The sequence below is a fragment of the Moschus berezovskii genome, chromosome 25 (genome assembly GCF_049115385.1).
Source record: "Moschus berezovskii isolate FMDL1 chromosome 25, NW_MosBer_1.0, whole genome shotgun sequence".
Taxonomy (NCBI): domain Eukaryota; kingdom Metazoa; phylum Chordata; class Mammalia; order Artiodactyla; family Moschidae; genus Moschus; species Moschus berezovskii.
In genome coordinates, this window is record NC_142484.1 from 10901379 (window position 1) to 11039032 (window position 137654).

Genomic DNA, 137654 nt, shown 5'->3' on the forward strand with positions numbered 1-137654 from the left:
TACTCTGAGTAAGAGCAGATAGTCTAGGATTCACCTAATAGCAGAGGGGCCATATGGCTCAAGGTTTCCTAAAGTATGGCTTTCTGGAGCTAAAAAAAATGGCCGCTATCATGTAAGATGAGAAATGGTTTTAAAGATGGTTACTTGGAGAAGAGAAGATACACTCATTTAGGACAACATTTCTCCAGCTTAAAAAATAAAAGTATATGTTCCTTTTATGTTCACTTGAAATTTTAAAACAAGTGACTAAAAAACATTGGTAAGTTTAGAATATGTTTCTTCCAATTAACCACACCTCATCCTGGAAAGATGACCATTATCTATAAGTATGAGAGACAAGATGCTGGCTATGCAAATACTGATACTGCGTCCTGCAGCTACTGAAACCTGTGTGTCTAGAGCCTGTGCTCCTCAACAAGAGAAGCCACTGCAGTGAGACACCCATGCAACACAATGAAGAGTAGCCCTCTCTCCTGAAGACCCAGCATGACCAAAAATAAATAAATTTTAAAAATATGCTGGCTTTGGGGCAGACGTGAAGAATGTAAGCGGTCAGGATGACAGGTCTGAAGAAGACACAGAAGCTGGCAGGAACTTTAAAAGGGATTAATTGAGACTAGAGCTGCAGGGGAAGAAATTCAGCAGGACACCTTCATTGCTGCCTCTATGTCCACACGGGGTCACAGCACAGCCAAGAGCAAATCTTGGGGATAGTCTCTACTTTCTCTTGAAGTGGATGAAATTCTAGGGACAGGTACCATAAAGAAAAGGCTACAAACCCCCACAATAGAAAATACATATTTATTATAAAATAATGTTTGTTTCATGATGAGAGTAGAAAAATAACACTATGAGCTACTTTAAAAGTTCTGGAGCTCAGTTTCTGAGAAGTGGGATAAGCAACTTTTGCATCACTCTGGAAGCACACCCTCCTGAGGCACCCTGTGCTCTTGCAGGACATGTAGGGCACAGCACACATGGGGGGCATGTGGCTCAGGTCCTTCTGGAAGCCCAGGGAGCCTGCAAGGTCCACAGAAGATGCTCTGGCCATGAAGATCAAAGAGGAAAACCTGAGGTTAGAAGGGAGCTGAGGTTCCGAGAAAGGCCAGGAAGGCACCAGCCTTTCCCCTCCCTATACTGGAGTGTAGAAGTCTCCCGGGCTGATGTTCCTGGTTGAGAAGATGGTGCCCAGTGGCCTTATGCTGGGTTTGTTCCCCAGGTGTCTGTGCCGAGGAAAAACTGTGACACTTCTCAGGACAACTTGGCCTGCCATTTCTCACTGGTGTGGCTGAAGTACCAGAGGTATGTATGGTCTCAGCCTGTGAAGGCTACTGGCTGAAGTTTTTGTACTTCACATCCTGTCCATACTGATGGCAGAAAGAAAGAAAATGTTAAAAAGCCAGTGAACAAGAGCAGCGGGCCTGAACTGTTCTATAATCCAAGCCTCTTGGCCCCAGAAAGCAAGAATATCTTCCCTCAGTGTGTAACTTCGGGAAAGACACCTTTCTCACCCTTAAACATCCTCTAGAGTCCAGACCCTTCAAGCTTTAGAAGAACAATGAATCCCTCCCTGGGATGGGAACCCAACCCTCAGGTGATGGGAAATGGCCCCTCAGCAGCAGTACCTGGAGAAAGCGGTCAGGGTGAGCACCTCAAGCAGGAGCTCGGAGCCACAGAAGAAGAGCAAGATGCTGTTCATGATGGCTTCCAGGCGGAGCACGTAGGTCTGCAGCAGCAGGTAATAGGAGGCCATCATGGTGGACGGGAAGGTCAAGGCCACACTAATACTGAGTGGCATCCTTCGCTGGCAAAGGTTTCCCTTTGTACCTGTCAGACACAGCCCATGGAGTCACCTCCAAGTGGCTTGCTTTCCTTGGCCTCAGAGAAAGAGGCAGGTGGGATGGGATGGACTGGCAAGCAGAGGCAAATGGTCCTGAATGGGGATGTGCAACTTTATTAACAGGTCCCACTGTGTTAAAAACAAGAGGCTTTGGAGCGGCTATGGGATCAGAGTCATTCGCAGAAAGGTCCTGCTCCCAGTGAAGAAATAATAGGATCTTTATTTGAGGAAAGATCTTTTTCATTATAAAATAATATATAATCATTGAACACTTATTAATTAATATAGAAAATATGGACTTTCCTGGCAGTCCAGTGGTTGACTCTGCTTCCACTGCAGGGAGCATGGGTCCAATCCCTGGCTGGGGAACTAAGGGCCCACGTGCCCCACGGAATGGCAAAAAAAAAAAAGAAAAAAATATAGACAATCATTTTAGAAAATATAGAATTAAAAGACCTCATGATCCACCCTCTAGAGAAAGCCATTATTACAGAATAAGGTATACTGTTTCAGACTTTTTTTATGTGTATAGTCACGTGTTATTATTTTCATTATTATAAAAGTAGAATCATACTCTGCATACTGTTTGGCAACTTATTTAACCATTTAACATAGATGTCTTTCCACATTAACTACCTTTTACTCTATCCTAACTCTTTCCACACATAACTACCTTTTTTAATGGCTATGAACAATTCATTGAACCAATATCATAATTTAACTAATCCTGTATTGATAGGTGTTTAGGTTGTTTCTAAGGTTTTGATGTCAAAAACTACGTGGCAATAACATCCTCATATAGATATATTTGTGTATCTGTAGAAGTGTGTTTTCAACCAGTTTTAGAAAGGAAATTGTTAACGTCTAAGAATATGAATTTTATCTGGTAAAACCATTAGCAAAAAATGTTATACTAATTTATACTCCTAGGGGTGTGGGAATATAAATACTCACATGACTGTGAGACCATACATACTGTTTCTTGCAGGTATTTGAATACTGGGCGTTTGGAAATCTTTTGAATCCGATGGGTGAAAATGTTACCTTGTTTTTCCAGTTTGTTCTTTGTGAGTTTGAGCATTTTATCATGGTTACTGGTCCTTTGTAATTATTCTTATGTGAACTGCCCATTAGGGTCCCTTGCTAATTTTTTTTTTTTTTGCTGTGCAGCATGCAGAATCTTAGTTCCCCAACCACGGATTGAACCCCTACCCCCTGAGTTGGAAGCTTGAAATCTTAACCACTGGAAAGCCAGGGAATTCCCTCCCTTGCTAATTTTTAAAACTAGCTTTTTTTCTTAGCATTTTATGTAAGCTTTCTTTATCCCTTGTGATATGTGCTGAAAGTATTTTTTTTTCTTCAGTGAGTTTAAAGAATATTTTCAGGGATGACATATTCTAACTAATAAGGGCTTGCTCTGTATTTCTGGGAATACAAAACTTGTCCTAGAGAAATTCTTGTTCAGAAAAATGAAGGGGATCTTAGTGCTGACCTGTGCAGGCATCTCCTGCCCCAGACATGGAGTTACAGCTGAATCTATTCTCCCAAGCAAACCAGTGAGAGGAACAAGGCACTCTTGTAACAGTTAGACAACTGGGGAGGAATTATCTAATATCATGTCACTGCCCACTTCTGGCCCTGCAGGGCAACAGACAGATACATCTTGACCCAAAATATGAAGCAGCTTGAAACTTCAGAGAGGGGGTAATGGGATATACCACCAGATTCAATCTCTGATTGGTGAGCCTAGGTTATGTACTTTTCCTTGTTGATCAGGTTACGGATACCAGCTCATCCCAGAAAGAATGGAAATATTCTTTGGACAAACACTCACCAAAAAATAGTCGAATTACTTCAATTCCGAGATACAGGAAGAGCATCACCACATCCAGGACTAGATTGGCTGTTGGGTATGGGAGCAGGAGACCTGCCAACACAAAAGTCAGAGTTTGCAAAAAACACAGAACAGTACGCAGGAGAACTCCCACAGGTGTGAGTCTTATCAGCTTTCCACGAACTACTTAGTGAGATTGTGGGCAGGATCTGTTAATCTAATGCAGGATGTGTTAACTCCTTGCTGTGGTTGCATTTCTGTTAAAGGCAGGCATGTTGTTATGGGGTTTTACTCCTAACTCGGAGAGTCTATGAGGACTCCACCCTCTATCATTATCAGCTGTACACGGGTACACAGACTGCTGAATAGCTTCCGGGGGTCATCAACGGGCTGAAAGGGGAGTTCAGCAAGAGGTGATGGGGGAGAGCTGGAATGGAAGAATCCCACATTTCCCAAACTCAAGAAATTCTTTCTCAGGAGCTTCCTACTAAATCATTCTCAAGAAGTCAGCTGATGAAAGAGACTTCTACCTTACAGTGAAGAGGATCCCTAGAGGGCAGAAAAGAATGAAAAATAGGAAGGTTTTTAGTGGGAGTTTGCTCTGCGCTGAAGTGGGAAAGGGATGTGGGCAAGGGTAGTCAAACCCCAGGCCTTACCTTTATACAGAAATATGAAGAGTTCCAGCAGGAAATAAGTAGCATAATACCACCCATTCAGAAAGAACAGAATTTCCAGCGGGGTGGAGGACAGCCGTTTACCTAAAAATGTGAACACAGAAAAAAGAGATGGGCTGGAGGGCAGCTCAACCTCAGTTATTTCAACGGTTTTGTGTCTAACTTGAAGGAAACACGAGGTCGCAGCTAATGGAAAGGGCCACTTGGGGCACTTCTGATTGCTGATGAGGAGTGAGACAGTGTGTGTGTGTGTGTAGGGTGTTCGTGTGTGTAGGATTTCTGTGTGTGTGTGTGTAGTGTCCGCTAAACTTGACTCTGGGCTTCGGCGCGAAAGTCAAAGCCCCTTTAAGATCTAACCTCGTCATTATTTGGGAAGGGAAAATGGGGTGCAGAGGCCAGCACTGGCTTGTTTGAAGTCACGCTGCAGATTTGTAACTGAGCTGGCCTCGAACAGGCCCGGCCAAGAATTTGGGGGAATCTGAGACCCGCACCTCGAGATCTTCAGGAACTCAGGGAGGGTGAGGCTGCTAGACCCTGCTTTGGACAAGTGAGGAGTGATGTCCATAACACCTGAGAATATAGGGTTTATAAAAGTCGAGCAATGGGAGAGAAAGAAGTGGAGTATAGAAGCGATCAGGACCAGCGACTCACACACCTCCGTAATCTCACCTCGCGGCGCCATCTCCAGTCCCCATGGAAACTGCATACGCGCCTACCTCTATCCTGGAGCAGCGAGGCGTTGCCGGAAGCGGGGGACGGAGCGGCCCGCGATTCTGGCCTCTCTGCCCGCCCATCACACTCTTTGGTTGCCTGGTGCTAAGGCCGTCTTGAGTCCGCGCGTGCGCGCAAATGGCCTTCGCTGGGGTTCTGACTGGCGACCTTCGACAGCACAGTGGCCACCCACCCAGCTGGAGTCCGCAGGCCGCCAGGACTGGGAGCAGCTGTTGGGCTTCCCCACCCAAAGTTTACAATGAATCGGCAGAAGTAGCCAATAGTGGTAATGTGACCACAGGGTTGGCAAATAGGCCCTAGCCCCACGATTCTCTTTACTAACGGTCTGAAAATGCACGAAAAAAGAAAAGTGAAAGTGTAGTCGTTCAGTCGTGTCCGACTCTTTGTGATCCTATCGACTGCATATAGCCACCAAGCTCCTCGGTCCATGGGATTTTCCAGGCAAGAATACTGGAGTGGGTTGCCATTTCCTTCTCCAGGGGATCTTCAGGACCCAGGGATCGAACTCAGGCCTCCGGCACTGAGCCACGAGGGAATCCCAAACAACGGTCTGACAATGCACAAAAGTGTTCTGCAAATGCGGGTTGGGGTTTGGGGTCTTTTGTCTAGCAAGCACTCTTTTGGGGGAGGGATGCTAAAGCTGAAACTCCAATACTTTGGCCACCTCATGCGACGAGTTGACTCACTGGAAAGGAGTCTGATGCTAGGAGGGATTAGGGGTGGGAGGAGACGGGGACGACAGAGAATGAGATAGCTGGATGGCATCACCGACTCGATGGACATGAGTTTGAGTGAACCAACCGGGAGTTGGTGATGGACAGGGAGGCCTGGCGTGCTGTGATTCATGGGGTCGCAAAGAGTCAGACACGACTGAGCGACTGAACTGAACTGAACTGAATAGGGGATTTAGTGCGTCCGATTTATCAAACAGGTACTTAGAAGACACCAGAATTAATCAGAGCTAGAGACAGAGGAGCCTGGTGGGCTGCCATCTATGGGGTTGCACAGAGTCGGACACGACTGAAGCGACTTAGCAGCAGCAGCAGCAGCAGAGGCTCCTTTGGCAACCCACTCCAGTATTCTTGCCTGGGAAATCTCATGGACAGAGGAGCCTGGCGGGCTAGACAACCCTGAGATCGTAAAGAGACTCCACTGAGCGACCGAGCAGGCAGGCAGAGGATCCTTTCAAGGAGCATAAATAAGACGGGGAAGATGAAACATGATCACCATGTGACCCCTGACTGCATGGGAGTTGGGAAGACGAAGGTGGGAACTGAGAGTTTTCAAGAGATGACTGGTGAACTGGGCTTTGAAACCTGATTATGGTTTGGAGCAGTTAGCATGTGTTACCGCCCACAGGGAAGCAGAAAGAAGAGTTTTGATTGGACTCAGGTTGACTTGATTGTCAGCCACTGTAAGGATAGGACAGAAAACATGGCACTCTCAAACCAGGTAATTTGAGTAGAGTGACTTTTTTTTTTCAAGTGTACAATTCAATGACATTAATTACATTCACAGTGTTGGGTAACCATCACCACCATTTTCAAAGCTTTTTTCATCATGGCAATGGGAAACTCTGTAACCATTAAACAGTAACTCCCCTTTCTACCTGTCCCCCTAGGCCCTGCTAACCTTTGATCTAATTTTTTTTATTTCTATAAATTTCCCTAGTCTTTATATTTTAAGTAAGTGGAATCATACATACTTGTCCTTTTGTGTTTGGCATAATTCCATTTAGCATGTTTTTAAGGTTCATTCATGTTATAGCATATCAGAACTGCTGCTGCTGCTGCTGCTAAGTCACTTCAGTCGTGTCCGACTCTGTGTGACCCCATAGACGGAAGCCCACCAGGCTCCCCCGTCCCTGGGATTCTCCAAGCTACATTCCCTTTTATGGCTGAATAATATTCTTGTGTGTGTGTGTGCCACATTTTGCTTATCCATCTGTTGACAGGTAGACATGAGTTTTCACCTTTGAGCTAGAAAAATGCTGCAGTGAACATTGGTATAGAAGTATCTGTGGAAATATCTGTTTTCAGTTCCTTTAAATATACATCTAGGAGGGAATTCGGAGAAGGCAATGGCACCCCACTCAGTACTCTTGCCTGGAAAATCCCATGGATGGAGGAGCCTGGTAGGCTGCAATCCATGGGGTCGTGCAGAGTCGGACATGACTGAAGCGACTTAGCAGCAGCAGCAGCAGCAGGAGGGAATTACTGAATTTTATGGTCATTCCATGTTTTACTTTAAAAAAAAAGTTTTAAAGATTTAATGTTCAGATTTTTTTTTAATGTGTTAAAAATTAATTGGGGCAAATTCTGTTACAGGTAGGGGTTAAGGAAATGTCAGTGTGGGGCACAAAATAAAGAGCAAGGCCTGGACAGTCACAGATAATCTGCTCTCTTATTAGTGGCATCTCATCTTGGGCAAATGACTCATGCTGTAGCAGCAGTAGCTGCTGACAAGATTCTTCCTTAGCACATCATAGAGAGAGGGCTTGGGTCTTTCAGAGAAAGTCCGATGGCCCTGGAGTGCTCCCGAAAGATTTCCACCACAGTACACCATACTTTTGCTCCTGCTGATCGTAACTCACCAGTGTATACTGGCCGAGATAATGCATGGCCTCTTTACCAGTGAACATTCACCTCGTGAACCTGCTGCTTACAAAGTCTTCACAAGTGGCGGTTTTGGTCATACCTGATTGGTTTGTTCTGGAGAGATCCTGCAAACACTTGTCAGATGTTGAACACTGGGCCGAGGTGGAAAATGGCGTCATTTTGGCCGTGAAGTGTCGTGAAGTCTGCTGGTAAGTCTTAACGGCCACTCCGGGAGCTGCTTTCTGCCGAGTCCGCGGGTGAGGGGGCGTCAGTCACTGGCCCTCTGGCCTTAGCAGCATTATGAAACAGTGTGTAGTCCCATATTTACCTTTTGAAGGAGCCATCAAGCTGTTTTCCACAGTGTCCGTAAGTATTTTACATTACACCAGCACTGTCCAAGGATCCCGATTTCTCTGCATCCTTACCAACACCTTTTATTTTCAGTTTTTAAAATTATTGTCATCACTATCCAAGTAGGTGGGAAGTAAAGTTTTGAGTGTGGTTTGGGCCTGGAACCTTTTGATGGAGTACTTGCACCTAGACGAACATCTCCTTGAGCAACAGAATACAAAGATTCTTTTGGATTTTAATGTATATAATATCATATCGTCAGAAAATAAAGATAATTCTACTTCTTACTTTTCAATCCCTGTGCTTTCAGTTCTTCAAGTACCTTATTGTACTGGCTAAGACCTCCAGTATAATGTTAAATAGAAGTGGTGATAATGGATATTCTTACCAAACATCAGGGGAAAGTATTATATTTCACAATTAATATGCTAATGGTAAACTTTTCTGTAGATTCTATCAGTTTAAGAAAGTTTCTTCTTTTTCTGATTTGCTGAAGTTTGTGATACATTTTACTGAATGTTGTCTCTGCATCTGTTGAGGCAATATGTTTTCCTCCCTTTATTCTGCTAATGTTATGAATTACATTGATTTTTAAAGGTATAACCAACCTTGCCTTTCTGGAAAGAAACCAGTTTGGTTGTGCAGAAAGGAGCTGACATAGCAGATCTGAGACTGCTATCCTTACGAAGTCCCACTTGCAAGGTTGGCCTTTGGCTGGTGTCTGTGAACTTGTATTTCAAAAAGGTTTCCATCAGTCCAGAATGTCTCACTGTGCCTCAATTGTTTGTGCAAACTATGTGGTTTATGCTGAACACCTGCTTCCTTCTGGAAGTCTGGAATTTTGGTACATAGCACGCCAGGCCTACCTGTCCATCACCAACTCAGACCTCCGTTGTGTTAACGGCAACATTGCGCTGGAACTTTTCCACTCGAACTCTACAATAATTTAAGAGTACATAAATCACTTAATGATTTGGAGACAGCATTGCTTTTCCATTTTTAAATTATTGGATTTTTGTTTAATTTCTTTTTAATTTAGTTTTTTTATCTATATTATTTGATTTAATCTGGTAGGACATTTGAAATTTATACAGCATCCAAATCAATTTATTTTGAAGGACTGACCACAGTTTGCAAAATATATAGCATTGCTGGCTCAGAAGGCAATGGCAACCCACTCTAGTACTCTTGCCTGGAAAATCCCATGCACGGAGGAGCCTGGTAGGCTGCAGTCCATGGGGTCGCTAAGAGTTGGACACGACTGAGCAACTTCACTTTCACTTTTCACTTTCATGCATTGGAGAAGGAAATGGCAACCCACTCCAGTGTTCTTGCCTGGAGAATCCCAGGGACGGGGGAGCCTGATGGGCTGCCGTCTATGGGATCGCACAGAGTCGGACACGACTGAAGCGACTTAGCAGCAGCAGCAGCAATTTTTAGGGCTTCCCTAGTGGCTTAGTGCTAAAGAATCCACCTGCCAGTGCAGGAGATGCAAGAGACTTGAGTTTGACCCCTGGGTCAGGAAGACCCCTGGAGCAGGAAATGACAACCCACTCCAGTATTCTTGCCTGGGAGATCTCATGGACAGAGGAGCCTGGTGTGACTCCATGGAGTCACAAAAGAGTCGGACATGGCTTAGCAACTAAACAACAATGAGCTTTTCTTAGATGCAGATTTTTTTTTTTTATCACGAATGAATGTTATGAATTTTGTCACAGATACAACTAATTAGTGATGAAATGCTTTTCCCTCTTTATTCTGCTGACTTGGTGAGTTTCACCCATTGAGTTTTAAATATCAAACCAACCTTACATTCCTGGGATAAGCTCCACAATCTACCTGAAGATTAATCAACTAACTTTTCAAAGAATTAACTTTTAGTTTCATATTTTTTTAATCTATTATTTACCCATGTTCTTTTTTTTTTCTGGTCTTATGTTTAATTTAGCCTTCTTTCTTCCTAATTTGGGCTTAATTTGCTCTTTTTCTGATTTAAGGTGAAAAATTAGGCGGTTTTAGATCTTTCCTGACAGAAGCTGCATCAGATGCATTCTTAAAAATTTTTATTTACTTGGCTATGTCAAGTCTGTTGTGGCACACGGGATCTCTGTGGCATCATGGGGAATCTTTCATTGTGGCACATGGACTCTCCAGTTGTGGCAGGCAGGCTTAGTTGTTCTGCGGCATGTAGGGTCTTAGCTCCCCAACCAGGGATCAAACCTGCATCCCCTGCATTGCAAGGTGGGTTTTTAACCACTGGACCACTAAGGAAGTCCCCATGATACGGATTTTAAATGTTGTATTTTCATTATGATGTAGTTTAAAGTACTCTCTAATTTCTGTTATGGTTTTTCTTTGTGCTGTGCTATATGTACTTAGTTGCTCAGTTGTGTCCAACTCTTTGCAACCCCATGGACTATAGCCCGCCAGGATCCTCTGTCCATGGGGATTTTCCAGGCCAGAATACTGGAGTGGGTTGCCATGACCTCCTCCAGGGGATCTTCCCAACCCAGGGATCATACCCAGCTCTTCCACATTGCAGGCAGATTCTCTACCATCTGAGCCACCAGGGAAGCCTGGTTTCTTCTATGATCCATGATGATTTACAAATATAATATTTAACTTGTAAATATTTAGTGGCTTCCCATTGTGGCAGTTATCAACATATTGGTCCTCAGTTTCAGACAACAGTTCAGTACCTGTTCTGCAGTCATGGACTAGACTGAAAGCATGTCTCCCTTTCAGTGAACACCATGTTAGGCTCCGTCAGTAGAAGGCACTGGATGGACACTGCAGGAAGAAAGGGGCTTTGCTTCCTTGTTCCAGCCTGCAGTGTTTTGGTTTTTCTTGCTCCTGCTGCCCAGTCAGAGGTGCATATGTGTGAGGACATCCAGCAGTGCTCTGCCCCAGCTGCATGCCGGCAGGGGATGGGGAGCTCACTGGTCTCTTAGTCCCAGCCCAGGCCTGGTGATCTTCACCTTGCCTCTAAGCCTCACACCTGCAGCATCCTGATCCCCTGTGTCCTCCTGCCCACCAGCCTTGACTTCCTGCACCCCAGAGGGTTATTTCCTAGGGCTCTTCCTGTGTGGACCCCATACCCTCCAGACTCTGCCCCTGCAGGAGTGCCTCAATTCTTCTGCACACCTGCTCACCAGCCTTGGCTTATTTCATAAAAGTGAAGTTTCCTTGGGTCCTCCCAACAGAGACACGATGTGCCCCTCATGGCATTCTACACAACATTTCATCTGATTGAGAAACTCATTTTGCAGCAAAGGAAGTGTGGCAATGGGCTTATGCCTCTGGAAATAACTGGTCTTAACTACACATACTTCACTGCCTGGAAGAAGGCGGTGTAATTGAAAAGTAGAATGATTCACAGTAAACTCAGTTATAGCATCAGTAGGGAGACAACATCCTGAAAGGATGGGGGTTCTAATTCACAGAATGAAGTATGTCTTTGAATCAGAGACCATTATACGGTACTGTTGTCCCCCCAGCCAGCACACATGGGTCCAGGATTCAACGGGTAGGAGTGGGAATGACTCCTCTCACTATCATACCTAATAAACCACCCCCAGAGTTTTTTGCCTTTTACACTGAAAAATTTGAGCCTGCTGATTTGGAGATCTTAGTTCTCAAGTGAGTCATGTTCCACAAGGAGACAGAACAATGTAGTATGGAACTGGAAAATGAGATTGCCACCTGGTCAATCTGGGCTCCTTATGCCACTAAATCAAAGAACACAAAGGAGGGGGGGCATCCAACCTACTGGCTAGAATGATTGATCCTGCGTCTCAAGGGAGAATTGTGTTGCAGCTACACAAGGGAAACAAGAAGACTATGTCTGGAAACCAGAGGGTGCTCTGGGGCACCTATTAGTACACCCACGGCCCCCCAAAAGTAGAACTCAGATCCTTTAGGAGTGAGGGTTTGGGTTATTCTAACAGTCGAGAGGGCTTCCCTGGTGGCACAGTGGTAAAGAATCCATCTGCAGTGCCAGAGACACGGGTTCAACCCCTGGTCCAGGAAGATCCCCTGGGAGATGGAGATGACAACCCACTCCAGTATTCTTGCCTGAGAAATCCCATGGACAGAGGAGCCTGGTGGGCTGTAATCCGTGGGTCACAAAAGAGTCGGCCACAACTTAGTGACTGAACAACAACAGGAAAAGAACCCAGAGCAGCAGCAGCAGCTCGAGCTGAGGGAAAGGGGATTATCAGTACAGGAATTGAAGAAGGAAGCCATGGTTATCAGCTGCAACTTTGTGACCAGTTACAAAAACAAGAGCTCTGGTAGTTTTTTGTGTTTCTTTGCTCCTTGCATGCATGTGTTTTTGGGGCTTCCCTGGTGGCTCAGTGGTAAAGAATCCGCCTGCATTGCAGGAGCTGCAGGAGATACAGGTTCAATCCCTGGGTTGGGAAGATTCCTGGAGGAGGGCATGGAAACCCACCCCAGTATTCTTGCCTGGCAAATCCCATAGACAGAGGAGCCTGGCGGGCTACAGTCCATAGGGTTGAAAAGAATCGCACATGACTGAAGCGACTTGACATGCATGTGTTTATTTGTGTATACCGACCATTTTCTCCTTTTTACCTTTCTATTGCCTATTTGTTGGAGGTCCACTTCATAATCTTTATATAATAGACTATTTAATGAGACCATGTCAAATTTGTGGAGTAATTAATATAGTCAGCTGTGGATACAGGGACTTTTGGGACTGTGTGTCTTCTCATTTTAGGGGAAGAGGGAGAAGGTCACTTAAAAAAATACATTTGTCTGTTTGACTGCATCGAGTTTTGGTTGAGACACACAGGTTAGATGAGGCTGCAAAATCTTACTTGTGGGGTAACCCTAATCCTAACCCTAGTTCCCTGACCAGGAATCGAACCCAGGCCTCCTGCATTGGGTCCAGTGCACCATGAGGGAAGTCCCAAGAATGTTGCTTTTAAGAATAGATATATGTTGTCAGTACATATATTCCCTGGTGGCTCAGAGGTTAAAGCGTCTGTCTCCAATGCGGGAGACCTGGGTTCGATCCCTGGGTCGGGAAGATCCCCTGGAGAAGGAAATGGTAACCCACTCCAGTATTCTTACCTGGAGAATCCCATGGACGGAGAAGCCTGGTAGGCTACAGTCCATGGGGTCGCAAAGAGTCGGACACGACTGAGCGACAGAACAGAACGGAACGGATATGTTGTCAGTAGGAATGCAACATGGAAGTTCACATAAGTGTAGAATGGTGCATGAAAGCTGAATAGCTGAAAAGACGGACATGAGCTCTGCATTCACCTTCAGAACCTGTCCTGTGATACCGGACTGGACTCGGCATTCCTCTTTCAGTGAGCACAACGGTAAGCCCTGTCTGTAGAGGGCGCTGGAGGGATACCGAAGGAAGAAAAGGGCTTGTCTTCCTAGCTCCCATAAGCTCTGATATGCTTTTCCTGCTCCTGCGCCGTGGTCTCAGTGGTGCAAGTGGATGTGTGTGAGGACAGCTAGGGTATCAGATGGTCCTCTCCAACCACATATCAAGAGCGGGCACTCCCTCGGCAACCTCACGAAGCTGATCCATGCCTGGTGACCACATTGCTGTGGCCCTCCTGTCGAGGATACCGCATGCTCCAGGCCTTGGCACACATGGCAGTTCCCAACTCTGTGCCCTTGCCCCCTCAGCCTTGTTTATCTCTGCCCTGGATCACTTTTCCCCCAGCCCTCAGGCATGGACAGTGTGTATCCATAGTGGGGCCCAACTCCACATGTCTGCTCACCAACCGTGGCTCTTCTCCCCAGAGGGTTGATTCCCATGGCCCTCCATGCCTGGCATGGACATCAGGCACTGCAGGCCTTGCGCACCTGTGGCATTCCAACTATTTGGGTGCACCTGCCCAACAGCCTTGGCTCATCTGTGCCCTAGAGGGTTGTTTCTTGCCTGGCAACTGTGAACCAGCTCTGCCTTGGGCAACCAGTGAACTACCACTCAGTGGGCTACCGTGAGGTCTAAACCCCAGATTTGGGGGTGGGGGACCCTACAAAATTTGTCCTCAGCCCTCAGGTACCCTTTTAGAATTCTCTTTACATTTTTATAGGGCTTTCCAGGTGGGTCAGTGGTAAAAAATCTCCTCGCTAGCGCAGGAGACACAGGAGATGCAGGTTCGATCCCTGGATCGGGAAGATCCCCTAGAGGAGGAAGTGGCAACCCACTTCAGTATTCTTGCCTGGGAAATCCCATGGCCAGAGGAGCCTGGAGGGCTACAGTCCATGGGGCAGTGGGGGCGGGCATCGCAGAGTCAGACACGACTGAGTGACTAAACAACATTACATTTTTATAGTTCCCCTCTTATAATTTAACGATTATATTAAACCTGCTATGTTTAAATTACTAGGTGGTTTCTGTCTTCTGATTGGACTTAGATTGGACCACCTCGTTATCTTATTGTTACTGATTTCTAACTCAATTCCATTATTGTCAAAAAACATGCTCTTTCTCCTTTTAAATGCACTGATTATTGTTTTATGGTTCAGCACGTGGCTTGCACTGGTCATTACTCTGTGTACATGGAAAACACTGCATTTTATATTCATATGTATTAAAATAATAAGAAAAACGTTTTAAAATAGTCTTTATATTTACTCAGATACTATTTCTAATGTACTTCATCCCTTTCAGAGGATCTGAGTTTCCATCTGTTATCATTCCCCTTCAAGCCAAATAACTCCTTTAGCATTTCTTTATAGAGCAGGATTGCTGGCAACAAATTCTCTCAGTTTAATCTTATATCTGAAGTATATTTTTTATAAACTTAGATTTCTGAGTTGACCTCTTTTTCTTGCAGCACTTTAGAGATGGTGTTACACTTTCTGCTGGCCTCTGATTTCTGGTGAGTAGGCAGTTGCTAATTGTTGTTCTTCTGTATGTAGTTTGTTTTTCTCTTGCTGCTTTCAAGATTTGCTCTTTATCTTTAGCTTTTGACTATGATGTTCCTAGATGTGGCCTTTCTGTGTTAATGAAGGTGGCCTTGTGGAGTATCTAAAATCTGTACATTAAAAAATAAAATAAAATAAAATCTGTACATTTCTTTTAATCAAATTTGGGAAAATTTTGGCTTTTTTTTTTGCTTTCTTCCTTCTCTTTGCCTTCGAGGCCTCTAATCATACATTTGTCAGACTGTTTGACATTACCTAACTGGCCTGGGAGACTTAAAAAAACCCTTTTTGTCTCTGTTCTGCAGTGTGGGGGAGTTTCTATCGGTCTACCTTCTAGTTCATTGACCAGTTCTGTAACCTCTTTTGCTGTTAAATCTATCCATTTGATTAAAAATGTTTCAGTTGGTGTAATTTTTATTTCCAGAGTTTCTATTTTTCAAAAGTCATGTTTGCTGAGGTTGCCTATCTTTTTATTCACTGAGAACATAATTTCACTGCTGCTTTATTATCCTTGTCTGTTAACTCCAGTATCTGGGTCACCTCAGTATTGGTGTCAGTTTTGAATGTTAAATTGTGGAGACTCTGGTTTGTATTATTTGTCTCCAAAGAGTGAAGGTTCTTTAATCAGGCAGTAAGCTTGGGTGGATTGTTGTTGTTGTTTAGTTCTTAAGTCCTGTCTGGCTCTTTTTTGACCCCATGGACTGTAGCCCTCCAGGCTCCTCTTTCTGTGGGATTTCCCAGGCAAGAATACTAGAGTGGGTTGCCATTTCCTTCTCCAGAGGATCTTCCTGACCCAGGGATTGAACCTCGGTCTCCTGCATTGGCAGGAATATTCTTTACCACTGAGTCACCTGGGAAACCCATTTTGGGTGGATACACAGTGCAAATCACACTTTTGGGGAAGCAGCTCCAATCTTGGTTTAGATTTTCTGTCTGTAGCTGAATTGCTTGAATCTGAACAACACATTTGTGGTCCAGAGCTTGGGCAGAGATGTAGGCAGACAGAACTTGGCGACTGCTGCCTCTTCCCTTCTGAGACTCCCATCTTTTCCTCCAGTGGCTTCAGCTGCCCTGGCTCAGTACTTGTACTGTGATTGTCCATCAGCATAATGTACCTACTGCTTTGTCAGCTGTCAAGTTATAAGCAGCAAAAATAGGAAACTTTCTCTGCACAATTTCCTCCGGAGTGTGAACTCCACATCAAACTTTCTGTCTCCCTTCATTCTCTAGTAGTCTTTAAGTAGCTGTTTTTCACATCACATTCAGGTTTTACAGTTATTTGCTGGAGGGGTCATTCTCAAGCATAGTACTCAGTCATTATTAGATATCCTTAGGTGTAGTCTAAATATTTAATCCATTTCTTCCATATTTTCCTCTATTTCTTGAACACATCAATCAATTTAAACTCCTTTTCAACCTTCTCAACAATATTTGGCTCACCTGTTTCTATTTTCTACTTTTGCTCTGGTTTTAAATAATATGGTCTTATCTCTTGACTTGCTAGTAATTCTTATTGGATTTAGAAATAGTGTATAAAAAAAATTATAGCACCTCTAGATGTTTTTTCTTCCAGTCTTTTCTCTATTATACCAAGACAATGGGGGCTGATCACCTTAACCACTCAGAGACCACATGGTTTGAGGTTGCACTGGGATTTTTGATAAGCCTCAGTCTGCCTGTTTCACCTTGTTCCAAGTAAGGAGCCCTTCTGAGTTTTGAGCTGAAAGACCTGTGTTCACCAGTCCCTGTCCTGGGTCCTGAATTCTAATCATCAGCACCATTAGCCTGCCAAAAATTTGATTCTGCTCTTCAGAAGTTTGAGGTTTAGTTTTTTATAGCTTCTGGCCTTATACAGCTTCAGAGTTTGGTAAATATCTTGAAGAAGAAATGTGTTACATTTTTAAGGCTCTTTCAGTCCCCAGTTTTGTTCTTCCAGCGTTATGAGAGCATTAAGCTCCGCTGGCTTCTCTGGTCTCCTCTGCCTGGGCAATGCTTGGATCCTCAGCCTCGTGGTCAAACCCAGAGTCAGCAAATGCTCCTGGGGGAAAGTAAGTCTGCTGCAAACTGTTAGCTCACATCTGATTCTACTTCAGAATTTTAGGCCCTTTCATCATCTTTCCTTCAGCAGTTCTCTAAGATCTTTCTAGACGACTTTCATATTTTGTCTGGTCTTTCTAGTTCTCTAATAGAGCATCGGTCAGCTAGAAGCAACTCCATGCTATTAAAAGTCAGCACTTTTAAAAGTGTTTATTTTCCCCCTTTGACCTTTGAAAACTAACTGCCCCAAGCAATCAATTTACATCACATCTTAAAAATATATTCCTACTGCTAAGTGAAAAAAGGAAAGCGAACTATGTTATGGCATATTTCCCATAATCACAACTGTATATAAAATATAAATACATGCCATCAAAGATATGATATTATTTATTTCTTTGGTAGAATATAGCCATTTTTCCTTCTGTAAAACTGTTTCTGAAATGTTGCACCGTCTGTAAGAAATTATGCAAGTGAATGGAGACTGCCAAGGAGGGGAGGGAGAAGGAACTCAGTGACTGAGATAGAGAAGTGGGAAGACTAATTGCGCAAATATAACTTCAATTTTGTATCACATGAATGCATTAACTATCAAGATAAAGAAAAAGGAAAAAAGAGGGAGGGAGGGGGGAGGTGGGAAGGAAGGGAGGAACACACACACACCCACCCCCCAGGAAACTCCTGGGACTACAAAGTGCCATTTATATTGGGAGTGAGGAAAACAAACATTTGATTGTACTCACTAGCTGCAAAAACTACAGAGAACAATCCAGCCCCGATTCATTTGGGGACACAAAAAATCTCCTATGTTTCAGGGATTGTGATGAGCAAAGGGGATTATAATATTCCTGTAAGAGCTTTTATGGAAAGATTAAAAATTGGGCTATTGTCATTTTTTGTACAGACGAAGGTATAGTACACATAGATGGTGGTTTTGTTAGGACATTTTAGATCACTTCTCCCAATTATAGTGGATGAGATCTTAGGTATTTTCTTAGAACTCTGTAACTTTCTTTTAAAATATCTGATAAATCTTGACAGCACAGCTGATTAACTACAGCCTCTATTTCCCTAGGACTTTACTGTAGGCTTCTAAACTAGGGGTCAGCATACCATGGCCTGAGGGCACGTCTAGCCCGTTTTGTATGGCCCTCAAGTTAAGATTAGACTTACATTTTTATGTGGTTGAAACAAATCAAAATATTTGTGACATGGGTCATTCATCTGAGTTTCATCTCTGGCTGCTTTCGTGCTTTGATGTCAAAGTTGAGTAACTGCAACAGAGGCCACATGGCCCTCAAGATCTAAAATATTTACTATCTGATCTTTAACAGGAAAAGTTTGCCAACTCCTGGGCCAAGTACTTCTGAATAATGAGTTTCATGGGGCAGCTTTCTGGTGGGGCAGACTGACCGCACCCTTGTCTTTTGCCAAGAGACCTCCTAGTGCTTTCCCACTCTGACACTGGGCTCAGTCACATGATTTGCTTTGACCAATGGGAGGTGAAGAGACACAGTAGAGGCTTGAACTGGGGTTGCTCCCTACAGCTTGATTTTCTGCTTCTCTGCCACTGTCTAGTCAACCAACCCAGGCAAGCCTGATGGACAATAAGTCATGTGAAGCAGAGTCATTCTAGCAGAGGTCAGCCTAGGTTAGCCAGAAGTCAATGATCTCAAGATCATGACAGCTGCCTGGCTGACCCACAGCTGACCACAGACACGTGTAAGCCCAGCAAAAACTACCCACACACAGTCAGATGAGCTGAGCTCCAACACTCAAGAGCCATGCCACCAAAGTGTGGTGGTGGGTCTGTTACACGCAACTATTCTGGCAATAGAAAACTGACACTATGGGCACACGAATGTTTAAAATTTCTTTTGCCAAAAGAGGCTAGGGAACATTTCACTCTCCTGAGGACAATTCTGGGCTCTGACAGTGGGAAAGACTGAATAAAACATGGAAGTCTGAAACTCCAGAGATGGGGGTGGGGCATTAGATTACATCTTGATTTTCTACAAAAATATCTTGTACTCACAAGGGATTCAAGGAATACCAGTGAGCTCTGTGGCTCAATTTGTCCAGTGGACCAAGTAGACGCTAAGGCTAGGCTAGGCTAGGACTTGGCATTCCTCTTAACCACAGAGGGACTAAGCAAGGCAGAGACTCCATCATTTATGGAAAAGAATTTATTTCCTATTTATACAATGCAAAAAAAGTACCTTGGGTATAAAATCTAAATGTCTGAGGTGTGCTCAGTCAGGAACCCAGAGAAGTCACTCTTTGCATCCTTCAATTATTAGTGTGCAGTGCAAACAGAGCGGGGCTGGGAGCTCCTCCTGTACTAGGGTCAGTGGAAAGTTCCCTTGGGAAAAAGCCACAGAGCCCTTGGTGAGGAAGAGGGGCAGAGAGCGGGAAGGAAAGGGGGCAGGACTGCGGCAGGAGGCTGGGAAGGGATGATTTTCAGGAGTCTGTATTGGGGACACTTTAATTTGCTAGAGGGAGGCTCCTGCTCTTCACCTGCTGCACAGACTGGCTAGGGCCTGTCCTTGGAATGTCAAGCTACTTCCTAGCACACAGGGCCGACCGCCCCCTCTGCAGAGCCCCCGGTGTGACTTCTGTCAGGAAGGAAAGGCTTTCATCGATGTGACAGAAAACGGTCACCTTCGAACTTGCATGAACTCCTTGCGCAGCCATAAAGAGTCCTGGTAGAAGCGAGGATCGCCCAGCCTCACAGCTGTCCGTTTGTAGAAGTAACAGTACAACACCGCCGCTGTGGAGAATAAACAGGAAAGAAGAGTCAGGGATGCACCTGAATATTTGTTTCAGAAGAACACGACCAGACGAGGCTGAGGGGCCCTGTCCCATGATTTCCCAGTGACTCCCAGAAACGGCAGAGGGCAGTGGTCTCTCCTGGTCTTTGCATGGCTGTTCCACTCATCTCATGCCGGTTGTGATGGGCTGGGAAACCAGGATCAAGGCCCTTGCTGCCAGAGCCACAGGTGGGACCAAAGTGAGGCCTGAGGTTGCTTTGGTTCTTACCTAGCCTCTGGAATACAAACAATGTTTGAAGTCCATCTGTCCAGACAAAGCGGTTGGAGTTTTTCCAGCGTAAGTTCTGAAGGAGACATGAATAGACAGAGAAAGGTGAATGGCCAGATGAGGCCCTGACATCTCCTGGTGAGCTGCAGAAATGCTGCTTGATTTAGTATCAGGCTAATCTCACCCGCTTCTTTCTTTCCATAAGCCAAAAGAGTGTTCTCAAACAAGCTTCAACAAGTCCCCTTGTATTTTGCTGCAGAGGAAGTAATTCTTTTAACCCTGAGGGAAAGTTTGAACTAAGCCATTTATTTCCTTTCATCCCATTGCCTTGGCCAATGAGAAATGATACACATTATCTCAGGAGTTCAGCATGGTCACTGTCTTGCCTTGGCAATCTGAGGCTTGGTTCCTGTCAGATAAAGGCTTGGCGCAATCAGGGTTTAATCAGATTAGCAGCTTCACAGTACAAAGCCAGGACTATTTTGGCTCTAGGAGCCTGAGCAGAGACAATCCTCTCTGGGAAGCACCTTGAGGCTTTGGCGCTGTGCTGCTTCTTCCCTGCGAGTTCTTGTTCTCTCTGTGGAATCATCGGGGCAACCTAATGGGAGGTTTAGTCTGAGAACGTGCCTTAGTAAAGAAATGACTAGAGAACCCTGAGGTTTTAATGTGTTCCATTAAATGAGTACAAAGAAACACATGAGATACCCACAGAGATAGAATAATTTGTGGAGCAGAAGAAATCTGAAGGAATCCCCTTGTGGCCCAGTGGTTAGGGCTCCGCACTTCCAATGCAGGGAGCATGGGTTTGATCCCTGGTTGGGGAACTACGAGCCCATAAGTCACTCGGTGCGGCAGAAAAAAAAACAAAAAACAAAAACATGAGAAACAAAAAAGAAATCTGAAACCATGAAAACTGGATCTGCTTCGAGGCCTATGTTAGAACCAGAGGGAGGCATCTCGGAGGCTCGTTCTCCTAATGTAAGTGATGGGGACACAGCAGAGGGCTCGTGGCACTCCTGCCTGGCTATTTCCCATGGGACACTGATGCCTAAGGATACCCTGTATCAACATGCACCTGCCCAAACAGCTAATGATGGAACAGATTCAATTTCCTGTTTTAACCTGCAGATCTTTGGGGGCAAAATGAATCAAACATTCCACAAGTGCCCCTGGACTCCTGGATAAGGCTGTTTTTCAAAACATAAGGTTGAGAAAAAGTGCCTTATGAAATTCTCATGTGTCGAGCTCCAGGCTGGACCACATTCATTTCACCTGTTTCTTATCAACGATTCTGTGAGATAAACATCCAGAGATGCTGGATTCCCACAGATAAGACATTCCAAGTCCTTTAAAGACTCAGAGACTCCCTCTTACCATGACCCAGACATGAAGAGAGATGCTCAGGGCGAAATACACAGCTGTCAGGATGATGGTCCCTTTGAACTTATGGAAGAGGAGGTTGACCAGGCCAGCCTGGAAGACGAAGGTGTTGAAGAACATGAGGAAAATGATGATGATGTTGAAGAGGATTGCGATATCCTGGATGCTGCAAACATGGAAAACAAAAGGACAGCCAACTGGAGGCCTGGGGAGCACCTCAGAGTCAGCCCTGAATCCTAAGGGACAGACCATGAGGTCTGTCCTTGCCTCTGAAACCCCCCCAGAGGTAGTGTGGGTTTTGGACCCCAAATGACATGAAATTAAAACTACCCACTACCCGTTGGTCCCATCAGTTGAGTTGCAGTCTATGGACAAAGCTTTCCTGCTGACACTCCCAACTCAACAAGCCTCCAAGGCACCTGTGAGAAGCAGCTAGTTTCCTCCTTGTATCCAGAAAATGCCAGCCCTGTCAAATAACCTGGTGCCTAGTGCCATTCAAGTGTCAGTCCAAACGTCCCCTCTTCAGAAACTTTTCTTTCACCCCACTACCTAAAGTAGCCTGCTTCTCCCCATTCCACATACTTTCTATCCACTGTATAAATTTATTACTATTTGAAGTTATTAAAATATTTGTTGTCTCTCTCCACTAGAATGGAAATCCCATCAAAGCAAGAACTTGTCAGGCCCACCACTGCAACTATAGCGCTATCTGGTAAGCTGATGAGCATTTGCTGAGTGAAGACAGGGTCTAAAATTGTGGTTTTCTATTTAGAACTTGCTTCATGGAGACTAAAAATCACTGTGGATGAAAAACGACAATAGCTTCCATCCTCTGGGATGCATATATATTAATATGGTTATTCTGGAAATTTCCTGGTGGTTCAGTGGTTATGAATCTGCCTTCCAATGCAGGGGATGTAGGTTTAATCCTGGTCAGGGAACTAAGATCCCACATGCCACAGGGCAACTAGAGAGCCCGTGCTGCAACGAAAACCCAGAACAACCAAAAAAAAAAAATTATTTTTACTCAGTGCCAGGGCAGGGAAAGCACCAAGTCCTAACCTCTGGACTGCCAGGAAGTCCCTGATAACCCCTTTACCTGACATTTTGCAACCCGGTTTTATGGCACTGTAAGACACTTTCTACTTACAGATGGAGATAATGACAGTGTCAACAACCTGACCCTCTTTTTCTACGTGCACTGCTTCCTGTGTCCCAAACCCTTGTTAGAAGTATATCAAAGCAGAAGTATCAAAACAGTGTATCCTGTGACATGTCTATGGACCATGGAGTACCCAAGACAAACTGCAATTTTATTCTCCCTGATATTTCTCTATTAATAATTTTAAAACGCTAAATCATGCTTTTCAGGGCTTTTGAAATGATTGGGTTGAGCTGCCCAGTCCCACTCACATGAAGAGCACCAGTTGTATGACTGGAGCCATTCGGAGTAGCTCAGAGAAGGAATTGACAAAGAGGTCATAGGATAGCAGCAGGAACTGCAGGGAGAGCACCAGGCTGTAGTTACTGGTCTGGAGCATCTTCCTTCTGCACTCTTAAGCCCCCAAGGGCACATTCCACAGTTCCTCAGAAAACAACTACTGGTCCTCTCCCAGGCACTGAGTTCTTCAGAATGGCAGCTACTTCCCTTGCTCTAAGACAAGGGTCTGTTAAAGTCAAAAAAAGAAAAGAGAGAAAGAGAGGTTAGAAATTCAACAGTACAATAAATATTTACTTAGGATCTACAATATGCCAGGCATCATTCTAGATGCTTGTGATACATCAATGCCAAAACCAACAACAAAAAATGCCAACTAGTCATTCCTTCCAGGGACCCTCACCTCAAACCTGTCTCTGTTCCTGGAACCCTCTAAATGTAGAACTCTAACCAGTTTTGAGTCCAAAGGAATCTAGCGAAAATACACAAAGTGACTGTCTGGTCATGGAGTGATACTAATTCTAATTGCAGAAACAAATCTTTGTATATCACTTATAATTCTAAGCAGTAACATTATTTAAATCTCTTCATTACCCTTGAGGTGGAAGACACACTGTTACTCTCTCCATTTTACAGAGGGGACAATTAAAGCCCAGGGAGGTAAAATAATTTGTCCAGCGTCACATCGCTAGTAACTGGCAGGGCTAGCATTCAGATCTAGGCAGTCTGGGTCTGGAGTCTGAGCGGTTAACTACTGCACAAAGCTGCCTCTTACAAAACTGACAGGTTTACATGCAACTAGTTAGGAAAGGGCTTCCCAGGTGGTTCAGTGGTAAAGAATCTACCTGCCAATGCAGGAGACGTGGGTTTGATCCCTGGGTTGGGAAGATCCCCTGGAGGAGGAACTGGCAACCCACTCCAGTATTCTTGCCTGGAAAATTCAATGGACAGAAAAGCCTCGTGGCTATAGTCATGGGGTCACAAAGAGTCAGACACAACTGAGCATGCACACAGGCAGGAAAAACATTGGCACAGAAGTGGTTAATGGTGTAGGCAGAAAAATGCTGCGAGGAAACAGTGCTCCTCTAACGTCAAAGATTATGGTAGCGACACAATGGCACTAGCTGGGCCTTTATTTTCATTTATTTCAAGACAAAAAAGCTGCTCTGGGGTTGTCCTATGACCCTCTCCAGCTGGATCAAATCCATAAGCAAATTTCAAAATGTTTTGAAGAGTTACAGAATGATTAAATCAACATCTGTAAAATGTTAGTTTACAAACCCTGCATCTTTACTTCCTTATTTAATCCTATATACATTTTAAGAACTAGCTGTTATTATGCTTATAACCCCACTTTACACAGAGGCTCTGAGAAGTTGCAGAACCTCGTCCACCTCACCTAATGAAGTCCCACTAAGGAAGTACAATGTGCTTTTTTCTGAGCCGAGTTTCCTTATTCATCAAATAACATTGATAGTATCACCTATGTACCCGCACCATGATAAACTTGTCAACCAAGATAAATTCCTTTAGTCCTCGAACTACTCCGCAAGGTGGGAAAGAATTATCCGCATTCTACAGGCAAGGATAGTGTCAGAATTCAAGCCGCTCCTCCAGGATTCACAACGAGGTGTGATACGAAAGCCCGTGCTCTTAACCGCTACTTCACAGGCCGCCACAGAAGGCTGCTGTGAGGCTCCGTCAAAAAGAACCGCTCACCGCCATCACCTAGGGTTAGCATCGCCTCGGGTTAGCGTTGCGGTGATATCGCGAGGTAATGAAGCAGCTCGGTCTCCTCACCGCTATCTGCCGCGTTCCCTCGGTAGAGCAGAGCCATTTTCCCCACCCGTCCCAACCCACTTTTAAATGGGGCTGCCTTAGCGAAAAACCAAAACCAAGGCAATGAATGACGAAATTCCGACTTCTGGCCTCTTCACACACTCCTCAACAAGGACGCTCACCTCAGAGGCCCCACGTCGGTTGTCATGGGGATACCACCCTGGCTTCCGGAAACCGGCTTTAAATTCCGGAAGTAGATGGCGGACGCGGGCTCAGCCCGCGCCGTGCCACACGCTCGTCCTCGGCTTTCTCGCCCCGCTCTATGGCCGACTCGGCCGCCATGTTTGGGCCCCCGCTTTCCTGGGCTCGCCTCTCTCCAGGCCTTCCCAGCGTCGCCGCGGCCTGTTCCAGGGCTCCTTGATCCGGCCAAGGCCTCCCGCTCACCCTGCGCGCCGCCTTGCGGAGGGCCAGCCCCTGGCCAGAGGCTTCGCCTCGGCCCGAACATTTCCGCCTCAGCGGAATCGTGGGGCTGAGAGTGAGGGACAGGGCCGACCCGTGACGGCGTTCCTGGTCCCCGGTACCTCGGGGTTGGGGAAGAAACGCCCGCGGAAGAACTGGAGTTGGGGGCCAGCGCCTTGGCGCCCGAGAGCTGGGGACCCCGAGATCCGGGACTTCATTTCCCAGGCAGCCACGCGCGCGCCCGGAAGTACGCGCGCCTATAAGAGGACAGTGCGCCGCCAGCTTTTCGGCTCTAGCGCCGCGGTGCCTGTTGGTCCAGGGTGTTGCTGAGAGTCTCTCGCTGCGTTTTTCCGGAGCCTCGGGAGCAGCGGCTCCGGCGCGGGTTGGCAAGAGACGGGTCTCGGAGACCCCGGTCCCCTTGCGTCCCACTGTGGTTCGGGGGTGAGAAACAGCCCGGGCTGGGAGTTCAGGGACCTGGGTTCAAGTGCTAGCTCTGCTACTACCTCTTTTCGTGCTGTCACGACCCCTCTTTCTAAGTTTTCTCTCCTAGGAAATGGACACCATTCTCCATGCCCTTCCTTCCACAGGTGGTGGTTGTAAAGCACGAAAGCTCTTCGGAAGTCCCGTCAGCAGGCGGAGCCCCTCGCCTAACTTTTCACCCAAGGTTCAGTTCAGTTCAGTCGCTCGGTCGTGTCCGACTCTTTGCGACCCCATGAAACGCAGCACGCCAGGCCTCTCTGTCCATTACCAACTCCCGGAGTTCACTCAAACTCCACTGAGTCGGTGATGCCAAGGTTAGCTGGGACCAAGGTGGTCCCCGCGGCGGGCGAGTCAAGGATCAGTCTCTGGGTTCCTAGAACCCTTCTCTGGACACTTGGGTCAGACCAGAGCACCATGCGAAGGGCGTTCCTGTAATCACTCTGGCGCTCAGGAGGACCTTGCTTATCTTATCTCCTGCCTGGTATTTAAGGCCTCTCACTCCTGAGTCCCTGACTTTAAGGAAGCTCCGTTTGGAAGTGAGGCGACCTTGGAGCCGAGGAGGAGTCAACCTGGAGTCTTTTACCGGCTCTGCCACTCACCTTGGCCCAGTCACTTTCATAGTTTGGGCCCCAGTATTTTTAATCTGTAACGTAAAAGTTTCGGATTTGAGCTCTAACTCTGGGTCTCAAGATTCCTAAAGCCCCCCACCATTCTTCTGAAAAGTGGGAGCAGCCAACAACCTTCCTATGCCTTGATCTATTTTCACTTATAAGTGCTTGTGAACAAGTTTGGAATCATGGGTTTTCCTAAGACTAGGGCTGAGTAGGATATACCCATTTTCTGTCCCAGAGCTTGATCTGTTTTAGTGCAGCCTGGGAGAATCTTTTTTGCTTAGGGATTGAGAGTGTATTATGTTGGAGAGTACAACTCCTTAGATCAGGGTCAACAAACATGACCCACAGGCCAAATCTGGCTGGCCTGAATGGGTTTTACATTTTTCGGTGATTGAAAATAAAAGGATATTTTGTGACATGGAAATGCTATAAAAACTGAAATTTCAGTGTCCATAGCTTTCTGAACACAGCCTGTACATTTGTGAAAGTATTGTTTATGACTACTCTTGCAGTATATCAAAAGTTGATAGCACAGTTGTGACAAACCATATGGCCTGCAAAGTCTAAGATATTTATTATTCTCATACTTTACAGGACTTTGCGGACTTTTGTCTTCGAATTTGGCTCTTCAAGTGCAGGCAGATTAGGAGCCTGCACACATCCTGAAATCTTAGCACATACTACTCTTTTGGAGTAAATGAGAGGATATTCTTAGCATTTGGATGGCAATTTTCACTGCGGTCTTTTTCTCTCCTTTTGCTATCCATTTCAAGCAGAGGGAGGGCTCATCTGTGTACTCTGAGCAGTAAAACATACCAGTCAGTCTGTCAGGAAAGTGTCCCCATTGTCTATTCCAAGTCTGTCCCAGAGCAGTAATCCAGGATCTCTTCTAGCGGGGTGGGAATGGTCCCTTTTGGATAGTTTCTTTTTTCCTCTTACAAAGGGAAACAAATTTAAAAGTAGATACTAGCCAATGGATGGAGCCTGCTGATCAGGAGCTCCTTTGCGCTGACACTTCCCTGGGAAGGGGGTGATTGAACATCTGGTGACCTGAAACTTCCACTGCTCTTATAGGAACTAAGGGAACACCTCTGAGGCTGGTGGCAAATCGCTGAGTTCAGCAGCTGAGTCCCAAAGCTTCCAGGAAGCACGTGGCATGATTTTCTCCCTCTAACTTCCTGGAAGCTTATATATTTTTTTCCCCCGGAACTCAAATCTTGCTTTCTCAGAGACTTCTGCCACCTTGGATCCCTTTGTTAGAGCTCCGCACCTGTTTCTGGTTAGGTGGATACCTGGCATTGAGAGAGCTGGCATGACATGGAATAGGGACCACTGAGAGGCTTGGGCAGCCATGGGGGCTGTGGGCTTCAGGGTTTCTTAGTAGTTAGGATGAAATGCTGTAATACTACTAAGAACATTTTAATAATATACAATGTCCTTACATCTGTCCTCTGGTAACCTGTGATCAAGTTAAAAACATGGAGTTTGAAATGGAAATAACCCCTTACAGGATTGTCATGAGGAGAACATGGGATCGATCATGTGTCTTAAGGTTCTGGTGTGATGTCTGTTCATAGCTGCCTTTCAGTAAGTTACATCCTGTTGCCGTGGTTTCCTTTCAGATGAGAAGACAGCCCTTCAGATGTTAAGTGATGTGCTCAAGGAGCCTCAGAGCCTAAGAATTGGAATCCAGGCCACTACTCTGTCAGCTTGTCACTGGGTATAAAGGTGAGGGTCAAATGTTTTATCTTGGGAGTTCTTGGCGATTTTAGGGGCCTCTTCTCGTGTTAGCTGGTTCCAGTTGAGGAACCTCAAGTTCCGGAAGCCATGTGTCACCTTCTTGACCTGACTCCTTGGGGAGTGTGCCTGCCTTGAGAGCTGTGTTCATGCTGAAAGCAGGGGCATCCTGTGGCTTTGCAGACTGCCTGCCAACCCTCATGCCCACTTGCCTGGCTTTTAAGAGCAGCTGCTTAGAGGGCTAGGCATTCACCATGCCTGAAACCAGAGTTGGTTTCTGAGTTAGCAGGTATACGTTACCTCAAAATAAACTCTTCGCTTTCTAGATCATGAGTTCTTGCTTCCTCTTTTCTCCTGTGGACTTTCCCTAGAGAAGAGAAAGCAGAAGTTTCAGGTCTGGGGACCAGCTGCAGGCTTTTCCCCAGTTCAAGATGTGGAGTATGGGGACTGGAGCGAAGACCCTATCTTACCTTCCCATGGGTAGAGGTCACTGTCTGGGGAAGAACTCTGCTGCAGAAGTGGGATCCTTTAACACTTTTCTCCCAGGTGGCCGGATAATAGTGTGGAGACTGAATTTTGCCTCCTTATGTTAGAACGGAAGGCTTGGGCATTTGTGTTATCTAGCCTGGATTTTGATTTCTGCCCTTTCTTTTTGTGAGGAGTGGGAGTATAATTCTTTACCTCTAGTCCTGTGAGGGGAGACCCATGCTAGGACTCTGGACTTAGCATCCGGCCACCGCAGAGGGGGCCTCTCTCCAGGGCCAGCCCCAGGGGCTGAGCTGGCTGCACTGTGCACCACCAGGTGCTGGGGGGCGCCTCACTCTCACCCATTGTTCATAACCAGAGATGGGGTCCAGCCTGCCGTCATGACCTCATGGGACAGTGCCCAGGCTGATGGCAGGGGAACCACCCTTCCGACCAAGAGCAAGGTCAATGTTACCTCCTCTAGCTGGGATGTGGGGCGCACCCGAGCCAGCAGGGATGTGTGATTTCCCCTTCCTCTAGGGCTGCCTGATCAGAATGGCTGTGGGATGGTTTTACCTGTCTGTCCTGGCACTGTGCTCCCTGGGCTCGATGTGCATCCTCTCCACCATCTACTGGATGCGGTACTGGCACGGTGGCTTCGCCTGGGATGGCAGTGTTCTCATGTTCAACTGGCACCCGGTGCTCATGGTTACAGGCATGGTGGTGCTGTACAGTGCTGGTGAGTGCGCGTCGGCAGCGGGCGTGTGGTGTGGCCCCGGGCCCATGCGGGGCAGCGCTTTCCCTGTCCATCCTGGCCTGTTACTGTCAGGTTCAGGGCTGGGAGGGAGGGATGGGATGCGCTGGGTTGTCTCTGGGCCCAGCTGACGTTTGGAGGAAGAAGTCTCGAGAACTGAGACATCTGAGAAGGGCAACTCCATGGATGTTCTTAGGCAGGGGTTTGCACACTTCCTGTTAAAGTCCAGATAGGAAATATTTTAGGTTTTTCAAGCCCTGTGATCTGCGTTGCAGCTACTCAGCTCTGCTGTTGTATTGTGAGTGACCAGAGACATCACAGAAACACGTGTGGCCATGTTCCAATAAAACTATTTATAGTGGTGGGAGAAGGAGAGAAATAGGTGAGGGAGAGCAAGAGGTACAGAGTAACAGTTGCAGAATACATGAGTCACAGGTACAGTGTGGAAATGAGAGTTAATGATTATATAATATCTTTGCCTGGTGACAGATCATAACTAGAACTGTCACAGTGATCATTTTGAAATGTACAGAAATATCAAATCACTGTGTTATGTAACAGGAAGTAATATGGTGCTGTAGGTCAATTATACTTCAAAAACAAACAAACTCATAGTAAGAGTAAAAGAGATCAGATTTGTGGTTACCAGAGGTGAGGGGTTGAGGGGAAGGGGGAATTGAACGAAGGTCGTCAAAAGGCACGGACTTCCGGTTTTAAGATATAATGTACAACATGATCAATATAGTTTTTAACACTGCTATGGGTTAAATATGAAAGTTGTTCAGGTAGTAAATACACAGAGTTGTCATCACAAAAAACTTTTTTCCATTTAATTCTGAATCTGTGTGAGAAGATGGAGGTTCACTAAACTTACTGTGGTCATCATTTCAGGATGTGTGTGAGGCAAACCATGATGCTCCACACCGTAGGCTTATGCAGCGCTATATTTCAGTTATATTTCAATAAAACTGGGAAAAATCAGTAAAATTTTTAAAATTAGTGTCAGTTAAAATATTATATGATTGGTAATAACCTCCATAAGCATTAATTACCTAGGATAAATTAACAAAAGCCACATAAGACTTTCTACAGAGAAAGCTATAAAACTGTACTGAGAGAAATTAAAGAAGCCTTAAATAAATGGAGGGATGTACTACTGTGTAAGTGGGCTGGAAGACTAAAGATTGTAAAGATGTAAGTTCCCCTGCAATTGTTTTGTAGGTTGATTTCAACCCCAAAGCCTCAGTGCTTATGTTTGTGAAAACTGACAATTATCTTGAAATGCAAAGGGCCGAGACTGATCAAGAAGGGTTTGAAGAAGAGCAGAGTTGGAAGGCTTACTCGCCCATCTAGTCAGGTTTATTATGAAGCTGCTGTGACCAAGACAGTGAGGGGCCCACTGTGTGACACAGGGCACTCCTCTCAGTATTTTCTGTGGCCTGTAGGGGAAAGGATCTGAAAAGGAGTGGATGTGTGTATAACTGATTGACCGTGCTGCACACCGGGAACTAACACACCATCGTAAATCAACTACACTCGAGTAATAACAACAGCAGCAGTGTGGTCATGATAAGTGAATAGACAGGTGAGGCATGGTGGCCCTGTAGAGCTGTGGGACAAGATGTTCTTTTCAATAAATGAGAAACCCTTTTATTCACAAAAGTAGGCAGCGGTCTGGATCCGGCCTGTGAGTGGTAGTCTGCCAGCCGTGCTCTAGGAAGCGGGAGGGTGAAGCCCCTCGTGGCACAGTCAGGTCCCGATGTGAGGGACCTGCTTACTCCTGCGGGACCAGCCTTGCTTGCTGCGTGTGTTCACAGCTTGGCTTGGGGCCCAGGTCAGGCTTACTCTCTCCACTTCTAAAATGGGAATGACAGTGACATTGATAAACGGCCGCTTACCCTGTGTACTTGATAGCATCCTGTTTTGTCCGTACAGACAGCTTGTGAGGTGGGCTCTGTTGTCGTCTCCATTTTACAGATGAGGAAACAGATTTAGAAAGAAGATGCCAGATGGCTGAGAGGTGGAGCTGGGATCTGGACCTCGATTATCTAACCTTAAAGCTTGTGTCCTTGACAGCTCACTGCAGTTGGGAGAGTTCTTCCAGTTAGATGAAATAACGAATATGACACTGCTTTTCAACCTATATATAAAAATGCATACATGTGGCATATATTTTTGTAATGAAAGAATGGCAAGTCCATGAAAGCTGTCCCTCCCTCCCCTCTTTTTAAAAAATTTTTAGGTTTTTTTGTTGTTGTTTTTGGCCGTGCTCTGTGGCACGTGGGATCTTAGTTCCCTGACTAGGGCTCAAACCCATCACCCCCTGCAGTGGAAGTGTGGAGTCCTAATCAGTTCCACCAATTCAGTTCAGTTGCTCAGTTGTGTCCAACTCTTTGTGACCCCATGGACTGCAGCATGCCAGGCTTCCCTGTCCAGACCACCAGGGAATTTCCTAAATTGAAGTATTGTTGTTTAGTCACTAACTTATGGACTGTAGCCTACCATTCTCTTCTGTCCATGAGATTTCCCAGGCAAGAATACTGGAGCGGGTTGCTATTTCCTTCTCCAGGGGATCATCTTGACCCAGGGATCAAACCCACGTCTCCTGCTTTGGTGGGAGGATTCTTTACCACTGAGCCACCTGGGAAGTCCAAAAAATTGAAGTATAGTTGATTTACAATGTTATGTTAGTTTCCAATATACACTGATTCAGTTTTATATATAGCATATATATATATATATATGTATACATACATATATTCTTTTCCATTATGGTTTATTACAAGAGCGTGAATATAGTTCCCTGTGTTACACAGTAGGATCTTACTGTTTATCTATTTTATATGCAGTAGTTTGTGTCTGCTAATCCCAAACTCCTAGTTTATCCCTCCTCCCACTCCTCCCCTTTATCATGGTCCCTTCTCCCCCTTCATGGCTGATGGCCGCACTAGAAGTGATGCCAGGATGGAAGATGCTAGAGAGCTGATACTGGTGTCCCAGCACTTCCTCCTCCCTGTTGGGAAGCTGTTTGGTGTCGTGGCAGGGTGATTCCCCTGATGCTTGGGTGAGCATGAGGCGAAGAGGCTGAGCCCTGGGACTACTCTCTCCAACAGCATCGCTGGTCTACCGCCTGCCCCAGTCATGGGTAGGGCCCAGGCTGCCCTGGAAATCCGGCCACGCAGCCATGCACCTGCTGGCCTTCCTCCTGACTGTGCTGGGGCTGCACGCGGTCTTTGAATTTCACAACCATGCAAAGATCCGCCATCTCTACTCCCTGCACAGCTGGCTGGGCATCACCACCGTCTTCCTGTTCGCCTGCCAGGTGGGTACTCTCTGTCCTCCTTGGGTTCCCATTGGCTGCCCACTCCGGCTGGGGCTTCCCTGGTATCAGGACCAAATCTTCCTTCTGCTCAGTGCCTGGAGACGGTGTGGCAGGGCACATGCAGTAGGATCGGCAGTTGGAGGGGCTCTGGGAGGCTGGTGGTTCTCCCACTCACCCTGTTCCACTCTCACCCCTCACACCACCCACTGTGGTGCTAGAGCGCTGTGAGCTAACTCGATCACAGTATGTACCAAGCTGACGCTAAATCACCTTTTCCACTCCCCTTCTCTGTGAACCAGAAGCAATTCTAGTAGTATCATCCACATCCTGATTTTAGCCCTGTATGAGCTGGGAGTTTTGTGAGCCAGGATAGGAAGGAAGCAGAGACAAACAAGGAGAGCTGGGTTTGCAGGAGGGTGGGGGTGTAGGCTTCTCATGTAGGTTACATTCCTGTTTGTGTCAGACCACAGGGAGGAGGCTGCAGTGTCTGGCAGGAGGGCTGAGCTGCGAGAGATGGGCCAGGGTTCATTGAGGAGTAGGGGGTGCTGATGGGTGGTATGACCTGGCGTGCCTTTGCTCACACAGTACAGTCAGGTATTTCCTGTGTCCACAGTGGTTCCTGGGCTTCTCGGTCTTCCTGCTGCCCTGGGCATCCATGTGGCTGCGCAGCCTCCTGAAACCCATCCACGTCTTCTTTGGCGCCTCCATTCTCTCTCTGGCCATTGCGTCCGTCGTTTCCGGCATTAACGAGAAGCTTTTCTTCAGTTTGTGAGTGTGGGGGGTGCGTGGGACCCCCAGCTGTAAGGTGGGGGGCAGGAACAGGGCCGTAGGACCCGTCAGAGGGAGGGAGGCCTTTGGGGTTGAGCTCGTTTCTGATGTGGAAGGTAAAGGACTCGTCTCTCTTTAGGCTGAGATTGGTAAACCGCTCACCAGCATCAGAGTGATTTAGAACCTACTGTGTGGCAGAAACTATTCTAAACGTCTCAGATTCAATCCTCCAAGTGCCCTGCAGCATTGGTAATGTTGTCACTGCTACGTGTAAATTAGGGAACAGAGGCACAGAGAGGTTTAGCAGTGCACCTGAGGGCACACAGCCAGTAAGTGGCAGAGCTTAGAGTTAGAGGACTACACCTAGCCACTACCGTTCTCCATTTGGGGAGGCAGTGGGGTGCAGTGAAGAGCAGACAAGATTTGAGGTCAGTATAGATCTTGGCTGGGCCATTTCCTAGTTGTGTAACTCAGGACAAGTTCATGTCATTTCTGGGACCTTCAGCTTCCTCAAGGGTAGACAGCATTCTGCAGACACTAGTCATGGCAGAGACTTAGAAAGTATGTTAATATTCCACGTTGCAATGGGCCCTGGGAAATCTTTCTCATCCTCTGTTAGTGGCATTGGGTCTTGCATTGGGCAAAAACCAGTAGAAAAGTTTCTCAAGGGCCTGTGTTGTTTTGTCATCCTCAGGAAAAATGGCACCAAGGCATACTCCAGCTTGCCCAGTGAAGCTGTCTTTGCCAACTGCGCTGGGATGCTGGTGGTGGTCTTCGGGCTGCTGGTGCTCTATATCCTGCTGGCTTCATCTTGGAAACGCCCAGAGCCAGGGATGCAGGCCGAGAGAGAGGTATGGGGTCTTGGTTTCCTGTTTCAGGTTGGGGTAGGGCCGGGTTTAGGGAGGGGTCACCCAGTAAAGGCTTGGGCTTTGCCAGGAAGACCAACCCAGTAACGTGGTTGGAAAACTAGCTTGAAGGTGGGGTTCGGCTGGCTGATGGGGAGCACCAGAGTGAACCCAGCGCTTCCTGTCGTGGCAAGTGCAGCTGCTCCTAGGGGCCTGTCTGCTGGGGGAGCAGGGGGTTCTGTGGTCTCACAGGGGGAAGTGTGGCCTTACCTTCCCCAAGGAAGGGCTTTAGCGAGAGGAGGAAGTATGCTGATTTCTGCTTCTCCGGCTTCAGAGCTCATCGAGTGGGATGGGAGCTTTCCTTGTGGGTGTGTGGTGACAGGTTGAGGGCTTGGGGCATGTTTTGCCTGTTCTCGGCCATGCAGGCACCTGAGGGATGGGGTGTGTCTGTTGAGGGACTCTGGGGCTTCTCTGAACGGTGTGGCAGGTGGACTTGGGAATCACCCTGCAGGTTGGGGTCTGTCTGAGCAGCTCAGGTCTGGTGCGGGTCAGGGGCCATTTTGACACCTGCCTGTCTTTCCAGGCCCTGTTGCGTGGCGGGGAGTGAAGCAGGAAGGGGCTCCCAGGAGCAGTCGGTGTGCAGTCTGGACTCCTACCCGAAGCTCTGCCCTCGCTGGCTGTGGGCCGCAGTCTCCCCTTGCCTCTGGGTGGGCCTGCTCTTCCGCAGTCTGCTGCCCACGTGCTTTCCTTGGTGGCTTTGACTTCTCTGCCCCTTCTTGCCATTGACTTCTCAGGTCATCCATTCACCCCCAGCCACCTTGCCCTGGCTGCTCATGCTGTTGCTGCACATATGAAGTCAAGTTCGCTTCCCCTCATACCCTAAGGATGTGGTAGGGAATCCTGAGGACTCAGATAAGCTGGGAATCGAGTGCCATCCACATTGTGAAGAGTTGGGGGAGCCAGGGCTTCCGTTGGCTTTCCCTGGAAGTTTAGGCTGCTGCCCCAGGCCAGGCTGCACCTGCTCTTGTAACCTCCCATCCAGCCCACCAGGACACGAAGCCGGGTGGGAATGCCAGAGGTGATGCTGGAAGGAGAGCGGGGACTGGCAGAGCCGCTTCTGCAGAAGAGAAGCTGAGGGCCAGCTGCTTGCTGCTCGTTTTCCGTCGCTGCCTTCTGTGTCTACATGTTCTGCGTGCCCTGCTAGCTGCTGCTACGACTGGGGCCTGGATCCTGGCTCTTCCCTGTGACTGACATGCCCGTCACTGCTGCACAGCCCTATGTAACCTGCTCTTCTGAGAAGAGCCTGTCCAGCTGTCCCTCGGAGGAGTAGCAGACCTCCTTCCCTTTCCCTTACTGGGTCCAAGCTCACCTGCCTGTCCCCAGGTGGGATCAGCCTTGTGGATCTCACCAGCGCCCTTGCCCAGCCATCTTCACTCTGCTGCTCACCATGAAACATCCAACGATGTGGTGCACTGTACCCAGCAGAGCCCTGGGAGGCATGGCCACCTCCGGGGCATCCCTTGCTGAGCATCCAAGTGCCTCACTTGCCCCTCCAACCCCACCATGGCTACCTGCCTAGCAGACAAGTCTCTGGTGTGAAGCAAGTGTGAGGTGTTGCTTTTCTCCCAGTGAGAGACTGGGGTGGCAGGGCTTGCCCCTAAGTGTTGGCACTGCCCTCTGCACATAGGCCCTGCCAGGTCCCAGGCTCCATGCTGCTGTGCTTAGGTGACAAGCAGCAGGACACCTGGCGTCCTGATTTCTGGCAGCTGGCAACAAGGCTGCCTGTCCACCCCACCCCACGTGGCCAGATGCTGGCAGGGCTGTGACTGAACCTCCCAAGCGGCTGAGACCCTCCAAAGGCACTGGGATGACCACCAGGCACTCTGGTCACAAGACCAGCTCCCCCTCTTTTCCATGTGGATAGGCATTTGACTTATAAGGCTTGATTTTCATTAAATGTGTTTTTAAGAATCAAAGCCTTCTGTGCTGAAATGACACTGTGAAGTGAGCTTGGGCCATCCTCAGAAGCCATGGGCTAGTTCTGACCCTCAGACCTGGGGAGGGACAAACCCAAAGGTCCACATGACTTTTTTCCTGGAATTGCATGTGACTCTTGGTTCCTGAACGTGTCCTTAAAAGTAAATGGCCTTTGAGGATTTGGTTATCTTACCAGGAAGGAGCTGTTTCCTCTTTCATTTTCTGGAACACAAGACTCAAAAAGGCTTAAATGATTTGCCTGAGGTCACCCAGCCAGGCAGTGGCAGAGTTGGGATCCACAGGCCAGGTGTCTGAGGCCAGAGTTTCCTTCCCAGCTGCTGGGTGTGTGTACCTGTGCCCACTGATTAACTGTGCCTATGATCAGCGACCCGTGGTGCGTCTGATGGGTGGGGGACCCTGGGCAGAGAAGCGGAAGCCAAGGTGTTGAGGAAGCCTGCAGTCAAGTTTGGGCAGAATAAGTGGTCCCAGTGTGATGAGCTGAGACCACCTAGTGGTGGAGCAGAGGACTTGGAAGGAGCTGGATTGCGGACATGTGATGCCAGTAACTCCCAGTGAGAGCATTTGGATGGTCTCCGGCCCTTTATCTTCACTGGTTCCTTTGAATCCTTTCTGTGTGCCTATGGGGCTTCCTGGTGGTTCAGCGGAAAGAATCCGCCTGCAGTGCAGGAGACGCAGGTTCGATCCCTGGGTTGGGGAGATACCCCTGGAGGAGAGCCTGGCAACCTACTCCAGTACTGTTGCCTGGAAAATCCCATGGACAGAGGAGCCTGGTGGGCTATAGTCCATGGGGTTGCAAGAGGTTGGACACGAAGTGACTGGACACATGTGCCTGTGAGGCGGGCACCGTTCTTGGTTTTAGATGCTAAGAGGCTAAATAGGCCTGAGTTTGTATGTAGCTAGTTTGAAACAGGACCAGGATTCAAGGTCATGTCAGTGTCTAAAGTGAGCCCTGCCAATGGCTTTAACTGCACCCGTGCCAAGCAGGGGCCAGGGGTGCGCTGTATGTCTCCACCAGACACCATGCTGACCCCACAGCCCCTCCTGCTGCCCCCCAGGGCTGTCAGTGATGGCTCTGGAGGCGTGGGGCCGGCCTGAGCATGGTTTCTATTCTACTGCTGATCCTTAAAAGTATGATTTGTTTTCCTTTTGGTGACCCACCTGCCCGTTTGATTCCTGAAGAATCAGTGAGTTCTAGTCTGGTGTGAGAAAAGCACGCCCGTCCAGGGTGGTGTGTGCACTGGGAGGGCAGACTGCGGGTCCCGGTGGAGCTGGCCCAGCTGCACGGAACCTGCCTTCGGGTCTCAGGTGGGAGGAGATGGGGGCTGAGCTCTGAGCCTCAGGGCATCAGTGGGCCCACTTGTTCACACGCTTGAATGAAGGTCCTTCAGAGGAAGCACAGCTCTTTTGCTTCAGTGTGGTTTATTGGCTGGTTTTTCCACACTGGCTCAGTTCATGTGCAGAAGGCCTTTCACGGGGAGTCTCAAAACCAAATTAGCATCACCAGTTAAGGCTGTGTTGCCACCCAGGGCAAAGCCTTATCACTAAAGCTCAGAACTGACTGGAGGCAGAGCCCGGTGACCCCAGGACTGCCCCCTCCCCGAAGAGGGAAATGCATTGACACCCTCTCTGGGCCTGCAGTTTCTACAGTGGAGGAGTTCCTGTAGGATGCAGAGGACAGGTCTCAGAGCGAGAGGCAGGGGAGGATGGCAGAAGGCAGAAGTAAGTGACAGTGACTGCTGGGGAGAGCAGTGAGAGAGGCCCTGAGGCCCAGGGAGGCCTTCACACACCCTGACTCTGCAAGACCTCCAGGATGGCACGCAGGATGGCCGCGGCTGCCACCGCCCCGGGGTCTGGCTGATTGAGGCGTGCAGAGCTGATGTAACTGGCTCTTCCAGCTCCAGCTTCCATGTTCTTGGTGGCCTCAGCTGCGGCTTCTGCACTCTGAGGGGTGGGGGTATGGGAGCAGGTTCAAGGAGGAGCCATCAGGCTTCCTTCCTGCCACTGACCCTGGGGTCCCGGCTTTGCCAGGATCCTCTGCACAGTCACCAGGGTGGAGAGGTCACCGCCCACCCGCCACTGGCAGGGACAAGGGGACACCATTTGCTGAGGGCCTGCTATGTCGCAGACCTAGTCCTGGGACCCTATGTATCACTCTAGTCCCGGGACCATATGTATCTCTCTAGTCCCCAGCAACCCTCTGAGATAGGTATGCTCCATTGTCAGAGGAGGAAAGTGAGGTACAGAAAGGATATGAGCTTGTTCAAGGTCGCACGGAGATGGGAGCCTGGTGGTTCTGAGTCTGTCTCCCTGGGTGGCTGGGCCCAGCCTCACTCACCTTGACAGCCTTGGTCAGAATCTGGAGCAGATTGGCCCCTGGGCTCTTCCAGGCTTGGAGCTCCTGTCCTGCTGCCCACAGAGAATCCAGCTGGACAGCGTGAGGGGGAAGAGGGGCTGAGGACAGGCCCTGCCATTGAGACTGGCCTTCAGGGCTTCTATGCTCAAAAGGGGGAAGGCCTGGGCCAGATACACACCATAGTCCTGTCCCCTGGGGCAGCCTTTCCGTACCTGGCAGGGGAGAGAACTAGTGAGGCTCACTGCAGGGAATCACCACTCTGGGGGTGGGTGATGACATCAACCACCACCCCCAGCCCATTCCCGGTCTGGGGCCCTGGGCCCTGGCTCACTTCTGCATGGCCTCCAGGCCGGCATCCATGGCAGCAGACCAGGCTGGGAGGTCAGTCTTGGCCTTGAGTGGCTGGGCCGCCGCAGTCAGGAACAGGCCGTAGAGCTGGGGAGGACCAGGCTGCTGAGCACACGGGGTTGGCCTGAGGCCTCGGCCAACCCAGGACCCCTCTGTCAGCCCTGCGCCCCCAGGGGGCTGCTGGCACTCACCGCCCCTGAGGAGCCTCCCATCTTCTCCAGTAGCAGGAAGGACAATTTGGAGAGTAGCTGGGCAGGGCTGGCTGGGGGTGGGCCCTCCTTTAGCCACCCCTGTATCGCTGCAGGCAGAGAGAGATGGCAAGGAATGCAGAGACCCCTCCTCCTGTCTGCCTGGACCCCAAACAAGTACCCACACCTCGCTGCCAGGTGGGAGGAATGGGCGCTGGGAGAGGCTGAGGGAACCAAGATGAAGAGACTCCCCGGCCCCCTCTCTGTCCTGCTGCATCTGGAGAGGGGCGGGGACAGGTCACCGATGGGGCCCTGGTGCTCACTGAGCAGGCGATGATGCTTCCTCGCTTCCCCCTTTTTTGTCTTTTACTGACTTACCTTGTTAATGGTCTGTCTCTCCTACCAGAACATAAACCATGAGGGCAGTGATTTGAATCTACTTTGCTAGCTATTGTATCCATAGAGTTGAGGGCAGCACCTGACCCGTGGTTAGCACTATTTTTCTTGACTGAACGAGATAATTGCTGGATAATTCAGAATTTTTGCCTAGTTTGGGTAAGCTGAGAAAGAGTAAGGATGTGAGTTTCCCTTTAGGATAATCTGAAGTTATTATTCGGGCTTCCCTTGTGGCTGGCTCATCTGGTAAAGAATCCACCTGCAATGTGGGAGACCTCGGTTCAATCCCTGGATCTGGAAGATCCCCTGGAAAAGGGAAAGGCTACCCACTGCAGTATTCTGGCCTGGAAAATTCCATGGACTATATAGTCCATGGGATAGCAAAGAGTCGGACATGACTAAGCGACTTTCACTTTCAAAGTTATTATTCACTTTTATTCTGTGATAACCCCCTTCCTACATATGTAATGCTAGAAATATCTCTATGAAAACAGGTGGATGCTAAGTTTGTGATGACCTCTTTTGGCAAAATAACAGTTGCCAGCCCCATGTGAGTACTTCAAATGCTTTTGAAATCATTCTGATTCATGAAATGCTGCCATCTCCATGTGAATGTGCTGTACCACCCTGTCTCCTGCCCCAGGTGGGTCCTGGCACCAACCTCTGGCTGCACGGCTGTGGGTGGTGCCACAGTCCCCATCACCGGCAGCACGGTCCAGGGCGTTCAGACGCTCCTCCAGGCCCAGGAGGGTGGTGCACACCCGCTCCAGCACGAGTACCATCTGCCTCGAGGCTGCACCTGCAAAGGGAGGACAGCAGGGGGCGGCCCGCCTGGCTCGCTCTCCTCACAACTGAACGTGACCAGAGTGCAGGTGTGGGTGCCAGAGCCCCTGCATGCCCCTCTGCACACACTGCAGCCTTCAGGCCTCAGGCCAAACGCTTGGGCTACCTTCCCCAAGAGCATGGCCCCTACCTGCTGCAGTAGTGGAGTCAGGGGCCACCAGGGGCTCCGTGGGGGCGGCCCGGCTCCGCTTCCGCCCAGTCACCCAGACCCTGGCCACGTTAGGCCAGGCCGAGGCAGTGGTTTCAGCATCTAGGGACAGCAGGATGACTCTTCTTAGAGACGGGTTGGCTGGCCAGGGATCAAATAGGGCCCTGGTTCCCTCCACCGCTTAAGTGGGTACTGAGTGCTGTGTGCGTGGGAAACGAGGGCCCCCGGGGAGAAGCCTAACTCCAACTCCTCCACAGTTAAGTGAGAGTTGGGGAAGGCTGGGTAAGCCAGAAGGGGCCTCCCCACAGGGTCCTAATTGTCATGGCCAGCCCTGATGAAGTTGGCTCCTTCCAGCTCCAAGGAGCCCTGGCTTGGCTGACCCAGCTTCCAGGTCTCACCTATCAGTTCCAGGAGGGGCTCATCCACCAGCAGGAGGGTGAGAGAAATGCCAGGCATCTCCAGGGCTGACATGAAGGTGCCCACCAGGGCACGGGCAATCTTCACCCCGCGGCCCTCTGCAGTAGCAGAGCATGAAAGAGTGTGAGGAAGAAGGGAAGTGCTTCTGGGCAGCTTCCCCAGAGCATCAGAGAAAGACAGTAAGAGAAAAACAAGGACTTTGGGAGCTGGGCCCTGAGGTCAGTAGGGGGCCGGTCAGATTTCCTCGGGGCGTCCTTTAAAAACACCTTGAATGACCACATTCCCTGGCGGCATCCCTTCCATGGGGGCAGATGAGTAAGGACAGGTCTCAGTTACTGGTTTCTTCTGACCAGGTCCCATGTCCTGTGCTAAGTGTGTTAAATCTCACATGGCTACCCACTCCAGTATTCTTGCCTGGGAAATCCCATGGACAGAGGCGGCCATGGGGCTGCAAAGACGTCGGACAAACTGAGCGACTCAACAACAATCCTCATGACAACCCTTTAAGGCAGCTACTATTACCACCCTCTTTTACAGACAAGGCAACAGGCTCAAGGCTCCTGGCAAGTAGGTGGCAGATGGCCATCTAAATCGGGCTTGACTGACTGCACAGCCCATGCTCCGGACCATCACTGCAAGGCTCTATCTCAGATGCTTTTCTTACATCCAGCTTCAAAGAGCGGGCAGGAGGAAACTCGGGGGTCAGGAGGTTTGATTCCAGCGTGGGGCTCACCCAGAGAGCGGACGGTGGCGTCGGCTATGATGCCCAGTTCCAGGAATGACAGGCCACCCAGGTTGTTGACCATCAGCACTACTGAGGAGCCTGTGGGCGGACACGATGCCCAGGTGACTCTCTGGGCCCCATTCCCAGAGAGGGAGGAGGGGCGGGGAGATGGTGTGACTGTCCCTCACCGGACTGCACAGGCACGTGGGACACGTTGGAGGAGCTCGTCATGTGGTCCAGCATGAGCGCCACAATCTCGTTGGCAGTCGCCATCTGTCACGGGGAGCCGGGAGTGAGCTGTGCTGGGGGCCCCCGTCTCGGGCCAGCCTGCGCCGGGGAGGCCACCTACCTTTATCCGGCGCACGCCAGCCTCCCCATGGATCCCTGTGGACAGACACAAGCACTGCTGACCTGCTCGGAGCCTGGGGATTCGCTCAGCATGTTCTGCTCAAGGATATTCTAAGTGGTCAGCACTAGGCTAGGCTCATGTATCTGGGGAGCGCAGGGTTGGGGGACACAGATGGAATAGTGAAACGTACACAGTCTCTGCTCACTGGGAGCTATGGCGTGGTGGTGGAGAGAGCCAGAGCTTTACTTAACTTCAACTAGTGAAGTAGCCTAACTAGAGGCAGTCACAGAGAGGCCACATGAGGCCTCTGCCCATCACTCTGGAAGCACAGGGGAGGAAGAGGGGAAGTTCTGTAGCTGGGGTGGCCCCAGAACTGCCCTTGAAAGAAGGGCTGCATCTTGGCAGGGTCATGGGTACCAGAGAATGGTGGGAGCACAGGCAAGGAGGTGCACGGGACATGGAGTCCTTGGTGCGGACAGTGCTGGTAGAAATCAGGCAGGTTGGGCCAGAACGGCCTCGTGGGCCCAATTAAAAAACCTCAGACCCCGTAGGCGACGGCTCCACGTGAGTAGAGAGGACCCAGTAGATGGCTCCCAGGGTAGAAAATGCTGGAAAAACCCAGGGAGCCCAAGGGGTCACAAGCTTACCCATGCCCAGCTCCACCTCATCAGCTGAGAGCTCAAAAGTAGGTTTGGAACCAGGGACGCTGCAGGAGGACAGGCTCACTCCCAGGGTTCCTATGAGAAATGAGGTAAGAAGGGGATGACTGCTCTGCTCTTGGCATCAGGCGTCAGCCGGGCAGCAGCAAGCTCGGAAGTCTCTTCACTGATACAGCTGCTAGGCTCTTCATCTCAGTGATGGAAGAGAACCCTTGCTCGGGCACCCAAAGCCACTGTTCCCGGGAAACCCTCCTGCAGCCCCTGGGAGGCCTCCTGGGCTGCTACGGGGAACTTGCTCCTGGTCCGAGGTGGGCCTTGACCTCCCCTGCCCTCCCCGAGCCCTGAGCCGGCACTCACCCATGGCCGTGGCGACCACGCTCACCCGATCGGTGATCTCCTCCAGTCCCACGCCTGCCTCGGCCAGAGCACCTGCCACCTGCGCCCACAGAGACAGGACCCCAACAGGGATGTGGTCACTGTACCACTTGTGGGCAGAAGACAGGCTGGGGCTGAGCTTCTAGCTTGGAACAGGGAATCTCTTCATCCTGCCGCATCAACCTGGCCCGCCGTATTTAGGGCAACTGCCAGGACTCTAAGAATCCCAGAGGAACTTTACAAATGGAGAAATGGACCCAGAGAGGGGAGGTGGCTTGTCCAATGTCACACAGCCAGTTGGTGGATGGTTTCCCAACTCTTGGCCTAGAGTTCTTCCTCCATGGCATGTGTATTGTGGCTCACTTTGGCCACCCACCCACTTCTTGCCAAGCATCTAGTATGTGCCGAAAAGGGGAAAAGGTGTCTAAATCATAGTCCCTACCTTGGAGGGACTCGGTCTGGGGAGGGGTTGGAGAAACAGACAGCACAGACTGAACGTTTCATGTGAGGTGACGAATCTGATGATGGAGTTCATGGTAGGTGTTATGGGAACGCTGAGGGCAGGGGGTTCTAGCCTGCTTGGCGTGGTGAGAGGGCAAGCCTCCAAGAAGGAGCGACAGCAGGTGCAGGCCTCCACAGAATAGCAGGAGTTAGCCAGGCTAAAGGGGGGTTGGACAGTGGAAGGATTTTCAAGGCCAAAGATCCAGAATCAACAAAGGCCCAAAGGTGAGCCACAGCCCAGTAGTACAGGGTACTGGTGTTAGCGGAGCATGAGGAGACCACAGGGACAATGGGAGAGGATCCTGAAAGCCAGGTAGGAGGGGCAAGAGCGTGGTGGGCACCTGACCGGGAAGCCTGCGCTGACCCTAGGAACCCTGGGGATACTTTCTGTATAGCTTAACAGCCTGGGCAGAGACACATTGTTAAAAGACATCTCTGGGGTGGTATGGGGAAGAGATTGGGGCAGGGGCGGGAAGGAAGCAGGCAGAGGAGCCAGGTGAGAAGGCAGCGGCAGCCACCTGGGTGCAAGCAGGCAAGACCAAAGCAAGGCTAAGACAGGAAGGGCGGGGCTTGGAGGAGGAGGTGTGTTTGGGGGCCCAGGGGAGTAGGGCCACAGGATGGGGTGATGGAAAGTTGGGTAGGGGGAGGGCAGGGAAGGGGCTGGGAGGATGAAAGCCTGTGCCTGGGCTGAGCTAGTTACGGGGATGGGCCCTCCTGGATCAGGGAGCGCTGGGGAAGCAGTGGCTTCCTGGGGGGTGGAACAGATGGCTGGAAAGGTCCGGCACCAGGTGCAGCCTGGAAAGCGAGGGCTGGGGTCCCAGGAAGGGACCCTCACCTTGTGTATGAGCACTGTGCCACAGAGTCCGCGCCGGCCCGCCTTCTTCAGGACGGTGAAGGCACTGTCGTCCCCGACAACCACCATCTCCACGGGGATGCCCTCTGCCCGAGCCTGCTCCCGGGCCAGGCCAAAGTTGAGCCGGTCCCCGGTGTAGTTCTTCACGATGAGGAGGGTCCCTACTGTGGGAGCAGCCAGCAGGGCCCCATCAGCGCCTGCCCTCCCCACAGCAGCCCCTCCTGCAGGCCATGCTTACCTGTGCCCGCCTGGGCCACGGCCCTGATGGCCGCCAGGATGCTGCCCACTGCCGGGGAGGTGAACACAGCTCCTGCGATGACCCCCGTCAGCATCCCCTTCCCTATGAAACCTGTGATGGAGAGAGGTGGGGAGAGGTTGCTGGGTGGGGACCTGTGCCTGCAGGCCTTGTGAGCCCTACTGTGTGCCTGCTGCAGAAGAGCACCTGGGTCACGCTCCACAGATCTTTCATCTCCTTGGAGAGGTCTTCCCCAGCCTCCCAACTGAAGAGCTATCCCCAGCTATTCGCCGCTCCTTTATCCTGCTCTCCTGTCCTCCCTACCTCACATGCTCTGAAATGATCTCTTTTGTTTGTGTGTTTACCTGGTTTCTGTCTCCCCAAAGGAGAACAGAAGCTTCATGAGGGCAGGTACCTTCTCTGTTTGGGTCACTTTTGCGCCCCTAGTGGCCAGACAGTGCCAGGCACAGGTGCTCAGGAATGTTTGCTGAATGGATGGACGAATTCCCCAGAGAGACAGGAAAGATACAGAGGATACAAAAGCCTGGTCCCTATTCCTCCTCACCCCCCACCCCCATCCCTGAGCTCTCAGGGAAAGTTCACATGCCTGGCACTAAATAGGAAACAATCCAGGACAGTCCACTTTGAATGTGAAAATGCAGGCTGGGAATTCAGAAGAGGGATACTGCTCTAGGCTGGAAGAGTCAGGAAGGCTTCACGGAGGAGGAGACGGCAGGTTAGCTGGGCCTGGGAGGCAGGGAGGATTTGTGAAATCACAGACACTCAGAGCTGGAAATGGCTGAGAGATCATTTGGCCCAACCTTGTGCTTTTACAGACGTAGAAACTGAGACACAGTGAGGCCAGGCCTGGCTCCAGATCACAGCTCAAGGGAGCAGGGAGCCAGAGCCAACACCAGGCTCCCAACTCTTAGCCGGGCTCCATCCTGAACCTCCCAATGGCACCAAAGATCTCCTGGCAGCCCCAGTCCACTCTGCCCAGAGCCTACCTCCCACCTCTGCCCAGGGCGCTCACCAGCATGGGCGGGCTCATGGCCGGAGCCCCCACCCGACAGTAGGGCCACCCGGCCCTTGAGACTGTCCAGGTCAGAACGGAGGGCCACGCGGTGGCCCTGCAGGAGCTGTAGGCTGGGGTTGCAGGCCACCAGGCCGGCAAGGGCGTCGTCGGCACAGCCTGCCACTGAGTTCACTAGCTTCTTGGAGGTCTGTGGGAGAGAAGCCAGAGAAGGTTCTGGGTGTAGCTGGCAGGGACACCCCCCTGTCCTGCCCAGCCACACTGCTGTGACTAAGACCCCTAGCCCATACCTGCCCAGGAACTCCAGGGAACAGTGGTTCCTTGAATTAGGCATCATTTTATCTGGTGGTTGCTTCTATGACTTTGTAATCTGTGACTTTGTATTCAGTGCCTAACCTGTGGCTTAAATTTATCCTGAAGAACGGCGTTGATAAAAGAAAATGGGGGGGACTGGAGTCCTCAGTACAAAAAAAATTGGGGCCCAACAGCCTTTGTCGAAGGAGGAGAAGCCCCAGGTTGGGGTTCCTGTCCCAGGGGTGGGGGCCAGACAGGTCCCACAACCATCTGCTTCCTCGGCAAAACAGGGATTTAATGAACTACAGGATATGCCCGCTATACAGTAAAAACTGCTAGACCCTTCTACTGCCAGCTCTGAAAAGCCAGAGCTGGCTGAAGGGCTGCATGCAGCTCCTGCCTTTGTCCCAAACAGTGAAACTGGTGCCCAATTAGGATCAGAGAGGGCCCGGTTCCCAGCGCCCCCTGGTGGCCTGAGGGCAGCCTGCAGCAGCAGCTGCTGCTGCTAAGTCACTTCAGTCGTGTCCGACTCTGTGCGACCCCATAGACGGCAGCCCACCAGGCTCTGCCGTCCCTGGGATTCTCCAGGCAAGAACACTGGAGTGGGTTGCCATTTCCTTCTCCAAATCCACCGGAACTCAACTCTTTCATGCAAACTCTGGCCTTTTCTGGGTCAGGGGTGGGCCAGGGCAGTGAGCCAGACCTCATTCTAGATCGAGACCTGATTCTAAGCGCTTTCAAGCACATCTCATTCAACCTTCCAACAACCCTATGGAGTAAAATTAGCCCAGTGAGGAAACAGGCAGAATTATATGACTTTGCCCAAGGTCACAAAGCCAGCAAGTGTCCAGGTCAGCATGGCTCCAAAGCTAGTTCCATTTTGGCTTTATCATGCGGCTTTCCCCAGGGGCTGAAGGGAGGCTGAGAGTGGCAGATGTTCTGCCTGAGTGAAGGTATGGGCTTGAGGCTCCCAGAGCCTGCCAGGAACTGGAATATGCAATGAAGTTGAGAGTGGGTCTCAATTCAAAGTCCAGCCTCCAATGCCACCACCCTCTGAGAATGGGTCCCCTTGCCATCCCTGACAGTCCGCCCTGCCTGGGATTTGCAATCATTCCCAAACCAGAGACAGTGGAGAGGTCAGGGGCCAGTGCCATCCGTGGCTCCCAGTGGCCTGAGGGGATGGAAGAAGAAAGGAAAGTTGCCTCCCACAGGCAAATGTGGGAGGCCCCTAGATCCTGGTCTGGTCAACACCCCATCACCTAATCTGCAGTTGAGGAAAGAGGCTCAGAGAGGTCATGTTTTGGTAAAATATCACACAGCTGGTTAGTGGTAGGCTGAAACTTGAGCCCCAGTCTGCCCAGGCACGAGTCTGAGCACAATCCGGGACACAGTGAAGGGCAGGGAAGCCTGGTGTGTTGCAGTTCATGGGGTCACAAAGAGTTGGACACGACTAAGAGATTTCACAACAACTGCCCAGGGCTGTTTTGCTTCAGATCAGTTCTAGAATGAGCCTGGGCCATGCCGAGGGGTACGTTGAGCCTCCTGCACTGTAGATCCCACAAGCCCACACATGCCAAAGGCTTAGAGAGACATAACAGGTCCTTCTTTTGGACTCCTATGTCTGGTAGTGTCTATTACAAAGTAGGTAGCTGTTAATGTTCTAAACGCATGACCCAGATCAGTGCCATGTGGGCCTTGGAGGGACTCAGGCTGCAGCCACAGACTGGGCTGGGCCTAGCTGGGAAATGAAGGGAAGTCAGGCCTGAGACAGAGGATAACTCTCTCTCTTAAGCTCAGGAGACAGCAGCATCTCTTGGTCAGGGAGTAAGGAACTGCAACATGCCCAGGGCTGACACACCTACTGCCCCAAGCCCATAGTGCCCTTCCTCTGCCCTGGCCCTCATGGGACTCACCATGATGGGGAGGCTCTGAAGGAAGTTTGCCTCACACCGTCTCACTGAGCTTCTGGCAGATGGGCAATCCTGTGGGTACAATCAGGTCTGAGCACACTGAAGATGGCAAGCAGAATCTGCAAGAGGTGGGTAACAACATGAGCTGCTGAAGACACTTGCAGCCTACTGGCACAGTCATGCTTCCAGCGCCCTGGTAATTAGTGAGCTTCCCAAGACTTTGATCTAAGTCCAAACTCTAGAATGTGAGCTGGGGATGGAGAAGAGTTTGGGGCTGACCAAGGTTCACATTCTGCACCTGGCTGCCAGAACACAATAGATGCATGCTGGGCACACGTCTGCCTTATGCTCAGGAGTGGTGCTCACCTTATCACCAAGGAGCAAAGTTACCCACAGAGTAACTTCATCTATTACGCGGGCACACATGCAGTGAATACGTCCCTAAAGATCTTCACAGACTTGCTCTTGTCAGTGTTGGCACCTCACCAGGGAGGAGATGGCTGAGTCTGTGACTCGCTTTTCCTTCTGGGAAACCGACCCAGCAAGCTCTGCGATGTGTCCATGGCCATTCCAACAACAGCCAGGATTCAAACCTATGTTTAGCTTTTCTACAAATCCTGTGTTCTTTCTACTGATAAATTCAGTGCCTCCAAAGTCAAGGCTGAAAGTCCTGGTGTGGGAAATAACATATGTAAATCACAAACTTTTTGGTTCAGCCAGGTTCAGAGGTGTCTTGGGCTCACGGCACCTTTCTGCAATGGAAAGAATCCCCACCAGCCTCAGCACCTAGCTCTGCCTCTGATTTCCTAGGGGATTCTGGGTAAACCAATTTGCCTGAGCCTCGGCTTCCTCACTTGTAAAATGGGGGCAGCTTCCTCTACAGCCTTGTGGCAGGTGCTCAAGTCACGTGGTTCTCCTACTCCTTGCAGAGCCTGTCTGATGTGGAGTGGCTTGCAAGCTGCAGGGCTAACTGCTTTCCTGGGTCACTAAGGTTCTCACCAGGGAAATTCTGGTTTCCTGTTTGAGGTCTGAGTTTGCACAAACCACGGGGGCACTAACTCTGCTGGAGAAGTGGCCTGCTGGGGCCTTGAAACACAAAGTTTCAAACACAAACAAGTTCAAAGGAGAGAAGGGACAGTCTAAGTGCTTCCCCCAGACGCCCACCAGGTGAGATAGAGTGATCGGTCATTCTAGGATCAGGCAGGGCTGGGTTTAGAGATACTGGGAAGGCTAGGGAGAAGAAGGCATGAACCTCGGTTCTAGTCTGGGAGGCGCACAAACTGATGTCACCCTCCCCCTCTCTGGGCCTCTGCAGTATCTTCCGGTTCCAAAATAGGGAACAGCCCCCGAGGGCTCCTGGAGCTAAGAAGGGGGTGTGGACGGGGTCTGGGGAAGGGCGAGGGGGGCGGACTACGGATGAGGTCGGCGGGTCAGCTCCGGGGAAGAAGGAGGAGTCAGCGAACCTCTGCGACCCGCTCTCGCCCGGGTCAGCCTTTTCAGTAACCGCCACCGGTGCCGAAAGACGAAACGAGGCGCCCTCATCCGGGTACTCCAAGCTCCGGCGGCAGAAAATGGGCGGGGCCTGCGGGGGCGGGGCCTCCCTTGGTTGGCCGCCTCTGGCGCCTTGAGTCCTCCAAGAGGCCAGGTGAGGCCGTCCCGTGATGCCCCGCGCCCCGGCCGCTCTGGCCTGCAACGTGTCTGTGGGGCGGAGACAGCGGCAGTGGAGTTCGCCGCGCGCGGGTGGGGGATCCCAGGCTTTTCGCTCGTGTCCATCCATCTATCGTTGCGCTTGAGTCCCACTGGGCTGCCCCAGGCCTCGACATGTCGTACAACTACGTGGTAACGGCACAGAAGCCCACTGCCGTGAACGGCTGCGTGACCGGTGAGGCTGCCAGGGCAGGAGACCCCTCCGAGGGAGGGAGCTGGGGGCAACCGAGGCCTAGGGAAGCCCGCGGCCCCCGGGTGGCCACCCAGCCCGCGGCCAAGAGCGGGCCCGGGGAATGGAAGGCGTTGGCCGCGGAAGGACCGCCCACAGTCCCCGACTTCAAAGAAGCAGTCTAAACAGACGCCTTTTAGGGGAGTAAGCGCCTTTAGGGGAGTCAAAGCTGCTTTTGAGGGTCCACTTTCGTTCTCGGAGGTCACTTGGCCTCGAGGACAGGGACGGGCCCAGTGGGACAGAGAGTGGGGTTTGAGTTGATTGTGCGCTGTTGCTTAAGCCGCGAGATTGGCTTCGCGAAAGGGCGGTGGTGATGGCGATTTGGGGGCACGAATTTTCAAGTGGGAGAGCCTGGGAGGTACAGGAGTTGGAGGGATGTGAAGAATGTCCGCACTCAGGCGAAAGAGAGGAGTCCGCTTTGCCTGAGGCTGTTGTTTACAAGAAGGAGCTGCTGGGGAAGAGGGTTTAGAATGGCCCAGCCCAGTGCTAGGCTTGCCTTGTTTGTGCAAGCATTGTTAAGGACACAGATGTCCAGAACTCCGGAATAATCACCTTGAACCAAATTTTCAACAGAGTAGGAAGCTCTCAAACTTGTATTTTTATGTAAATTCTAGTTCTGATTCCAAAAGAAAACTGTTGTTTGGAGAGTTGGAGGCGGTGAAGGAGTGTGGATGGGGTTTTGGTAGACTGCTGGGAGGGCAGGCGGGACAAACAAAGCAATATTTTAGGGTGAAACTCTGAAAATCCTCTTTGTTTGATCTTGTCTGTTTGGTAAAGGTTTTGCTAAAATCCAACTAAGGAACTGACTAGAGCGGAACACTTTCTCCAGCATCTCTTCTTGATTAGAGGATGAGTCGGCCACTGCAGTGGGAAAAGTGAAATTCAAGGGCACAGAGCCATCCGAGGGGTTTTCACAGTCATTGTCAGTTGAAGGACACGCTGCTCTTAGGCTCAGGCTAGTTTTCTTAGTCTGATGAGGAAAGTAGCTTTCCTGAACGTATGGAGTAAGACTCTGAGGATTTGTTGAGAAGGGAGAGAATGGAGGGAGCCAGAGAAGTATGTGAAGTAAATGAGAATTCGGGAGGTTTTAGGTAGATGTGATAGGATTACTTAGTGCTTTGGCTTCAAAATTTAGAGGATCTGTTCTTGCAGGACACTTCACTTCAGCGGAAGACTTGAACCTGTTGATTGCCAAAAATACGAGATTAGAGATCTATGTGGTCACGGCTGAGGGGCTTCGGCCCGTCAAAGAGGTGGGCATGTATGGGAAGATTGCTGTCATGGAGCTTTTCAGGCCCAAGGTAAGTGCTCTGGGTTGGTTGGGCCCAGCAACAAAGGGAGAACTATTGGTTGTAGTTAAGTTTATGTTGATTTATGTCATTACTCGTTTAGCATGGGTGCAGTAAGGCCTAGGAGAGAAACTTTTCTCTTTTTGAATGGCAGGTTTCAGTTTATACTCTTATTTAATAAGTTTCCAAGAGAGAGAAGGAGAAATTCACTGGGGAAAATTTTATTTTATCAAATTGACTTCTTTAGAAGAGAATATTAAAGCAGTTTGAAATGTGGGTCACCATCCTGTGGGCCATCATAGTGATTTAGAGAGTAGGCTCTGGAGTTAGGGCAGTACACTTTATTCCTTATTAAATCTAACTTTGGGTGTCACCTAACCTTTCAGAGCCTTATTTCTGCATCTGCAAAATGGGGATAACAGTATCCAGTCTTCTGGGTTATTGTGAAGATGAACAGCACCTAGCACATAGTGAACATTCACTGTTACCACTTACCATCGAATTATTATCATTATTATAATCCAACTGCTTTCATGAAAATAGCCACCATGTTGCTTCATTATGTGTTTATTGAATCTGATAAGAAAACAATTTTTTTGGGCTCCAAAATCACTGCAGATGCTGATTGCAGCCATGAAATTAAAAGACGCTTGCTCCTTGGAAGGAAAGTTATGACCAACCTTGATAGTATATTAAAAAGCAGAGACATTACTTTGCCAACCAAGGTCCGTCTAGTCAAGGCAATGGTTTTTCCCGTGGTCATGTATGGATGTGAGAGTTGGACTGTGAAGAAGGCTGATCGCCGAAGAATCAATGCTTTTGAACTGTGGTGCTGGAGAAGACTCTTGAGAGTCCCTTATACTGCAAGGAGATCCAGCCAGTCCATTCTAGAGGAGATCAATCCTGGATGTTCATTGGAGGGACTGATGCTAAAGCTGAAACTGCAATACTTTGGCCACCTCATGCGACGAGTTGATTCACTGGAAAAGACTCTGATGCTGGGAAAGGTTGAGGGCGGGAGGAGAAGGGGACGACAGAGAATGAGATGGCTGGATGGCATCACCGACTCTGTGGACATGAGTTTGAGTGAACTCCGGGAGTTGGTGATGGATAGGGAGGCCTGGCGTGCTGTGATTCATGGGGTCGCGGAGAGTCGGACACGACTGAGCGACTGAACTGAACTGAAGAAAACAATGGGTTCAAAATTTAACCCTTTGAACAAAAACTTACTTTGTTGGGGTCTGTATTAATAAGTAAGAAAGACTTGGTAAATGCATTTGAGCTTCCCTTGTTCACAGTTTTTTTTCTTTTTTTTTCCAAGTACTTGGGAGGAATAATGGCAAACCACTCCAGTACTCTTACCTAGAAAATCTCATGGATGGAGGAGCCTGGTGGGCTGCAGTCCGTGGGGTCGCTAAGGGTCGGACACGACTGAGTGACTTCACTTTCACTTTTCACTTTCACACATTGGAGAAGGAAATGGCAACCCACTCCAGTGTTCTTGCCTGGAGAATCCCAGTGACAGGGGAGCCTGGTGAGCTTCCGTCTATGGGGTCACACAGAGTCGGACACGACTGAAGTGACTTAGCAGCAGCAGCAGCAGAGGAGGCGTTACATTCATCTTTCAGAATTTGAATGGAATAACTGAGATTAGCTGACACGGAACTAGATGAATACATTGTTTGTAGAGCAGAGATAGAGAATCATGAAAGTGGACTAAATGTTTACCAGCTTCAGTTCTGACCTTTTGTACAAACCCTTAGGGTGTGTGTAACTCATGTTGTTTATTAACATACATGCTCACCATGGATTTTTTTTTAGGGAGAAAAGAAAATTCTTGAAGAATTTCATATGCTTAAGGAATGATGAAAGCCTAGATAGGTGTTCCTGTTTTCAAAGAATCTATTTTGATAGCATGGTGTTGGTTTCCAGGGGGAGAACAAGGACCTACTGTTTATCCTGACGGCTAAGTACAACGCCTGCATCTTGGAGTATAAGCAGAGCGGCGAGAGCATTGACATCATAACTCGAGCTCATGGCAATGTGCAGGTGAGGTGGCTGCTGCAGACTGATGGGAGTTTTCCAGGTAGGGTTGTCATAGTTCGGTGAAGGAAATTGAAGTGCTGGGGCCGCTCTCTCTGTGTGGTTAGAGAAACAAGGAGAAAACACTAAGGACTTCTGTAGTTTACTCAGAATCCAAGGGGTAAGGTAGGTAATAATACTTCATTGAGATTCAGCGTATTGCAAAAAAGCCCACACTGACATTTGGGCTTCTTGGCATGTCAAAAAGATGGCACTCGTTTTACTACCACTCCTACTGAAGTCATCCTGGGAAGGTGGTACCCAGTGTTCTCTGTTACCCTAGGTGTTGAGGTTCTTCCCTAACCCCAGTTTTATTTCTCAGGACCGAATTGGCCGCCCCTCAGAGACGGGCATTATTGGTATCATTGACCCCGAGTGCCGAATGATCGGCCTGCGACTCTATGATGGCCTGTTCAAGGTGATTCCACTAGACCGGGACAATAAAGAGCTCAAGGCCTTTAACATCCGCCTGGAGGAGTTGCACGTTATCGACGTCAAGTTCTTATATGGTTGCCAAGCACCTACCATCTGCTTTGTCTACCAGGTACTGGGAGCAGGAGGAGAGGGAGAAGCAGTGTGGTTTGGCACAGTGGGGAGTTCATTTTTGCTCATCAGAATGTCTGGATTTCACGGTAGAATGGGCAGAAGTGTTTAATGTATTTGTCCTGAAATGTTTTGAATGATGTAGTTAGTATGTGTGAGGTTTTGGTTGCACCTTGAGAACAGTAGTACTTATTGTGGAGGCAGGAAATGGTCAGGAGCTTGTAGCAGGCTTTAATCCTGAGATTACACTCTGGTTGTGCGCTTTGGAGATTTTGTAGGGTGACCTAGTTTATACTTTGTCACTTACTGACATGCTAGGGGATTATTAAAATTTAGCTGTAGAGAAATGATCTGGAAATTGCCTTTACACGCAGTGAGAAAATGTCTTGGGGATGCTTTATGTGTCTTCCAAGAAGAAGTACATTTTGATCAGCACGCAACTTTCTGGTGACTGCTGGCTCTTGACTTCTATTTTAGTCTGTGCCGAAAACTTTTGTAGAGCTGATCCTGGGCAGCTGTTCTCTGGGCCAGATCTCTTGAGGGGGTGGGGGTGGGGGCAGGGTGGCAGAGCACCAGACTAACATGCTTGTATCTTGGTAAAATCTCAGCCTTTTAACAGGGCCATATAGCATGAGGTTATTTCAGTAGCATGTGCTTGAATAAATGTTTTAAGGAAGTGTCCAAGTCTTAAGTACTGTGTGTGGACATGTAAACGCTTTGATAGCTGTGTTAAGTATTGGAAATACTGATGTATTTTTGTATATTTCTTAGTGTCACCTGAGCGCTACAGTTTTGATTCTGGTTGGTATAAAGTTCATTTGAATAGGTTGAGACCAGCTTTGGAGATTTTGTTTAATCTTGTTTATAATACATTAAATATCAAAGCTGAAATAAAAACTTAGGATTTCTCTCCCTTCTTCAGTTTTGTAATACATATCAGGTCATTAAGACACTGATGTTGGTTATTCAGGACTGACTCTGGGCAGTCTCAGGGCTGCCAGTTGTGAATGAGCTTTATTTCCATATGTGGGAAATGGAGGCCCAAATCCAAACCCCATCTTGAACGTATGGTGACGTTGAATCTTATTCCTAATCATTGAAGGGAAAATCCTCATCAGCTATAAATAATTTTTTTCTCCTGTTTTGTGCTCAAAAGTTAGTTTGAAAACTACCACATGAGGGAGTTCCCTGGTGGTCCAGTGGTTAGGATTTAGCACTTGGACTGTCATGGCCTGGGTTCAGTCCCTGGTCTGGGAACTGAGATCCCTCAAGCCCTGCAGCATGGCCAAAATTAAAAAGATAAAAGAGAAAGGAAAATACCATGTGAAAGGTAGTCATGCACAGTGCGTCAGGAGCTATAACAGTGATTGAGATGTGGTCCCTGCCTTGAAACACACTGTCAGATTCCTTCCATAACTTCTCAGAGCCAGTTCTGGCCTTTGATGAGGCCACTCTCCACTGGCCTCAGGCTGGCTCCTTTAGTCTCTTAAAGGTGACTCTGATAGTTCCAGGTCTGAAGTGAGTCATGGTTCAGAAAAAGGAGGGGAAGATGGTGTTGATGATGGCAGGGTTGGAAGTTTCGACTAACGTTAGAGGAGTTGGATGCTCTGTTTTCTACTGTCACCCCATCAGAATGTGTCTGAGATTGTATCAGACAAACTTTTAAAATTTATTAAATGTATTTCACTTCTCAATGTGTTTGTTTTTCCTCTTTAGCTATTTTGTAAGTTCCTTAAAGGTAAGGACCCTTCTCCAGTCCAAGGTTCACCCTTCCTAGGGACTAACAATTCTACCTTTCCCCACCTAGGACCCTCAGGGGCGGCACGTAAAAACCTATGAGGTGTCTCTCCGAGAGAAGGAGTTCAATAAGGGCCCTTGGAAACAGGAAAACGTAGAAGCTGAAGCTTCCATGGTGATTGCAGGTTTGTTGGGGGACGTAGGAAATAGGCCCTGCCCCAGTTCTCTGTTGTTCCTTCCCCACTTTCTCTGCCTCTCTATCTCCATGCTCCAGTGCTGTTGAGCACACGCATTGTTCACCCCTCCCTGTGTCTCCTCTCTGTAAATGTGCTTCTCTTTGCTTTTTGCATTTCCATCTTCAAGATTGTCTTGTTTTTCACTTTTCTCCCCCAAAGTATAGTGGTGGGTTTAACTAAAACAATGAAACTGATTTGCCGAGTGGCACATGGAAAACAGTCTCATTTTATTGTTGGCAAACATTTTTAAAAACCAAAAGAGGCAATAATGCTTATCTTATCTGGTTCCTTTATTTTCCAGATTAGGAAACAGGGCCGAGGGACTTGCCTGTGCCTGCGCCTCACTGGCAAAGCCTGGGCTGAAGTCCACGTCTCTTTGCTGTTTATCCTATATCCTTCCGCACAGTGTTCCTAAAACACTGTTGTGTGTTTTACCCAGTAGAGAAATTTTAAAACTCTTAAGTGCAAATTGGTTCTTCTGTATGGTAACCCTGATAATGGGGGAAGTTAAGCTAAGGAACAAGGGGAAACAGTAAAAACGTTTGGATCAGACATTTAGAAGAGAAAGGGGCAGAATGCCTATGGAAGAACACTGGGAAGACTCCCTACCCTTCAGACTATGTGAACTTCAAAAGAGTGGCAGTAAAAAATACTTATCAGGAGTACAGAGTGGGCAGCTTACAATTTCTAAGACAGGAATCTCAGGAAAAGGTTATCGTGTTCCCTGGACTTTGATGTCTAAAATAATGATTATCTTCCAGTTCGCCTCAGAGATAACTGGCTCAGTGCCTAAGTTGCCTCAGGGTTTGGCAGGTTCCGGGTGCTCAGCATTCTAATGCTACCCTCTCTCCTGCAGTCCCCGAGCCCTTCGGAGGCGCCATCATCATTGGACAGGAGTCGATCACGTATCACAATGGTGACAAATACCTGGCAATTGCCCCTCCCATCATTAAGGTAAGCAGCATTCTTTTCCTTTTTTTCCTTCTGTTTGTCTCTCCCTCCTTCCCCCCTCATTGGTCAGAAGGGGTTCACAACTGTCACGTTATTCACAATGTATATGAGACTGTCGGTCACTGGGAATACAAAGAGAGATTGGCTTGGTTTTAACAAAGAGCTTCCTTGCTAACTAAGGGAGAGAGAAAAAAGTTCAGATTATCCTTTCTATTCACTGGTGCAATCTGAAGAAAGGAGAAATTTGGGTAATTTTTATTGAACGTTAATGTCTTCAGAGCACAAAGCATGTAAAATAATAAAGTGAAAAATACATATAGACTTAAAACATTCGTCATAAAAATGAAGCCTTATGTTCTTAGGTTTATCTTTTGAGGCTAAATAACAAAATCTGTGGTAGCATAGTTCAGGGAATACTTAAAGCTGTTTCCTTTTCTATATATTTGTTTTCCAATAGAATAATACATGAGTAAACAGTTAAAGTATATTGAGCTCCTTGGAACATTGTCCTTAAAAATAAAACATCCCCGTTTTTGGTCACCTATGTGAGTTGAGTGGTCCTTGTTCGAGAAGTGACTGGATTTGGTAAAGGGAATGGTCTGCTAGGGTTTACTATCTGGTGTGAAAGATGCTTTATATCTAATGACTGTGTCTTCCCTCTTGGCAGCAAAGCACAATTGTGTGTCACAATCGAGTGGACCCCAATGGCTCTCGCTATCTGCTGGGAGACATGGAAGGACGGCTCTTCATGCTGCTTTTGGAGAAGGAGGAGCAGATGGATGGCACCGTCACCCTCAAGGATCTCCGTGTGGAGCTCCTTGGGGAGGTGGGTTTTGTCCCTACTCTTTTCCATTCTACTAGATGCCCGGTGACCCCAGATGTGTGGACCCAAACTGCAACTGGGAATTACATGAGTTGACACCGAACAACAAATGCTCAGTCCTGCTGTGGGAGTTAGTTTTGGAATGAGTAGATTCTAGAGAATCTCACAAGCAGTGAGGTGCTACCTCCAGTATTAAAAAGAGAAACAGAAAGATACACTGTAGAATTAAAGGTTAATCTAGGGCTGATACTCATTTATGGGAGGACATTCCAAAATAGTACTGTTAAGAACAACTCAGTGAGTTTTAGAGGTCTCTAGCTATTTGGAGCTTTTGGGATTAAAATGGTCATTTACATCAGGCACCTGCAAGACAAATTACAGATTTTTCTGACTATAGGGATGTGATAAAGGGAGCCACAAACTTCAGGGATTTAGAAACGTTTGTTGAGTGTTACCTGGGGATTTGAAATGGAGACTTGTTTTGGCTGCAGTTGTTGTTTTTCTAGGCAGAGGTCTGAGAGATGGATCAGATGGTGTCTGGATCCCTTGTGAAGTACATTCTGATGTCTTTCACTGATTTTCTTTTAGACCTCTATTGCCGAGTGCTTGACGTACCTTGACAATGGTGTTGTGTTTGTCGGTTCTCGCCTTGGTGATTCCCAGCTTGTGAAGGTGAGAAGACATTTTCTTCTTACTGGCTTCTATTTTGCAGTCTTCACTGCTTTTTCATCAAGTTTTTCCCCTGTGTTTGTTGCCATTCAGAGTTTCTTCAGTTCATCCATATCCCTATTATACACCTTTTTACTTGATTGATGTAGGATCCTACCTTGATTAACTTTTTGTCCTAAATGTTCATTCAGCAGTGTTAGGTTTTGTGGATACAATGGTGAACAAGATCCAGCTTCTGCCTTCGAATAGATCATAGTCTAATATACTTTATCCCCTCTAGAAAATGAGAATTTGAGCCTTCTCTGCAGAAAAATGCATACAAACATTTTACATTAATTTCCAAACTGTTCCTTTGAAATCCATCCATGGGATGCCAGATTAGAAATCCCTGACTGGTCAGTGGATCACCTGTAGGATACCCATGTCCCTTAGTCAGCATTTCCCTTCTGGAAGCATCCAGTAGAGCACAGGAAGGGCAGACCTAGTAGGGTTGTGTTTCTTTTGGATGATAAGTATCTCTCTAGGGTGCATCTAGAGTGTTCTGAGACTAAAATTGTTCTTTCTTTTTTAGCTCAATGTTGACAGCAATGAACAAGGCTCCTACGTAGTGGCCATGGAAACCTTTACCAATTTGGGACCCATTGTGGACATGTGTGTTGTGGACCTGGAGAGGCAGGGGCAGGGACAGGTAAGGGGTCATCCTGGAAAGGGATAGTTGGTATGGCCACTCAAACTGTGTCCTGGATCTGCTTAGCTCGAATGGGGAGTGTGCACTGCAGATAAGTTTTGAGAGCCTCACTCACTAATTCCAAAAATGCAAGGATTACTGCGATTTATTGAGTGCCTATCTTGGTCTGCCAGGCACTTTACATACATTATCTCTGATCACCCCGGCACCCTTTTAGATAGGGATTCTTGGCTATTTCAGAAGTGAGGAAACCTAAGGCCATGAAGGATTGAACAACTTGTCCAACGCCACATAACTACTAAAGGGCAAGTGTGTCTGCCCCCAGATCCTGTGCACTTTCTAGTAAACTAGGATCCCAGGAAGGAAACAAGTTTGCTGGGAGCAGTGGTAGGACCCTTTTGCTTTTTGGATTAGGGCGCCCTATCTGCTTGATAAATTTGAGAGACTTTGGAGGTTACCCTCTACTAATTCTGCATCTTCAAACCTAGCTCCCCAGCAGAGGGTGCTTGGATTTAGGTACACCTTGTTTACTTTCTGAGCATCAGTCTAGTTGCCCCCATCTCTGGAGGAGGATATTTAGAAACCTTTTCTCTACTTGCAGCTGGTCACTTGCTCTGGGGCATTCAAGGAAGGTTCCTTGCGAATCATCCGGAACGGAATTGGAATCCACGAGCATGCCAGCATTGACTTGCCAGGCATCAAAGGTAGCCTTTCGGTGGACATAGGATGCAGATCTTATTTGAGTGACTTTGGCCTCATTACATGACATGAAGACGCTTGGGAGCTAGAGGAATGCAAATCAAATGAAGAGAAAAAGAAAAGCTTTAATGCCAGATAAGCGGTGGAAGGTTAAATGTATTTAAAGGTTCCAAAGTAAACTTAAAAAAAGAAGATATTGGCCAAAATTGGATAATGGAGTAGAGGAATGGGCAGTTTAGTGGAAAATTTAATGTTGTTTGTATAAGGGAACTGATAGAATCCCTAAAGAAAGAGGAGACTGAGAATGTCATAGAACGAGATACATATCAAAGGTAACTTCTAGAACAGAAGTACAAATCTTCCTAAATTCCAGGAGAGCTCTAATGATCAAAAAGATCAAAGAAAGACTACATAGCAAAAGACTTTTAATATACAAACAGTAGACATAACCTAAAATAATATGATAGAACTCAATGTCAAACATCTGTATGAGTAACTGATATATCAGACATCTACTGTCAGTAAAGGTAAATAGGCTGAAATCACTTATTATAAGAAGTAGATGATCAGATTGGCTCATAAGGCAAAAATTAATTCAAAGTAGTATATGCAACACAACTTAAAAAAGGTAATTTAGAATATAAAAAAGATGAGAACAGATTAAAAAAAGATTTATGAATTAGGAAGAGATCATAAAACTACAAATCTCAAGAGAATTAATTGAATAGCTATAGAGAGTAAGAACTCATTAAGGTAGAATATAAAATTAATGTACTGAAATCAATAGCTTTCTTGTAAAAACACAGTCAGTTAGAAGGTGTAGTAGAGGGAAAGAGGCAATTTACAATAGCAATAAAAAGATAAAATACAACGGAATAAGTTTAACAAGAATTATGCAAAATTTATTTAAGGAAAACTTTGAAATACTCTTAAAGGATTGAAAGGATAGATTGATCAAATAAAAAAGACATGGTAAGGTCTTATAAATTAATATTATAAAGCTTTTTCTCTCTGACCTTTATATTAAAATATATTTCAATAAAAATTATCAGTAGGTTGTTTTTTTTTCTTTGACCTGGACAACTCAAAAAGTCCAAATGGGAAGCAGAAGATGCAAGGAAAGGTAGGAAAAACTTAAAAAAGAACAATGAGGTGGGTCTGGTCCTACCGGGTATTAAAAGGTACTGTTAAACCTTAGAAATTAAAAGTGTGGTTTTGGTGCACAAATAGGCAGGAGTCCCATGAGCAAACTCAAACGTCCAGAAATAGACAAAATTGTATATGGGGCTTTAGTGTAGGATAGTGGTGGTATCTCAACTCAGTAAGGTAAGGATGATTCTTTTGAATAAACAGTATTGGGATAACTAGAGTCATTTGAGAAAAGATAAGTTTGGGTCCATACTGCACAATGTGTACCCAGTGCTAGAATCTAAATAGATCAAAGACTTAATGTAAAAAAAATGAAGCCATGCAAAAGCTAGAAGAAAAAGTTGGTGATTTCCTTTCTAATTTTGGAGTGGGGAAAGTCTTTCAAACTCTGAGTCAAAAGTACAGAAGCCAAAAGGAGACTGATAAATTCAACAATATAAAAATAAAATACTCCGCTTGGCAGAAACAAAACACTATAAGCTAAGTTTGAAGAAATGGCAAATTAGATGAAAACATTTGTAGTTCATTTTATACACAAAGGCCTAATCTTTCTAATTGATAAAAAATTTCTAGAAAGACCACCAAATTTCCTGTCCCCAAATTGACAGAGTACATGAATGGACAGATAACAAGCCTAACTTACAATAAGAAGTGCAGATCAAAACAAAATAGTGATACTATTTACCAGATGCCAAAATCCAAGTGTGACAATGTCTGTGTTGGTGAGGCTGTGAGGAATGGGCGTGCTCATTGGCAGCGTCTCCTGAGATTACAGCTGATTTACGCTGCAAGCCCAGTTCCGGGCATCTGACCCATAGACCTTCGTATATATAAGGTGACATAAATACAAGATTACTCATTGTGGCATTGTGTACTATGGAAGTATACTGAAAAAGCATCCATCAGTGGGAACTTGCTAATAAACTACTACATCCATAAAATTAAATACTGTGCAGAGGTCAAAAACAAGGAACTGTTTTGTTCTGATAAGGACTCAGACGTATAATTTTTTATATTAGATTAAAAAAACAATGTGTAGACAGTTTGTGAGAGGCTACTGTATTGGCTTGCAATATAGCATTTATCTGTTGAAAAGAATTGGAGGGATAAATTGTTATTTGAGGGCTAGGAGAGGTATAGGAGTAAGACTTCTGTATTAAATATTTAAAAATGAATTGTGACTTTGAGTCATGGAAATGAATTATCCCATCCAAAATCAATATAGTCTTACCCTTATACCTCTCCTTCCAACCTAGCCCCCAAATGAAAAGCTTTGAAATATTAAGCTCAAACAGTTTAAAAAATACCAAACTTCTTCAATGTCTTGAAGCCAGGGAGGAACAGAGTGGGTATTTCATCTGAGGACTGACTCTGAGTTTCTTGCTGTTTCTGTGGGGTTAGGTTGCTCCTTCCTTAGACCATGTGGAGCCAAGTGTTGGTCCGTGCTGTGCCTCTTAATCTTTGATCTGTGTTCCAGGCCTGTGGCCACTGAGGTCTGATCCCAACCGGGAGACCGATGACACTTTGGTGCTCTCTTTTGTGGGCCAGACAAGGTAAGACGAGTCAGCTCCAAGCGTCCATGTAAAGGTTGCGAGGTGGGGCAGCTGGTCCGGCTAACCCCAGCCTTCCCTTCTGCTGCAGAGTTCTCATGTTAAACGGAGAGGAAGTAGAAGAAACCGAGCTGATGGGTTTTGTGGACGATCAGCAGACTTTCTTCTGTGGCAACGTGGCTCATCAACAGCTTATCCAGGTAGTAACTGAGGAAAGGGCAGGCCCCATTTATGCATCAGTTTGACCTGGAGTGCAGTACAGAGCACCACTGGATTTTAAAAGTCAATTTTTATGGCTCTAAAAGTAATGTAAAAAGACTTGGAAAAAAATGGAAATCACCCATTACCGAGAGCAATTTAACTCTTTTTTTTTTTAACTTTGGAGTTACTCCTTTTAGTTTTAATTTTCTTTTGCAGATGTGTGTACAGTTGGCCCTTTGTATCTGTGGGTTTTACATACATGGACTCAACCAACCACGATGAGAAGTATTTGGGGTGGGAATTCTCTGGAGGTCCAGTGGCTAGGACTCGATCCTTGCACTTCAATCCCTGTTCAGCGGACTAAAGATCCTGCAAGCCACTCGGTGCAGCCAAAAAGATTAAAAAATTGGGGGAAAAAAACTTCAGAAAGTTCAAAAAGCAAAACTTGAATTTGCTTTGCACCAGCTACTGTTTACATATTATTTACATTGTAGTCACAGTTATTTACGTAACATTTACATTGTATATTGTATTGTAGCTTCCCTTGTAGCTCAGTCAGTAAAGAATCTGCCTGCAGTGCAGGAGATCTGGATTCTATCCCTGGGTTGGGAAGATCCCCTGGAGAAGGAAATGGCAACCTACTCCAGTATCCTTGCCTGGAAAATCTCATGGACAGAGGAGCCTGGTGGGCTGCAGTCCATGGGGTCACAAAGAGTCGGGCACGACTGAGCGACTAACACTACGTTGCATTAGGTATTACAGATAATCTAGAGATGATTTAAAGTGTACTGAAAGATGTGAGTAGGCTATAAGCAAATGCTGTTCCATTTTATATGAGGGACTTGAACATCTGTGCATTTGGTATTGACTGGAGATTCTGGAACCAGTCCCCTGCAGGGACTGAGGGATGGCTGTATATTGTATTTATTTACATTTTCTATTATGGATGGGATCATTGTGTGTGTATATATTGGGGTCGCTAAGGGTCGGACATGACTGGGCGACTTCACTTTCACACATTGGAGAAGGAAATGGCAACCCACTCCAGTGTTCTTGCCTGGAGAATCCCAGGGACGGGGGAGCCTGGTGGTCTTCCATCTATGGGGTCACACAGAGTCGGACACAACTGAAGTGACTTAGCAGCAGCAGCAGCATAGCATACATATATATATTTGGGGGGGGCAGGGCGATATTGTTCATCTGAGACACATTTTTCCACTCGTTGTAATAGTAATATATACTTATTTGGAAAATACTGAAAAGCACAAAGAAGAAAAAGATTAGTTATATGCTACCATCCCTATATGACTTTTGATAGCACTTCCAGTGTACTGCTTAGAGCTCTAACTCTGTTCAAATACTTATTTTAACTTTTCCTGTGATAATGGGGATCATATAGCCCTTTGGTAGTTGTTAGCCACGAGAACCTGATGTCTTTGCACCTCTCAGGACGTGGCAAGCTTAAGTTTGGAGTGACCATGATGCTCTTGTTTTTTTTTTTTTTTTTTAATTATTATTATCAAATTTTTTCTTATTTTTTGGCCATACTGCACAGCATGTGGGATCTTAGTTCCCCAACCAGGGATCAAACCCGTGCCCCTTGCATTGGAAGTACAGAGTCAACCACTGGACCACAGGGGAAGTCCCAATGCTCTTGGTTTTTTGCACACCCTCCTCACCTCGGGAGCTGTTCTCTACACTGAGCAGGGTCAGTATTTGCCTGTCGTGGCTGTAGCATTTGAGGGCCTAAGGATTTCTGAACCGTCTCCATTGTTTTATTCTCTTGGTCTTCCTTTTGGCCAACAGGCAGTGGTGGGTTTAGTTAAAAACCAGAGGGAAGGTCTGTCACTTTGTTGAACAAGTGTGGGAAGTGCCCAGATACTGACTCAGTGCTTTGTCTGTGTTTTCTAACTGGGACCTGAATTCTGGCCCCAGCTCACATATCTTATTATTCAAGGGCCTTCCTCTTTTTTTTCTAAAATTTTCAGAATTATGCTGCTGCACTGGTTTTTTAATTTGTATTGGGCTAGACCCTTCAAAAGCTGATTTCCTATTTTATGCCAGCTCAGTTATTACTAATGATGGGCTTCTTTACCAAATGGAAAAACTAATAACTCTAGGAAGTATTATGTAATCCCATTGTAGTTCATTAGTATCAGTAATAGTTTGTGGTATTTTTCTGCATCTCCCATAGTGTTTATAATTCTAAAGGTCTTTTGAAACTCAATTTTGATAAATAAGATATATATTGATATTTACTAAAGAATTTTATGTGATTTTAATGGTTCATGCATAGTAAAGAACTTGAATATTTAAAATTTTTTTTTCCGTGCTACACAGCTTGCAGGATCTTAGTTTCTTGACCAGGGATTGAACTTGCACCCTTGGCAGTGAAAATGCGGACTCCTAACCACTGGACCACCAGGGAATTCCCAGAAATTGGATATTTTAGAGATCTGATTTTGGGGTTGAGAAAAACAACTAGACTCGTAGTTTCAGCGTCTTACTCCATCGATACCTTTCCAGTGGGTGCCATTTGTGATACCCAAGCCTTAATCAGCATGAAACAGGACATGCCTTCTCTTTTTCGGGCTGTAGGTATGTGAGTTGTAAGCTGCTTGAAGCCAGTCTTCTTCAAGGCTTCAGTTAAAAATGACATCTGCATGTAATCAGTCATTGCGGAACTTGGGAAAATCTATCTATATGCCAGAGGAGGACTTCATAGCTTATTCTTAGGGTTCTGTGAGGGCAGCATTTACCGCCTTCTCACCTCTGTGTAGATTCCTGCAGGGGCTTGGAGACATGGCTCTTTTTTCTCTAGATCACTTCAGCATCTGTGAGGCTGGTCTCTCAAGAGCCCAAAGCACTCGTCAGTGAGTGGAAGGAGCCTCAGGGCAAGAACATCAGCGTGGCCTCCTGCAACAGCAGCCAGGTAGTAGTCGCCGTGGGGAGGGCCCTCTACTACCTGCAGATCCATCCTCAGGAGCTCCGGCAGATCAGGTGTGTGTTTCCGGCTCCGCTCTTTGTGCCTCCCCTCTGCTCGGGACTTCTTCGGTCCCTGGAGTCCTTTCTCTGCCCTGTCCTTCTCTGTTCAGCCACACAGAGATGGAGCACGAAGTGGCCTGCTTGGACATTACCCCTCTAGGGGACAGCAATGGAATGTCCCCTCTTTGTGCCATCGGCCTCTGGACAGACATCTCTGCCCGAATTGCGAAGCTGCCCTCTTTCGAGCTACTGCACAAAGAGATGCTGGGTGGAGGTGTGTTTCATTTTTTTGGTAGTGGGGGGAGGGTGTTTCTTTTAAGGGCCTGAGTTAGGATCAGAATCAGGGTTTGGAACAAGAGCTCAACGTGCCTCTTTCCCACAGAGATCATTCCCCGTTCCATTCTGATGACCACCTTTGAAAGCAGCCACTACCTCCTTTGTGCCTTGGGAGACGGAGCACTCTTCTACTTTGGGCTCAACATCGAGACAGGTGAGACTAGCACGTCAGGTGAGGGGCGCTTTGGAGAATCTGGGGTATTGGAGTCAACATAGTTTTTAGCTTCAGGGTGCAGCTTTCGAACCTTCACAGTCCAACTGTTTGTCCTGTTTTGTTTCTGTTTTTCTCCTGATGCTGTTCTTTCTGTAGGCCTGTTGAGCGACCGTAAGAAGGTGACTCTGGGCACCCAGCCCACGGTATTGAGAACTTTCCGTTCTCTTTCAACCACCAACGTCTTTGCTTGCTCTGACCGCCCCACTGTCATCTACAGCAGCAACCACAAATTGGTCTTCTCCAATGTCAACCTCAAGGAAGTGAACTACATGTGTCCCCTCAATTCAGATGGCTATCCTGACAGGTGAGCCTCTTTCCTTCTTCAGTGAGAGCCAGGACAGAAGGCATCATGACCCTTCCCCTCCAGCCTGTCTCCAGTGACAAAGCCAGTGACTGGGCAGAACAGAGGTTTGCAGACCTGCAGTAGAAATGCCTTGTAAGCCTTTTAAATGTGCTGAATTGTTTTTCAATCTTTCTTAGACTTTGCTTTGGTAGATCTAGGATTGGGCCCCAGATCTGAATCTGTAGTGTTAGAAAACCTCTTAGGCAATTCAAGTGATTGGTCGTTTCAGAGTCCCTGTTGCAGAGATCATTTATTATGCGTTCCCTGGAGTAGGGATTCTCAAAGTGGCTCCTTCACTGCAGCCATGGCACTACGTGGGAACTCTCTGTTAGAAATGTACATTCTCAGGCCTCGCCCATGGACCCACCAAATCAGAAACTCCAGGGGCGGGCCCAGCAGTCTTAGCTTCACAAGCCCCCTAGGTCGTTTTGATGCCAGCGTGGTTTGATAGTTTGAGAATCACTGTTCTCTCTCCGAATGCTGCACGTTAGTGTTCAACAGATAGCTGTTAAAATCTTAGCCCAGGCCCAACCAGACCAATTAAATAAAATCTTGAGGGGTGGGACTGGTCTCCAGGTGTGTTGTAACAGAGAGTTGTAGTTGAGAACCACTGCCCTGGAGTAAACTAGTGTAATTCTGCCTTGTTTTTCTTCCTTTTATGGAGTTGCCTCATAGAATCCTTTCCTTCCTTGGGTGTACTCAGTCTAAACCCAGAACCTTCTTTTCAGCCTGGCACTGGCCAACAACAGCACTCTCACGATTGGCACCATCGACGAGATCCAGAAGTTGCACATTCGGACAGTTCCTCTCTATGAATCTCCCAGGTGAGGGACAGGGTAGGGGAGCTGCCGGGGAGGGGGCCCTGGAGGTTGGCATGCAGAACTTCAGCCTTTTCCTGAGGGGCCCTGTTGTTTCATACTTGTTCTGTAGGAAGATCTGCTATCAGGAGGTATCCCAGTGCTTCGGGGTCCTCTCCAGCCGCATCGAAGTCCAGGACACGAGTGGGGGTACAACTGCTCTGAGGCCCAGCGCCAGCACCCAGGTGAGGGCGGTGGACGAAGGACAGTGTTGTGAGAGCAGCGGCAGACTGTTTGAAAGGGTCAGATAGTAGCTACTTTAGGCTTTGCAGGTCACATGATCTCAGTCACAGCTACACGCCTCAGCCATTACAGAGGTGTCTATAGACAACAGGTGGGCGTAGCTGGGCTCCAGTAAAACCTTAAAAAAATAGGCAGTGAGCTGGATTTGGTCACCTCGTTAGAGACTTGAGAAGAACTTTTAATAAGTGTGGCCTCAGTGATTTTGCTACTTGGTATCCTTACCTGATGAATAATTCCTTTTCTCTTAGCATCATTTTGGGTACTTTGTGTCGGGTATGGGTAGCAGTGTTGTACCGTAGGTAAGAGTGTGGGACTTTGACAGAACTGGCTCCAGGGTTCGTTGCTTGCTGTGTGACCTTGGGCAGCTTCAATTTTCTCATCTGCTAAATGATAATGGACCATCTAGAGCCGCATATCACAGACCCAGTGGAGATATTAGCCAGTCATTTTATTCCATGTGTTCTCTGCCTTTCTTGCTCGCAGACATCCATGGTCTGACTTCTTCCCTTAATCCAGAGTAGGTCTTTATGTATTTCTTTTTATTTGCAGTGGTTTCCTTCTCTTCCCATTGAGAGAGGTGGAAGCCTGTCACCTTATTAGGTCGCCTGGGTTTCTTGTTATCTTTCTTGATTGACTTAGCATCACTGTTTCAGTGCTCTTAAATTAAATGCCCTTAGATTCTGGCGGTGTTTTGGACTGCTGTGTCAATTCCACATGGAGTTTGGATCCTTAGCCTCAGTCCCTGTGTCCTCTCTGAAGCCCTTTGCACTTGGGCTCTGTGCAGGCGGCCAGCCTCAAGTTTTTCTCATTCAAACTCTGCCTCTGTTCTCTGATCCTGTCTGATGCTCACACTGCTGTCCCAGCACCCATTCTTTTGAGAGGGGTGATGTGTGTTCTCTCTGTTCCCAGGCCCTGTCCAGCAGCGTCAGCTCCAGCAAGCTGTTCTCCAGCAGCACAGCCCCTCACGAGACCTCCTTTGGAGAAGAGGTGGAGGTGCATAACCTCCTTATCATTGACCAGCACACCTTTGAAGGTGCAAATGAGCTCTTTTCTATCATGCTGTACCTACGTCTTCCCTAAGTTAGGCTCTTCTGGGCTATGCTGTATTCCAGAATTTGATAGACACTGGCAGACTATCCTAGGAGGAGAAGGAAGGGTGGGGCCTCAGAGTTGGCTGTGAGTTCAGAGTACTGGCCCTCCTCATGTCAGAATGGGCTGGCGAGGAGCTGGACTAGCCAGAGGCCGATGCCTCCTGTGCTGCGCTCTGAGCTGAGCTGTGGGCCTCACGGAGGAGCGGAAGCACACGTGCGCGGGGGTCGTCAGGCAGTCTCCTCTCTACTGTTCTAGTGCTTCACGCCCACCAGTTTCTGCAGAATGAGTATGCCCTCAGCCTGGTCTCCTGTAAGCTGGGCAAAGACCCCAACACGTACTTCATCGTGGGCACGGCCATGGTATACCCAGAAGAGGCAGAGCCCAAGCAGGGTCGTATTGTGGTCTTTCAGTATTCAGATGGTAAGTGGACACAGTCTCTGGCTTTTGAGAAATTTAAAAACTGGGAAAGGAAGCAGACAGACAGTTTTAGGATTCAGCCTCAGTTGTACAGAAGAACTTGGGTTAATTGCAGTGACACAAGATTTAAGATGTTTCTTTCTTAAGCTCTTCATGGTCTGAATGAGTTTTGGAGTATGTGAACAGCAGCACAAATAAAATCTACCCTTTTTTTCTTCCTTTTTTACTCTTTGAAAGGAAGAGAAAGGGAGAGGCCACCAGCATGAGAGTTAGGAATTCTGGTGGGGCTCCGTGGTGTGTTTTCCACTTGGCTGCTCAGCCTTTTAGCCCTTCTCCCAGCATCAGCACTTGGTGTTCGTTTCTGTATCTTTTCTCATCTCCCCTACCCATGATGACTCAGAAGACTCGCTGTCAGCCCCCAAATCTCAGGTTAGATGGCTGAGGTGGAGTCTGGTCTCCATCTTGAGGGGAGATCCGGAGTCCCAGGTGGGAGGCAAAACCTGAGTGCTGTCTGGAATCGCTGCATGTTATGTGGGGGCCCACAGTTTTAGAGGTGGTTAACCCCAGTATATACGGATTCTATATCCTCTGCTTTGAAATGAGGGGTTTGGAGGGGCAGGAATTAGAGCCGGGGGGGAAGCACAGGATTCTTGTGATTAGTTAAAGTGTGGGCTCATGAAGGAGACTGAAGGGTATCTTTTTCCCCCAGGAAAACTGCAGACTGTGGCTGAAAAGGAGGTGAAGGGGGCCGTGTACTCCATGGTGGAGTTTAATGGGAAGCTGTTAGCCAGCATCAACAGCACGGTGAGCCCTCCCTCTGGCCTCGGCCTCAGGCCTCACTCCTCCGTCCGCAGAGCCTGGTTCCCTTGCATTTTCTCCCTCAGCCTCAGGCCTCACGCCTCTGTCCACAGAGCCTGGTTCCCTTGCATTTTCTCCCTCAGCCTCAGGCCTCACGCCTCCGTCCACAGAGCCCTGTTCCCTTCCTTTTTCTCCCTCTGGTGTCGGCCTCAGGCCTCACACCTCTGTCCGCAGAGCCTGGTTCCCTTGCATTTTCTCCCTCTGGCCTCGGCCTCAGGCCTCACGCCTCCGTCCACAGAGCCCTGTTCCCTTCCTTTTTCTCCCTCTGGTGTCGGCCTCAGGCCTCACGCCTCTGTCCGCAGAGCCTGGTTCCCTTGCATTTTCTCCCTCAGCCTCAGGCCTCACACCTCTGTCCGCAGAGCGTGTTCCTTTGCATTTTCTGAACTGCATGTGTGTCGCAATTTTAAGGCTAACAGTGTAGCGAGTATGGAGGATGGAGCTGGGAATATGGAGAGCTGGGGTTGGACCAGACACCAGACTTGGTTCTGGGAAGCCCTGTACGTATCGTTCTGAGTGTTGTGGGAATTGAGAGGAGGGTAAGAACTGTGGTCCCTGCACTCAGAATGTGTCATGGCATGAGAATATTTCATCTGTGTGGGACAGAATGAGCCAAACCGCATTCATCCTGAGTAAGCCCCTGAAATACTAGGCCTGTGAAATTCTCCACTTTTCTTCTGGCATGACCCCACCTCCTCTCTTGCCAAAAAAAAAGTTACACGGTCAGACAAATTTGGGACCTGCTGAATCCTGTATCCTCTGCTTAGAAGCTTCTCAGTGCGTTGTAGCATATGAAAGATTCTGAGAAGATCAAGAGTAGAGAAGCACTGCTTAAATACTTCTTTTTTTTCCCCCAAAGAACAGCTTTATATATTTTTTGGCTGTGCTTTGTGGCATGTGGGATCTTAATTCCTAGACCAGGTAGGTATCTAACCTGCACCCTCTGCATCGAAAGCACAGAGCCTTAACCACTAGACCAGCAGGGACCTCCCCTTAAATACTCTAACTTGACGTTCATTCGAGAAGTACTAACTGAGCACTTGAAGTATACCAGGCATTGTTTTGGTAGTTGGGATGTAGCAGTAGATGAAATGGACAAGGAGCTAGCCTTCTGGGGCCTGTGAGCAAATAGAATATATGTGTGTATGATGAGAAATACCTTGTGAAAAATAAAAACAGGGCAAGAAGCTGACAAAGTACGAGCGCGCACATGGAGGTGGCGCTGTATTGTCACGTCGTCAGGAAGGTTCGCACAGTGGCTTTTGGGCAGATTTCTGAGGGAAAGGAGGGAGCCAGCCATGCCTTGATCTGGAAGAAGGCAGGTGCCAGGAGTTCATGGCTGGCCTGCGCCCAGCGTGGGAAGGCGGTTCTGGGTGCTGGGAGATAAGTCAGAGAGGCAGCCAGGAGCTAGCACGTGCAGAACCAGATAGGCTGTGTGCTTTGGGTTTGTAAGGACTTCGGGTTTTACTCTGAGGGGATGGGAACCTCTCGAGGGTTTGACAAACGCATGGCATGACTGTAGTTTATATATAAATACATAAAAGCATACATAATACATATCTATATAAAAGGTACTGGTTTACTATTAGGCGGTGTCTGGTCTTAGTTGTGGCACACAGGATTTTTGTTGTAGGCGCGGGGTCTCTCGTTGTGGCGTTGGGGGCGTTTAGTTGCCTTATGGCAGGTGGGATCTCAGTTCCCCAACCAGGGATCGAACTCATGTCCCCTGCATTGGAAGGTGGATTTTTTTCCTTTTTAAATTTATTTATTTTTAATTGAAGGATAATTGCTTTACAATATTGTGTTGGTTTCTGTTATATGGAAAGTGGATTCTTAACCACTGGACCGCCAGCGAAGTCCCTGTAGTTATATTTTGAAAGGCTCACTGCACTTCTTGGAGAAGGTGGTAGAAGACCAGGGGGAGAAGCAGTGAGATCAGCTCAGAGGCTCTGGTGGTGATGCAGAGAGCAGTGGATGGTGCTGGGAGCAGTGTGCTGATAGAGGAGGTGAAGGATAGTCAGATTCCTCAGATGTTAGTATTGAGGGGCTCTAATGAGGGACTGAAGATGAGTCGTGAGAAGGGAATAAAGGGTCAGGAGTTTTGGCCTGAGTAACAGAGATGGAGTTGCTCTGTACTGATGGAGGAAGATTGTGAGTGGAGCAGGTTTGGAGAGTAAAGGAAAATTGTATCTTTACTCACAACACTTCTGACACCATGTATGAGGAGTTGTTATCCCTATGACAATCAGTTTTCCAACTGGGGGTCCTATAATTTACTTGAATTATGACTTTAGCTACCCAGAGTTGGAGTCAGATGTCACAGGTTCAAGGGCTCGGTCCCACAAGACTGTCTTTATTCAAACCCCCGGCCCAAGTAGTGTTACTCAAACTTCTGTCTGACTTGCTACTAAGTTAGGTGTTCCCACAATCTCTTACCACCCTTAGGTTTCATAATTTGTTGGAAGGGCTCACGAGACTCAGAATGTTTACTTGCATTTGCCGCTTCTTCACCCACTCTTGGAAGTCTGGAAGCCCAGCCCAACTGGGCTTATCCCAGTCTGTGGTTCTGGGCTCACTTGAGCCAGAACAGGAGGTGTGTTAGCCATTGTGATTATGAAGAGTGAGCCTTGGAGTGCACACCTGTGGAGCTAGGGTTCTTTGGACACATCTTGAGAAATCATGGCTTAATATATTCTTCCCAGGAGTGTCTGTATGTGCAGAGGTGTGGGTGGGGCTGCCTGTGCCCTGAAGGATCTGCTGGGACTGGGCTGTGTTGGGTATCTGTTCATCTGTCTGTTGATCGTAAAGCATCTTCGTTCTTTTGGAGATACGGTTATAACTGAAGAAACAACTGCAGTGAAAAAAAGGGGTATTTTTCCCCTTTGGGTAGAGGGGTGGCCACAGACTCTAGTTCTTTAGAGTGAGTTTCTGTTGGACTTTTCTACTCTGTTTTCTTTGCTCATCGGATGTACATCAAAAGGTGCCAGGGATGTATGTGTTCTGAGAAGGGTTCAGAAAGGGCAATTTGTTGGGAGGTGATCTTGTTTCTTTCTGATCAGGAAATTGGAAATGGATCTTCTCTTTCTAGAGATACTTCTGTAGACAGTTACCAGACTTAAAACCATCTCTTGTCATTTCTATAGTGTTACTTGCGTTACTATTTACTTAGTATTTTTCTTTATCCTGACTTATTTTTTTAATATAAAGGAAGACTTTGTAGTATTAAGTTTCATGTGCTCACTCTGTTTTCATCTTTCGTGAATATATACTAATTACAAACGCTCACCCAAGTTCCACAGCAGACCATTTCACACCCCACACTGCACTTGGGTAAGTGGTGCAGCAGATGGAAGGCCCCTGGGGCTGAGAGAAACGCACTGTCTCCTGCCCACCCCTCCCAGGTGCGGCTTTATGAGTGGACGACGGAGAAGGAGCTCCGCACCGAGTGCAACCACTACAACAACATCATGGCGCTCTACCTGAAGACCAAGGGCGACTTCATCCTGGTGGGCGACCTGATGCGCTCGGTGCTCCTGCTGGCCTACAAGCCCATGGAGGGCAACTTCGAAGAGGTAGCTGGGGTGTGGGCAGTCGGCTTGCTTAAGCTGGTGGTGAGGGGTGATGAAGCCCAGTGTGGGCGGAAACGTCATCCCTGGAGCACACATTGTGCATCCGTTCAGTCTTTTTAGAGACCCCCCAGCTTGCACTCTGAGTAGGCCCTGTTTCAGGACTGTGTTGGCCAGACAAAGGGGAGACTCTCTAGAGGGGCGGTTGTTAAACACAGGGCAGGGCAGGCACTTGGCCAAGTCCCAGCACTGGCTTGCATGCAAACTGCTGATTGTATTTCTCCTTTTTTATCTTTTTAAAGATTGCTCGAGACTTTAACCCCAACTGGATGAGTGCTGTGGAAATCTTGGATGATGACAATTTCCTGGGGGCTGAAAATGCCTTTAACTTGTTTGTGTGTCAGAAGGATAGGTGAGTGGCCAGCTGTGGGAGTGGCCTGTGATAGGTGAGGACACAGGGCCCTCACAGGCTCGGGTGCGCCTCTTCACAGGAGTAGAGGGTATCTGTGAGAGAATCAGGCTGCAGAGATGGGTGAGCCTCTTCAGGCCGGCTCCTCTGTGGAGTGGGTGGGCCCACCAGGGAGTCTGTCCATCACTGCATGCGGTCCTTGGGGCCCTGTCTGGGGGGACAGGAGGCCTGGGTCGTAAGTGTCTCACACCCCTTGCAGCGCTGCCACCACGGATGAGGAACGGCAACACCTCCAAGAGGTTGGGCTTTTCCACTTGGGCGAGTTCGTCAATGTCTTTTGTCACGGCTCTCTGGTTATGCAGAACCTGGGAGAGACCTCCACCCCCACACAGGGCTCGGTGCTCTTCGGCACGGTCAATGGCATGATTGGTAAGGGTGACCCCATGGGGCATGCTCCCACACAGCCCTCCTTCCCAGGGACAGGGGAGAGCAGGGTTTCGAGAGTTGGTGGCCGGCTTGTCTGTCCTCCTGCCTGGGCTCCCCTTGGCAGGCAGTGTTTGCTGTGGGCTCTGGAGTGCCCTGTAGCTTTTGGTTCCCTTTGCTTCCTTAGGCCTGGTGACCTCATTGTCAGAGAGCTGGTACAACCTCTTGTTGGACATGCAGAATCGACTCAATAAAGTCATCAAAAGTGTGGGCAAGATTGAGCACTCCTTATATCCTTCCCAGAGGTGCCCCCTTGCTCAAAAACATGGCCTGGCCCAGGCAGAGAGCACGTTACCCTGAGCAGCCTCTGGAAGTTTGCCCCTCTAGAAAATGTCTTGACTAGGTTCCAGTGGGAAACAGGCTACGTAAAAACTTCTCATGGAAAATTTCAAGCACACAATAGTGGAGAGAATTGTATCAGTATAATGAACCCCCAAGCACTTATCTCCCAGTTTTATTGGTTCATCTTGAAAACGTACGTTAATGTTCATGCAGTGTGTCTACTTCTGACCTTTCTGGCGTTGCATGTCAGACGTTAAGTTTAGATCGCAACTTAGAAGATCCTTTCAGAGATCTTGTTAGGGGCAGTGGTGTTTGAGGACCCTCACTAGAGAGGCTAAATGGGAAAGGAGGAGAAAAGCAAAGAAGCTGTAAATTCCAGAAGCCCAAGGGTCAGCCCCCTGGACACTGAGGATCCAAGTACTACTGGAAGTTTGTTTATTATGGGAGAGGGACGAGGAGCCCTCGGGTTCTGGAGGGGATTCTGCTGAGAGTCTGTTGTAAAGCAGGATGAACCAGCTCTCGCCAAGGAGGGAGGAGGTAGGCTGATGTGTTGGTGTTTTGCTAACCCGCAGGCACATCTCTTGTTTCACTGAGCTTCAGTTTATCGATCTGTGAAGGCTAGACTAAAAGAGCGGTTCTTCCTAAGCAAGCATCCAGTTCACATGGAGCACTTGTTAAAAAAAAAACATCTAACATGTCCATGCTCTGAACTAACAGTCATCTGTATTCTATCTGTTTTTTAAATTTTTATTTTTTAATTGTTTTTGGTCTTGCTGTGTGGCTTGCAGGATCTTAGTTCCCTGACCAGGGATTAAACAAACCCATGCCCTCGGCATTGAAAGCCCAGACTCCTAACCACTGGGCTGCAGGGGAAATCCCTGTAATTTTTAAAATGTTATTTTGACGATTATTCCAGTTGAGAGGATCATTGGATTAGGTAATGGTTTATAGGTCTTCGAAATTGCAAAACTGTCCAAACGGCTGTGATTTTTAGTTGAACCTGTTTTGTGTTCTCCTCCTGATGATTGCTTCAGACTGTGGTCTTGTGCACAGAGGTGGGGATGACTTTGTAGAGGGTATTTATTATTTCCAAATGATTGGCACATTCCTTAACTCATCTGTCCACCTGGAGATCCTTTCATACTGAACGAAAGACAGAACCAGCCACCGGCTTCATTGATGGCGACTTGATTGAGAGTTTCCTGGATATCAGCCGGCCCAAGATGCAGGAAGTTGTGGCAAACCTACAGGTGAGCTGTGCTGCTGTGCAGAGTGCAGCCCCAGGGCCAGTGACTCAAGTCCATTGCAGGGCCAGGCACGCTAGGAGGCCTCCCTTCCCTTAGTTCCCACGTGCCAAGAGCCCTTTTTTAAGTTTTCTTCTACCCGCATGGAAAGGTAGTGTCCGAGGGCAAGGAGATAAGGCTGAGGCTCGTGGGATCCCCCACCAGGCACCAAGCACTGTAACTTTAGCAATGAGGGCACCTTTGGGCATGTCTGGGATCCCTGGCAGATCCTTAGGAAAGAGGGCAGGGCCAGGATCCTGCAGGGAAGAAGAGTTTCCATGGTGCTGGGGTTTGGGGTATTGCCCACTGGAGGTGTTGCCTCTGGCAAACAGCTCAGTGGAGGTGGATGTATATACTGGGTGGCAGCCTCTGGGCAGCTTTGCTGCCAGCAGACCCTGCTCACCTGGACCCCCAAGGAGAAGCACGGGCTTCTGATGATGAGTCCTTGCTCCTGCCATGGCAGTGTGGCGCAGGGTACCAGTGTGGGCATCCCCTTCCCCAGGGAGAGAGAGCCCGCTCTCAGCCCTCACGGCCTCCCCTCCTCCCCTCTCCTCGTTGCAGTATGACGATGGCAGCGGGATGAAGCGAGAGGCCACTGCGGATGACCTGATCAAGGTGGTGGAGGAGTTAACTCGGATCCATTAGCCAAGGGCAGGGATCGCTTCCCAGACCCTCTCTGAAGGCTTTGCCCTCCTGCTCTCCTCCTCCCTGCCACTGTCTCTCGGCCATGGGAAGCCTGTCCCTAAGCCCCAGAAGCCACAGCCTACCTGAGTGGAAATGGGGATTTTGTAGAACGAAAACCAGTTCACTGGAGACCTGGGCAAGGGCTGAAGGTGAAATACTTTCTCCCTGGATTTTTACCAGTCTCACATGATTCCAGCCATCACCGTGGGCCACCGAGCCTGGACTGGTGCAGCCAGTTGTCCTCCTTCCAGGGAGCAGTTTTGCAGCTCTTTGGCTGAAAGGAAGCTCTGTGTGTGTGTGTGTCTCCCACACTCATGCATTGTCCTCACTATCTTTTTATTTAGGTTTGGGGTTGGGGAGGGTTGTGGGTAGCGGGGAGGTGGGTCCAGAGGGGTTCGTTGTCTTTGAGGTGAGAGCTTCCTTCGCTTTCTTCTGTTGCCTCTGAGAGCTTTGGGTCTGGAGGGCTGACCACCAGGCCGTGGGCTGCCTGCGGGTAAGACCTGCAGATGGTGGATGATTTCCAAGCCACAGCCTTTTTGTCTCTGGGGAACTGCCTTCTTCAGAGGGAAGGAGGTGAGGGGACGTGAATTGGTGGTTAGTTTCTGACTTTTACCAAATAAAGTAGAGTCTAAGAAGAAAGGTGCATTTGTTTCTGCTCTTCTTTTCCTGCTGGGCTCTGCAGCATCCCAGGCGCTTGGTGCCCAGGGTACTGCAGGCGCCATTCTCTCCTTCACAGCCACTGCAGCGGCCCCTTGTCTTGGCTGCTGGAACATTCCTTTCAGGTAGGGAAGTGTCCTCTGTACCGCTCCTTTGTCATATGATAGCTCTTGGTGGGATCCCAGGGATAAAGGGAGTCAGGTTTTTTAAATTCAGCTGTCTTGGGTTGCCTCTGACTCCAGTCATCCTTCTATTCCCAGTGGCCTCTGTTAGTAATGCTGCTTGGGCTGCCTCTCCTGACGTCATTTTACAGCCAGCTGTATGTGCAGCATTCAGCCAACTAGCCCCCTAGGCACTGCTCCTCACATTCCTCCCAGCTGCCTGTTGCCACATGCCCTTTGGATTCAGATTTTATTTCCTCTGGTTTCATTGAGTAAACCTTTGGTGTCTTAGATTTGAAAATACAGGAGTAGGGCACATTTAGGGTTCACCCTTCTGTTCAGCAAACAGAGCCGGTCTTCTTTCAGCTCAGTGGGTCAGAGTGTCCGGGCCCACGTTTCCACCAGTGATCCAGTGGGAATAAAGGCTGCTCTGTCCCAACAGTGGAGCGGGGTTGATCCCAGGCATATTGGCTGGCTCCTTTAAGACCAGCCTTTGATACAGTGTCAGGAAAATTGTGGTTTCAAGTTCAAACTGTGGTTTTGGGAGATTCTAGCTTAAAAGGAAGAGAGCAAGGAAGCATCTCTGCTTTGGGGGTCTTTGGGAGTAAGTTTCCTTCCCTGGAGGCATTCCTTGAGTTTCATTACCGTTCTTTTCCCCTTACTCTCCTGGGGTTTCTGAGGGTGGAGGATAAGGGTCTTAAGGGAAAAAATAATCATCTCTCAAAAACCACAGTTTGAACTTGAAACTCAACACTGTGATTTGAATTCTTCAAGTCATGGTTTGAATTGAAAAGGCTTGCCCCCATGCCAGAGACCAGTTTTAATGAGGCAGGCAAGCAAAGACCTTCAGATTGTGATTATTTAAAAAATTTAATCCTAGATGGGAGAAAAACAGAATGTGGCGGGGTTATTATTCTGGTGCTTCTCAGTGGTTTGACCTGCAGCTGCGGAGACCTGCCATGTTCAGGAGAAGGTTATTACTGGTGGCGTCAGTCTTGACTTTGGAAACCAGAGTGCCTGCAGCTTTTTGTTTCCTACAATCTTGGGTATATTCACTCCGGATTGAATTCCAGCAATCCTTTGGAAACTGACATCCTGCTGCCACACTCCCACATCCCCTCTTAAAACCATTAATCACCTCTCCCGGGGTGAAAGGTTGCCTTTGGAGCTTTGCTGCAGCCAGCTGGAATGGCTCCTCTCCATGTAGGCGCTGATGAGCTCGCCTCACTCCCGGCCTCTGCACGAACGGACCTTTGGGAGAATAATAGAAACACTGACTCATCACATGACCATTTGGAAGGGTCACAAGCCAGAGGCCTCCTTTCTACAGCCAACAAAACTTGAATCCTCCACCCTTGGTGGAGGGTCCCTTTTGTTACTGAGCAGCCACAAGCCACAGAATCAGGGAGGAAATACTGAGGAACCATATGGGCCCAAACTGGTCCTTGAGGATGAATGATTTTAAGTGAGCAGCTCTCCGGGTCCAAAGTTTGAGAAGCCTCGAGGTCACACAAACCAAAACAAAACAAACAGAAAATGGTGAAAACCAAACTGAAGAAGTGAACTTGGTATGACAAGCAAGGTGAATGCTATAAGGTCAAAGAAACAGGAAAGAAATGTCAGGGGCTATTTAGAAAGTTGTTTCTTTCAAAATTCACCAGTAGGAATTTACAGATTTAAATATCCTGGGCTTCTCCTGTTGAGGGTAGGTAAGGATTTTCTTTATACACAAAGTTACATCTTGGTCATTGCGGCTGCCCACTGACCCAAGTCTTCCAGACTTACATGGTGAGATGGAGGGGCTGGAACTCCATAAAGTAGTCAAGTTCAGAAAGGAGGTAGCTGAGGTGTGCTGGAACATGGGAGAAGATGGCATGAAGGGTGACAGGTGTGTAAAAAAAAAATGACCTGTGCAAATGTGTTGAGAATTTGTGGGTAGCTTCTAGATCCAGGAAGACAGACCACCTATTTGACACTGATGGTGGTCTAGATAGGAATGATAAGGATGGTGGTGTGATAGATTTTGCAGGCTCGAATGAAGGAAGGTTTTTCTGTTTATCCCTATTTAATAATTCAGGGCTATGGGATTCCGCTGGTGGTCCGTGGCTAAGACTCCACACCCCCAAAGTAGGGAGACCAGCTTCCATCCCTGGTCAGGGAACTAGATCCCACACGCCACAACTGAGACACAGTGCAGCCAAATAAATATTTTTTAAAGAATGATTTCAGGGCTAGATTTCTGACTGTGAGGCCACTGACAGTGGGCATTGAAGCACTTTGTGAGTGGTAGTGAGGAATGCAGTCTGAACGGCAGAGGGGGAAGTGCACCTTTGGATGTTTAACATAAAGGAAAGATGCCCTAAGACTGAGCGTCCTCAGGACTCAGAATGGACATAAATATGGAAGTAGCATTCATCTTCCAATACAGAGTATTTTGGCAACCTATTAGCTGAAAACATCTTGCTCAGATGGGTCAAACTAACATGATGAGCTTATTTAGTCATTAAGTCATGTCCGACTCTCCTGCGACTCCATGGACTATAGCCTGGCTCCTCTGTCCACGGGATTTCCCAGGCAAGAATACTGAACTGGGTTGCCATTTCCTTCTCCAGCAGGGTGAAGTAACCACCCTAAATTGAACATCTGCAAAAACTCAGCCATACAAGTTCAGGTAAGGAGATCGGCTTAGCAGTTTGTGTTCATTAACAACAAGACATGACAACAAAGAGCACCGGAGGCTTCCCTTTACTGTAAATTTTATGTAAGGAACTGACAGCATCATTGGGTTGTCAAAAAGGCCAAGTCATATCAGGCTGTGTTAATACAAGTATGGCATCTGGAAGGGAGGAGGCAAGAATCCAGACCACTGTTGGCATTGTGTTCATTTGTGGCCACCAACGTTAAGGACCTTAGTGACAGGCTGAGGTTGCCAGTGGAAGGGCTACTGTACAGGCAGAACCAAAGGCAAGGGGGTTATTTAGCTGGGAAGGAAACACTTCCCAACAAATGGAGTTACTCAAAATTGGATTGGGCTGCCTTCTGATAGGTAGTGAGACCTTCATCCCCGCAAGTGTTTAAGTAAAAGCTGGACTGATTGGGTCTGGGTACGAGGGGGAGGTTCCTGCCCAAAGCTGAAGGTAGAATTTAGTCAGCCTTTCAGCTTTCTCCCGGCTGGATGATTCTGATTTACGTCCACCACCTGCTCACCTCCCTGCCTACCATCTCTTGACTAGCCTGGGGCTGAAGGGGAAAAGGGGAGCCTGTGGGTTCAAGAGCCGCTAGCGCCCCCAACCAGGGAGCAGGGTAACCCACTGACCCGCGCACCCAGGGAGGGTTAGGGTGCAGGTAGGCTGCGGGCTAGCCTAGAAGTGCCCAGTGGCGAAATGGCCCAGCGTCCCACCTTCTCGCATAGCACAGGTATCTCGGGCTCCATCGCGACCAGCAATTCCCGGGGCGCGCAGCCTCCAGCCTTGTTCCCGGAGTCTCTTTCCTCCCCGGGCCTCCGTCTGACGCCCACAGCCCTTCGCAGGAAGCCGACTCCCAAACCCAGGCAGGGGGTGTGGGCCGAGGACGAAACCCCGCCCCCAGGGGTCCCTGATCTTTGCCCCCGCCCCGGGCTCCGCGCCTCCCCAGGAGGCCACCGGCGGGCCGGCGGGCGCCGCTGCCTTTTGTGTGTTTCGTTTGGAGGTGCGAGAGACCCCCAGCCGTACGCCGCGTCCCCTCGCGGCCCCCGGCGCCTCCCCTCGGCGTCCCCAGCCCCCCTGCTCGGCTCCGCGTGCCAGCTCGGGGCTCGCTGGTTCGCTCCCCGCGGCGCCAGGAGGAGGGGCGAGGGCCCGCAGCCCCCTCCCCCGCGCGCGGCGCCGGAGCCCAGCCGAGCCGGGGGGACCCGCCGCCGCCGGTCATGTGGGCCGGACTGCTCCTCCGGGCCGCCTGCGTCGCGCTCCTGCTGCCCGGCACCCCGGCCCGCGGCTACACCGGGAGGAAGGCGCCGGGGCACTTCGGGGCCGAGAGGTAAGCGCTCCGCACCCCTCCCCTGCGCCTCCGCCAGAGCGCTACCGGCGCGGGGCCGGGAGGCGCGGAGGGGCGTCCCGGAGCCGCGGGTCCGGGCACCCCCTCCCCGCTCCCCGTGGCACGGTCGGCGCTGGCGAGCCCGGGAAGTCGGGACAAAGGGACAGCAGCTTGTGGTCCGGGCGGGTGGCCGTCCTGCGCCCCTGCCGGGGCTGTCCTGACTGGGATCTGGCGGGAGACCGAAGACTCCGACGCTAGGTGAGCCCCTCTGAGTACCGTGGGGCTCGGATCCATGGCCAGGGGGCCGGGGACATACCAGCTGGTCTTCGGACTGGCGGACTTTTCGCTCCCAAACGTGCCCGTGGCTCTGCCTAGGCAGTGCCTGGCCTGCCCCGCAGCGCTGACCGCTCCGCTGCTGGGGGCTTTGCCCGTGTCCCGGCTCTGTGCCCGCCGTGGACCTTGGAACCGCCGGGGTCTCTCTAGGTTATGTTTCGGTTTCTGCCAGTGTGCACGCGGGCGGGGGTGGGGTGTTTGTCCCTTTGCTCTTCCCCGATTGATGTCTCCCTCCCCTCGTGTCTCCTCCTGGGAGGGCCGGGTCGCCGCAGGCGGAGCGCGTGTGTGCGTGATGCTCAAAGCGAGGGAACACGGTGTCAGCGGGCGGCCTGGCCCACGGCCACGGCCTCGGGGGCGGGAGGCGCGCAGCGGGGCGGCCCCGCCGGGCTCGCAACTCGCACGTGTGTTCTGCAGCCACCGCCAGTTCCCGCTCAGATCCGCCCCGCTCGGCCGGCATGTCAGAGCCGTGCTGCCTGCCACCTGTCTCCCCGTCACCGCCTGCCCTCGGCCCCTGACCACCTGAGGATGAGGCTCCAGTGGCTTCCCGGGCATCCTTCCATCCGCCGCTCTGGTGGTCCCCCTGTCCCTTTGAGAGCCCCATCTGAGGAGCCTCCTTCTCAGGCTGCTGCCATAATCTCTCCCGCGAGGGCAGCGGGTGAGACATCCCTGCCGCACCCCCCACCCCCTTCCAGGGCCCCTTCTTGTGCGATGACTTAAGAGAGGGAAAAAGCTTTTGGAGGCTACAGGGACAGTTTTCTGCAGACGTTTCTGTTCTGCCCTGTGCCCTGAGTTTCCCTTTCCAGAACATTTGTCACTTTTGACACAGATTATTCTCCAGAAGAGCAGACTGTCTTCCCATCCGTGCCCCCAGTGCCTGCTGCACGTCCTGGATGCTCTATAGACTGCCTATTGCTGTTATTTAGTCTCTAAGTCGTGTCCAGCTCTTTGGGGTCCCAAAGGCCCCAGAGGAATCCTCCAGGCTCCTCTGTCCATGGGATTTTCCAGGCACGAATACTGGAGTGGGGTGCCATTTCCTTCTCCAGGGAATCTTCCTGACCCAGGGATCAAGCCTGCGTCTCCTGTACTGGCAGGTGGATTCTTTACCCCTGAGCCACCAGGGAAGCCCATAGAGACTGGCAGTATATTCCCACCAGTCTTCTGTCTAGGGTAGAACACTGTTGGGGGAGATTTCTTGTCCCTATTCTGTTGGACTAGGATTCCTAATTCAAACTAGGCTGGACTTCATCATCCTCTGCCCAGCCCAGAACCAGTTCTTGTCATCGTCTCTGACCCCTTCCAGGCCCATGCATATGCCACTCCTGCCTGGAACATTCCTCCACTCCCACCGGCTGCCCTCATTCTCTCTCCAGCCTCAACTGAGGAAACCACTCCTGTGCTCCCCGGGCCCCCCTCGCCTGTAACATTGTGGCACTTGTTGTTATACATGGTTCCTTGTCTGCCCTTTGAAGGTGGAGGAAATGGCTTGTTCATGGCTGGACTGCCTCGCCTCACCCAGCCTTGGGTAAACTGGGTTCCCCTTCAATCCCTTGGGCAGCCCACCGGCGCCCTCTCCCCCTTCCCAGAGATGTCACCTGGGGAATGACATTTCACCATCTCCCCCATCTTCCGTTGTTATCCCTTCTCAACCTTGCCCTCAACTGCCATTAAGCACCTACTATGTGCCAGATGCTGCCCTTGGTGCAGAGTTGAGCGCAAAGATGAAACCCCTGTCCTCAGGGTATGGTAGGGGAGCCAGGGAATGAGTACGTCAACAAACTAGTGAGTATTGGGTTGGCGAAAAAGTTTAAGATGTTATGGAAAAACTGGAACAAACTTTTTTGTCCAAGCCAATAATTCAGTGTCCCAGGAAATAAGTGTTATGAAGCAGAATAAAGTGAGGTAAGGGTGCACAAGTAGGGCCTCTCTGAGAAGGTGACTTGAGCAGAGAGAGTTTTACAGGAAAGGGGGTGCTGTGTGTGTGTGTGTTTGGGGAAGAACCTTCCTGATAGGGGAAACTGCAAGTGCAAAGGCCCTGCGGCTGTTGTCCCTGGGGTTCTTCATCCATTGCAGTCTTCCCTTCTCAGCTCTGAGGGCCTTCCTTGCTCGGTGTCCACGTGACAGGCATCTACAGGCAGCTACTGTCTGTTCTCTTACAACCTGGCCTTTGTCCTGCTTCCAGGAGGGACAGACCGTGTGGTCATTTTTCTTTGGAAACTTCTCATTGTCCGTTGTGGGTGGAGGTGGGGGTTTCCAAAGTGTTGATTGACTGACTGACTGACTGGCTGGGAGGCTTCCACTGCCCAGGAGATGAATCCTCCCCCGACTCCCAGGACAGAACACGGAAGGTACTCTCCTCTCTTGCAGACGCCGGCTGGGCCCGCACGTCTGCCTCTCGGGGTTCGGGAGTGGCTGCTGCCCTGGCTGGGCGCCCTCCATGGGCAGTGGGCATTGCACCCTGCGTAAGTGCCTCTCCCTGTGCCCCAGACGTCCTCCGCAGCAGGGTGCGCCTTCCCTGGGCTGGCCTGAGGGGCAGAGTGGGCGGCTCCAGCCCCGACTCCCTCCCCTGTGTTTCTCCTCTCAGCCCTCTGCTCCTTTGGCTGTGGGAGTGGCGTCTGCATCGCTCCCAACGTCTGCTCCTGCCAGGACGGAGAGCAAGGGCCCACCTGCCCAGGTAACTGGGGGCGCGGGCCCTGGCTGATGGGAAGAGCTCTGTTTACACTGAGACTGTGCCAGGCACTGGGCAGTTGTGCCCTAGCGCATCACTTTCAAACAACCCTATGAGGTAGGCATTCTCATTCCCATTTTATAGATGAGAAAACCGAGGCGCAGAAGCTAGTGGCTCGCCCAGGGTTACGTGGCCAGTAAGTGGCAGAGCTGCATTGAAACTCAGTCCTGTTTGCCTCCAGGGCCCCCTTCCCCACACAATTTAGGAGGAGCCGGGGGGGGGGGGGAGGGGGGGAGTGCCGCTGGGACTGCCGCATGGTGCATGCTCACAGGTGCAGTGATTGTTTCAGAAGCTCACGGACCCTGCGGGGAATACGGCTGTGACCTCACCTGTAACCACGGCGGCTGTCAGGAGGTGGCCCGAGTGTGCCCCGTGGGCTTCTCCATGACCGAGACAGCGGTTGGCATCAGGTGTACCGGTGAGAGGCCTGGGAGCAGCCTGGAGGGGCGAGTGGGAAGGGGGTCTCCTCCGTGTCCTCTGAGGCCAGTCTCCCAGAATATGCTGGAGTGAAGCCGAGCTAGGAGCAGCTTGGAAGTCTGCAAGTGGGCAGGTGGGCAGTGAACACAAGGAATCTGCCCCTTTGGCTATTCCACAAATACCTATCAAACATGTCCTAGGGACCAGGAACTGACCTGTGGTTGGGGTTATGTGGGCGGTCTCTGCTCATATGTTGCTTCAAGATATGGTGCAGGGAGATGAGTGAGGCCACTGACAATCCCACCTAATGGGACCGTCACCGGAGGAGTGCACAGCGCCAGGGCCCACAGGGACACAGGGAACTGGGGCTGGAGGTGGGCTGGACCACAAAAGGCTCCCTCGAGAATGTGACCTTTGAACGATGAGGCAAGAGAAACTCAATAGTTATTTTGTAAAAGTATTATTTGTTCATGATTTTAAAAATTTCCTACAGACCAAGTCTGTTACCTTCCCCATAGATGCTACTGTGACCAGCTTCTTACTTGTCTTTCCAGAGAGCTTGAAAGCCATCCCCCGCCACCACCCTTGTGCCTTTTTAACATTTTGTGAAAATAAACATTTCTTCCCCTGAATATAAAAATAAAAAATAACTTACTTTGGAACATTTGGAAAGTAAAAGAAGGGTAGAAAGGTGAAAATAAACATGTCCCAGAAGTTCCTACCCAGAGATACTTGTTACTAAAATGAAGTTATTTTTTTTTCCTGCCCTTGTTCCCTTGGTCTACGTGTGTGTGTATTTGGGAGTGTGTGTGTGTGTGACTGCGTGTCAGGCATGCCTCTCCGTCTGTTTTATAGGATTGGGATTATACCTTATCTATCACTTCGGTTTGTTCTTTTTCTCACTTTGTGCTGTGAGCAGGAAATATTAGTAGTCCTTACAACATCACTTTAATGGCTGCAGATCTGGCTGCTGTAATCTAAGTACCTGCTTCTCTGCTATCCATCCTTAGCTTGTCTGCAGTGTTCGGCTGCTATGAATAATGCTGCAGTAAAGTGGCTTCTAGTCGGCCTCTGATTATTTCCAGAAGGAAGACTATTGGGTCAAAGGTCCCATGAAGGAGTTTTGGTGCTTACTCCTCCCCCACCCCTTTCCCCGCCTTTTTCGGAAGGTTCAAGTATTTTCCAGACACATTTATCCTTGCAGAGGCAAACTGGACTAAGGAAAAGCCAGATTTGACCAATGGCAAAGCAAGTGCAGGGCCGGGGAGTCACAGGGGTAGGATCGGGTGAGTCAGGGTGGATGTCTCAGAGGAAATGGGCATAGTCCCAAAGGTGCCTGCCGTGGGAAGAGCAAGAGAGGAGAATGGAGGGGACCAGGAGGCATGGGGGCTGGGGGTGGAAGGGAGACTCAGGTGGGCGGAGTAGACTGGAGTGGGAGGAGCTGACCTCGTAGGTCCCTATGGTTCTGAGATAGGAAGGGATGCTTTGAAACTGGCTGGGGGGGTTTCTGTCTTTCAGCCCCTTCCCCCCCAGGCTTGAACCTCCCCATAGCACTATTGGCCCCCCTGGACAGAAGGCTGGGGGCTCCTTTGTGCCCCACAGCTGAACCTTAACCCACCACCTCTCCAACTCAACCTCCCACCAGACTGCCCCCCCAACTCCTCCACTGTGTTCCCAGTGCTTCCTGGAAGCTCCACTCGACAGCCCCCTTCTTGATGCCACCTGGTCCTCTTAGCCCTTGTCTCCTCCATCACATGCCTGCTGTGGGGGGCAGTCCCTGGTGGGGCACATACATAACCCCTGCCCCACACTGGCCTCTCGTGGATGTGCGTCATGACTCCTGTGTTCTCAGGCTGCAACTGTCTGGAGAGCCAGCACCGTGTCTTGGTCACATTTATATCCTCGACAGATCCCTTCCAGGTCCACTGCATGCCAGCGGTGCTGCACAAGAACTAAAGGGAATTTAATCAACCTTCCTGCCCACTCCCCTGGCCTTTTTGGGGTTGCCTTGCAGGTGGGACTGTTGGAAATGGTTCTATTTCAACCAGTCTCTCCCGTCATCTGTTCTGTGTGGGTCAAAAGAGGCCTGGCCCCATGGCCTCTTCTTTCTTGGACTGGGTGTCCCTAAATCCAGAATATTTACCTAGTGACTTCTTTCTCCCTGGAGTGTCAGTGGGGCATGCCCCATGTGGGCTCAGGGTCCTCGTGGGATGCACTCCCTCCCCACATCCAAAACATGTTCAGAGTGAGCTGTGCAAGAGTGTTTCCTCTCTCCCCAGACATAGATGAATGTTTAAGCTCCTCTTGCGAGGGCCACTGCGTGAACACAGAAGGCGGGTTCGTGTGCGAGTGTGGGCCGGGCATGCAGCTGTCTGCGGACCGCCACAGCTGCCAAGGTGAGTGGCTCTGGGAGGGGCATTGATGCTGCGTGCTGTCGCCACCACTTTTAGGCTCTGATGTTGACCTCGAGGCCCCTCCAGGCCCAGCCTGTGCTCTCCAGGCAAGACTGCATGTCACCTTCTCCACGGTCCTCTAAGCGAGATGCTGCTCTCTTTCTCTGTTTTTTTTTTTTTTTTCCTGCACCTCTTCGCATGTCGGACTTTAGCTCCTCAAGCAGGGATTGAACCCATGCCCCCTGCATTGGAAGGCAAAGTCTTAACCACTGGACCAATAGGGAAGTTCCAGGAGATGGTGTTCTTATCCTCACTTTATGGATGAGGCTTGCCCAAGGCCAGTTGACAGCAGGAGGAGGGGGAGTCAGGTTGCATGTCTGACACTAGGACCTTTGCTCTGGACCACGACTCAGCAGAAACTGCTGCTGCCATTATTGCAGGGTCGGGGGAAGGGGAGGGAGAGGCAGAGGGAAGGGCCAGGGGCAGGCGGAGCAGACTAACCAGAGCGAGGAGGCCACTGAGATGGGGAGGGCTGAGGGGTCGGGGCTGTGACATACTGGGGCGTGTTACGTGGGAGGCCATGCTGTGATAGTCACCACCTGCCCCTGTGCTGGACCAGGCTCTGGAGACACACAGCCAGTAAGAAAGCATCCTGTCCTTCAGCGCCCCACCTGATGGAAGGGGAAGAACAGTGAGCTTCTTCAGTGAGGTCCCCATGGCTCTTCTTCTAAGGGCACTAATCCCATCATGAGGGCCCCACCCTCAGGACCTCATCTACCTCCCAAAGGCCCCACCTGCTAATACCATCACATTGAGGGTTAAGGCTTCCATACATGAATTTGGAGAGAATGCAGTTGAATAGCACTTGGTCATCAATCTGATGAGTGCCCTGCCTGCCTCTCCCCAGTACGTGAACAGACACACATGTGCCCTTATAGAGATAGAAGGATAAGAAATTCAGGGACTGTGGGGGTTAATAGTTATTCAACTCTTGTGTTCCAGGTACCATGTTAAGTACTTAACACACATTTTCTCATTTCATCCTCAGAATTGTCCTATGAAGTTGGTACTGTTTATTTCCATTTTCCTGGTAGGAATAGTGAGGTTTAAAGAAATTAATTTGCTCAAGATCATATTAGAGCTGAGATCTGAACCATCTGCTCCATCTGCTTTTCCCCCCTCAACAGTCCCATCTTGAAGATATTTCCACATCAGGGTCAACAGATTTGCTTTATTCTTGTCAACTGCTGCCTAGTGCTCTGCAGTGCAAATATCTCATAGTTTACTAACTCTTCTCTTATTGATCGGAGAAGGCAATGGCAAGCCACTCCAGTACTCTTATTGATGGATATGCAGATTATTTTCAGTTTTTTCCCAATTTCAAACAATGGCTTGGGGAGGCTTTGACAGAGGAGGTGGTATAGAAGCTGGGTTTTGAGGTATGAATAGGAGTTTTCCAGCCAGACAAGATGAGAAAACATTTTGAGCAGATAGAACGTGCGTCAAGGAGGAGGCCCACAAGAGCGCGGTGCCTTTGGAAGATGGCCAGGATTTAGACCAAAGTAAAGGTGAGGGGGAAGCAGGGAGCTTGGAAAGGCAGCCCTGGGCTCATGAGCTATGGTGCAGCATTAGTACTTGTGGGAGCCTTGGAGAGATTTTAAGCAGAAAGTGGCTTGATCAGAGGTACCCTTCGGTCAGAGCTTCCTGGAGGCTGTGTAGAGGGTAGCTTGGGAGGAGCACAAGGAGAGGCAGAGAGACACACAACACCGTTGTTATCCTCCAGACCAGAGACAAAGGTGCCCTGGGCTAGGATGTGGCAGTGAAGGTGGAGAAAATTGTGCTGGTCCACGGAGAACTTAGGAGTTGACAGACTGGATGTGGGTTTTGAGGCGGAGAGGCGTAAAGAGTCTGGTAGCTGATGGTGATGAGAGAGGTAGGTAGAGAGGACTGTATGTTTCCAAAACCCCACGGGGAAATGAGCTCCAGCCATGTCCTGTTCCCTTCCAGACACTGATGAATGCCTTGGGACCCCCTGCCAGCAGAGATGTAAAAACAGCATTGGCAGCTACAGGTGTTCCTGTAGAACTGGCTTCCATCTCCATGGAAACCGGCACTCCTGTGTAGGTAAGGCCAGGGACCCTGTTGTCTTCATAGTTAGTTGCCAATCAGGAAGACCGACAGGGTGAGCCCAGGGACAGGGAAAGGTCAACAGTCTGGACCTCCTTGGTTCCCTGGAGCCTGCAAGCGCTTGAGCCTTTGCTCAGAGCCTGCCTTTCCGTGGGGTTGGCGTGGCTCCTAATGGAAGACCCTGTCTTGGACTTTTCCTGGCCACATGCCACTTTCATCCTGTATGTTTCTCTTCCACCCTCTCCCAGATACACCCCAAGGATTCCTCTCTGCTCACCCATTTTCTTGGCTGCCTTTGCTCCCCTTGGTAAATAAAGCACGTTATGTCTTGGTTCCTCTGGTTTAGAAGGAGACCCCTGTTTTCTCAGCCCATTAGCAGAAATTTCCAGAAAGGGATTGGCATGTTTGGCTTGAGCTTGGCTCATGGGTTGAAGGTGGGGTCCCATGGGCCTGAAAAAAGACCTTGTTCTAGCAGAGTTGGGTGTTTGTCCTGAAGCCTGCCCTGAGCAGTGCAGTGATTTTTTTGAGACTCTTTTTCAGAAGGGCCCACAGCACCCGATGTCCAACACTGGAATGGTGGAGGGTTTGAAGCCGAGATTCCCAGTGAGGGCCCATCCCCACCAGCCAGCACTTAATCATTGCTGCATAGTGCTGGAGTGTGAGTCACTGGTGCATCCATTAAATGCCTACTGAATGTACAGACCTTCCAAGGGGATCAGCACTAGACTTCAGCCCCATTCCCAGACATCTGAGTCACGTCATCGCCCTGGGGCAGGGAAGGACCCCATAAGAATATGGCAGGGAGACTTCCCCGGTCTTTTGGGCTAAGAGATGGAGGAAAGATGACTTGGTAGCCCCAACAAGGCAGCCGTCGGTAGCGAGGCTCTCCCGCAGATGTAAACGAGTGTCGGAGGCCCCTGGAGAGGAGAGTCTGTCACCATTCCTGCCACAACACCGTGGGCAGCTTCCTGTGCACCTGCCGACCTGGCTTCAGGCTCCGGGTTGACCGAGTGTCTTGTGAAGGTGAGCGCCTGGCCCCGCCCCCGGCTCTAGGCCCCGCCCCCACCTCCCTTCTCTCTCCCTGAGCCCGGGAGGCAGGGTGCCTCTTCCTTCCCCAGGAACTCTTTTTCAGTTCATCTGTTATTTGCGCCATCGACCTTTCATACTGTCTCTTTCCTCTTTACCCAGTCTTTCTTTTATTTTCCTTTCACTGTTTCCCCAGCCCTACTGTTTTCCCCCAAATAGTAAAGGGAAAAAAACCCACCAAAAAACAATCAATGATAGAGAAGCCTTTGATGTAGGAGTCCCAGTAACCTGAGCTCCTCGGGACACTTTGGACGGTGTGGGGTCAGTTCTCTGCCATGCTTTAACAGTGTTCCTGTAAACGTCTGTGTAATATCGTGTCAATGTCCAAGGTGTTCTTTCTAGTCCCGGGGCCAGTTTTCCATGGTGTGACTGCCCGTGTTGGGCTGAACTTGGCCACCCAGGTTCCCCTTCCCTGCCCAGCCTGTTTTCTCCTGGGAGCACTCTGATCTGTGACTCTGCCTTTCTCCTCTTACCTTTGCCCCACATTAGCCTCCTCTCTCTCATGTTGGTCAGATCTCTCTTCCAGACTGTTGGGCAGTTGGTGTCCATCTGCAGGGAAATGTGTACTTTCCTAAGCGTGTATGTGAATGTGTGTGTGTTTTGGGGGAGGCAACATCTTGTAAGCTGGCCTGTTTGGGGTGGGACTGAAGAGGACCCTGGGCTCTTCCTTCTCCTGAGCCTCAGCATCTCCTCGTGGGAAGCCCCATCTGGGTTGGGGAGCAGGGGACACATTGCGAACTTGTCGGGACAAAGTAGGGAAGGGTCATTCCTGGGATGATCCCTGAGGGCTTCAGGGATCCCGAGTCTCCTCTGTGGCCAGCGAGGAGGGGAAGGGAGAAGACTCTGATTTGGCAGTGGCCGAAGCTTCTGACCGCCAGCATCACCAATTCGTAACTTCAGTCTGCTCGTTTGGTACTTTTTCGTCAATCTTCTCTCCTGATTGTCACTGCAGCCCCATTAGTCTGAGGTTGAACTGGCGGTGTTCGACCCATCCTGCTGATGAAGAAACTGACCCAGAGACGGTCAGTGCCTTGTGACAGTGGACACGAGTCCACGCCCCGCAAATCTCCTCTTGCCCCTGCTGCCTCCTTCCAGATCCTTCTGTGTTTCCGTTTCAGCTTTCCCCAAAGCTGTGCTGGCCCCGTCTGCCATTCTGCAGCCTCTGCAGCACCCTCCTAAGATGCTTCTGCTGCTTCCAGAGGCAGGCCGGCCCGCCCTCTCCCCTGGGCACAGCCCTCCTTCCGGGGCTCCGGGGCCCCCGACTGGAGTCAGGAGCGCACGACCACCACCTCCCACGCCTACACTGCCCACATCCTCCCCTTCTGCCCCGACGCCACTGCTGTCCACCCCGGTGGCCACCCCCGTGCCGCATCCCTCTCTGCTGGGAACCCTCAGATCTCCCGCACAACTCCAGGAGAAGATGGCGGTGACGCCTCCCTTGCCCAGGGGCCCTGAGACCACACGGCTGGTGCCAGGACCCTCTGCCTGTTGGCACCTAGGGGCCACGTATGAGTCAGGGAGCCGCTGGGCAGAGCCTGGCTGTTCCCAGTGCCGGTGTGAGGTGGGTGTGAGGGGTCCTTGGGGTTTCCCTGGTCTGGTGTCTGTGGCCTCGTGGTGGCTGGAACTTCCGTTTCTGCTTCTAGGATGGGAAGGTGACCTGTGAAAAGGTGACGTGTGAAGCTGCTTGCTCCCACCCGATTCCCTCCAGAGATGGAGGGTGCTGCCCATCGTGTTCAGGTAGGAGCTGGTCCAGGGAAGGCTATGAGTTTCCTGCAGGGTCCTGCCTCTTCCCTTTTCCTGCCTTTCTGCAACTGAAAGACAGTTATCTAACTTTGATATATCACCTGAAGGGTGATCCCTGGGCCTAGCCCCCAGAGCTTCTGATTTAGCAGGTGTAGGATAAGTCCTGGGAATTTGCATGTCTCACAAGTTCCCGGGTGAAGCTAATGCTGTTGGTCCAGGGGCCACACTTTGAGAACCACTGGTATCTGTGTTCCCAAGGGGAAGGTTTCATCTTAAGGACATCCTTTTTTTGAGCTTTATTCATTCATTCAGCAGGTTTCTCCAGACCCAGCCTGCAGTCCCCTCCCCTGCCCCAATCCCCCTCCTAACTGCAGGAAGAGTAATTGTTCATAAGTTGTATCACTTTCCTGATTCCCTCCCACTATCTGCTGACAATTTTTAAAATTTGCTTTCATTGCTGTTAGATAAAGACCTCAAATCTTAACAAATCCTTCAGCAGAGTGCTTTAAAACTCACCCTTCACAAGAATTTCGGGCTTCCCAGGTGGCTTGAGTGGTTAAAGAATCTGCCTGCAATGGGGGAGATCTGGGTTCTATCCCTGGGTCAGGAAGAGCCCCTGGAGAAGGGAATGGCTACCCACTCCAATATTCTTGCCTGGAGAATTCCATGCACAGAGGAGCCTGGTGGGCTACAGTCCATGCGGTCAGAGTCAGACACGACTGAGCAGCTGAGCACACATGCATGCACGTGAATTGCTGGGGATCTTGTGAAAATGCAGATTCTCGTTCAGAAGATGTAGAGAGGGGCCTGAGCTGCTGCATTTCTATGACCCTCCTGGTGATAAGATACTGATGCTGCTGCACTGTGAACAGCAGTGAAAAATTCTTTCTAAGGGTGACGATGAAAATGCAGCTGACTGATTTTCTTCATGATGATTGCGATCTTTTACTGTGTCTCTACTGTGTACTAAGCCCTGAATGTCAACTGCTGTCTACATTACATCTGAGGTTGCGGCTCCTTCCAGGTTCCCTGCAGGGCATGTGGTGGTGTTTCCATTTAACAAAAAAAGACAGCCGAGTCCCAGAGAGGTTAAGTGAGACATCCAAGTCCAAGGCCACTCAGGTGATAGGCCAGGTTTGGAACCTGGGGCTGTGGCTGCCTTTCTTGCTTTATGGGAATAAAGGGCCATACTTTCAACACAGTTCTGGGCTTATCAGACATGAGTAGGACCCTCCCAGGGCACCGTAAGTGGGTGTCTCCTGTGGTTTTCCAGGGGTCTTAGGACCCCGCAATTCTGAGTACCTAGATCTGGCCACTGCTGAGGCATCCAAGCCAGTGAGAGAAGGTTCCGGGTACGTTATGCCTGGAAAAGGAACGAGACCTCCAGCTTCCTCTCCTTTGAAGAGGTTTGATGCCTCCACTCCTGTTTGTCTTTCAAAGGCTGTTTTCACAGTGGCGTCGTCCGGGCTGAAGGGGACGTTTTTTCACCTCCTAACCAAAACTGCACCATCTGTGTCTGTCTGGTGAGCATCCCAAGCTTCCTGAGGCCTCTTGGGTGTTTTCTTAACCTTTGGGGGTTTTAGAGGAAGAGGGGAAGACGGGATGTTACAGGCGAGCTCGTTGAACGGAGGGAGAGCTCTCAGGCTGTGGATCTGGGTTGGAACTCGTCACATTGAAAAGCGTGGGGGATGGGAAGGCGGTAGTCTCGGTTCAGAGAGGCTTCTGCTGAGCAGAAAAGAGCCAAACAGGCAAACAGGGTCCATCTGTCTGGGAAGGGGAGGGGAGGGTACTCCATCGGAAACTTCCTACCAGGGAGGCTGTTTTTCTCTCCAGGCAAAATATTTGCCGGCACAATAAAGGTGTCCACACGGGGAGGGAGAAGGCTCGTTACCAGACTCAGCTTGTTAGTGTTTTGCTAGAGGCAAGTGCACTACAAGAATAGTTATTAAGCTCCTACTATGTGCCAGATGCAATCTGGTGCTGTCCTGAAGACTGGCTCACGAGCACCCAGTGTGCACAAGTCTGGGGGCTTGGTACTTTCCATCTAGTTCCTCACCTGAGGCTCCTGGCAGCTCTTCAAGGGTGGCTTTACTGTCCCCATTCTACAGATGCAAAGACTGAGTCTGGGAGGTGACAGAGCTGGAATTTGAGCCAAAGTCTGTCTGCATCCAAACCTAGGCTCTGCCCACCAATCCTCACTGCCTCTGATCATCTTTAAAAGTGGCCCCAGCCTGGCCGGGATGACGGGGCTGCAGTGTACCATGGGGGCGGGGTGGCACATGGACCACTGCCACCACCTTACTGAGCCCTTCCCATGTGCCACACCCTTGCAGTGACCAAGCACTTTTGTGCTTGATCGCATCTCACATGATCCTCAACAGCCCTGGCTCTTCTCACAGGTAGGGAGACAGAGGCTCAGAGAGATGATATGCTCTGCCCAAAGTAGGAGGAGCAGACCCTGGGCCTCAGGTCTGGCTGACTCCAAAACTGGGGGCCGTTTTTTCGTCTTAGCTTCAGTTTTTGAAAATTGAGTTTTAAATTTAATTCTCTGGCCAATATCAGTGACTTGGTTCAAAACTCAGATGCACAGGAACGTGGAGTAACCTCTTCCTCACTGCCTAGCATCCTTCCAAGAGCTTCCGAATGCTATAGGAGGGAATGGCATAGGGGGCAGTGCCATGGGAGGGGAAAGTGCTGTGGGGGACAGTACCATGGGGGGTAGTGCCACTGGAGGAATGCCATGGGAGGGAATGCCATAGAGAGGCAGTTCCATGGGAGGGAATGCCGTGGGGGGATACCATGGGGGTAATCAAAGGGGGGCAATGCCATGGTGGGGAAGTGCCATGGGGGGATGCCATGGGGAACAGTACTATGGGGGTCTAGGCATGTCCATTTTCATGAGGAAGGCGGCTTGCTCTGCTCTCTGTTCTGCCCCTCGTCTTGGAAAGGGGGATATTGGAAATGAACCCCATAATAAACCCTGCTACTGGGTCCCTGCCTGCGTCCCTTTGTGTCCATGGTGGCATTTAAAGGTTTTGGATGGCTTCCTTTAGGAGACTTTTGTGTGGGAGAGGAGTCCTGTGGGTGGTGTGAAATAGGGAGCGAGCTGGTTCTGACGGGCCTGATGGTCCCTCCCCCTCAATGCCACCTCTCACCTCCCCAGGCTGGAAACGTGTCCTGCATCTCCCCCGAGTGTCCCCCTGACCCCTGCCAGGCCTCCCCGAAGTCGGATTGCTGTACTTGTGTCCCAGGTAAGGACGGCATGGTAGGTGGGGGTGGAGGGGTGTACTTTGAGTACGTTTTTTTTTGAGGGGGAGTAAGCACATGAGTTTGAGTGTACTCCGGGAGTTGGTGATGGACAGGGAGGCCTGGCGTGCTGTGATTCATGGGGTCGCGGAGAGTCGGACACGACTGAGTGACTGAACTGAACTGAAGCACAGAGGCTGAGATGGTTGGATGGCATCACCGACTCAATGGATATGAGTTTGAGCAAGCTCCGGGAGTTAGTGATGGACAGGGAAGCCTGGTGTGCTGCAGTCCATAGGGTCACAAAGAGTCGGACACGACTGAGCGACTGAACTGAGCGCAGGAGAGAGCAGGGACATTGATTTCTGCTTTAGACACTCAGATTAAGTGAAGCATTTTAGGGTGCTGTTTTTTTTGGCTGCACAACCTGGCATGAGGTATCTTAATTCCCCAACCAGGGGACCAGGGATCGAACCCATGCCCTGTGCATTGGAGGGCAAAGTCTCAATCAGGGAAAGTATGGTCCCTTGGACCACCAGGGAAGTCTCAAAGTGCCGGTTTTAATTGAGCACCTACTGTGTACACAGCAGTTTGGATGCTAGGTTGGGCTCAGAGCCTGGCCTGCCCCCAGACAGGGGTGGTGTACTCAGTACTCACAGGAAGGGGTTTGGGTCCACCTGGCATGGCTCTGTCCTGACACTGGGAGGGGGTCTCCCTTGCCTCACTTTTGAGTTGGTTCTTTGTTAAAATGTGCTTCTCTTTTCTGAGATGACCTCCTGGTTGTCACTGCTGGCTCTCGGCCGCTGCTGTGTCGGGTGTTTGCCAGCTCTTGATCTCACTGATCCCTGTGGTGCAGCCCTGAGGGAGTACTAGTCACAGCTCCATTTTATGGATGAGGAAGCTGAGGCTCAGAGAGGTCATCACTGCCCAAAGGCACATGCCAGTTGGTAAAGGAGCAGAGCTTGCTCTCAAGTTTACCTGCCTTCAGAGCTAGTGTTCTTATTAAACACTGCTTTTCCTCTTAACTTTTGAATGTTTTGATATTTTTAGTTAAAACATTTTTTTTTGAATAGGCAATATGCTCCCTTTGAGGTAGGAACTGTTAACCCCATTCTACAGATGAGAAAACTGAGGCTTAGGATAGCTTAAGTATTTTGCCCCTAGCGAGTTGAGAAGCTAGGATTTGAACCCAGTGCTCTCTGACTGAACCCAGGTGGAGCCTGGGCCGGTTTTTGAGGTTGTTTTTTTACCAGCAGGGGTGAGGGATGTTCAGATAAGAGGTTCTTACTGAATCCTCCCCAACGCTATCCAGGGAATGATGGCATTCCCAGACCTGCTGCAGGTGTCTGGGGCCCTCTTTTTTCATTCATTCTTTTCTCTTATGCTTTTAAATTTTTAAAAAAAATGTGGATCATTTTTAAAGTCTTTATTGAATTTGTTACAGTATTGTATCTGTTTTATGGTTTTGCTTTCTTGGCATGAGGCATGTGGAATCTTAGCTCCCCAACCAGGCATTGAACCTGCTCCCCCTGCGTTGGAAGATGAAGTCTTAACCACTGGACTGCCAGGGAAGTCCCACTTACTCTTTAGTTATTCAGGGCTTCCCTGTCTTCTTGGTTAAGGACCTTATTTTGTATGTGTTTCATTTTCCATCAGTTTTTAAGCACTGATCTAATTTTATTAATAGTTGAGGGTTCAGAGGGTAGCAGTGGTTGGGCTCTTGGGTTTGGGCATGCCATGGGGTATTGTGGGGGTGCATTTTCTTCCCAGAGACCCCCTTACCTGTTTCTTTAGCTGCCCAAAGACCTTGAGCTGCCTCTTCCTTTTTCCTCCACAGTGAGATGTTATTTCCACGGCCGGTGGTATGCAGACGGGGCTGTGTTCAGTGGGGGTGGTGATGAGTGTACCACCTGCGTCTGCCAGGTAGGGGGCTGAGTTGGTGGGTGATGGGCAGGGGCACAGGACTTTCCCAGGAGCCCTTGACTGGGAGGAGACCCTGGACAGCAAAAGGGAAACAGGCAGGAAAGAGACTAAAAGGACCTGAGCATTCCCCAAGGCCTTCCCGCAGTCTCCTTGAAGGTTGTCCTTCAGGGTTGTTATCATAGACCACCTACTGTGCATCTGGGACAATGCTGAGTCCTGGGGACACAGCCGAGCACAGGGCAGCCTCAGATCCCTTCATCAGGAGGCCCACAGCTAGGCGGGCAGTGGACAGGGGGCCGGGGCTCTTAACCAGACTGTGGGCTTCAGGGAAGCCTTCTTAGAGGGTGGGGTGCTAAGCTGAGACCTGAAGGGTGGCAAAGACTAACCAGGTGAGGAGCTGAGACAGGCGTGCCTGGCAGAGGGCACAGCGTGAGCAGAAGGCAAGAGCCAGGAGAGAGTATGGCATAATCTGAGGCCTGGTGGTGTCCATTCTGGCTGGATGCAGCCAAGGCAGGGATCCTGTTTGGGCTGGGTTCCAAGAAGCAGGGCCTGGGCTAGGCCTCTTGTGTAAGTGGTTTTCTGGCGGTGGTGCTCTCAGGAGGAACTGGCCAGGGAAGCAGGTGAGGCAGGTAAAGGGGCCACGTGGAGATGGGGTCTCAGGCTGATCCCATGGGGAGCTCTGGAGTGGGTGTGTCCAGAGGCCAGGGAGCTGGGCTCTTACACCCCCAGCATCAGGCGGATGTAGATAGTCCCTTGCTTCCCAGGGAGCATGGGGGGAAGGAACCTGGAGGACACTGTCCCCATCAGCCAAGGGCAGTGCCTAGGGGACTGACAGGGTCTGTATGTGGGGGTGACAGCCTCTGCCTCAGACTCAGTCAGGAAAGGCTTTGCCTGCCAGGCAGAGGGTTTGGACGTTGCAGAGCTGTCAGGTTTTAAGTGATGGAGGGGTGCAATCAGATTAGTGCGCGAGAAGGTTCTGTGGCTGCAGGTGAGAGTGGGTTGGAGTAGGAGCAGAAAGCTGTTGAAGAAGCAAGGGGGAGAGATGCTGGAGGCTGCAGCTAGGGCAGCCTGGGACCCTGCAGCCACACAGTCGACATGTTCCAGGGACCCTCTCCCAGCCTGACCCCCAGCCCCCAGGGAAGGACTCACCCTTCCTTCCCCTCCTGCCCCCTGGAGATCTGTCACTTTCAGGGGAGGAGATGGCAGCCTGCTGGCCTTGTCTTACCCCTCCCTGGTTCGTGCCTCTTGGTTCTCTTCCAGAACGGGGAGGTGGAATGTTCCTTCACGCCATGTCCAGAACTGGACTGCCCCCGCGAGGAGTGGTGGCTGGGCCCTGGGCAGTGCTGCTATGCCTGCAGGGAACCCGTGCCCATGACAGGTGAGGGCCACCCAGCCTGCATCCCAGGCTGCACCCAGCACCAGGCCTGGAAGTGGAGAGGGGGGAGGCTGAACTTCACTTGCTGAAACTCTTTTGTGTGTATGTGTACACTTACATATCTGTAAGCATGTGTGTGTGTGTCTGTGAGTGAGTGTTTGTGTGCTTTAAGTTTGTATATGGGCAGCATCTGTGTGTGAGTTTGTGTCCATGTTGTCTGTGAGGGCTATCTATGTGTTTTATTGAGTATAATTGCTTTGCAGTGTTGTGTTAGTTTCTGCTGTATGATGAAGTCAATCAGCTATTTGTATACATATATCCCCTTTCCTCTTGGACCTCCCTCCCAGCCCACCCCCCATTCTACCCCTCTAGGACATCACAGAGCACTGAACTGAGCTCCCTGTGCTATGCAGAAGGTTCCCCCTAGTTATCTGTTTTACACCTGCTAGTATAGAAGGAAATGGCAACCCACTCCAGTGTTCTTGCCTGGAGAACCCCAGGGACGGAGGACCCTGGTAGGCCGCCGTCTATGGGGTCGCACAGAGTCGGACACGACTGAAGCGACTTAGCAGCAGCAGCAGCAGCAGTATAGACATACATACATGTCAGTGCCACTCTCCCAGCTTGCCCCGCCCTCCACTCGCACCCTGTGTCCACACGTCCGCTCTCTATGCCTGCCCTGGAAATAGGTTCATCTGTACCATTTTTCTGTGTTTGTGTCGTGAGTCTGTTGTACCCGTATGAGCGTGTCTCTGTGTGTGAATGGGTATCCTCATGGATATGTATGGACGTGTACCTTTGTGTGTGTGAACCCGTGTGTACCATGTGCATGCTGGGAGGGAAGAAATTGACTAACACGGGGAGCCAGGTGGCAGCTGCTGGGGCAGGTGACTGCATGGACACAGTGCAAGTGAGCAGAGGTGTCTGTCTGTCCTCACCGGGCGGTGCTGTGGGTCCCTCCGGCATCAAGGCCGCTCCTTGGCACTTCTGCCCACTCGTCCTTTCTCCCCCGCTGTCCCCCGCCAGGCTGCTCTCTCGATGACAACGGGGTTGAGTTTCCGGTTGGACAGATCTGGTCTCCCGGTGATCCCTGTGAGTTATGCATCTGCCAGGTGAATGACAACCTGCGCGCCTTCAGCTGCTTTCCCCGCCTCCCCGTCCCGGCCAGCACTGCTGCCTCTGCAGAAGCGGGCTACGTCAGGCCCTGTCCCCATCTCCCTTCCATGCTGTCAGCTCCTGTTTTTGTAGCAGAGCTGGGATCCAGGTTATTTTGTCCTCCGTAGATTTTCAGGACGGCAGAGCTTGGCAGTCTGTCATAAGAGTGGAATGTGATCCATGGTGCGTGTGAGGGGAGCCGCTGGCCTAAGGAGTCAGAACTAGGATTCCTGGGAGCAGGTTTTTCCTGGACAGGGGTAACAAAGGGAGCCAGGCAGCCCGAGGCCCAGTAGCTCAGGCCTTTTCTGTGCAACTGTGATGCTTCTTTCATTAACATCAATCCTATGACCTCACCTCTTCAGAAATGGATAAGGTGAGGGTGTGTGAGTTTGAGAGTCAGATCAACAGAAATGCAAACACAGCTATTTACCAGCGTAGTTGTTTTAGCTCCTGTTTGAGTACAGTAAAAGACGCTTACTCCTTGGAAGGAAAGTTATGACCAACCTAGATAGTATATTAAAAAGTAGAGACATTACTTTGCCAACAAAGGTCCGTCTAGTCAAGGCTATGGTTTTTCCAGTGGTCATGTATGGATGTGAGAGTTGGACTGTGAAGAAAGCTGATTGCCAAAGAATTGATGCTTTTGAATTGTGGTGCTGGAGAAGACTCTTGAGAGTCCCTTGGACTGCAAGGAGATCAATCCCGGGTGTTCATTGGAAGGACTGATGCTGAAGCTGAAACTCCAATACTTTGGCCACCTCATGCGACGAGTTGACTCACTGGAAAAGACTCTGATGCTGGGGGGGCTTGGGGGCAGGAGGAGAAGGGGATGACAGAAAATGAGATGGCTGGATGGCATCACTGACTCGATGGACATGAGTTTGAGTGAACTCCGGGAGTTGGTGATGGACAGGGAGGCCTGGCGAGCTGTGATTCATGGGGTTGCAAAGAGTTGGACACGACTGAGTGATTGAACTGAACTGAACTGGCTTTCCTTTCTACTTTAAAAAGTATAAAAAATTTTTTTTTTGTCTGCATCATCGGGCATCCGGGATCTTAGTTCCTGACCAGGGATCGAACCCATGCCCCCTGCAGTGGAAGTGACAAGTCTTAACCACTGGATCTCCAGAGAAGTCCCCAGTTTCCCCTCTACTTTGAAAGAATTTTTAGTCCCTTTGAACTTTATTTTTTAAAATGAGGTCCCTGTACTGGCTGTGGGCTTCCTAGGTGGTACTCGTGGTAGAGAACCTGCCTGCCAATGCAGGAGACGTAAAAGACGCTGGTTCAATCCCTAGGTTGGGAAAATCCCCTGGAGGAGGGAATGGCAACCCACTCCAGTATTCTTGCCTGGAGAATCCCATGGACAGAGGAGCCTGGCGGGCTACAGTCTATAGGGTTACAAAGAGTTGGACACGACTGAAGCGACTCAGCATGCACGCACGCACACACTGACTATGTCATTGGCATTGCTGGAGGGCCTGGTCGAACCTTGGTTCTAGCTGCCCAGGCCTTGGACTCAGCGTCTGCATTTTAATTCCTGGGTGACTTGGGTGCACGCCAGCTCGTGAGAACCACGGCCTTCACGTCCTCTTCATGCACCATTTGTTAAAAGGCCTTAGACTCTTACAAAACTTGAAAACACTTCGTTGGAATTAGAGTGGGGAGGAAAGTTACCTCCGCTGCCTTTTTTCTCCTTCAGGACTGATCTAGGGCACTCATATTACAAGAAAATCACACAAAACTTCAGCTTCTTTTGAAAGAAAAGAAACTGTGTACGGCGCTTTCATCTTCTGAAAGACATTTCCAGTGGAATAGCTTTCTATAAAAATAGGATTTGATTGTACTCCGTAGGTTTGGGGTGAGCCAGGGTTTCAGGGAAACGCTGAGAGAAGAATTTGGATGGGGTTGTGGCACAGCCTTGGCTGCTGGGGCAAGGGACGGGAAGCTGAGGAGACCAGAACCGCAGCTCTGACCTTCCCCCTCTGGGGTATGGGAAGGCTTTCTGGAAGGCTCAAGCCCCCTCTCCCAAGTAGCTGGTTCTCTTTGGGGGAACCCTGACACCTCGCAGCTGCATTGTGATACCCCTTAGGCCAGGTCCTGGCCAGTTCGCAGCACTGCCCTTTCTTGTGGGGGGCTGGCAGGGTGGAGTGGGGTGCGGGGGGTGGGGACTGGCGTGGCAAGTGGGGTCTTGGTGAAGTTATTCCTTCCTCCAGGCAGATGGCTCAGTGAGCTGCAAGAGGACAGACTGTGTGGATTCCTGTCCTCACCCGATTCGAATCCCCGGACAGTGCTGCCCAGACTGTTCGGCAGGTAATGTTCTGTCTTGGGGTGGGGGGTGGGGTTGGCATAGAACCCCCGGTCCCTGCATCCAGGCTCACCCTGCACCAGGCTTCTCTGTGCAAAGCATCACCCCTGCTTCATCTCTGCTCGTCCTTGCAACAAATCCATGGGCCAACCCCATTTTAGAGATGAGGAAACTGGGGCTCAGGGATGGAAAACAGTTTGCCCAAAGGAAGCTCCATCTGGGTGCTGGAAGCAGAGATGAAAATGTGCAGAGCTCGCAGCCTAGGTGGGATGATAAACGAACATTCCTGTGAGACAGTTGGAGAACAGGGAGAGGAAATTAAAGTGATCTTTTATACTTTAATAGTGCTTTTCACCTTTTCCATTATTTCACAAGTAACATTTTGTTACAGAACATTTAGAACAGACAGCAAAGGAAAAAATTAGAAAGCAGCCGTTACCACTTTTAACTTTGTGGTTTTGTCTTTCCAGTCTCTTTTCCTGATATAGCATCAGTATCTGTGTGTCTCTCTCTCTATGATGTATCTGTAACATATACCTATATATCTATCGTGTCATAGATATATAGCATATCGTAGATATATATTACATATTTTTTCTTTTCTCTTTTTTTTTTTACTGTGCCACACAGCTTGTGCAATCTTCAACCAGTGATTGAACCTGTACCCTTGATAGTGAAAACACAGCGTCCTAGCCACTGAACTGCCAGGGAGTTTCCTATATAATTTTTCTTATAAAATGTTTCTCTACTGTCCCATCACCTGCTTTTTTATACTTACTTGTGTGGGATAAAGGGGCTTCCCTAGTGGTTCAGATGGTAAAGAATCTGCCTGCAGTGCAGGAGACTCAGGCTCAGTTCCTGGGTTGGGAAGATCCGCTGGAGAAGAGCATGGCAACCCACTCCAGTGTTCTTGCTTGGAGAATCCCATGGACAGAGGAGCCTGGTGGGCTACAGCCCATGGGGTCACAAAGAGTCAGACATGACTGAGTGACTAACATGGGATAAATATCATCAAGGTGGCCCCCCTCAGGCGGGGTCTCTGCAGGCTTCGGGAAGCAGAGAGGGGAGCTGTGGGGGGCCCTCCTGGAGGGTGGGATTTGGGGTTTGGCTGAGTGCAGAGGAGCCGAAAGGGTGGCTGTGGCACACAGGTTGGTTGAGTCTCCGAGTCCATCCTGATCCTGCCTGGTGAGGGGTAGGAGGACAACCCCCTTGCCCATGTGAGAACCTGAAGTGAAGACACAGTGGTCCCTTTGCTGCATCCAGTGAGAAAAAAGTCAGCACCTGATCCAGGCGTGTGTTCTGTCCCTTCCCCCCTCCCCTGGGCAAGTGCCTGCAGAGCCCGTTGGCCTGACCTTTGCTGCCTAGAAAGGCCTTAGACTTTGGCCCTGGCGAAGACTGCACCCCCTCCTCTAGCACCCCCTCCCCCTGCCCGCGGCCAGCCCTCAACACGTTCTCTTGTCTGGCAGGCTGCACCTACACAGGCAGAATCTTCTACAACAACCAGACCTTCCCGTCCGTGCTGGACCCGTGCCTGAGCTGCATCTGCCTGGTACGACCGCCCTGACCTGGTCCCTGTCTGTAGAAGCTTCCCAGGAACTGCCACCAGCTCTTGAACTCTGGAGGCAAATATCCAGAGACTTCCAAGAGAACAGTTGCTTCTGGGTCATGGTGAAAGATGGCTCCCTCCAGCCCTGCCCAGGGTGAACCTTCACCCAAGGCCAGAGAAATGCTTTTACCCCTGCCCAGCAAACGTCCTCTGCTTCTGGGTGACCAGGGAGGGTCTGGGGGGGCCTTAAGGTATAAAATGTGGCCCAAGGTTCTCCATGACAGTGAAGGTGAGGAATGAAAACCCAGGACTCTGCACGGAATCTTTAATATTCTCACGTTTCTGAGCCCCTGCCATGTGCCAGTCCCTGAGCTCAACACAACCTCAGTTAATCCCCAGGGAATCCTACGTGGTGGGCACCACCGCCGTCCCCAGCTGCTGGGTGAGAAAACCAGGCACAGAGAGGCAGTCATTTGCTCAAGACTCCACAAGTAGTCAAGTGAGGTGCCAGGAATCGATCCTAGCAACCTGGATCTCTTTCAGAAAGCACCTGTTTACCCTAAGCCATATCACCTAGGCCATATCTCAGTCTAAATGACAGGAGTATCGTTTGGTATTTGGAAAATGGAAAAAATAAGCCCTTACTGCTTGTCATGCTGGATATGTTTCATGCCGATGAGGCTTCTTTGTTGATGGTGGTCTGCTGAAAAAGATTGATACGTTTGGGGTGAACATCCCTGGCCTCTGGGTGACCCTGTTCATTCATAGCCATTTACTTTGGGGAGCTTTGACTTCTGGGTCCTTTCTCCTAAATTAGAAAAAATTAATTAGTTTATCTTTGGTTGCGCTGGGTCTTTGCTGCTGCCCGTGGGCTTTCTCTAGTTGCGGTGAGCAGGGGCTAGTCCTGTTGCAGCGCATGGACTTCTCCATGTGGTGGCTTCTCTTGTTGCAGGGCACGGGCTCTAGGCACACAGGCTTCAGTAGTTGCAGCACACGGGCTCAGTAGTTGCGGTGCATGAGCTTAGTTGCTCCGAGGCGTGTGGATTCTTCCAGGATTAGGGATCGAGCCCATGCACCCTACATTGGTAGGCAGATTCTTATCCACTGAGCCACCAGGGAAGTCCTTCCTAAGTTCTGGGTGCTCAGCTTCCCTGGGCGGTTCATGACTTGTTCAAGAGGTACCTGTTGACAGATGAGCTCTCAGGGCAAGGACGGGCCCTTGGCCCCAGGGTGCTTGCGTTCGAGCAGGAGGACAGGCCCCTACTCAGTCTGTCCCCTCACCATGGACCCCTAGCCTGACCTTGGTGGTTCCAATGGGCACTCAACGGCTATGTGGTCTGTCATTCCTGAGTGTCCCTTCAGCCCCCAGAACAAAGGGCCTTGCGAGTTTTCTGTGTCCTGCAGCTGGGCTCTGTGGCCTGCTCGCCCGTGGACTGCCCCATCACCTGCTCCTACCCTTTCCACCCTGATGGGGAGTGCTGTCCAGTGTGCCAAGGTGAGTGGGACCAGCTGCCCCGCTTCCAGGACTCCCTGGTGGGCCTTGACTCTCACGGCCCCTGTCTCTTCTGCCCCCTACAGACTGCAACTTCGAGGGGAGGAAGGTGGGGAATGGCCAGGTGTTCACCTTGGACGATGAGCCCTGTACCCAGTGCATATGCCAGGTGAGCTGGCCCTGGGGACCCCGGAGCTGCCCAGCCGGGGCTGCTTCTAGCCTTTAGTCCCTTTGCCAAACCTGGGGCCTCTTAGCCAGTGTACGCCCGTCCTCCGCCTGCCGTTTTGCAGCTTTAATTACCCGTGGGAATACCTTGGGGTTTGACGGTATCCTCTGCCTGTGTAGTTTTCTTAAGGTGGCCCCGCCGGGTCTGGCTTCACCTGTTCAGGTGAGGATCAGGCCCTGCAGCTTCTGCCCGAGATGTTTCCGTGGGTCCAGCTGCTGGTGTGAGAGTTCCTCGAGGGTGCTGCTCTGGGCAGATGAGATGCTCTGGGCTTCTCACCTGTCTCCTTCTGTTTCCCCAGCTGGGAGAAGTTACCTGCGAGAAGGTGTCCTGCCAGCAGGCCTGCTCGGACCGCACCATGCCCCGCAGGGACTGCTGCTCCTCCTGTCCAGGTAGGCGGGCCTCTGTGACCTGGAGTCTCACCACTGTCTTTTTTCCACTCTGCACTTCTCAGAAACACAGAACTTGTACCGGGCTGGATGTGACAAACCCAGGCTCAGAGAGGGAATGTGGCCCACCTGAGGTCACACAGCTGGCTCGTGGTGCGCCCGGGCCCACTCCTGGGCTTGCTGATCCGTGTGCTGACCTGCGTCGGTGCTTTTTATCCTACACTGTGCCGTGCCATCAGACGACTCTGTTTACTGTTCCTTTCTTTTCATTTCCTCCTTTCTGAGTCTCTTCCCCTGCTTTCTCTTTTTTTCTTTGTACTTCTTCTTTTTTTCCCTCTGTTTTCTAAATCCTTTCTCTAAAAATTAAAATTTAGGAACTGAATCAGTTTTGCGGAAGAATAGTTGCTAATATGTATTGAGGGAAAGGTTGGGGGCGGGAGGAGAAGGGGACGACAGAGAATGAGATGGCTGGATGGCATCACCGACTCTGTAGACATGAGTTTGAGTGAACTCCGGGAGTTGGTGATAGACAGGGAGGCCTGGCGTGCTGTGATTCATGGGGTCGCGGAGAGTCGGACACGACTGAGCGACTGAACTGAACTGAACTGAACTGAACCCTTTATTTATCAGGGAACATCATATATTATTTTTTTTTTAATTAATATATAATTGACACAGCACCTGATATTTGTTTCAGGTGTACGACATAATGATTTGATATTTTGTATATTGTGAAAAGATCACCAGAGGAAGTCTAGTGAATGTCTCCCTACACACAGTTACAATGTTTTTCTTGTGATGAGAACTTCTAAGATCTAATCTCTTAGCAACTTTCAAATATAATATTTCAATACAATATCATTAACCATAGTTATATTGTACATTACATCACCATGACTTACTTATTTCATAACTGAAAATTTGCACCTTCTGATCATCTTCACCCATTGTCCCCATCCCTCACCTCCCATCTCTGTCAGCCACCGATCTGTTCTCTGTGAGCCTAGCTTTTTAAAAATGATTCCATATATAAGGGAAATTATATGATATTTATCTTCTCTGATATATTCATTTAGCATAATACTTTCTAGATCCATCCATATTGTAGCAAATAGTAAGATTTCTTTCTTTTCTGTTGTTGAGTAATATTCCATTATATATATTAATATAAGTATATTATATAAATATATATGTAAGTATTTATATAAATATATGTATAGACCCTGATGCTGAGAAAGACTGAAGGCAGGAGGAGAAGGGGATGACAGAGAATGAGATGGTTGGATGACATCACTGACTTGATGGACATGAGTTTCAGTGAACTCAGGAGATGGTGAAGGACAGGGAAGCCTGGTATGCTGCAGTCCATGGGGTTGCAGAGTTGGACACGACTGAGCGACTGAACTGAACTGATATATATATGCACACACCACATACTTATCCGTCTTTATCTACTGATGGATACTTAGGTTATTCCCATATCTTGGCTATTGAAATACTACTGCAATGAATCTGGAGGTACATATATCTTTTTGAATTCCGTTCCGTTCCGTTCAGTCGCTCATTCGTGTCCGACTCTTTGCAACCCCGTGGACTGTAGCCTACCAGGCTTCTCCGTCCATGGGATTCTCCAGGCAAGAATACTGGAGTGGGTTACCATTTCCTTCTCCAGGGGATCTTCCTGACCCAGGGATCGAACCCGGGTCTCCCGCATTGGAGGCAGACGCTTTAACCTCTGAGCCACCAGGGAAGCCCATATCTTTTTGAATTAGAGTTTTCATTTTCTTTGGATACATACCCAGGCATAGGCTTCACTGGTAGCATAGCAGGTAAAGAATGCACCTGCAATGCAGGAGATTTGAGTTCGATCCCTGGTTGGGATGATCCCCTGGAGGAGGGCATGGCAACCCACTGCAGTATTCTTGCCTGGAGAATCCCCATGGACAGAGGAGCCTGGCGGGCTGCAGTCCACAGGGTTGCAAAGAGTCAGACATGACTGAGCGACTGAGCACGCACGCATACTCGGGTGTGGGATTGCTAAACCTCCATACTGTTTAACGCAATGGCTATACCAGTTTCTGTACCAGTTTACATTCCCACCAACAGTGCATGAGGGCTCTCTTTTCTCCACATCCTCACCAGTGCTTATCTGTCTTTGTGACAATAGCCATTCTAACAGGTGTGAGGTGGCATCTCATTGTGGTTTTGATTTGCATTTCTGCGATGACTGGTTATGTTGATTATCTTTTTGTGTGCATGCTGGCCATCTGTCTGCTTTCATACGTGTGTTGTTTCATCCCCTGTTCACAGCAAGTCTTTGTGATAGGTCCTCTTGTGTGTGTAAGTCGCTTCGGTTGTATCTGACTCTTTGCAACCCTATGGATTGTAGCCCACCAGGCTCCTCTGTCCATGGGATTCTCCAGGCAAGAATACTGGTGGGTTGCCATGCCCTCCTCCAGGGCTTCTTCCCGACCCAGAGCTCGAACCCATGTCTCTTTCATCTCTGGCATTGGTAGATGGGCTCTTTACCACTTGCCACCTGGGAAGGCCCATAGGCACTCTTAGCATCCCCATTTTCCAGGTGAGGATGCTGAGGCACAGAGAGATGAAGTGAGGGGCTCAGGGTCACACAGCTGGTTGGCAGTAGAGCCGGGATTTGGGCCCAGAGTCAATGCTTTTAGCTACTCTGCTGCATTAACTCCTGGACATTATTATGAACTCTGTGTCATGAGTGTTCATCCATGTAGATCTTTTTGCAGAAGTATAAATGAGATGTGGACATCCTACTGTAACACGTGCCTGTGTGCATGCTAAGTTGCTTCAACTGTATGAACTGTAGCCTGCCGGGCTCCTCTGTCCACGGGATTCTCCAGGCAAGAATACTGGATGGGTTGCCATGCCTTCTTTCAGAGGATTGTCCTGATCCAGGGACTGAACTCACATCTCTTATGTCTCCTGCATTGACAGACGAGTTCTTTACCACTAGGAGCCACCACACAGTTTCAAAGAATTCATGTATCCCACAGTTGGCCATTTAAAAAGTTCCTGAATGTTGTGGTTTGCTTACCCCTTGCGGTTTTGGTTGACATTTAGGTGGTTTTCTTCTTCTTCTTTTTCTATCCATAATGGACCTACTGTGAAATATCTTTGGTCAGACACTACTTTTTCCCAAATTTTGTGAGTTATGTTCAGACCCCGTGGTTAATAGGTGGAGTAACTGTGTCACAGGGTGTCAGGAGTGGTTTGGTGATTCCCACGACATGACAGCATGTTACCAGATGGGGTTCTGGAGAAAGAGGAAGCTTACAGAGATGGATGTAACTGGTTCCCCATTTACCCACCAACTCTACACTGTGTGTTTTGAATTTAATTTTTCCAGTTTATCATGTCCGTAGAGTACCTTACATGTGGCTATATTGCACTTTTTTAAACTTCCAGGAGGACAGTGAATTTTTCCACGGATTTGTGACCTGAATTTCCTCTTGTATAAAAGACCTCATTAACTCCTTTGACCTTTTGAAGAGGACATTCTGTATTTAGAGCAGCTCTTCAGATCTGTGGATGAGCAGCTGGTGTCAGGACTGGTGGGATTGGAAACATTCTGATCCTGAACAATCATTAAGTTGGGAACTGTTGAGCTGATGGCTATTATCCCCCCCAAGTTCTAGAGACTAATCATTAGCTAAAGTGCAAGGCGGTGTATGGAGCATTTTATGTGTATTGGTTCATTTAAATGCCCCAAGAATGTTTCATGTATTTTGCTGTTCAGTCACTGTCGTGTCCGACTCTGTGCACACCAGGCTTCCCTGTCCTTCACTGTCTCCCCGAGCTTGCTCAGACTCATGTCCATTGAGTCAGTGATGCCATCTGACCATCTCATCCTCTGTTGTCCTCTGTCCTCCTCCCTTCTATCTTTCCCAGCATCAGGGTCTTTTCCTATGAGTTTGCTCTTTGCATCAGGTGGCCAAAGTATTGGAGTATTCAGCATCAGTCCTTCCAATGAATATTCAGGGTTGATTTCCTTTAGGACTGACTGGTTTGATCTCCTTGCTGTCCAAGGGACCTCAAGAGTTTTCTCCAGCACCACAGTTCAATTCTTTGGTGCTCAACCTTCTTTATGGTCCAACTCGGACATCCATACATGACTACTGGAAAAAACATAGCTTTGGCTATATGGACCTTTGTCAGCAAAGTTCATGTATGGGTGCTCTTATTATCTCCATTTTGCAGATAGGGAGGTGGAGACTCAGAGAAGTTAAGTTTCTGTCTTTTTTTTTTTTAAATTATTTATTTATTTTTTTGGCCATGCCACCAGGACTTCCTTGGTAGCTCAGACAGTAAGGAGTCTGCCTGCAATGCGGAAGACCTGGGTTCCATCTCTGGGTTGAGAAGATCCCCTGGAGAAGGAAATGGCAACCCACGCCAGTATTCTTCCCTGGAAAATCCCGTGGATGGAGGAGCCTGGCGGGCTACAGTTCCTGGGGTTGCAAAGAGTCGGACACGACTGAGCGACTTCACTTTCTTTACTTTCTTTCTTTACCCAGCCTGTAGGGTCTTAGCTCCCCAACCAGGGATCAGACCTGGGCCCCCAGCAGCAAAGTTGCCGAGTCCTAATTGCTGGATGGCCAGGGGATTCCCAAGTTTCTGTCTTTAGGGCCACGCTGCAGGCAATGGTGTCCTCAGCCTTGGGGCCAGGCCTCTGAGTCCTCGCTCCCTGCTCAGGTCCGTCCTGCTCTGTAGCCGCCTGATGGGGAATCAGGCCCAAAGAGGCGCGATGCAGGGCCCTCCCACCTCCTTCTCCTTCACCTGCCTCAGCGGCATTCACCGCTTCCTAATGAGATGGATGTTTAAGGAGAAACTGCTGTTTATTGAAATACAAGGTGAATTGTTTCTTTTTGATAATTAAAAAAAGAAACACAGCTTACTTGAGATATAATACACACACCATACAGGTAACACACTCAAAGTACACAACTCAGTGGTTTTTGGTAGAGTTGTGTGATTGTCCTTCTGATGGTTTATAATATATATGTATTTATATATATGAGAGTCCCTTGGACTGCAAGGAAATCCAACCAGTCCATTCTAAAGATCAGTCCTGGGTGTTCATTGGAAGGACTGATGCTAAAGCTGAAGCTCCAGTACTTTGGCTACCTCATGCGAAGAGTTGTCTCCCTGGAAAAGACTATGATGCTGGGAGGGATTGGGGGCAGGAGGAGAAGGGGACGACAGAGAATGAGATGGCTGGATGGCATCACTGACTCGATGGACGTGAGTTTGAGTGAACTCCGGGAGTTGGTAATGGACAGGGAGGCCTGGTGTGCTGTGATTCATGGGGTCGCAAAGAGTCGGACATGACTGAGTGACTGAACTGAACTGAATTGATGTGTATGTATTTATATATATATGTATTTATGTATTTATAAATATTTGTATTTATATACACACACACACATATTTGTATTTATTTAATTGAGGTATAGTTGATTAGGCCTTCCCTGGTGGCTCAGATGGTAAAGAATCTGCCCTGCAGTACAGGAAATCTGGGTTCGATCCCTGTCAGGGAGATCCCCTGGAGAAACGAATGATTTCCCACTCCCATATTCTTGCCTGAAGAATCCCATGGACAGAGGAGCCTGGTGGGCTATAGTCCATGTGGTCACAAAGAGTTGGACACGACTGAGTGACCAACACTTCATAGTCGATGTACAATATTATATAAGTTTCAGGTTTACAACATGGTGATTCACAGTTGTTAAAAGGTATCTCTCGATGATTTTTAAAATTTAATCGTCCCAATTTTTAATGAGTTTGCCAGCCTCTGTCTCCTCCCTTGATCATACCTTTTTCCAGTAGTTTTTATTCCTTCCACCGTGGATTAAGTCCTTATGATGCACTGGACTCCAGGTTGAGAGTCAAAAAATGACTATTTTTTAGTAGACTTTTTTTTTTAGAGCATTTTTAGATTCAGAGCAAAATCAAGCAGAAGGTTACAGAGAGCTTCCCATGTACCTACCTCCTGCCATCCCCCAGGCACAGTGCCACCCGCACCCCCCCACCATGGTCAACATCCCCCACCAGACGGTGCCCTTGCTACAACTGATGAACCCACTCTGACACACATTTGTCACCTGAAGCCCATGGTTTACATCCGGGTCTAGGTGAGCCTCTCAGGCTCCGTTTCACTCAGTCCTCACTGGATGGCTTCTGTGGTCATCACTGTTATTATGAAGCCCATTTTACAGATGAGGAAATGGAGGTTCAGGGAGTTAAGAGCCTTACACAAGGTCACACAGCCAGTGCCTTTGGGGCACTGCCTCTTTCTGTTCATGGTTCCTCTTGGGTCTTCACTTCCTGGAGGCAGGAGCTGGCAAGTCCCCCTCCCCTCTGGGCCCCCAACTGTGCGAGGACCCTCAGAGGACACATACCCGGCATCTCCCGGGGCAGCTCATGTCGGACCTGCCTCAGGGAGAACCACTGTGCATCTTCTCGCCCTCGTCTCTCTCTCTAGAGTCCCTGGAGGAGAGCCAGGCACTCTCCCCTCGTGGAGACGTGGAGCTCAGCAAAGCAGCCCGGAGCCCCCGTGGAGACCCCAAGGCCCCCGTCAACTGCAGCTCCTGCCCAGGGCCCCCAGCGATGGCCCCTCAGAGGCCAGCGCTCCAGCTCCTCCAGCTCCTCCTGAGAACGAACCTGTCTAACACCCAGACTTTACCTGTGAGCCCCTCAGGAGCCCAGGCCTCACCCTCACCGTCTTTGAGGCCAGTGGGGCCTGGGGCCTCCCAGCCTCCTAAGCCCTCATCGGGGCCTCCGATCCCTCCAGGAGCCTCCTCTCTACCTCCGGCCTCTCCCAGGGCTCCCGGACCACCTGCTTTGACTCCAGCGCTCCCATCCTCCGCCTCCGGGCCCCACTCAGCATCCAGACGGCCTTCTCTGCCTGCCGCTGACCCTCATGGAGCCTCTGCCCTTTCCACGATGGGCCCCGGCGCCTCAGAGACCCCCGTCACTGCCCTCAGGCCTCACAGGCCCTCTCCAGCCACCTCCAGACTCTCTGCAGCCCTCGTGGCCACAGCCAGCCCCAGCCCCCCGCAGCCCACCCTGGGGACCTCACAGGAGGAGGAGTCCACGGTGTAAGCAGGCCTCCATTTTAGGGTCATGCCCGGGACACGCGGGACAGAGAAGGCTCTGCTGGCGGCTCTGGGAGCTTGCAGGGCTGCTCTGGGGACCAACGAGGCTGCTGATCCTGCAGGACTCCTGGCAGGGCTGGAAAATCCTCAGGGCCTGATGTAGCCTTGTTCCCAGGAAGCATTTGGGATGTGTTGTGAGAATCCAGCAACGTGTTCTCCATGGTCAGCATCCTGCCTGGACCACAGCCCGCCTGTCTTTTGAGAAAGGTTGGGGCAGTTGAGTCTCTGCCCTGGAGGAGGAGGAGGGTCCGAAGGGCCTCGGATTCCACTGGGATTGTGCTCCCAGCCACCTCACCTGGGGTTTCCTGATTAAAATCAGTCTGGTCTCCCACAGGCTGCCTGGCTCATTCACTTCTTGCCTTTGGAAAGGGAGAAGTCACTGCCTCATCACTGCCAAGCCCATGGGGAATGAACTAGCACCCACCTCAACCCCCAGCTTGGGAGGAAAGCCTGCGTGGGCCTGGGGCTGGATTGGGAGGGGTCTTAGGTGAGTGCCTGGTGACCTTTGATTCTGGGGGGCTTCTAAAGTGAGGAGGGGGAAAGAGATGGAGAGGGCTTTGCAGGGTGGGTTCCCTGGGAGGGAGCCTCTGAGATGGAGTAGGAGGTGGGTGGAGTCTTAGGGCCGGCGCTCAGCTTTAACATCTCTGGGTGCGAGGGAGGGAAGCAGGAGCCTGAGGGGGTGGGGCTGGGCAGTGCCAAGGTCTCAGCCAACCCTCTGTGGAGCTCTGAGGCTGAGATGGCCCTCAGAGTTGTCCTGAGTTGGAGCAAGGGGACAGGGCTTCGTGCTTCCATGTTGACCAGTAATTCTGTCTGGGCTGCTCCCGGAAAGGGGCGTCAGCCAGGGCAGTTCCCTGTGAGGGCTGGTGGCCCGGAGCTGCCACCCAACAACCTTCGTTCCAACTCGGGGAGTAAATGTGTCCATCCTGAAGGGGTACTGCAGCCCAATTTCCGTGACAGAAAGAGGACGGTGCTGTCCTTGATGGGGAGAAGTGAGATGGGGGTGGAAGACAGAGAACTACACTGTCACCGAGTCACCAGCTTGCTACCTCTGGAACCCAAGAAGACTGCATAATCACCCGCAGCTCCCGGTGCATGGGCCCCACTTGTACTGGCCCAGGCCACCCTCCCATTGGCTCTTCTCTGCCCTGCTGTTCACCATGTATCCCAGGAGGAGGATTCCCGGTGGTTATTGACTGCAAAGGCCATCTGGGGGTATCCAGCCCCGATGTTGGTGTAGTTTAGTCGCTATGTCGTGTCCAACTCTTTTGTGACCCCCTGCCAGGCTCCTCTGTCTATGGGATTTCTCAGGCAAGAATACTAGAGAAGGGAGTAATTTCCTTCTCCAGGGAGTCTTCCCTACCCAGGAATTGAACCTGTGTCTCCTGTATTGCAGGTGGATTCTTTACCATCTGAGCCACCAGGGAAGCCCTCATGTTAGTGTAAAGTGAAGTCGCTTAGTCGTGTCTGACTCTTTGCTACCCCATGGACTGTAGCCTACCAGGCTCCTCTGTCCATGGGATTTTCCAGGCAAGAATACTGGAGTGGGTTGCCATTTCCTTCTCCAGGGGATCTTCCCAATCCAGGGATCAAACCCAGGCCTCCCGCATTGCAGGCAGATGCTTTAACCTCTGCGCCACCAGGGAAGCCCTATGTTAGTGTAAGGAAGTGTCCTAATCCAAGCAGGGTGGCAGGAATAATGAATTTGGAATTAGGAGCCTGAAAACCAAAGACTTTAGAGATGCAAAGGACTTAGAGGCCATCAAGTGCAGTGAGATCCAAAATGTGTGGTGGAATGAGGTCTGGGGTACCATGAAACCCAGGTTTGAGCCCTACATTCTGACTCGCCATGGGACCTGAGCTCTTCATTCCCTGTCTGTATAATGGGATTATGACAGTCCATCCTCCTGGAGTTGGGATGGTTGCATGTGACACAGACGCCACATGTCTCTGTGGTGGTGACCTTGTGCCACCTGCCGAGCTTCACGATGCCGCCTGGGATCTAATTTCAGGATGAGAGTGCAGAACACTGGCTGCCCCTCCTCAGGCAAGCCAGCTGTCAACATGGTAGAGGCTCAAAGTCAGTGCCAGCTTTCTCATCATTATCCCTGTATTCAACAAAGGATGCAATTCAAGTTTTAGTACTAGTCTTCCCTGTCCAGAACACTCAAGTATAATAAATGGTATTCATTTTGAACATAAAAAAAAAAAAGGCTGGGGGATGGGGGAGTGGGAGGACAGCTGTGAACACTTCCTCCAAGTTGGTTTAAGTATAAAAGCATGCTTATTTGAGACTCCTCCATCCCCTACTTAACAGCTGAGACCACAGAGGCCCAGAGAGGTCAGGAGAGTGTCCTAAGGTTGCACAGATTAGGAAGGCTGAGCTGGGAGGAGGGCCCAGGCTTCTGACTCCCAGTCTGGGCTTTTTTCCTTTGCGTGACATTTTGTTGGCTTCTTCTGTTGGTGTTGCAGAGAGGCAGTTGATGGCTGCACTTTATGCAAGGGTGCTGTGACCCCCTTGTCTTAGTTTGAGCTCTGTGAGAGCAGACCCAGAGAGAGACTGGGTAAGGGTCACTGCCCTGGAGGTGATCCCAGGGAGCATGGTGGGGATGAGGGGCAGGGGAGAGAAGGGAAGACAGCCAGGCAGCTTTTGTTAGAGAGTGAGTCTCTGCTGTGGGCCAATGGCACCCTGTCCTTCCGTGGACCTGCTGGGAGGTTGAGTAGCACACGCTTCAGAATTGTCCCCCAAAGCCCTGAGGATGTCACTCTTGTCCCTCTTTTGCTCTTGGGCTGTCTGCTCCCCAGTGAGTCCAGCTGTCCCCACCCAAGGACCATGCCTGCCTCCTGTCTGCTTGCTCCCGGGCCTAAGAAGGCCTGGCAGGGGGAAAGGGAAGGAGGAAGTGCAGGACCTGTCGGCAGAGCACTCCACCCCCTGGGCCAGGGCTCTTACTGCCCACACTGTGGTCACCACAGTCCCTTCTCAGGACCCCTGGGGTGGGAGGCTCGTGCTCTCCCCGCCCCTTGTGGGCAGGCAGTGCCAATTGATACATGTGGGGAGGCCTTGGCAGGGCTTGGTAAGAGCATGCTCTGCTGGCAATGAGCCCAGTATGATGCCCCTTGCCCAGGGCTGGCTGGCATCAGGAAAACCACCTTCAAGATCCCAGATAGGCACAGAGTGCATTTTTTTTCTTTTTTGGTCACACCACTTGGCTTGTGGGATCTTAGCCTCCTGAGCAAAGATAGAACTGGTCCATGGCAGTGAAAGTGCTGAGTCCTAACCACTGGACTGCCAGGGAAGTCCCTGGCACAGAGTGCTTTTCGCCAACAGATGAACTGGTCTGAGTTCTCAGCAGCCTGCGCTCCAGCAAGTGGGGGTGGGGAGTGCTTGTTCTTGGGTGAGTTCACCCTGCATTCTCTCTCCTAGGAGTCCACCTGTCGGGTTCTGAGAAGCAGTCGAGGACAGGGAGGGTGAGCTGGAGCCTGTTCCCCTGGGTCAGTTTTACTGGACCCAGGGAATTCCCGAAGGGCCAAATGATCAGATGTGGTTCAAGAGACTTGCTTTTGAAGTTTATTAGATAAACACACTTGAGGACAAGTCATGGTAGGTTTCGAATTGGGATAAACTCTCTGAGGTTTAAAAGTACCTTTCATTAACTTATTTTTCAATGTGTAGTAACCCACATCATTAGAAATAAAGATCTGTAAAATTGTATGTGGGGCTTCCTTGGTGGCTCAGATGGTAAAGAATCTGCCTGCAATGTGGGAGACCCAGGTTGGATCCCTGGGTCAGGAAGATCCCCTGGAGGAGGCATGGCAACCCAATCCAGTATTCTTCCCTGGAGAATAGTGAGGCGTCTCCCCTCACCATATCCACCTAGACACCCCCTCCCATGCCACCCCTTTTGTGGTTTCTGGTTCTTGGACACCATTTCTCTGTTTAAATATGTGCAAGCAAATCTTATGCTCTTTATAATCCAAAGATAGAATTGCCTAGGCTCCATTATCACCTGTTCAGCTTGTGTGTGTTTTTCTCACCTAGCAATCTCTTCTTGAGATCTTTCCGTCCCATCCCTAGCTCGCATCTTCAATCCTTTGCTTTTCACAGCTGCACAGCAGCTCACGGCAGCACATAGCAGAAGACACTTAACTGTCTCCTGGGGGTGGACTGTGGGTCGGTTCAAATCTTGCGTTTACAAAAGATGCTACAAAGAATAACCCTGGCCTTACATCATTTTGCACGTGTGCAAGTCTGTCTCTAAGATAAATTCCCAGAAGTGAAGTTGTTGGGCCAAAAGGTATATGCCTGTCTGATTTTGATGGATAGTGCCAAATGGCACTCCTTAGGGGTTTGCCAATGATGCTCCCACCAGTGGTGTGCAGGTATCTGAGTCTGGGAGGGTCCAAGTTCCCCAGATCAGAGCAGAGACCTATGAGACGAAAATAACACTCCTGGGGAATTCCCTGGAGGTCCAGTGGTTAGGCCTTGGTGCTTTCACTGTCATGGGCCTGGGTTTAATCGAATCCATGTCAGGACCTAAGATCCCGCAAGACACATGGTGCGCCAAAAATAAAAAATAAAAAACAACCCATCAAAGCACTCCTGGACAAGTGTGAGTGGGAAGGATGGATTGAGCTGAGCTTAGACCCCCAAGGCCCTCAGGAAGTGGGGAAAGATGGATGGGAAAGAGGCTTGAGACCATACAAGCGGAATGTGAACCCATCTTATCTCATGGAGGGAAGTGTCAGGTCAGACAAATTAGCTCGGGGTTTTCTAGTGTGGATGATCTAATGGGGAGCCTTTTTAGACTCTGTCTGGATCCAGGAGTCCCAGGGTGAGGGAGTGGAAGAGGGGCTGGGAGGGAGTGGCTGAGCTGCAGCTGCTGGGCTGAGTAGGGAGAACAGGCGGAAGAAGCGGGGAGGTTAGGGCCAGGAGCAGGAGAATAGGAAGGGTCTGGGGAGACCTGGCTGTATCCCTGGTGCTTAGAATACTGCCTGGGGCATGGGAGGAGCTCAGAAAATAGCAGAAACACAAATACAGCAGAGCCAGGACACGGTGAAATCCACCCCCAGACCCTGAGAATACACCTGCTTGTCCCAGGACCAAACATGACTAGGACAGACTGTCAGTAGGAGTGGGAGTGGACCCATCTGCGGTCTTAACCATAGCCTCTCTCAGATCGCATCCACTCTCTCATCTTATCCTAGTTATTTCCTTTTAAAACATTATCTCAAATTCCTCACTCAGTCAACAAATGTTTATTGAGCACGTCCAGTGTGCCCGGCCCTGCTCTTGCTGCTGGGGCTTCAACGGTTAAACATTTGATCACAGTCTCTGCCTTGGTGGATTTGAAGCAAGTACTCCTACCAAGACATCATCACCAGCTGTGCCCAGTGCTGTGCAGTCAAGGAGGGCCACCCTGTGAGAGGGTGGCCAGGGAGGGCTTTGCCGGGAAGTGATGTGTAAGCTGATACCTGCAGGATGCTAGGAGGGAACAGTGTGTATGTATCAGGGCCTGAGGTGGGGAGAACTTGTGTAGGCGGTGGACAAAGGCAAGGGCAGTGGGAGCTAAGGGTATGAGGGATCACAGTGAGACAGGGAAAGTCCATGGGTACCAGAGCCTGCAGGGCTTGGAAACCACGCCAGAGATCTATTGTCTTATTCCAAAAGCAATTGCAGAGCATTGATGAAAGGGTTGAATGTGATCAAATTTATGTTTTAAAAAGATTGGGACATCCCTGGTGGTCCAGTGGCTAAGACTCTGCCCTTCCAATGCAAGGGGTCTGGGTTCAATCCCTGGTCAGGGAACTAGATCCCACATGCCTCAACTGAAAGGTCCTGCATTCCATAACTAAAGACCCTGCAACAAAGATTGAAGATCCTGGTGCTGTAACTAAGACCTGGCATTGCTAAAGGAAAAAAAAAAAAAAGATTAGGTTTCATGAAAGGCTTGTATAAAATAAAAAAAAAAAAAAGATTGTGCAGATCTGGAAAATAGGCTAGAATGGGTATAAATGACAATGGGGAGACCTGGGCCATTGGCTGGGAGAGTTCACCCCACACCTTCGTTGATTCCAATATCTTGCATTTACGTGATAAATTACAAATTGGGGAATGATATGACAAGTGTGCCCAAAGCCATTTTGTTCTGAGCACCCCAAAGTCAGTCCTCCTCAGCAGGGAGGCCGGGCTCCAGCCCTCAGGCCAGTGTCTCCAGCAGACCGCTTTCAGCTCAGCAGAAGCAGGCGCCGTGTGCAAGGAGAGACTGCGATGGGTTCACCAGCAAGAGGGGAACTGGGATCAAGCTGGGCTTGCAAGTCAAGTGAGACAGATCACTTCGCGGTAGGAGTTCTCAGAGCCTTTGATTGGGGTCTGTGCCCCGTGAGCCTCAAAGAAGGGCCTGGAATCTAGCCCATCCCATACTTATTTTGACACTTTGAAAAAATAATTTTATTTGCTTATTATTGGCTGCGCTGCGTCTTCATTGCTGCACAGGCTTTTTTCTAGCTGCGGCGAGCAGGGACTGCTCTCGTTGTGGGCTTCTCGTTCAGGTGGCTTCTCTTGTTGCGGAGCACGGGCTCCAGGGTGCACGGGCTTCAGTAGTTGTGGCACTTGGGCTCATTAGTTGTAGCTCCCAAGCTCTAGAGCACAGGCTCAATTGTGGTGCTCCGGCTTAGTGGAAGTTTTGGAGTTTATTGGATAAACAGGCTTGAGAATAAGTCACAGCAGGGCTTCCCTGATAGCTCAGTTGGTAAAGAATCTGCCTGCAATGCAGGAGGCCCTGGTTCGATTCCTGGGTCGGGAAGATCCCCTGGAGAAGGGTATAGGCTACCAGCGCCAGTATTCTTGGGCTTCCCTTGTGGCTCAGCTGGTGAAGAAACTGCCTGTGATGCGGGAGACCTGGGTTGGATCCCTGCATTGGGAAGATCCCCTGGAGGAGGGCATGACAACTCACTCCAGTATTCTTGCCTGGAGAATAGTGAGGCATCTCCCCTCACCACATCCACCTAGGCACCCCCTCCCATGCCACCCCTTTTGTGGTGTCTGGTTCTTGGGGACCTTTTTTCTCTTTATGTATGTGCGAGCAAATCTTATTCTCTTTATAATCCAAAAATAGTCTAGGCTCCATTATCACCTGTTGTTCCTCTCCTTGGGGAATGGAAAACCATCCTCTTTGACTCACTGATGGGGAAGTGGATCAGCTCATTGTCTCACACCCAGAGTGTTGAGGGGCTCCCAAGGGTTAGTCTGCATCAACCAGCTCATCACAGAACAGCCTGGTAGATTTGGGGGTATCAGCTTCTCTCACCATTCTGGCCCAGGTCTCATGGTCATTTCTGCCTTGCCTGGCATACTTAGGAGTGTCACCATCAGTGGGAGCCTCTCCTTAATTCTTTTCCTTTTCTCATCATCTCTTCTTGGTTTTGGGAAAAATTAATTACTCCCTCAGTTCAGGTGCTGGGACTTCCCTGGTGGTCCAGGGGCTAAGACTCTGCATTCCCAATGCAGGGGGCCTGGGTTCCATCCCTGGTTGGGGAACTAGATCCCACATGCCGCAACTGAGAGTTCACTGCAAGCCACAGCTAACCTCCTGAGTGCTGAAACTAAGATCCAGCACAGCCAAATCAATCAATAAATATTAAAAAAAAAAAGAGAGAATTCAGGTGCTCTATTCTAGAAGAACTTTGATCTCTGGGTCGGGAAGATCCCCTGGAGGAGGGCATGGCAACCCACTCCAGTTTTCTTACCTGGAGAATCCCCATGGACAGAGGAGACTGGTGGGCTACAGTGCATAGAGTCGCAAAAGGTCGGATACGACTGAAGTGACTGACCACGCGTGTGCGAATTCTGTGAGAATGCAACAGCCCTGGCATTTCTGGTCCCCAGGTCTTTATATGACGCTCCCAGCTGGTCCAGCAGAGGCCCGTTCATCTTCCTAGCTCTGTTACAGAGCATGTGCTGCCACTGTGTCTAGTGCTGTCCAAATGGAAGTGGTCAGTTCTGTCCCCTGCCCCAGTGTTCCGACCCCAGTGATGCAAAGGGGAACTCCGACAAACAGAAGCAACCACACAAGGCATTTTCCAGGAGATTATGATTTATTCTACATTATTGATGTGACAGGGAACAGGACCAAGATTCCACCTCCAGGATCCCAGAGGAGGAACAACCAGGAGAATTATCCACATCAAAGACCAGGGGCAGAATCAGGGAGGGATCTTCCTGGAAGTGGCTGGAACCACACGGGCTCAGGCCACGGGAGCCAAGCCAATCTGGTTGTTGGCCCTATCGAAGACGGTGAAGTACTGGCGGATGAAGACATCACCCAGGATCCAGAGGTCCCCGGAGGAGGTGGAGATGTCCATGCCCTCCAACCCACTGGAGCAGATCCCGTCGCTCTGGAGGAAAGAAGAATAAAACCCGAGGTGGGATGCAGACCCTTTGAGGACAGGCGCTGGGGCCTGAGCATCCAGGACCATGGTGTGCTGTCAGCCACATGTAAGGAGGAGCTTCCAGGCTTGTGCCTGGGGACCTGGCTCTTCCTGACCTGGGGTCTGCCTCTGTAAACAACTTGCTGCTCTTTTGGTTTCCAGGGATTACCAGACATTATCCAGTGTTTCTGGCAGATGTACACATCCTGACGTCAGCATTGGAGCTAAGGGGTTTAGGGAGAGCTCAGCTGCCGGGAAGGATTCTGGAAGCCCTGGTGACACAGCCTTTTCTCATTATTCTGATCCCCACCAGTGGCAAACTGGATCAGCTGCTAGTCCTTTTCGTTCACAAAGTCACTGACTTGTGACTTTGGCTGCATATTACAACCCCCTCTGGAGCTTCAAGCCCTCCGCACCCCAATCCCCTTCCATGGCTTAGGCTCCACCCCCTCCTAATTAATCAGCATTGCTGGGGGAGGGGCCTAGTTCATTCTTGCTGAATGACATCCACCCACTGGGCAAAACTAGTTTCCCATCCAGTATTGTACTAGAAGGTAGGGTTTTCCTGGGCGCATCTGATTGAAGATTTACTACTTGGTAGAGATCATAGGAGAAGGCAATGGCACCCCACTCCAGTACTCTTGCCTGAAAAATCCCATGGATGGAGGAGCCTGGTGGGCTGCAGTCCATGGGGTCGCTAGGAGTGGGACACGACTGAGTGACTTCGCTTTCACTTTTCACTTTCATGCATTGGAGAAGGAAATGGCAACCCACTCCAGTATTCTTGCCTGGAGAGTCCCGGGGACGGGGGAGCCTGGTGGGCTGCCGTCTATGGGGTCGCACAGAGTCGGACACGACTGAAGCGACTTAGCAGGGGCAGCAGCAGCAGCAGAGACCATAGGAGCGTCATAAGCCCTGACCCTATGGGAGGTATGGTTTCCATTTGCCCAACACTTTGTAGGTTTGTTGTGGGCAATCTCGCGTGATTATGATAACTACACCCTGGTTGTGGGGAAAGCTCTAGGTTTTAGATGAAGGAAGACTCCAGGGGTTAGTACCTTGCTGAAGATCCTGGGGCTAATCTTTGAGACCCAGAGCTTGGACTCCGGTGCCCAGCTAGAAATCCTTTCACGCCACCAACCTTTGCCTTGCTTTTCCTCCCCGGGGGTGCTGCCTCTCAATTCTCATTCGCACATTTATCTGTGATGTATTCTTTTTCTCCGGAGGCTGTCCAGAGCAGATGGCAGCTCCAGCTTGTGGAAGTGCCTTTGCCCTTGTGCCGAGGGGCACTCTGTGGCCACATTCTGGGTGGGCACATCTAGTGGAAGGCCCAGAGCCCCCTTACCTGCAGGATGTAGGCACTGGGGGGCACAGGGTACTGGACACCGTTGATGGTGAAGACAATGTCGGGCAGGCTGTCGATGGAAGAGCAGCTGATCGCCACCTGGAAAGAGCGAGGGTTAGCAGGGCTTTCATTGCTCGTGCATGGCAGATCCACTGTCTGAGTCTAGAACAGGGCAGTCAGGGCTGGACTTACTTCGCCAGAGGAATCCTCGCTGGCTCCAATGTAGCTCTGAATGTTGGAAATGGCAGTGGTTGGGCCAGCCAGCAGAGAGGTACCGGTGTCAACAATGGCCTGGCAGCCACTGCTGCAAGCGATGGACTCTCCGTTCATGGTGATGCTGAGGAAAAGAGGCAAGTCAGGGTCCCCTGAGGCCCTAGTGGGTACGTCTCTCAGGGAGGAGCCAGGTGACCCTGGTTCCTTCCCCATCCGTTGGCCAGTGCATAAAACTTCAGCTTCTCTCGTTCACATGCGCATTCTCTGAATTCCTGTATTCTACCAGGAATTACTGAGCGCCTGCTCTGTGTGAGGCACAGGCCATGCAAAGCCAGACAAGACGGGTGCACGGTTTCTGGCCGCAAGGAGCTCCTACTGTAGCTGGAAAGATCAATTATGATTGAGGAGGAGCAGGGTGAGTAGGGGATCAGAACCCAAGCCAGGGTGAGGGGGTGGGTGTGGACCAAGCCAGGGAAGGCTTCTCAGGGAAGTGGACACCCAAAGGTTGCTAGGGAGAGGAAGAGCTAGAGGAGGACAGCACAGGTAGAGGCGACAGAGGGTGGGCAATGATGATGGAGTGGTGGCCAGGTAAGTCCAGCCCTGACTGCCCCATTCACCCAAGGCGAGCAGGGGCAGGAGTTCGAGGAACTGAAGGGGTTTTGGCATGGCTGGGGCAGACATAGGGAGATCAGTATGCCCCAGTTTCCCCGGGACTGTCTTGGTTTGACTACTGAAAGGCTGGCATCATAGGAAACTGCTCACTCCTGGGCAAACCTGGGCTATGGGTCACCCAAGCAGGCCAACGGTGGGCAGAACAGCTGGAGGTTAAGGCTGCCTGTGGGCAGATAGTCTTTGAAGGGGAAAGTGGGAGGAAGTGTGTGTGTGTATGTGTGTGTGTGTGTGTGCTAGTCGCTCAGTCTGTCCGACTCTCTGCAACCCCATGGACTGTAGCCTGCCAGGCTCCTCTGTCCATGGGATTCTCTAGGCTAGAATACTGGAGTTGTTTGCCATTCCCTTCTTCAAGGGATCTTCCTGACCCAGGGACTGAATCTGTGTCTCCCGCACTGAAGGTAGATTCTTTGCCATCTGAGCCACCAGGGAAGCCCATGGGAGGAAATGTTTTGAAACAACTTCTCCACCATCTTGCCCTGACCTTAGGCCAAAACTGACGAGCCCCCTAAAAGCCAAGATGTGTGGACAGGGGACACCCCACTCTCCCCAGAGATGCTGGTAGACTGTCCTGTCTCTTTGCTCAGAAGGGAATTGGCTGTCTCATCCTTGCTGAGTCTCTGGGGTGGGGGGGTCCCAGACACTGCTTATCCTCCAATGATGTGACCTTTTCCAGGTCTCTCTGACTTGGCCAACTTTTACCTTCTCCTTCTGGAGCACATTTCCCTGTGCTGGCTGTTCCAGGAGGATCCCGGAATTCTTAGTTAATTACGAGTCTGTAAAGAAATGGGGTCTGGGGCCCATGCCAGGATATAGCCCATCCACAATGACCTCACCTGTCCACAGTGATCTGCCAATAGCCCTCAACAGAAACAGGCACCCAGTTCAGACTTCCCGAGTAGTAAGAGGAATCGATGTCACCAAACATCACCACACTGCCGCTCTCTTCGTTGCTATGGAGAGTGGAGGGAAAACAGGAATTCATTCACACATTCACAATTCCATCTGAACATATAAACTGTGTGCATTCTAAGAGCTACTTAAAAAAAATTTTTTTTTTGTTTTGTATTGGAGTATAGCTGATTAACAATGCTGTGATAGTTTCAGGTAACAGCGAAGGGACTCAGCTGTACATATGCATCTATCCATTCTCCCCCAAACTCCCCTCCCATCCAGGCTGCCACATAACACTGAGCAGAGTTCCCTGTGCTATATATGAGGTCCTTGTTGGTTACCCATTTTAAATATAGCAGTGTGTCCTTGTCCATCCCAAACTCCCTAACTAGCCCTTTCTCCCATCCTTTCCCTAGCAACCATAAACTAAGAGCTACTCTTAATTGGGATCTTGCCAGTGTCAAGAGGTGAGCGGTGTGTATGGTCCACAGGGTTTCTTATAATCCTGACACCAAGACCCATGCCGTGATCGCTTTTATTTCTGTTTTACACTGAAGTAACTGAGGCTCAGAGAGGTGGTGCAATGTGCCCAAGGTCACACAGCCAGGGAGTCACGGAACCTGGGTCTTTTTGGTTCCAAAGTATGTGTGGTTTCCACCACATACTCTCTTTTCTGTGGGGACCTCAAGAAAAATAAACTAATGACAGTGTCTGCTCTGAAAGCCTTGATAATGTAGTTCATGGTTTGCAAATGTCTGCAGGCGTTTTTCATTGCCATGACTAGGTGGGGGTTGGGGGAGCCGCTGGCCTCTGGTAGGTGGAGGCCAGGGAAGCTGCCAAACATCCCAAAGCAGCCCCCAACAGCAAGGAATCATCTGGTCCAAAAATGTCAATAGTGCTGGGATTGCGAAACTTCAGTCTAGTTGGCCTTGTGTGAATTACCTAATTGCCCATAAAAACAGATTATGTTTAAGAGAGCTGAAACTTGAATATTAAGTGGTCAAGAGAAAAAAAGGCTAAAAAGACCCTCCTATTGTACATTGCTGGAGTCCTGATTACTGGAATATTCATTGTCTAAATCTCTGCAGTTTCAGTTTAGACAGGAAAGCAAATGTAGATGACACTAAAATTATTCAGCAAACAATTGGTCACAGACAGACCAGTCACAGACAGATGATTCCACTCCCCTAACCCCACCCCACCTTCCTTGTAAACATCTGACAGTACCGGGGAGATTATAGAATAGTCAATATCTAAAAAAAAAAACCATCAATGATGACAAATCGCTTCAAAAGAAAAGGATGTGAGTGTCAGACGAAGGCTGAGTATCTCAAGAAAGTCGGTGACACAACCTCAGATATTCTGGCACAAACCTCTACTCAGCCAAGACCAAAGCTTGGTTATTCTTTATTCTTAGAATTAACTCATAGCCACACCTGGAACCTAAGTTTTGTTAACTGATGAAAGAAACTTGCTTTCATCATTTAAAAGTTTCTCTCTCTGTTCAAGGTCTAAATCCCAATCAAAACTTCTTTTCATTTATTGCTATGAACTTTTGGCTCCAATTTTAAGTGGATTCCCTCTTTAAAAAAACATTTTTTTTTTTTAAATTTGGCTGCACCAAGTCTTCGCTGCAGCATGTGGGATCTAGCTCCTGACCCAGGGTCAGATCCTGGGCCCCTACACTGGGAGTGCAGAATCCTAACCACTGGACCACGAGGGAAGTCCCTAAATGGACTCACTTTAAATGGTGGTCTTCTGGAGAGCAAACAGCTAATGATATTTGACTTGCATAAAGCAAGGCGACAGAGAATCTTGCTAGTAAAATAAGACGATGAAGACTGTTCATCAGAGAGGAATTTGGCACTGTTCTCTCCAAAGATACACCTCTCAAGTCTAAGACACTCACCTTGCCAATCCCCCTGCTTGCCAAGATTCCAGCCCATCCAGCCTTCGACAACCTCCCGCTGGACCTGGTGACTGTGACCTCCTTGCTTCACTTACCTGCTCAGGTAGACGGAGAAGAGGTCTTGGGAAACCAGACCCTGGTCCCATATGTTGTCAAAGACAGGGGTGGCCCCGGAGGAGGAGATGCTGGGGTAGGCGAGACCCAGGATGCCATCGAAGGGAGCGTAGTACAGGAAGGAGCCGGGTTCTGTCTCACTCAGGCCGAAGATCTGGTTGGTGTCGGTGATGCCACCGACCTGCGTGGGGGAACCAAGACGTTTCTCATTAGTTTGTGCTGACTGAGCACCGCGGGGTGCCCACCCTGGGCTCAGAGCCTCCCCTGGTTCATTTCATGTAGCCCTTGGCTTCCGGGGCGTCAGGCTGGCAGGAGGGGAGAGGGTTTAGTCCTGGAATTTCTTGTTATTCTGCTGGAAAGAACAACTGAGGCTGATTCCCAGATGGGCACCATCTGCAGCTTGGTGTGAGAATGTGCTGCAGAACAGATGGTCGCCATGTGTGTGTGTTTCTGAAGATCAGATGCAAAGCAGACACCGGGCAGATCAGAACCCTGGGCCCCTGCTGCGCCCTGGAAAGGCGGGGGATGCTTGTGGTGGAGCTTTTGTGGCTCAGGGAGGCTGCGGGCTCTGGGAGGAGGAAGAAGAGGAGGTGCTAAAAGAGAACTGAGCCTTTTCCTAACCTTCCTCTTACCCCTTCGAAGCTTTCAACGTGGGTGGTGCTGACGTTGGCTTCTGGCTTCTGGCATTCCCCTCCGTTACTACTTCTGCACCCCACCCCTGCCACCAGGCCCTCCAAAATATCTGTGATATCTCTGCCACTTTCTGCATGGCCCAGTTAGGTTTCTTTTGTGATACCAAGACCCATATTGAATGAGCTGGTTCTGCCGCAGAGGGTGAGGAGGGGGTGGGGAGAGAGAGGTCTGTGTTGTGGCCTCCAAGGTCCCTGAAGTTGGAAGCTGTGCAGGATGAGGCGGCTGGCCAGAGTGTGTTCACCTGGACGGTGTCGTATCCAAGCACGCCTGTCATGCTGCCGGTTCCGTAGGTGATGGACAGTGTCTCGCTGGTGGCCTCATAGGTGGAGGAATCTTGAGGGTTGAAGCGGTTGTGGTTGGCTGTGAGGGCAAGAAGAGACATGGTCAAACTCCAAAAGTTGAGCCAGAGTCATGGGCTGGGGGTGCCTTCGTTTTGGGTCGGGTTTTTGGAAGAGAAAGTTAGCTTTTTTCTTTAGACTTTGGTGCCCTAGTGTTCCCAGGTTCCATTCCTGTCTGGTTAGACCAATTGGGATCATCTCACTGTGAATGGAAACTGAGGCTATGAAATGAAAAGATACTTGCTCCTTGGAAGGAAAGCTATGACAAACCTAGAGAGCATATTAAAAAGCAGAGACATCACTTTGCTGACAAAGGTCCCTATAGTCAAAGCTATGGTTTTTCTAGTAGTCATCTAGAAATGTGAGAGTTGGACCATTAAGCAGGCTGAGTACTGAAGATTTGATGCTTTCCAACTGTGGTGTTGGAGAATACTCTTGAGAGTCCCTTGGATTGCAAGGAGATCAAACCAGTCAATCCTAAAGGGAGTCAGCCTTGAATATTCATTAGAGAGACTGATGCTGAAGCTGAAGCTCTAATACTTTGACCACCTGGTGCGAAGAGCTGACTCATTGGAAAAGACTCTGATGTTGGGAAAGGTTGAAGGAGGCAGAAGGAGAAAGGGGAGAACAGAGGATGAGATGATTGGATGGCATCATCAACATGATGGACATGAGTTTGAGCAAACTCTGGGAGATGGTGAAGGGCAGGGAAGCCTGGCCTTCATGGGGTCAGGGGTCGTTCATGGGGTCACAAAGGGTTGGACATGACTGAGCGACTAAACAACAACAACGCTGAAGGAAGGTCCTGCCAGGCTCATGCTGCCTGGAGCAGGCCCACAGCTGCCCATGGTAATGTGCCCTGCACACTCTGCCCCTGGACTGAACTTCCTGAGGGCTGGCACCACATGTGATTCACCCCTTCACCCTCCAGGGCACCTAAGCCTGGCACATAAAAGGTGCTCAGTGAATGCTTTTGGAGTGGATCCCTGAGTGGCTTCAGTGGGCTTGAAATCAGACCTACGTGAGGCCCCTGAGCATTCGGGGCTCCCAGGTGACTAGTTGCCAGGGACCTGGAGAGGGCAGGGGGACACTTACTGCAGGCCTCGCTGGAACAGTAGACGGAGGGCACCCACAGGTTGGAGGAGCCGGTGTCAAAGATGACAGTGAAGTCCTGAGCGGGGGTGCCGATGCCAATGGTGCCAAAGTACTCCGTCTGCCGGGGGGACACACAGCTCACCGACTGGGGACTCCCCAGCCTGGCCTCCCCAGGAACTGTCTCTGGGTCCTCTTGGCCACACCCCGCCTCCCCCTTCACTGGCCCCCTTCCCTTCGTCTCTTGATCCAGTGTATCCCTCCATCCTTCAAGGCCCAGCCAGGTCTCCCTTCCTCCTTGAAGTCTTCCCTGATTGCTCTCCTGTCAGCCTCTGCCTATTCTCTTCTAAGCCTCATGAACATTCAACAATAATCTGCTGTCCCCTCTTGCCTAGAATGTCTTAGTCTTGCTATCCTAGAGAATGCACGCTCTTGAATAGGGTAGAAACTTACCCAGCAGAGTAAATCTGTTCTTAGTCACTCAGTCGTGTCTAATATCTGCAGCGTGATGGACTGTAGCCCACCAGGCTCCTCTGTCCATGGGATTTCCCAGGCAAGAATACTGGAGTGGCTTGCCATTTCCTACTCCAGGGGATCTTCCCAACCCAGGGATCGAACCCAGGTCTCTTGTGTCTCCTGCATTGGCAGGCAGATTCTTTACCACTAGTGCCACCTGGGAAGCCCCAGCAGAGTAAATGCTCAAGCATTTTTTCTTTAAATTGTTGATGGAGAGACAAACAAGTCACCTAGAATTGAAGACCCCTTGAGATATCTTGTTCCTAAGTCTAGATGACTGCACTGGGTTTAAGAAAGGGTATCCTTGGGACTTTCCTGGCTGTCTAGTGGCTAAGACTGCGTGCTCCCAATGCAGGGGGCCCAGGTTCCATCCCTGGTCAGGGAATTAGATGCCCTCATGCCACAACTAGGAGTTTGCATGCCGCCACTAAAACCAGGTGCAACCAAATAGATAAAAAAAAGAAAGAAAGTGTATCTTCAGGAATTTTACTCTTAGTGGTAACAGTTTTTCCCTGGCTAGCTCTGCTCCAGCCTCGCTGCTATGGTTCTTTCATGACCAGCTCATTCCCATCCCAGGGCCTTTGCACTTGGTATTTCTTGTTCTAGGAAAATATTTATTCTAGATCTTTCCTTGACTGACTCCTTCTCATCCATTCTTCAGTGCTCTAGTCAAATATCACCTCCATCAGGAGGCCTTCCCTGACTACTTTATCTAAATTTGCCCCTCCCCCATTCTTTTTCTCCTTATTCTTAACTAATTGACTTTCTTCCCTGTGGCACTTGTGATTACCTGGAATTATCTTACATTCCTATTTATTTGTCTCTTATTTGTCTTTCCATCTAGAACATAAGCTCCAGGATCTTTGCTTAGTCACCATGTTTCCCCAGCTCCTGGCATAGTCTCTGATAGAGAGTAGGTGTTTTATAAATATTTGTAAAGTGAACAAATGGGCTAACTTTATAAAGCTTTTACCAAGCTGTAACCAAATGCCAGGCCCTGTTCTAAGCACTCAAAAAAACCCAACAAAACCCAAAATGAGAAAACCTCCCCCAAATCAACCCTCCCCCACTACATTACTGCTTGAATTACTCAAAACAACCCTCTGGTGGTGGATAGTAATAGTTCTGTCTTACGGACAAGGAAGCTGAGTCTCCCTCAGACTTGTCCAAGTTCCCATGACTTGGAAGCATGAGAGCCTAGACTTCCCTAGGTCTGGCAAATGGCATAGGCCAAGCTCTTAATGACAGGCAAGATTGCTTCATGACCTTGGCTTTCACCCAGGGGATGTATAGTATCCACTGAAGGGCAAGCCCACTGGGTCCAAAATGGAAGAGTCAGAATGATCTTCCTGAAATTCCAATCTGATCTTGTCAATACCCCCCCCCCCCGCCCCAGATAGGGTGATCTGGTGGCAATTAAGATGCCAATCCTTATCCCCCCCACCCACTCTGGTCTGGCTCCACCCACCAACCCCCATGGACACGGACCTCGCTTTGAAAATGGACTCTGGCTTCCACTCCTCAAATGCACCCTCTCCCCGCTGTCACAGGGTCTGGTGCAAGTCTTCCCACTCTCTGGGACACTCTCCTGTCCTCTGGGACCTCCCCGCTGTCTCCCTTGCCCCAGGAAGGTGTCCCTGCCCATCATCTGTCACGCAGTCCGTGTGGCAGCCTCACTGGGCGGCCTGGTTGTGCTTGTCCTGCTTTGTGAGGCTCCCTGATCATCATCTGTTCACTGCTGCTGCTCTGGGCCCAGCACAGAGCCTGACACATGGGAGGTGCTCCATCTAGGTAAGCATGGATGAATGAAAGATAAATGAATTGAGAGCAACACCTCCGACTGTGAGTTTTTCTACTCTCCCTGTGTCTCTGAGATCCAGGGAGCAGATCCTTGGGTTACACTTGCCTAGGGGTTTAGAGCACTGGCCTGTCTTCCCAGACCCTGGAATCCCACCTCTCTCCTCTAGGCTGAGTCCTTGGAGCTGGCCCGCTGCCTGCCCACACACTCACATCCAGGTAATTCTGAAGGGGCTGGTCAGACACCAAGATGGCGGCCTCCCGGTTGTACTTGCTGCCCAGGTTGTATTTGTGTGTCTTCATGAATTCCTTCAGCTTGCCATTCTCCATCAGGTTCTGTCTCAAGGACTTCTTTTTGACGAGTGGGATCCTGTGGCGGAGCATTTGCACGCAGTTGGTTTGGAGGAAGAAGGGTGATTAGACAAAGGACCTGCTCATGGGGTGCTGTGGAAGACCGGGAAGGAAAAGGAAGCTTGCCCAAAAGCACAAGAAGGAAGTCGAGAGGGGAGATGCCCCCGTCTTTGGACAGAGTAACGCAGATAGGAGAAGTGGTTGCCGGACGTGGCCCGGCCCAGTGCTGTTGCTCAGAACCCTACCCAGCCTGGCCTGGAGGGTCTGTGCTGTTAACCATGTCTGCTGTGCTGCGTCCCCCAGTGAGCAGAGAAAAGAGGCTGCAGATGGATGCAGAGAGAGGAGTTGTGGGAGGGAAGAGGGAAGGACAGCAAAAGGAAATAACCCCAGGAAAACAGCTCTTGGTGCAGAGCATCCCCCAGACTCACTTGTAGACGCTGCACTCAGAGAGCGCCACCAAAGCAAGCAGGAGCAGCCACTTCATGGTTCTTCCTGGCTCCCAAGTCTCCGGAGAAGGGAAGACGGGAAAGTGTACAGCAGCAGGCAGGAGCCGCTCCTTATATACAGCCCGAGTCCTTGGGCATGGCCTTATCAGCCACCAGCGTCACCCATTACTCTCACCCCAAGCAGAAAATTTCCTGATAAGATTGTCCCTGCCCTATGCCGTGTTCAGAGTTTCCAGTTGAGTAGCTTTCCATTTGTTACCCAGACCTCGGGCTGGAATGACCCCACAGACAGCAACCGGCCAAGTGGCGGTTTATTTCTTAAATAATAGAAGGCACCCAAACTCGATAAGCAGAATATTTTGACAAAATTGGTCCAAAGTGCACTGAATGTTGGACAGATGTCAGAGGAGCTCCAGGTACCCGAATGGTCCTGGTGGGACAGACAGTGGGACAGAGTGGCTGTCCTTGCAGTGACGGGCCATGTCCCAGAGCTGCTGTCCTCAAGCACATCCTTAGGTGGGTGGTTTGGGACTCAGGACACATTTCCCCATGAAGAGATTGTTATATGGAGTTGCTGGATGTCTAGCTGGCATATGGGCCTTATTTGGCTCTTGCTGCTCGTGGCTCTTGGGCTGCATCTTGGGAAATTGGTGCGTGTTGTGCAGAGCAAGGGGATGGGGTGGGTGGAAGAATGCTTCCGACCCTGGAGGAAGCAAACTTGAAACAGGCTGGGTTTGTCTGTGGAATCTGTGTCCCTCATTTTCTGACACCCTTTTCTTCATACTGCTCCTCTCCCATCTTCTTGGTTACTCAAAGCCTTTGAGACCCCATCTGGGTCTGACTCCCAAGCGCTCCGTGCTTTAAACTTGACTGAATCAGCTGCAGTGGGCCAAAGCAATCCAGGCAAATTCATACTAGGGTGTGAATGACTGAGAAAGTTCTCTCTCTTCCTGGCTGTGCCTCATGACATGCGAGGTCTTCGTTCCCTCACCAGGGATCAAACCCATGCCCCCTGCAGTGGAAGCATGGAGTGAAAAGCTCTCTTCCTAATAAGGGTGCTTTCTAGCTCAATGGATTCTTCTTCCCTTTGGACCAAGTGGAGTGAGAAGCTTGACGTAGGAATTTTGGCGAGGGGGTGGGGAGGTCACAAGTAGGTAGCAAGACCTGTCTGTGGGTCTTGTTCTGATAACAGATTCCCTGCGCCACACTGGTTTTTCCAACAGTGGGAGACACAGATACTATAAAACTCCAATTTCCCTAGGGCCTCTGGATGAGCATGGAGGGGTGGGCAGTGCGAATCAAGTTCTGGGCCAGTGGTGGTGAGCCTAACTACAGAGCACATTTGCATTCAAAACGTACCCATTAAGACACCTCTGTACCCCAATCATGGATCCTTGATCTGCATTTTGCATTTTCTCATCTTTTAGTGCCTGCTTCCTCTCTGCTCTCTTTTCCTCCCCTTCAAGCATTTCTTCTTTGAGCTGTGCTGTCACCTTTGGGCACGTCTCAGTGCTTCTAGGAGGAGCTGATGGTCCTGAAGATGCCTGCCTAGGTCCTCGGAACAGCAGATGGAAACCCTGGCTCAAGACTCCCCCTGGGGTGGGTGGGGGAAGGGGCATGTTCTGGGGGCTGGCCGGGGTCTTCAGAGGTACTTGGTGTCTCATGCTGGGCAGTGGGTACATGGGTGCTCATCACGGTTCTTTACACTTTATGTGTAGGTTATGCATATATGAACTTTTACGATACTTTAGAAAAATAAAAGGAGGATCTGCATACTTTTCAACTTAGAAATGGAGGCAACTGAGGTTGGGTGGAGCAGGGTGAGTCAGGGAACCCTCAGGGTTGAGATGTGGGCAATGAACCATGAAGAACATTACGTGTGTTTTATTCATCTTTCATCTCCCTCTGTGAATTGTATGGTGCATCAAGTGTTCAACACAGTGCTTTAATTAATCCCATGTAAGCTCGGCTTAGTTAAGAGCAGCTTGGGAGTGGACTCAGCAGGATCATGATTTCACAGTTAGCGGTTTCTGCCATTTGCCAGCCATTGCAGTAACTGACACAAGAAGGGTTTCATTCACATGTTTCTCTTCCTTGACAGTGAGGGGAGATGCAGGAGTTTAGATTCACTACTTTTAGCTCATTGTGGTAAGTGATATTATCATTCCCATTTTACAGATGAAGAAACTGAGGTCCAGAGAGGCTGTGCCACTTGCCTGAGGTGACACAGGTGAGAAGTGACTGATCAAGGGCTTGAATCTAGGTCCCTCTCTCTCCCCATGCTTGCTCCCGTGTGTACCCACTAACTGGGATTTACTGGAGGCTGTGGAAGAATCTCAGGAAGAGCCCTGGCTTCAAGATCTGGGTTTGAATCCCAGCCCTACCTCTGAATAACTTCCAGACCCGGGGCTACCAATCCAGCCTCTGAGACTCAGTTTTCTCATCTGTAAAAGGGGGATAATAGTACCACCAATCCCATGGGATTGTTGTGAGGATTAAGTACAGAGACCTCACCAGCCATACACATACCGTGGCTGAAATAAAAAGTTCTGATCAGGATGCTGAGCAAGCAGCATGTTCCTCTGTTGCAGGCGGGGAATTTGAGATGTTCTGGCCACTTTGGAGAACAGTTCAGCAGTTTCTTATCAAGTCAACATATACCTACCATTTAGCCCAGAAACCACCCTCCTGGGTATTTACTGAAAAGAAATGAAAAAACATATGTCCCCACAAAGACCTGTCCCCACAAAGACCACTCAAATGTTTATAACAACTATTTTCATAATAGCCCTGAACTGAAAACAACTCAGTTTTCTTTAGCAGATCCTTGGGTAAGTGAAGAATTAACAGCTAACTATGGAAGACCATCAGTGGTAGAAACAGAAGAACTGAATCTCATGGGTGTTATGCAGAGTGAGAGTCCAGATGCAAAGGCTACATTTGTAGGATTCTATTTATGTGACATCCTGGAAAAGGCTAAATAATGGGACCAGAAAACGAGTCCATGGTTTCTAGGGACTGGGGTCAGAGTAGAAGACGACTACAAGGGGCCGTGGGGGAACCACGCGGGATGATGAAAATAGTCTAGATTCAACACTTGAAAAGGTGGATTTCACTCAGTGACAATATACCAGACACACCTGACTTTACAGCAGGTGAAGTGCTAAGCCAGAGATGGCCACACCATAGGAGTGAAGGCAGAACTGGGCACCGGGCACTACGCAGGGCCATGGAGGCCTTGACTGGGACACACTGGGTTCATGTCACATAAAATGATGCAATCCCACAAAAGAAAACAAAAAAGAAAAGAACAACTGATCATCATCTCTGCTTCTGTTTTGGTCCTTTGAACCACGAGTAAAATATGTCCATACTCCATGTCTGTGGGAAGGGTGACAAGGTTGGCAAGTGGCAGCAAAACCCCAAGCAGCTGGGTGGGGACTGTGAACATTTCTCAGGCTCCTGGGTGCTGGGCTGTCTGGATGGGCTCTTTAATGTTACCCTGGGGGTAAGTGTGGGATGGCCTGAGTCCATTTAGGAGGGACGCTCCTCTGAGCATCCTGGAGCTGACATGCGGTGCTTAGAGCCCAAGATTAGGCATCGGTCTGGGGGAACAGCTTGTCTGTGGGACCCACATAGGAATTTTGGACAGAAGAGAAATCTGTTTGGGAAGCAGGAGGGAGACTCCTCAGGCAGTAACCTGTAGGATCCATGTGCACGATCATTCAACATGTTATTATTTTGTACCTACTCTGTGCTGGGTAGGCTGTCCTAGTTGCTGGGGGTACATCCATGAAGACGATGGAGCTAAGGTGTGCCTTGAGGAGTTAGTGGTCAGGTCAGGAGAGGGCAGGGAGAAGGTCCCTTTCCTTCCCACCCGGAGATGCCTTTGGATCACACTCATGGGAAGCCCTTGGATTAGTGAAGAATCTGAAGTCTGGGGAAACCTTCATGGGGGCTGGTGCTGACGTGCTTCGTGGCACCAATTCCCAATATATGGCAGACTCTACGATGGCCTCCAATTATCCTCTTGTAATCCCCTTCCCCTTGAATGTATGCAGGACTGAGGACTTGCTTCTAACCAGTAGCATATGGCAAAGCAGATGGGGTGTCCCTTTTGTGATTACATTATGTGAAATCGTCACTTTGGTCTTGCCAGCAGGCTTTTTGTTTAGATTTTTCTCCCTGGCTGGCTCTGAAGAGGCAAGATGCTCCATGAGGAGGCCCACGTGGCAAGGAACTGGTTACAGACACTGAATCCAGGGATTTCCCTGGTAGTCTGTGACTAAGACTCCATGCTTCAGATGCAGGGGGCCCGAGTTTGATCCCTGGTCAGGAAACTAGATCCCACATGCTGCAACTAAAGATCCCGCATGCCACAGCTAAGACCTGGCACAGCCAAATTAAAAAAAAAAAAAGAAAGAAACTGTATTCTTCCAACAACCCTGTGAGCTTGGAAGATGACCTCCATTGGAGCATCAGATAAGATCACATCCCTGGCTGACACTTTGTCAGAGGCTCTGAAACAGAGAACCCAGCCAAACTAGGCCTGGATTCCTGACTCACAGAAACACTGAGATAATAAATGTGAGTTGTTTTAAGTTGTTAAATTTGTGTTAATTTGTTGTGGTGATAGAAAGTGAATACAGGGCTAGATATCTCCTAGAAAACTCCACAAAGATCCACCTGGCTGCCTCCTGCTCTTCGCCGTTTGGGGGCCATTTCAGTGTTCTGCAAGGTGGTTTTCTGCTCAAGCAATATGAATGATCTGGGAAGGAGGGGGTTGACATCACTGGTTTGCTTGTCTGTAAATCCCTGTCAATATAACAAGGACTGCATTTCTGTGGCTCTTCATGCTTTTATGACCTTTTGGAAAATGTATTATTCCTATATCATCCCCACTGACATAATTCAGAAGAGTTAAGTGATCAGTGCAGGGTCATATAACTAAGTAGTGATGTGGGCAGGAGTAGACCCCTGGGTCTTAGAAGGCTCTGGTCTTGGGAGGCTTTTGTCCTGGGCCAGGCTCTGTGCCCACATACATCTACCTGGTTTCCGTCCATTGGTTACAGTGTACAGTGGACATTCCGTGAAGTCTGATGTCAGCCAGGACTGCCTGCAGGGCAGCCGTGTGATCTCATTGTGCCAGACTGGCGTGGCAGAAAGATTAGACAACAATGTTTACTTTGCCATTAGCCTTACCTGGCCCTTGGCTTCTGGAGGCTTTCGGAACTGCTTTGCTAATGCAAGGCATCTCCTGCCAAGGGCACAGGTGTTCAGAAATGTTCTGCGAACATATCAAATCAAGCAATGGAAGGAAATCTGATGAACTGAATCATGGCAAGACTGGGATGGAGCACGTTAAGCACACTAAGTGTTATTGAGCTAGTCTGATAGGCCTTGGGATGGCTGGTTCCCTGGGAGCTTTCAGTCAGGGTCTCACCCCAGGCGTGTGGCCATCCAACAATGCAGAGAACGTGTCTCCACTTCTCAGTCCTGAATCTGTGGAGTTTCTCCAGAGACAGACATAGGTTTTATTTATTTATTTATTTTTTAATTTATTTTATTTATTTTTTTTTTTCAGTTAAAAGCATTTTTATTGAAAAAGCACAAATGCAAAGAAATGAACAGAGGAAAATTTATGTGTCGAACCTGGACTGGTCACTTATGATAATATACATGCTACAATTCCATTCTCCCCAATCATTCCACCTTCACCCTCTCCCACAGAGTCCCAAAGACTGTTCTAAATGCCTATGTCTCTTTTGCAGTCTCTTATACAGGGTTCAGGTTACCATTTTTCTAAATTCCATATATATGCGTTAATATACAGTATTGATGTTCTTCTTTCTGGCTTACTTCACTCTGTATAATAGGCTCCAATTTCATCCACCTCATTAAAACTGATTCAAATGCATTCTTTTTGATGGCTGAGAAATACTCCATTGTGTATATGTACCAAAGCTTTCTTATCCATTCATCTGCAGATGGACATCTAGGTTGCTTCCATGTCCTGGCTATTATAAACAGTGCTGCAATGAACATTGGAGTACATGTGTCTCTTTCAATTCTG

At 49.7% G+C, this 137654-nt stretch overlaps 7 protein-coding genes and 1 pseudogene across 19 annotated transcripts; 3 read left to right on the forward strand and 5 right to left on the reverse strand.

Moving 5' to 3' along the window:
* Positions 1-1056: 1056 nt before the first annotated feature.
* Positions 1057-5296, reverse strand: TMEM216 (transmembrane protein 216). Its single transcript, XM_055414973.2, has 5 exons — positions 5018-5296; positions 4331-4432; positions 3675-3767; positions 1626-1827; positions 1057-1367 (listed from the first exon to the last, which is right to left on the reverse strand). The coding sequence occupies exons 1-5, from the start codon at positions 5052-5054 to the stop codon at positions 1352-1354; spliced, it is 450 nt and encodes a 149-aa protein (XP_055270948.2). The 5' UTR covers positions 5055-5296; the 3' UTR covers positions 1057-1351.
* A 2190-nt stretch (positions 5297-7486) lies between these two features.
* On the reverse strand, positions 7487-7856 carry LOC148773857 (protein Mdm4 pseudogene; annotated as a pseudogene).
* An 11301-nt stretch (positions 7857-19157) lies between these two features.
* On the reverse strand, positions 19158-24942 carry TMEM138 (transmembrane protein 138). Of its 8 annotated transcripts, none has more exons than XM_055415807.2 (5): positions 24572-24689; positions 22819-23072; positions 21400-21571; positions 20026-20101; positions 19158-19756 (listed from the first exon to the last, which is right to left on the reverse strand). In XM_055415807.2, exons 2-5 carry the CDS (start codon positions 22944-22946, stop codon positions 19644-19646), a joined length of 489 nt encoding a protein of 162 aa, XP_055271782.1. In that variant the 5' UTR covers positions 22947-23072; positions 24572-24689; the 3' UTR covers positions 19158-19643. The 8 variants fall into 8 exon arrangements, with proteins under 8 accessions (XP_055271782.1, XP_088688433.1, XP_055271781.2 ...); XM_088832307.1 differs by lacking the exon at positions 19158-19756 and adding an exon at positions 23689-23774 and having other exon boundaries at positions 19764-20101; positions 24572-24669; XM_055415806.2 differs by lacking the exons at positions 19158-19756; positions 24572-24689 and adding an exon at positions 24805-24942 and having other exon boundaries at positions 19764-20101.
* Positions 24943-25381: 439 nt separating this feature from the next.
* On the forward strand, positions 25382-36042 carry CYB561A3 (cytochrome b561 family member A3). Of its 3 annotated transcripts, XM_088832304.1 has the most exons (8): positions 25387-25522; positions 25669-25745; positions 27798-27903; positions 28918-29116; positions 32245-32453; positions 33067-33221; positions 33916-34072; positions 34650-36042. In XM_088832304.1, exons 4-8 carry the CDS (start codon positions 28933-28935, stop codon positions 34671-34673), a joined length of 729 nt encoding a protein of 242 aa, XP_088688430.1. In that variant the 5' UTR covers positions 25387-25522; positions 25669-25745; positions 27798-27903; positions 28918-28932; the 3' UTR covers positions 34674-36042. The 3 variants fall into 3 exon arrangements, with proteins under 3 accessions (XP_055271777.1, XP_088688430.1, XP_088688431.1); XM_055415802.2 differs by lacking the exon at positions 25669-25745 and having other exon boundaries at positions 25382-25522; XM_088832305.1 differs by lacking the exons at positions 25387-25522; positions 25669-25745 and adding an exon at positions 25752-25875.
* A 1403-nt stretch (positions 36043-37445) lies between these two features.
* On the reverse strand, positions 37446-49268 carry TKFC (triokinase and FMN cyclase). 3 transcript variants are annotated; one of them, XM_055415801.2, is made up of 18 exons: positions 49154-49268; positions 47694-47809; positions 45487-45676; positions 44457-44567; positions 44201-44382; positions 42847-42925; positions 42478-42567; positions 41831-41865; positions 41670-41754; positions 41491-41580; positions 40739-40855; positions 40323-40442; positions 40011-40148; positions 38957-39063; positions 38749-38852; positions 38596-38629; positions 38400-38489; positions 37446-38005 (listed from the first exon to the last, which is right to left on the reverse strand). In XM_055415801.2, exons 2-18 carry the CDS (start codon positions 47694-47696, stop codon positions 37844-37846), a joined length of 1737 nt encoding a protein of 578 aa, XP_055271776.2. In that variant the 5' UTR covers positions 47697-47809; positions 49154-49268; the 3' UTR covers positions 37446-37843. The 3 variants fall into 3 exon arrangements, with proteins under 3 accessions (XP_055271776.2, XP_055271774.2, XP_055271775.2); XM_055415799.2 differs by having other exon boundaries at positions 38749-38867; XM_055415800.2 differs by having other exon boundaries at positions 38749-38867; positions 47694-47762; positions 49154-49258.
* An 89-nt stretch (positions 49269-49357) lies between these two features.
* DDB1 (damage specific DNA binding protein 1) lies at positions 49358-76935 on the forward strand. Its single transcript, XM_055415795.2, has 27 exons — positions 49358-49572; positions 50779-50927; positions 52848-52964; positions 53320-53541; positions 55348-55462; positions 56370-56467; positions 57132-57290; positions 57876-57959; positions 58528-58644; positions 59246-59348; positions 61970-62045; positions 62134-62242; positions 65065-65243; positions 65339-65502; positions 65611-65718; positions 65875-66082; positions 66850-66945; positions 67052-67163; positions 68131-68254; positions 68569-68733; positions 69440-69534; positions 72987-73157; positions 73454-73563; positions 73820-73989; positions 74171-74273; positions 75452-75575; positions 76170-76935. Exons 1-27 carry the CDS (start codon positions 49512-49514, stop codon positions 76251-76253), a joined length of 3423 nt encoding a protein of 1140 aa, XP_055271770.1. The 5' UTR covers positions 49358-49511; the 3' UTR covers positions 76254-76935.
* A 3945-nt stretch (positions 76936-80880) lies between these two features.
* Positions 80881-113111, forward strand: VWCE (von Willebrand factor C and EGF domains). 2 transcript variants are annotated; one of them, XM_055415796.2, is made up of 20 exons: positions 80881-81121; positions 83816-83910; positions 84033-84122; positions 84466-84594; positions 86873-86989; positions 88994-89110; positions 90008-90136; positions 91318-91760; positions 91843-91936; positions 93383-93465; positions 95106-95193; positions 97026-97111; positions 98372-98489; positions 99513-99598; positions 101855-101951; positions 103413-103495; positions 104855-104987; positions 105071-105153; positions 105509-105599; positions 112108-113111. In XM_055415796.2, exons 1-20 carry the CDS (start codon positions 81012-81014, stop codon positions 112725-112727), a joined length of 2892 nt encoding a protein of 963 aa, XP_055271771.2. In that variant the 5' UTR covers positions 80881-81011; the 3' UTR covers positions 112728-113111. The 2 variants fall into 2 exon arrangements, with proteins under 2 accessions (XP_055271771.2, XP_055271772.2); XM_055415797.2 differs by having other exon boundaries at positions 104897-104987.
* A 7747-nt stretch (positions 113112-120858) lies between these two features.
* LOC129548898 (pepsin A) lies at positions 120859-131217 on the reverse strand. The gene is made up of 8 exons (XM_055415815.2): positions 130998-131217; positions 128475-128592; positions 127283-127401; positions 126330-126529; positions 124268-124384; positions 122742-122886; positions 122550-122648; positions 120859-121171 (listed from the first exon to the last, which is right to left on the reverse strand). Exons 1-8 carry the CDS (start codon positions 131166-131168, stop codon positions 121022-121024), a joined length of 1119 nt encoding a protein of 372 aa, XP_055271790.2. The 5' UTR covers positions 131169-131217; the 3' UTR covers positions 120859-121021.
* Positions 131218-137654: the final 6437 nt, after the last annotated feature.

Coding starts and splice junctions, on each gene's coding strand:
- TMEM216 (XM_055414973.2), bottom strand. CDS start 5,054: ATGCAGTTTCCATGGGGACTGGAGATGGCGCCGCGAG. Junction 3,768..4,330: donor CTTCATATTTCTGTATAAAG/GTAAGGCCTGGG, acceptor TTGTGTTGGCAG/GTCTCCTGCTCCCATACCCA. Junction 1,828..3,674: donor AGTAATTCGACTATTTTTTG/GTGAGTGTTTGT, acceptor TGTGTCTGACAG/GTACAAAGGGAAACCTTTGC.
- TMEM138 (XM_055415806.2), bottom strand. CDS start 22,946: ATGCTCCAGACCAGTAACTACAGCCTGGTGCTCTCCCTGCAGTTCCTG. Junction 21,572..22,818: donor ATACAACTGGTGCTCTTCAT/GTGAGTGGGACT, acceptor CCATGTTTGCAG/CATCCAGGATATCGCAATCC. Junction 20,102..21,399: donor CTCTTCATGTCTGGGTCATG/GTAAGAGGGAGT, acceptor TGTCTCCTTCAG/AACTTACGCTGGAAAAACTC.
- CYB561A3 (XM_055415802.2), top strand. CDS start 28,933: ATGGCTGTGGGATGGTTTTACCTGTCTGTCCTGGCACTGTGCTCCCTG. Junction 29,117..32,244: donor GGTGGTGCTGTACAGTGCTG/GTGAGTGCGCGT, acceptor TCTCTCCAACAG/CATCGCTGGTCTACCGCCTG. Junction 32,454..33,066: donor TCTTCCTGTTCGCCTGCCAG/GTGGGTACTCTC, acceptor CTGTGTCCACAG/TGGTTCCTGGGCTTCTCGGT.
- TKFC (XM_055415799.2), bottom strand. Junction 41,755..41,830: donor CTGGCGTGCGCCGGATAAAG/GTAGGTGGCCTC, acceptor TCCCCGTGACAG/ATGGCGACTGCCAACGAGAT. Junction 38,490..38,595: donor CCCCAGGGGACAGGACTATG/GTGTGTATCTGG, acceptor CACGCTGTCCAG/CTGGATTCTCTGTGGGCAGC.
- DDB1 (XM_055415795.2), top strand. CDS start 49,512: ATGTCGTACAACTACGTGGTAACGGCACAGAAGCCCACTGCCGTGAAC. Junction 55,463..56,369: donor AGCTTCCATGGTGATTGCAG/GTTTGTTGGGGG, acceptor TCTCTCCTGCAG/TCCCCGAGCCCTTCGGAGGC. Junction 57,960..58,527: donor GTGATTCCCAGCTTGTGAAG/GTGAGAAGACAT, acceptor TTTCTTTTTTAG/CTCAATGTTGACAGCAATGA.
- VWCE (XM_055415796.2), top strand. CDS start 81,012: ATGTGGGCCGGACTGCTCCTCCGGGCCGCCTGCGTCGCGCTCCTGCTG. Junction 84,595..86,872: donor GGTTGGCATCAGGTGTACCG/GTGAGAGGCCTG, acceptor CTCTCTCCCCAG/ACATAGATGAATGTTTAAGC. Junction 95,194..97,025: donor TTGCTGTACTTGTGTCCCAG/GTAAGGACGGCA, acceptor TTTCCTCCACAG/TGAGATGTTATTTCCACGGC.
- LOC129548898 (XM_055415815.2), bottom strand. CDS start 131,168: ATGCTCCGCCACAGGATCCCACTCGTCAAAAAGAAGTCCTTGAGACAG. Junction 128,593..130,997: donor CCCTTCAGAATTACCTGGAT/GTGAGTGTGTGG, acceptor TCCCCCCGGCAG/ACGGAGTACTTTGGCACCAT. Junction 122,649..122,741: donor GCGAGGATTCCTCTGGCGAA/GTAAGTCCAGCC, acceptor CGCTCTTTCCAG/GTGGCGATCAGCTGCTCTTC.